General features: G+C 34.8%; 1 protein-coding gene across 1 annotated transcript; it reads left to right on the forward strand.

Annotated features, from left to right (window-relative positions):
- Positions 1-16,066: 16,066 nt before the first annotated feature.
- Positions 16,067-111,761, forward strand: PCDH17 (protocadherin 17). The gene is made up of 4 exons (XM_006215432.4): positions 16,067-19,698; positions 49,583-49,641; positions 49,775-49,947; positions 107,016-111,761. Exons 1-4 carry the CDS (start codon positions 17,119-17,121, stop codon positions 107,696-107,698), a joined length of 3,495 nt encoding a protein of 1,164 aa, XP_006215494.1. The 5' UTR covers positions 16,067-17,118; the 3' UTR covers positions 107,699-111,761.
- The last annotated feature ends 32,418 nt before the right edge of the window (positions 111,762-144,179 follow it).

A 144,179-nucleotide genomic window follows, 5' to 3' on the forward strand; every position in this document is an offset into this window, starting at 1 on the left:
AGTGTTTACCAGTACTTCTGATTCTGGTGCAAAACTACATCTCTCCATCTCAGAATCATCTGACTAGCAAATTTTATTCCATTTCCAAACTTCGTTCTCCTCTATCACATAACCAAATATACCAACAGATTCGGCGGATTAGGATATGGGCATCTTTGGGAAGGCCACTATTCTGATTACCACAGCTCTCCTTTTGGATTTTTTCTAATGTTTCCTCAAGTATTTTCAGCAGGAATATCACAGATGCTGTTTCACTTTATTGCAAATCAATGGATGACACACAATATCTATTTTTCCCTTTATCAGTGGTATTAATTGATGATCAAAGATTAGCCAGGTTTTACCACTATAAGATTACTTATTAATATTAGTAACTATTTTTATAGTGATGCTCTCTGTAATTAGTCACTATTTTTTGACGTAAGATTCCTGGGATTATGCAAATATCCCATCCTCACCCCCACTTTCAGTCACTACTTTTAGGATCTGTTTGTGTCTCTTGCCTGAATTAAAGTTCATTCAGATAATTGTGAACAATGATTTTCAATACCATTATTTCCTCCATATTTATTATTTGGCTTTCTAGTCAAAGTAGCACTTTTTCTTCTTATTGTCTGTGTATTTGTATCAGTGTGTACTTGCAATTTCTATTTTATTCAGTGGGTTATAATCTACTACCATCATTATTCTGATAGTCTAATGTGTCAGTTTGGCCAGTGGGAATCTTTTCAGTTTGGCTTCTAAGTCTTTTTTTTTAACTGTATCCCTATCATTTCTTAACCATCTCTTTACTTTCTTACAAAACAAGATTTCTTTCAAGCTCACCTTACTTTTTTTTTTTATTTTCTTACCCCAGTCCTAAAATCAAACCTTTCTTCAAATATTTCTGGTTTCTTAAATGGAGAGTGATAGAGATGAAAAACAAGTAAGGACTAGAAGAGCTCATTAGTCCTGAAATGTCACATGTGCCAGGCTCTTTTAGTGGAAAAAGCCAGAAAATATGTATGTATATATATACATGCATAGACACATTCCTATTTATTTCCATATATATGCATGTATGTTGATAACCATGAGTACATACCAGTTCTTCTGATTCCAGTGCAAAACTACAGAGTTCACTCTATCTCCACCCACTTCCAAATGTGTACCTCTCTTGGTGGAGTGGGAAATGCCATTCCCATCATTTCAATCCTTTCTTCTTCTTTTTTTTCAAATTGAAGTCTAGTCAGTTTACAATGCTGCATCAATTTCCGGTGTACAACATAACGTTCCAGTCATACATATACATCCATATATTCCTTTTCATATTCTTTTTCATGATCGGTAACTCCAACATACTGAATAGAGCCAATTCTTCACCTCTGACAAGCTGCTGCATCCAGGCAAGACCAGTCACTACATTGACGTAAGCCCAGCTAACCCAGGGCTGCTGACCTCACATGAGTTTTCCTAATGGATTTTCCTAATGGAAGGAAACAAGAAGGGTAGAAGACAGAATGAGGAAAGTGATAAATACTATTCAAAGAAGAGGCAAGGGGGAAAAAAAGGAGGAAAAGCAACAGTTAGCCCTGCTTTTGTGAGAGCAGTTTGCAAATGTCTAATGATTTTTATAATTTTTCACTTGGAAACAATTGCAAACTTACAGAAAAGCTGCAGCAATAAGAGTAGTTCAAAGAGCACCTGTAAGTCCTTTACTAGATTTACCTTCTGTAAACGTTTTGCCACATTTGCTTTCTCATTCTTTCTCTCCCTTACTCTCTTCTCTGTATGACACACGTGTATAAATGCATCATGTCTATAAGCATTGATGTATATTCTTTCGGAATTATTTGAAGATAGGCTTCCTATACCGTGGCAATTTACTTCTAAATACTTTAACATATATTTCCTCAAAATAAGAATATTACCTTACATGACCCCAGTACAGTTATTGGTATGAAAAATGCAACATTGATACTTCCTTTGTCTAGTCAACTATGTGTATTCCAATTTTGTCACATTATCCAATAATGTCCTTTATAGCATTTTTATAATTCAGCACAGAATTCTGTCTAGAATCAGGTATTACAATTAATTGTCATGTCTCTTTAGTCTCCTTCAATCTGAATTATTTCCAAAGCCCTTCTTTGTCTTTTATGACATTGACATTTATGAAGAATGTAGTTCCTCTAACTTTTTAGTACAATATATCTATTTGTTATTAAAATATGCATTTCTTTTGATATAGCTAATTAATTAAATTTAATGTGAAAATATTTCCACATGTATATGAAAATGTCAGTAATTGTGTCCATACATTTTAAAAATAAAAAAAATTAAAAGTGATCTATATAACTATTAAGAGAGAATTAGTTACATGCATGATTATGTATCTACACAATGATACGCTACATACTTTTTCAAAAGCTTAACGTTTTGGTGTGGAAAGATGTGCTTGATTTATCATTACTGGGAGAGAAATAAATTATATAAAAGTGCGATGAGTACTGTAATCACATGCATACCCTACCTATGTAATATGATGTTGCTGGTTTTATAAATACTATTACTGAACCACATTTTAAAAAATTTTATATTAATATTATTTTGTTCTAAATATTTCATATTAAATACACAAAGGTAAGATATTTTTCAAATTATATTTTAATACTAATCTAAATAATTAAAAGTTCTCTTATTGAACAATTTAAAACATTTTACTAATTCAGCAGCTTTCTGACATTAGATATCTGTAAGAATTTTCGTGATATCTAAAATACTATTATAACCTCAAGAATTGTGTTCAGTATAGGACTTCTAATAGCGTTTCTCCTTACAAATTCAGAAAAACAGTGTCCACTAGTGTTTTAGAATTAGTCAGGTTCTTATTAATTAATTTAATGGATAATTTTTGGTAACATGTCTAATATATAGCTGAAGCTAAATGTCTCTGTGTTAAATAACTATCCAAACAATGTGTAGGAGTTAGCTTTTGAATCAACTTGTAGACATTTAGCAGAGAAATCCCCATGTAGAAATGCTCTCTATATAATCAAGCATGTCAATTTTCCCTCCCAAATCATGCAATAGGCAGCAGAATATTGCTTCTAATTGGTATATGTTTTTCTTCTAGAAGTGAAAATTCTAACCTTTTACTTGACAGATGTTTGGGTAAAATGCCATGTAACATTTTGAGAGCTTATCTGTGCTCTTTAGAGTTGTGTTTGTGCTGCCACACATTCAGAAGCAAACAAATGAAAAAGTAAACAAAGGTAAAAATATGACCTGGTTAGCTATTTACAGAGAAACATACAAATCAAACACAAGTCAATTTCAAATATGTAAAATATTTAGTAGATTAATCAGAAAAAATATCAGCCTAAAAAACACATTTCTAAGCATTTGGAATATTTGAGAATGGCATGTAGGTGGTCAAGGAGTTAGTAATTATAAATAAATACAATTCTGTAATTTTTTCTGTAATTTCTAAAATACGTATAATTCTGAAATGCTCACAGTACTTATTTTTTATCATGATTTAGCTACAAAAAGGAACAATAATATAATAATATTGACAACTGTTGTTAGAGTTAGCAAAATCTTTTCCAAATATCATCTGGTCCCCAAAAATTTGGGAAGGAGGAACATCAGACATTTTATTAGTATTTTGGGGATGTTGAAATTTAGTCTCTGGTAAGTTAACTGATTTGCCCGCTAGACCAGATGAAACCCAAGTCTTCCAGTAACATTTTCAACATCATTAATGATGCATCCAACCCTGAACAGCCACCCAGACCCCATACCATGCCTGTCAGAAACATTTAGGTACAATTAAGACTGCCAATGACTCTGTCTACTTTATATTCACTATGGTTATATTTATGAATGTTTTGTTGAATAAATTTATTTATTAATGCTTTTGCCAAAAATACTCACTAAGTCTACATAAAGCAATTAGCTTCATTTAGTTCTTGTGTAGTAGATATCATAAACCCATCAAGATGAGTAAGTGTACTTGATTTGGCAGAAATGAAGACAATGTTGGATTTCAATGATTCAACCCATGCTTTTATCAGAAAAATAGTATTTTATTAATATGACACTCATCAAATTGATTTTTTGAATAAATCTATCCTATATTGGACCTTACATATGCAACAATATTGAAACAGCAATTAACATGCCTTATCTAAAGACTTAAGGCCCATAAATAAAAGTGAAAAGTACTAATAAATCTTTTCCCTTTGAAATGTCATGTTCCAGTACACCAAATCAATGGGTTCTTATTTCATGTTCCTATAAATTAATTCCTTTCTTTAGCATTGACTGATTTCCCAATAACGCGCTGAAATAAATAAAGAATGTTAGTCATGGACCAAGACCAAGGATGCTGCTCTTCTACTTGGGACTAAATTATTTATGATGAATGTAACAATAGAAAACAAGAGAGAGTAGATATCAGCAATCAATTGCTTCTTGTGCAACTCTAGCATTTTAGAAAATGGAGTGATCACAGTGAAAAAAAGACTTGCCTGGTGTGAAGAGGGTCAAGTGCAAACATGGAAATGACTGTTGCTTATATGAGAGATAGTGAAGTGATTGAAATTAAGGTATTGGTGAAGGGAAATTTTACCATTAAGTTATTTATATATTTTCTTTAACATAAATTAGTATGTGTTCATAACAGAAAATTTACAAAACTGAAGGTATTAAGGAGTCACCCTACCACCCAGGGAATAAATGTTCATGGTATATACTTACAAATGTGCTTATCTCCCCACTAACTTTTTATGTACCAATGTGCATACACAAGTTTTAGGGAAATTGTAATATTGTATATACTGCTTTCACTAAATGCTGTTTATTGTAAATTTTTGTGTTGTTCCATTTTAGTAATTATTCTTACGTTAATATTTGAGTAGGATGCCAGCATTCAGCTGCTCTTTAACTTATTTATCCAATCCCTTTGTATAAATCGCTATGGGAAAATGCTCCTTCCAATAATGTCCATATTCTAATCCTTGGAATCTGAAAAATACATTACAGTATGTGGAAAAAGGGACTTCACAGGTCCAAGTAAAGTGACAGAGCTTAATTTAGGGAAATTGTCTGAGTTATGTGAGTGGACCCAATCGAATAACATGAGCCCTTAAAAGCAGAGGATTTTCTCCAGCTGGAGACAGAAGAGATGCAGCAAAAGGGGAAGTCAGAGAGATTCAAAGTTTGAGAAGAAACCGATAGGACTACTTTGCAGGTGGAGAGGGCAACATGACATGGACTGCAGACAGCCTTAGGAGCTGAGAGAAATCTCCTGGCTGACAACCAGCAAGGAAATGGGGACCTCATTCTTCCATTCACACAGAACTGCATTTGGCCAACAACTCTGGATCATAGACCAATGACTCTCCTTTTCTGCCTTGTTCACTGTTATTCCAGAACATAAAGTGTAGATCTCATTTACTAAATTCATGAATGAATGAATTATATTTCTGCTTTTGTAGATTGTTCTTTAATATCACTTGTACAATTTTTTGGTCTCTTTTGAGATGATTCCATTTTTCTTGATGTGAAGGAGTTAGACATTCTGTACTAAGTTTTTAGTACTGTTAGGATAAGAGATTTAGAAGAGAAATCTATTTTGTTGGAGGGAAAAAATGCTCCAACATGAGTTAAAAGAAATAAAAAGAACTAATTCGGTAAAGTCAGGAAATACTGCATTGTTCAGCTCATCTTATTGAAAGAGAAACAAAAGAGGGAGAAGAAACGTGTAGAACTATGGAAATTGCCCATTTACTCTGGTCCAGGAAGAAGTAAGAATTTTAAGGTTTTATTCAAGATGGAAGCATCACTCCTGGTTATAGGGAGGAGTATAGAATGAGTTTGTGTGATAAAGAAAGTCATGAGGAGAGAAATGTGTATTATTTATTCAAAAAAAAACTTAAATTAAGTCCAAATGCTCAAGAGGTTCTGTTGGGGTGCTGTAGAGCTGTGCTTTCTACTATAGTTTAGCTATAGTGTTTGCCTACAAGTCAAGTAATTCAGCTTCCATGATGTCTTCCCATCACCTTGCTCCCTGAAAACACCACTCATCCTGGAAATGGTAGGAGCCCACCTTTATGCTGGCTGTTGGATTTGGGAATTGAACCAAGACAGCAGGTTGCTACTTACCTACTCTCTCTGCCTACAGAGTGGAGCCACCCAGAGCAGCCCTGGGGGAACATAACTCACAGTTAATACTTAATGATATTTTTTCCATCATCCATGAAATTCAAAAATTAAGAGACTATTTATGTGTTGATTTTTACATTTTGCCTATAGTCAACATATTAGTTTTTTAAAAATTAATACAATTTTTAAAGTTACTTTCCATTTTGTTATTACAAAATATTCCCTATGCTGTACAATACATCCCTGAGCCTATATTATACCCAATAGCTTGTACCTAATAAGCTATTTTAATTAACAAAACTGGGCCTTTTTCCATCCCCAAAACTTTTTTTCCCTTCATATTTTTAGTGTTAGAGATCTTCCTCATTTTCCCATTCTACCTGTTATCATTTTTGCCATTTCTGTTAATTATTATTGTGCTCTGCTAACAGATACTCTGTACCTGCCATTGTGTTGTTGTTTTTTTTTCTTTCTCTTCATTGGCCCGTTCCCTCTGAATTACAGAAACATAGCTAAATTTTTTCATGTATTTCTTTAAGTTTTCTGCAATATTCTTTCTGCCTTCACCTACTGCAGCTTTATATTTCGCAAAAGTCATGACTTTTCAAATTGTGTATCATTTCCCTTTCATGGCCTCTTCTTCAAGTTTCTTGGAGTCATGGTCTCCAAAAATGTCTGAAAATGTGAACAGAAAATACATGTTTCTTCAATATGGTCCTAAACTCTCCTCTGCAGTACCTGCCTTTCAGGACAATAGATTTACCCTGCTGGTCTTCACACAGGAAGGGAGATCGCTGATGGTAAAGACAGTTTCCCCGAGAGACTGTGCAAATTTTGATAAGATCCAGGCAGAATTAAGGCTCAGTCATCTGGTGCACTTCTCAGAATTACTGATAAAATATGCAACCACCTCTCCTCACAGCCTACTCTTTCAGCTTCTTCTCCCTAATGCACATGAAATTTACATTTTCCCAAGTCTCTTCTTATTCTCAGGAAAGTGACTCTGGGAAGTCAAGACTTGAGAAGTTTCCATCAATCTATTTCCATCTCAACTGTATCTATAAAACATTCTCTAACTATTATTCAAATATCATCATTGCCCTCTACACATGATGCTCTATTGTCTTTATTTTTTCTTCAGTTGTCTAATGATGTTTTCCATGACAATTTAGCAAGGTTTTAGGCAAGGGAGGAATAAGTGACATCTACGTATGTCACCAATTCACTTTGAAAGTAGGGCAAGTTTTGAGACATTGATTACTCAGAAATATTTCTTTCTTTTAATGTATGTACACATTTAAAACCAAGTACTTTGGTTTCCTTTTCTTAAGTGTTTTCATGCTGAACCTAAACTACTTGGAGAGATACACTATGCGACGGAAAGTGCTCAAGGGTCTTCTAATCTGGAGTCCTTGGAGCACAAAGGATTCCATGAGTTGCTTCTTCATAAATGCTCCCTTAAAAACTGTGTACTATTTTAAATGTATGTTTTTATATGCAAAGGTATTTGAAATAAGTGCTAAAGCATTCAGCAAATTCTTGGCAGTGTCCATGACTCAAGAGTCTAGTTACCACTTTTGGAATATCATTAATTTATACTTGTTGAAATGGCTGAGTCATAAAGTAAACTGGAATCCTCACCATTTTTATGCCCTTCTCTGACTCCTTCTGCCTTTTCACATCAGCAGTGCCCTTTACCTTTAACTAGACAGAATTATATGTCCATCTTTCACTAGGCAGAGTGAGAAAGATCTCTATATCTCAGTGGACATTTTCCTGCTAAATCTGAAAAGTAAAATGAAGAGCTGCTCCCTGGGCAATCTTTTCCTTCCCTGCTGCTTGTGAGATTCGTTTGTATCACAATAGTTAGAACTGACTAAGCTTCCCACTGCCGAGGAGGCTTCTGATCAAAGTACAGGAAAATCTGTCTTTTAAAAAACAGATTTTTCCGTTATTAAAATATATCACATAGGGTGCAGTACACCACATAAATTCATCTCCCCTCCCTTAAAATTTTAATATTAGCAGAGCAAAGCTTTTTCCAAATCATTTTCCAAAATAGAGTTACTTCTGTATTTGTACACAATGAGTATGCTAACCAAGTATATACAATTCCTACAAGTGTTCCTGAAAGTGTTTGTACAACCGAATTTCTAGATCATCGTCAGATTTACTGGAAAGGGGCTCTGCGGCATTCAGCAGATTCTTGAAAGGAATCTGCCTTGTCACAAGAGTTTAATTACCACTGTACTTTATTGATACACCTTCAGAGTGCTGTTCATTTTATTTGTATAAATGACCGAACAGTGCAATGAATTTCAAATTCTTTTCTATGCCTTTCTCTGATTCCTGTGCCCCAATCAAGTCATTTAGAAGGGAAAATAGATTATTCCAACTTGTCTAATTTATTACAACCAATGCATTTCCAAATTTAATCTGTGATTTTTCTAAGAGTAGTTGACTGCTATTTAAATAAGTACTCAGGCATTTAAATGTCTTTTGTTTAATACTACAGTTATGATTGTCACATATAACACTTATACTGCAATAACCACTTTCGGTGAGAAATAAAATATCTCATCCAATTACTGCCAAAGTTGGATTTAAGTTTTTCAGTTTTTAATTAAAATATTAGAAATCATTATATTTCTATTTTAGTATTAGCAGTTTGTAAGTGATCATGACCTTTTTTCTCTCACCTTTTCTAGAAACAGGTGACACTGACTCAGACAGATGTGAACACTCTGAGAATCTGACGCTAGAAATTAAGTTTCTGCAGCTCTAAAAATCAATACAGCCATGGTAATTTTCAAGACGATTCATGTCAGTGATTCCTCTTTTTTAACATTTAACATGATTTCAAAAACATCACTTGAGTAAGAACAGCAATAATTTTATTGGATGTGTACTTGTTTATGTACATTTGGGAGGGAAAAACTAAACAAAGGTGCTCTACCTAAAACAAAAGTCTGCCATTGCCAAGGTGACAGACAATAGCTGTTTAACAGTGCTTGGTTCTCAACAGAACTGCTCTGAATTTTTAGAAGATAAGAGGAAATAATATGCCTAGCTCACTGAAAAGAGGAATTTACATAAGTAGAACATAATTATCCAAGTTAGACTTTGTCGCTGAGACTTGGGAGGGTTAATGATTATGATGATAATTAAAATGCAGAGGATTTGTACAGCATTTATTTGATTTCTGAAGAGCTCAGTGTACTTCTTGTATATTCTTCTCATTGATTTCCATGCAATAGCTACACAACAGGATGTTTAAAATATCCCAGGATAATGGAGAGAAATGTGTGACCTGTTATAACCATCAGTGATTCTAAGCTTTGGGGTTTTGCCTCACCTGAAAGGCAGGACCTCCGGTGACATAACTTTTTGAAACATCATTTCAGGTCATCACAGCAAAACTGACTCTGAGGAAAGAGTGCCACCTACTGAATCAGACTGCCCAGGTTCCCTCCAAGGGCTGGTCGCTCAGATTTAGAATTGTCCTAACATGCTTAACTAATAAGAAACAATGGGATTGCTGTACCATGCATGGCATACTTATTATTTTTATTTCCAGCTTCAGTCACTTCATTTTAACAATCCAGCAGTCACATCTATAAATTAACTATTTCATTCATAAGCTTTTCATTTGTTTTGAAAACTAGTATACAAAGATGGAACAAGCCCAATTTTGCTCTTATGAAGGGAATTTCCGAAACAAATGCCTTTTTTTTTAAATTGTCGACGTGGCCACAAGGGGGAGCCAGCAGGTAAATTCTTATGGGGCAGGAGTGTTGGGGTTTCATAATTAATTGCACCCTTTTATTTCTGGCTAAGACAGGAGAAGATATAAATATGCCATCTGAAACTTATGAAGCTCAAGATAATTTTTCTCAGAATTATATTTTGCACAATGTAATTCAATGCCTCTTTTTAATATATGCTAACTAATATATCAGATATAATGTAACATATTTTTTGGTCTGACAATCCCTGTCCCTGTACGGCCTCTCTTTCAGGTACTCTACACACACAAGTGCACTCACATAATTTATTTAAAACACACCAAATAATTTTCGGTTGTAAAACTTAAATACAAAAATATTAAATTAACTCTTATTTAAGTGCCAAGACTTTAAAATAAATATCCTGAAGTTGCGTCCTTGTTCAAAACCTGATCATTCTCCACTAATTTATAAATATTCCTTTCTGATTTACATACTTAGATATATATGGAAAATACATTATGGCTGTGTGCCTGCTGGAAATTTAGTTCATTTATTATGTGAATTTCAGATTTATAGAACTTCCTTGTTTTTGTAAGGTTAATCCTGTCACTTTGACTTTGACTGTTCACTGGGAATTCACTTCCTATGTGTGGGAAAAGGGTACTTGTATACATATATGTTATAGTGTAGTAAAACATACATATAATATGCAGGAAAATTAAAATATATCATTTCCTAATAAATATTTTTCTACCAGCAAGATGTAATAATTTTAATAAACATGAGAAAAATTAACATTCAACTTAATATACTGTTTATTTATGGAACTATTTTACAATTTTTCGTATATAGGAGAGATTTTGTTCTCAAAAACCTTTAAATTATAAAATATTTCTTTGAAAACTTAAAGGTTATACTTAATCTGCATGACTTTATTATGATTTATATATATCATAAAGGAGAAAAATATGTTTTAGTGATTGTCCTGTTAATAGTGTGAATTTGTCTTTGGTTCAAAGGAAGACTTTGATTAAATGTCAGCATTTGGCCAATAGCCGTGTGTTAGAGGTGGGCCTCAAATACATCTAACACATAATGGAAACTCAGAGAACTAATTGTGAATGAAATACTATCATTCACTTGTGGCTTTAAATATGATATGGCAACCTCTGATACTTATTACATCTAAAACAGTTTAACCGTGAAATTTATTTTTGAAGCTTCTCTGTTAAATAAAAATATATGAAACCAGAGAGTGAAACAATGGTGAAAATGACGGAGAAGGAAATAGTGGAGAGAGAATTTTGCAGACATAGAAACAGTGGCTATGTTGAAAATATCAGCATCAAAAGTGTCTCTAAAGAACTGTATTTTATTGAACTCAGAAATATAGCAAGCAGGGCAAGTTTTGGAAGATCATCATAACTACTGCCATTATGGCTGTGTGCATAAACTCTCGGGATTACAGCTACACCTGGTCAATATGAAATTTAAAGAATCTCTCTGAGGCAAAGTTAAATAAGTTAAAAATTTTGTTTAATTAAACAAATAAGTAAATAAATAACTTAAATTAAAAAATCATAACATAGCATTTTAAGAGCATTTCTTGATAATAATAATATTCAATTAAAATTTAATTAACAGTATTAACCAGCCTTTATCAGGCTATAAAAATAGACCTCAATACTTCTCTGAAGCTATTCCAACATAATCAATTTATTTGAAAACTCACCTATACTAGCATCATATCTTATTAAGTAATATTATGTTTATATAAATATTTCCAAGGACTTTGTCTCAAAGAATGTGCATACATATTTTGATTAAATCACACAAGAGCTTTGGCTGTTCAATACATGTGTGACAACAAAGGAAGAATATAATTTTGCTTTAAGGTTGAGGCTATCATTTGTAATCACTAATGATTATCAATCAGGCTTTTCTTGAGAAATATGAGATTGTAGTTATCATGAGTTATGCTCAACTCTATGGTCTTCTGAATTTCTCAACTAGATCTCTATGTCCATTGCCTACTATAGTATAAAAACTAATAGGATCTTTGATCTATTTAACAGTATTTATATCATCTCTTTTAAAAAAAATTGAGCTCAATATTTTAAGATTAGTTAAAGTGAAATTCCTCAATAATTATATTGTAAACAAAAAAAAAATCTGGTGGAAAATAGAATCTATGAGATGGTTAAAAATTAGGAGAGATTATAGTTTTAAAAATTGTGTCTGGTTAAAGAGAAGCCAAACAATTGGAAGTATCAATTGATTCCATTTCTATTAAAATAAAATGGAGATGGGATAGAAAGATGAAAATTAATTATTGTGAGTACATATCAGTCTTTAACAATAGAGACTCAATACTATGAATTAATATATAAATAAGATACCTGATAAGTAGCAGTTCTGTTTTGCTCCCTTTGGCGGGCACCCCATGGTATTTACCATATGCATGGTAGTTCTCTTTCTGTGCACTAGGGGGAGGTGTGACACAATTACTCTGGAGGAGTGGTGGGCAAATTGGTGTCTATGAGGATGTTTCATTTTACTGGTCTCTTAGACACTGTGTTTTCCCCTCATTTGCGTAACAGCACATCTAATTAAAGATAATCAATGGAGCATAATACCCTTTTCTTGGAACTTTTTCATTCTCTTGTTTTTGCATTATTGTAAACCTCAAGTAAGGATATTTTATGAGTTTCCTTGAATTAGTATGGAATGCAAGAAAAATATAGATTTGTCATATTTAAAAGGTAATGATTAATAAATGAGTTTGTAACCTCTACTCTTGATTTGCTAGCTGCTGCCTTTAAAGCCTCAAAACCTCAGCTTCCAAGAAACATGCACTGGGACCACCCCTGAGAAATGTACAGGTGAGGTTTCATGGGGCAGTACAGTTAGGAACGTGCTCCATAAAACAACCCAGACTTCTACAAAGCTCTAACTCCCCTCTTTAGCAAAGGCAAATGCAAGACAAGCTACCTATTTAGAAAATACAACGACATTTTGGGATTTGATGGTCTGGCTCCTCTTTGAATTTTTAAACTGTTAAAGTTAGTCTGTTAAGGGAGGGGTGAATTTTGGATCCAGATCAGACTGCAAATTCACATTATAGGTTATCTCATTGAATCCTCTGAGAAATAAATAGCTCCTTGGCCTGAATCTTTAAGCAATTATCCCAACAACAGTCATCAGAACTTTCTTGTAATTGGTCTGGATTTGATTTTCTTTTAACCTTGAATGCTTCATGTTACAGATTCGTACGTTAGTCATTCACAATTTATAAATGGCAACTTAACTTTAGTATTTATGAATTGTGATCAATAAATACTCTAGCAATTAAAACATTCACCTTTTCTATTTCAATACTTCAATTTTCTTCTCACATTCTTAACTCTTTCCCAGAATGGCTGGAGAAGGAGCAAAGCAGTCCTCGCTTGTAGATGTTTGTGATAACTGGGGAGAAAGAATCTCTGAGATTAGGAACTGCAGTTGTAGAAGAAGTAGATGAATCATGAGTCTCTCTCTCTCTTTCTCTCTCTCTCTCTCTCTCTCTCTCTCTCTCTCTCTCTCTCTCTGTGTGTGTGTGTGTGTTGGTAGTGGTGGTGGTATTATTACTTAGAAAGCATGAATTTTAACAAATCTCCCACTGACCTGCGATCTCCCACTGATCTGCCTTTACATTTAGTTCGGCTTCTAGGCATAGGGGCTTTGGCAAATGTGGTCATCAAGACTTATTTAGTCTTAAGGAGATAACATTCAAACTGCCATGTGGAGCTTTAATAACAAGATCAAGGTAAACAATACACCAGAACTACTGTGAGTGAGTATATGGATGTTCACTTTACTTTGTATTTGGGCAGAGTTGCTAGAGTCTCACAAGGGTAAAGCCCTAAGTATTATTTAGCCGGATTTGAGTTTTAACAAGCTACAAAGATTGAATTGACCCTAAGCCTTTCTCCTTAAGGGAGAGGCATTTTTCCTCTGGGGAGACACGGCCTCTCTTTCACTGGGCTTCTGCTTTTCTTCTGAAACACTTTCATAATCAAGTGACTTTCCTTGCCAGGGTGCCTGGGGACAGCTGATTTTTCTCTGAGGATAGAGAAAGTTACATATTGATTGCTGTTGCTCGCAGCTGTTTGCACCAGCGTAGGCAGAAGCCGGCACGCTAGCACCCTCGGGTCTACACACGCTCACTGAAATGCACAACACACTCCCCAGAAACACCCCCCCGCCTCGCGCGCGCACACACAAACACACACGCACACCGCTCTGCACCTCATTGGAGACGAGTCCACGCGCAGCCGGAAGATCTGCGCCTCTCTTGGTATGGGTGGCTGGATGGTGCCGGGGAGTGTGTGTGTGTGCGTCTGTGTGTGTGTGTGTGTGTGTGTGTGTACCGAAGGAAGACTGCAGCTACCTTATTCTGCAAGCACGCTGTGATTGCAGTTCCCGTGTACATTGGATAAAAAAAATAAATAAATTGCTGTCAAACTTTTTTTTTTTAATTCACTCCTTTCCAGAGGAAGACGGTGGAGGCGCTTCTCTTGGTAGTTAAGGACTCGGGAGAACCTGCGGCGAGGCCCTGGGCGCTGCCGCCACGGCGGAGCGCAGGGCTCCACTAGCCCGACGGGTCTCCCATCTAACTGATCTAATCAATGGCTCGGAAGCTCTGGGGCTTCGGGCTCCGCCCCCGCCAGTCTCTCCTCCTCCTTCCATTGGGCGCGGGCCGAGGGGGCAGGGCCTTGCTCCTCACGCGGATTGGCTGGCAGGGAATCAGTATCAATGTTTAAGCGGCGGCGTGAGGTGAATAGAGTCAGTCAGCAAGAAGCGCTGGGGAGAGAGCAGGGACTGCGAGCCCGGCGGATGCGGCAGCGCGGAGGGCGGCTGGGGAGACGCTACTCCAACTGTTGAATTTTCACCTTTTCATTTCCACCGAAGCTTTGCTTGCGGAGATGGATTTATTTGCTTTGAAATCCGCACGTCTTTCGCAGGCTGTGAGCTGATCCTGACAGGCACCAGACTGAAAGAGACCACCCGTGACAGAAAAGGAGGAAAAAAAAAAAACCCTCCACAACGGACTGCACAATTAACTACGCACGCCGGTGCTGGACTTTGTGAATAGAGAACACAGGGGAAAACCGTGAACTGTGATGCGGGGCTAAGCTTTGAACAGTCATTGTAATCCTGATTTTTTTTCTTTTTTTCCTAAGACTCTGAAAGATTTGTGGGTTCCTCACGCCTAACCAAAAGGAAAGGTTTTAAAAAATAAATACACACACCTAGCAAAACAGACGCCTTGTTTTCCAGAGCCTCGGACTCCGGCAGAAAGAGGTAGAGTAAAAGTGCTGCTGGGTTCAGCTTCACCTTCCCCCTTCCCTCCCTCCCCTTCTCTCGCTTTTTTTTTTTTTCCTTTTTCACCAAAACATGAATCTGGCTTTTCTTTCTGTAGAGTGAGTCAGAGAAAGCGTTAGAAAGAAGCCACAACTAATGTCTGTGAAGGGAGGACCATGAGGCGAGAGTGAATACGATTCGTTCCGCTGCTTCTGACTCATCGGGCAGATCGGAACACCTGCATTTCTGGATGTGTCATTCCCGTATGTCGAGGCGCCTCGAGAACTCGAAATAATGTATAGACAGACCTGTGCCTAACATCCCCCGGGCGGCAGCTCCCCGGGGTGGGCGCCCCAGGCTGGACCGCTGCGGCCGCAGCCCCTCGCCCGCTGCCCTCGCGAGTCGCCCAGACTGTATGAGCGAGACTGCAGAAAGCATCACGCCAAACCTTGATGTGTTCCTTTCATCCAGCCCACTCCTCCTACTATAGAAAAAATTGAAGCAAAAAAAAAAAACCCGCACTTTATTCGCTTCAAATATTCACTTTTATTTCTCGCCAAGGTTTTCCTTTCTAGATGAAGAGGACTGGGAGGCAGGGCCATTGGAAGGAGATGCTGAATAGAAAGAAAAGAGAGGCACTTGACAGCCCAGCCCTGTGAATGCAGAGACTGTTTCCCTTCTAACGAGAGACAGGGAGAGTGTGTGTGCGAGCACTGGGAGGGTGGCTCCCCTTCCTTTTTATTCCGCCTCCCCCTCCCCTTTCAAATCTGCACATCCAACCATGAGTTGCCTGTTGATTTCCTTTCGTCTGGGAAGAAAAGAAAACTGGAATTAAACTGCATCTAGAGAAGTCCTGGCTCGCGGGGAGAGAATGGGATGGTAGCGGCGGCTACTGGCTTGGCGTAGAGAAATCACGGAGTGTGTTCTACGAACAGAGGCGGAGATATATCTATATATTTTTCTCCTCCCAGTAGACTCACACCACAAACGCTGATCAGACTGTGGCTTTCTTGGCTTGGGGGAAAGCCTTTTCCGAGGAAGAGAGGGAGGAGCCTGGGAAAGGGAGGAAACTACAAATCGGAACACTAGTTCTTTGCGCTGCATTTCCTCCCCTCCCTTTGGCTGCTCGGAAAGAAGAGGGAGAGAGAGAGAGAGAGAAATCTTGGCTGGGAGATGCAGTCCGCCGCCGCCGCCGCCGCCTCAGCCGGCAATGCAAGATTAGATCTCTAAATGCAGCAAAACACTGCCTGAAAACAGTCCAGCCCGCGAAGCAAGCAGACATTTCACAGGGCTCCGGGGAAGCTTGAAAATATATCTGACTCTTTTCGTTGTTCCTCATCCCCATCAATTTCATCACAGGAGGCGAGAAACAAGTAAGGATTTCACTTTCCGATCTGCCTGGAGACACACCTCCCCGCTCCCTCCCCCACCCGATGTGAAGAGTATTCCGGAGGCAAAAGGCAGAAGTGGATTTGCAGCGCCCTAGCGGGAGCGAGGAAAACCTACGGATTCTTTAGCTCATTATCATCCTTCCCAGACGCTATTTCCTTCTTATCGCTGGTCTCATCGCTCAAGTTTGAGTCGCCCGAAGTCCCGGCGGGAGAGACAAAGCCCCGGGCTCGCCCCCAGCCGCAGGGAGCCTCCGCCTTGCTCAGTGCCCCTGCGGCTCCGCTGCGCTGCTGCTTCTCGCCCAGTGCGGATGCTGTAGATCAACAGGTTCGGGGAACTTGAGAGGAATAAGGAGAGACCGCCAGGTGCAGCAGCCCGGGAGCGGAAGGAAGGAAGGACCCACAGACTTGAGGTTCGCGTCGCGCGCGCACACTGCCCCAAGCTGGCGCGCACCCATCCATTCGCCCCTCCAGTCCGGCTGCTTCTGCCAACACCCCACCGGTCTGGGATGTACCTTTCCATCTGTTGCTGTTTCCTCCTATGGGCCCCTGCCCTGACGCTCAAAAACCTGAACTACTCCGTACCGGAGGAGCAAGGGGCCGGCACGGTGATCGGCAACATCGGCAAGGATGCTCGACTGCAGCCTGGGCTTCTGCCCGCAGAGCGCGGCGGTGGCGGCGGCGGCGGCGGGCGCAGCAAGTCTGGTAGCTACCGGGTGCTGGAGAACTCGGCGCCGCACCTCCTGGACGTGGACGCCGACAGCGGGCTCCTGTACACCAAGCAGCGCATCGACCGCGAGTCCCTGTGCCGCCACAATGCCAAGTGCCAGCTGTCCCTCGAGGTGTTTGCCAACGACAAGGAGATCTGCATGATCAAGGTGGAGATCCAGGACATCAACGACAATGCTCCGTCCTTCCCCTCCGACCAGATTGAGATGGACATCTCCGAGAACGCGGCCCCCGGCACCCGCTTCCCTCTCACCAGCGCGCACGACCCGGACGCGGGTGAGAACGGGCTCCGCACCTACCTGCTTACGCGCGACGACCACGGCCTCTTCGCGCTGGACGTCAAGTCCCGCGGCGACGGCACCAAGTTCCCAGAGCTAGTTATCCAGAAGGCACTGGACCGCGAGCAGCAGAACCACCACACGCTCGTTCTGACCGCCCTGGATGGCGGCGAGCCGCCGCGCTCCGCCACCGTGCAGATCAACGTGAAGGTGATTGACTCTAACGACAACAGCCCGGTCTTCGAGGCGCCCTCCTACCTGGTAGAGCTGCCCGAGAACGCCCCGCTGGGCACCGTGGTCATTGACCTGAACGCCACCGACGCCGACGAGGGTCCCAACGGCGAAGTGATCTACTCCTTCAGCAGCTATGTACCCGACCGCGTGCGGGAGCTCTTCTCCATTGACCCCAAGACCGGCCTGATCCGTGTCAAGGGCAACCTGGACTATGAGGAGAATGGGATGCTGGAGATCGATGTACAGGCCCGAGACATGGGTCCCAACCCCATCCCGGCCCATTGCAAGGTCACTGTCAAGCTCATCGACCGCAACGACAACGCGCCGTCCATCGGTTTCGTCTCCGTGCGCCAGGGGGCGCTGAGCGAGGCCGCCCCGCCCGGCACCGTCATCGCCCTGGTGCGGGTCACTGACCGAGACTCGGGCAAGAATGGGCAGCTGCAGTGCAGGGTCCTGGGCGGAGGTGGGGCGGGCGGCGGCGGCGGCGGCCTGGGCGGGCCGGGAGGTTCTGTGCCCTTCAAGCTGGAGGAGAACTACGACAACTTCTACACCGTGGTGACTGACCGCCCGCTGGACCGCGAGACACAAGACGAGTACAACGTGACGATTGTGGCGCGGGACGGGGGCTCTCCTCCACTCAACTCCACCAAGTCGTTCGCCGTCAAGATTTTGGACGAGAATGACAACCCTCCTCGTTTCACCAAGGGACTCTATGTGCTGCAGGTGCACGAGAACAACATCCCAGGAGAGTACCTGGGCTCTGTGCTCGCCCAGGACCCCGACCTGGGCCAAAACGGCACAGTGTCCTACTCTATCCTGCCCTCGCACATCGGCGACGTGTCCATCTACACCTATGTGTCTGTGAACCCCACCAACGGAGCCATCTACGCCCTGCGCTCCTTTAACTATGAGCAGACCAAAGCTTTTGAGTTCAAGGTGCTCGCTAAGGACTCCGGCGCGCCCGCGCACTTGGAGAGCAACGCCACTGTTCGGGTGACTGTGCTAGACGTGAATGATAACGCTCCGGTGATCGTGCTGCCCACGCTGCAGAACGACACGGCTGAGCTGCAGGTGCCGCGGAACGCTGGGCTGGGCTACCTGGTGAGCACCGTGCGCGCCCTTGACAGCGACTTCGGCGAGAGCGGGCGCCTCACCTACGAGATCGTAGATGGTAACGACGACCACCTGTTTGAAATCGATCCGTCCAGCGGCGAGATTCGCACGCTTCACCCCTTCTGGGAGGACGTGACGCCGGTGGTGGAGCTGGTGGTGAAGGTGACTGACCACGGCAAGCCCACCCTGTCCGCAGTGGCCAAGCTCATCATCCGCTCGGTGAGCGGCTCCCTGCCCGAGGGGGTGCCCCGGGTGAACGGCGAGCAGCACCACTGGGACATGTCGCTGCCGCTCATCGTGACTCTGAGCACTATCTCCATCATCCTCCTGGCGGCCATGATCACCATCGCCGTCAAGTGCAAGCGCGAGAACAAGGAGATCCGCACTTACAACTGCCGCATCGCCGAGTACAGCCACCCGCAGCTGGGCGGGGGCAAGGGCAAGAAGAAGAAGATCAACAAAAATGATATCATGCTGGTGCAGAGCGAGGTGGAGGAGAGGAACGCCATGAACGTCATGAACGTGGTGAGCAGCCCCTCCCTGGCTACCTCCCCCATGTACTTCGACTACCAGACCCGCCTGCCCCTCAGCTCGCCCAGGTCGGAGGTGATGTATCTCAAACCGGCCTCCAACAACCTGACTGTCCCTCAGGGGCACGCGGGCTGCCACACCAGCTTCACCGGACAAGGGACTAATGCGAGCGAGACCCCGGCCACTCGGATGTCCATAATTCAGGTAGGAGACTTTTAGCCTAACTGGAACTTCACTTTCTTGCTGGTTGGGAGCTGTCCTGAAATGTTTGGAACAGGGCACTCCACACTGCCAGTAGCAGTGAGAGGGGAATTTTTTTTAAGTGAAAATGATTTACACTTATGCCACTACGTGTAGAAGATATTCTATACATAACCCTCCCCATGTAGTCTAAAATCTACAAGATGTAAATGTCTTACTTTTCTTACATTTTAAAGTTTATTTTTAGAGGTTTTAAAATGTTACCAATGTTAAGTATTCATATTTTATTTTACTCTATTTGTTGGTTTGCATTTCTTTCCCCCCCAAAAAGGATTTGTAGTGTAGAGAAAATACTGTTTTAGTTAATTTACTTCAAGTCCATTAAAACAATCTGACGCCAAAAGAAATGTTCACTCAACTATCAAGAAGTTAACCACTTGAAGTACAACATAGAAACCAGTCAGAATTTCAGAGCCTGAATCAATTGGAGCTAAGTTTTCACAACCCCTAAAAATCAGCTTCATATTTCAAAAGTGTTTTAAAGGATGTGAATCTCATTTATTCTTCACCTGAAACTGCAGCGTAATGCATTAGTGTAGCTTAAGCTTTGGAAATGTGAATTATGCTCTGAAGGTCTTAGAAAAGTTTGAGAAAATATTAGGCTCTGGAGAATGACTAGTAAGTCTCTGTGAAAAGTTTAAATTTGTTTTGTGATTTTCCTCATGTGTTGTTTCCTGGAATCAATGAGGTATGAAGAGTATACTAGAACAGCAGACTCACTCTGTGCTGTTGAAAACAGGAGGCAAAGTTGCACAAAAGGCACTTGTGCCAAAAATAATTCCAGGATGCATTTAGTTTTCATACTGTGTGTAACTTCATCATATCTACATGATATATATTAGATAGTATAATTTAAAGTTATTGATATATTAAAAAAAAAAACCTCACTGACCCAGCATGGACCCTAGACTCTTAACAACAGCAGGTGCCTGTATAGTGTTTGTCTAGTCACTGCCTAGTTTCTTTTATCCACTATTGAGTTGTGTCATGGAAAAACTTAATTCTTGCTTATTATGAATGTGTGTTGCTACAGATTACTCTGAATGAGCAATACTTGAAATGCACAATTGAGTTTAACTAAAAGTGACATTTTGAGAGAAAGATTAGTTTGGGGCAAATGAAAATAATTTGTTCAGAGTTTTATGCTTTGAAAGAGCAAACACCTTTTAATGACACTTGATTCAGTAATGTTTTTATTATTCAAACAGAATAGTAAAAGTTCATAATCTCTAAATTTCTAACATAAGTATAACAAATACTAAAACTTAGCAAAATATTTTCCTATAATAGTATTATGTCCTTGTAGATCAGACTGTTGTACTTGATGGGCAACTGAATACTAAAGTATCAGTTGTAGTATTAATATCCGACTTTTTACAGTGTTTGCTATACACCAGTAATCATGGTTTTTTTGGAGGTCTATATAAAACTGAACAAGAAATTCCTCCCATAAAAAAACTGTAGTTTGTCTGAAAATCTGTGTAAAACTGGTATTTATGATAATTTCTTTAGAGGAAGATATGTTAATACACATTTCTAGATCTATGGTAGTCATTTGATAAATACACATATGTTACATATCTTTCTTACATTTTTACCATTGACAGTTACAAAGATATCACAGAGGGCTAATGTTTATTCTTCTACTTCAAGTACTATGAATTGAATTTGTATTTAGAGTGCAGTAAAAATGAAGTCTGTACAGTAGAATTCTCAGCAAACCTGATTCCTGGTCAGATTAGTGAGAAACAATCTTGGATGGAAGTATTCAGGAGGTTTTAGGGGGGTGGCGGGCAGGCATCCCTATACTGTGTTTACACCATATTCTTCTTGAAGCTGATTCCTCTCATTAGCAGTAAAACTTGAGCCAAAGAAAATCACACACACACACACACACACACACACACACACACACACACACGAAGGGAGAGAGAGAGAATTTGAAGAGAAAACAAAAGAGACGAACTTCCTTGCTATTCCCTTTCTTCCCAAATCTTAACTCAAGCCATAAAGACACAGAAGAAGTTTTTCTTGATTTTTTTTTTTTTTCTCACAGTGGTTCAGTTTCCCATACTGTTCCTGCCCTGGAAATATCCTCAGTACACAATGTTAAAACAGACTCTTTATTTATTTAATTTTTCCTATTGAGTTTTTGCAGTCCTATAAAGGATACTTTTAAAATTCCTAATAGGTTAATTTCCTTTTAAATGTGTCAGGTTTTTCTCAATGCTTATTATGGAGAACAAAGGAAATTGATTACAGTGACCTTTCCTTTTTCCTTTCTTTTTTAAACTAGTATGCTGCAAACACTTTGTGCTGAAGTGTCATGCTCAGATTAAAGTGTTCAGGTATCCCACAATCTTGTTTCAAGTGCATTTATTAACGTGTATTTAACACAGCCTGCTGAAGAAACACACTATTAATTTCATGTGTATTTCTGAAAGAATTTTAATCCACAAGTGCAGTTGGACTTAAATCTACTAGATCTAGGTTATTTTGATTTTCCAGCATCTGTGCTGGTTAGAATGTTCCCAGTGATTTCTAATGATGGAATGAAAATAATATCATAGTTGTTTTGAAATACACTGGTTAAGAGTGGTGATATGAAATTTAGGAACTTTAGGATTTATAAGACTCATGTTACAACTCAAATTAAAATTTCTCAAAAGATTTTTTATGAGTCACAGGGTCTAAAATGCTATGGTTAAGATCCCTAGGTTCTTGGGCATAAGAATATTTTTATTGGAAATGGATGCAGAATAATCACGTAAGCTTGTGTAGAAAGAATGGTTTGTGAGAAGAGACGTTTTCACCAAGTTTCTCAGCCCAAGTCAAGTCAGTCTATGAAGTGTTTAAACAATTGGCTAGTGATGAAAGTACCCTCAATAGTGTGACTCATAATGCAACATTGTTATAATGGAATATTTTATTTATTTTAAAGTTACGAAAGTGATTTTGAAAAATAGGAACCAAGACCTTGTCATAGGTAAGGCAAATAGATCATTACAACAAATCTATAAAAAAAAAAACAAAACACTGTTCATAGGAGCAATTTCCATGTGAATTATTTCATGTGTTAGTATGAAAATCTAAAATCAAGTAGAGATCATTAATAATTGTCACGAGTAACTGCTGATCGTGGCTTGGCAAGAATTATTTGTTAAATCTCAGGGTAACTTTTCAACAGGTGTTTTCAACGAAGGCCTGGCTGAGAAGAGGGAGGAGGCTGGAGACTTCTCATTGGTGGGAGAATAACCAGTTTTGTTTGAACATCTGTGTTTTCAGACTTTTTTTTTTTTTTGAGCATGACTACAAGTCATTTTAATATGCTATCATAGAAGAAAATATACTGAGCCAGCAGAATAAGATGTACTAAAATAAATTTTTCAAAGGAATACATTCTTACACAGTGTTTTACAGTTCAATTTTAAAAGATTCACATTGGGGTTGACTTTAGGTTCTTTATGCTGGCAGAGGGAATCCTTTTGCTATAACTGCGTGGTCTCTTCAATAAAAGTGAATTAAACAGATGGTAAATGCTTACAGTCAATCCAAATATGTTAAAATGAGATAGAGGTATAGAGGACTAAAGTATCATAGTGTCGACAAGAATTTCAGTATTTTAGAATGAAAGGGTGAAAGGAAAAAAGTATACCTTTACTAGAGACATTAACTGTTACCTGTCTTTATTCCTGCTTCTCTAACACAAGAGATTCTTGACTTGGGACTCAGATGAGTTCTCAAGACCACAATCTTCAAAACTTCATACTCTAGTATATTAATGATTTCAGTAACAAGCACAAGTATGCCAACAATTTTTTTCACTTACAATTAAAAAATTTTTTGCAATGTTATTATAAGACGGTACGTTTTGATTAGTTATATGCATTTGTTTCCATAAACTTGATGTATATCTGTCTCTATTCATAGGGGTTTTTGTGGACTGAGTAGGAAGGGAATATCCCTTTCTCACTGCAGGCCTTTAGGACTGTCTTGTCCATTTGCCTTTTGAAGTTTCTTATAAGATAGGATGTATTCTTACCCCAGATTAACAGGAGTACACAATCATAAAATGTATTTTTCTGTTTTACATTATTTAAAAGTAGCACAAATAAAGTAGGAATAAACTTAAAAAGATAATCAGCGATTAAGGTGTTTTGAATTTCTTTGGAGAGGAGTTTAAAATACAAATTATTAACATATTTTTAATATATTCTTACTTTTATTCTTAGTTTTGCGTGTACTCATCAAAATCACAGCTCCAACGGAAATGTGTGCATTTCTCTTTTATAGTAAATGAAAATACAAAAGGTATAATTTTTACTGTATGAACTAGAAAGCTGAGAATCTCATTTTTAATACTATTTGATTTAACTACTCATAATATAATAACTTCTTTATCCATTAGTTTTTTAGTTTTCAGTAACATTTCTAAAACATTAGCTGGATAATATTTTATCATCTTTACACTGAGAAGATAATCATCAGTCTTTTAAAAATGTAGGAATACAGTAATTTTTAATTTTACTTAAGTTATTTGAGTGAGTTATATAATTTTAATTGAGTTCTATGAGAATTTTATAATTTCAATAAATATTGTCATATATAAATCTGCACAGAGGACTTTGGAATTTTATTCTTGTCATCTTCATGTTATTTAAGGCTGTATGCGATCATGAAAAATATCAGATTGTAGAAAAGTATGCCTTAATTCCTATCTCAAGTGCTTGAACATACTTTTTAGTCAAGAAAAATAATTTACATGTTCTAAAATACTATCTATTGCCTGTAACTATATTGATCAAGACAGACCCCAAAATTAAAATAAAATAAAACATATTTTCCAGAAACTTTTCTCAATAAAATTGATGTTATAATAATATTATTTACTTTTATAGTGCATGTTTATATATAAGGTTAAAATAAATAAATTATTCTTAAAATGATCCCAAATATCACCTCTATTAATGGACTAAGAAATATACATATTTTTAAAGAAAAAAACCTTAAAAATCTCCAGATAAATATTTGATACTGTTTAAAAATATAATATTTATACCGTGTCATGTTTCACTACCGTTATCAGGTTTCAAATTTTTCACTGTTAGCGCTGCTTATGTGATATAATGCAGTAGACATATAGTTATAAATATAAAAGATATAAATTAAGAATATACCATTTTTTGAGATTAATAAGGGTTTACGTGCATTTACTACAGTGAAGGCTGGCTCTGCCCATATTTATGAAAATGTGAACAATAAAACTTCCTGGCAAAAGTAAAGTTTGTGTATACATGTATAAATGTCTATATTTTCAGTATAATGTATAACTCAAGCACAAATATTAGCCCATTTTTCTACTTTTTTAGTTTAAAGGTGGTTCTCCTCTTTTTAAGAGTGAACTCAAACCTTTATTTTTCTTTGAAAGGAGGTTAAAACTTGATGACCTTACTGTTTAAAAGCTTCAAACATTTTGAAGTTCCTTTAAGTAGAGCCAGTCATTCCAGAGCAGAGTAGTTAGGAAACAGCTGGCCTTCAGTAGACAGTACGTTGGCGTTTATGTAGATTTAGAGGAAAAAAATCTCATCCAAATTTCCGATTCTTTCGGGAGGATGGTGGGATGGCTGGAGGCATTGTGAGAATGTACACTGGGAGCTTGATGATGAAACCACAGGAGGAAGGTGAAGCCACTAGGACTGGATTCATGCCGGTTAGGAAGTGAAAATTAACTCCCCTCTGCTGAGAAGTCTTGTAATACACTCAATAGTGGGTAAATTCTTACAAATGCACCTGCTAATTATGATATTAGTCATTGCTCCAGAATGTATTCCCCTCAGTGATGCTTCCGTTTAATAAATCCCGCAGGGCATTATCTTAAAGCCATATTTTAGTAAAGCCATTAGGGAAACTTTTTTTTTTGTACTGAATTCCTTCAACCAATGACTGTATATTTGTTAGAGAATAGCAGGAAGATCATTTTGCCTATCAATTTGAAGACAGTGTGACTTCTGCCACCCACCTACAAAACACTTTTAAATCTTCATTAGACCTACACTGATCTACTGTCAACCTATTTTAGCTAAGGAGAAGTTGACAAGAATTCCCTTCATTGGCACACAGTATCTTACAGTTAGTCATAGCTTTCACCACTAGCTTTGACAGTGATAGATTGCTAGCCTTTGGTCTTCTGAAATAAATTATCTATAATAAAGAAGTCCTTAATGACATCAACATTCCCTGCTGTGACTAAGAATCTTGCTCTCTTCTGTCCTTGCTACTGCAGAAGTATCAATTCAATACTTTTAAGTTAAAGCAAAAAAAAAAAAAGCTATAGCAAAATATAGATGCAAAATTGTTGCAGTATGGATGGCATTTTTCACTTGTGTGCACCATGTTCTTCCAGTGATTGACTGTAAAATTGTTTCAGACAATGTTTGAGAGAATCTATTGATATACATGTGGCATACTTTTATTTGTCTGTTCTGGTCCTAGTGATATTCTGATTACTGGTATTTGTAGGCTCTGCCCTGAATCTATTCCAGGGAGTTTTATTGTAGTGAAATGACTCTTACAGTTCATTGAGCATCTAGTATAACTGTGCTAAATATGATTGGCAAGTTTGCATGTATTTATTCAAAAAATAAGTCAGTTAAACAGCATAATTATGAGAAAACGAATCATAACAATAAAAGACCATTTAAGTTAACAAGCTTTGTGATCAAAGGATAAATACAGGTTGGATAAATGAGACATTAGATGTTAACTCATCTACATAAATAGACTTTGGTCTGATTAGGGGAATGGAATATATTAAAATAATTTGATGGTATTAGAAATTTATTTTATTTCAGTCATTTTGAAATACTTAAAGACCTGAGTTATTTACTTTATGTTTCTATTCGATAAAATAGTCATGAACCATGTCCATGTTGGGTAAAAAATAGGCAAAGTAAAGATAAATAGAATCTTGTAAGCTTCTGTTTGGTAGAATACACCCTGTCTGAACAGTATTTATTATTTTTTAGACTTGCAATGTTTTTGACTGATTTTTAATTAGCGGAACACATTAAAGGGACCATTTTAAGAACAATTTCTTGTTTACTTCCTTTATCAGCTAAAAGCAGCCTTTGTGGAATATGAAAGTGTGAGCATTAAAACTCTATTTCAACTTTTCAAAGCTACACATTCATAATTGTTTTGTGGATATGTACTATTTTTAAGAAACACTGGATACATGTTTGTAAATTATATTAATACATAATGTAGATCATGACTTTACATTCTCAAAGTTTCTAATGTTATTTTGATAGCATATATATTTTAAAATAACATTTAGCTTATAATGTGACTTAAGTAACTAATTTCCTTCCAATAACCATGGTATGTTTTCTTCAGCATCTTTTGGTGATAACTTTTAAAAAACGTAATTTAAGCATAAGTCATTAATTAGTATACTTTTTATAGTATTTTTACCTGAATCCTTAATAACTATTGCTAAGCAATGATTGAGTTATATGTAGAATTTTCATGTCCTCCAATTTGATAAAAATTCAAGTTGAAATACAGGCATTTACCCTAAATTTCAGTAGCTTTTTTTAATTATTATTAAAGCAGAAAAGCAACAGGTACTTTATTGTAGGCAGAAATGTTCATGAGGTCAAAATTTCATTTTTATTTTTATATTCCAATTTTAGACTATCAGTGTCTTAGAACATTTCTTAAATTTGTATTTATTTGCAGTATGAACATTTGTATCACTTTTGAAGCTTAAAATATAAGTTTTCACCCTTAAGATATATTATTCCTTTTCTCTTCACAGACCCCAATATAAATATCTTTACTCTTCATTTTATTTTACACACAGCATATTTTACCAGGATATACTGAGATTATTTTAGGACTGCATACTTGATCGATGTGTACTGTTTTGTTTTTTCACAACACCAAAGCAATTGCATTTCCAGAGCTGATATTTATAAAAGCAATTCACCTATGATTACCGTGAGAAGAATTATCTAACTGCAGTGTAAAGTGGCCAAAATGTACTTTTACTGATGTCCTCACTTCAGTAGGTGAGGCAACAGTAAGAATTTAGAATGTTCAAGAAATAATATGCTTAAAATCTTAACGAAGTTTGCTAAGAAAGAATGCTATCAACAATATTTTGGAAAAACAGGAATTAGCCTCAAAATAGGATTTGTTCTGGTTCAAACTTGATAATTGCTTACTGATACATCTTTAAATGAAAATTAGTCATAAAACTTTCTGAGCAACTTGAAAAATAATTTGCTTTGATTTCAGTAGTTTTGTCAGCAAAAAAAAAAGAAAACCAGAGTATTGTCTAAATATTAGTGAATTGTGTTCAGTGTCTTCTTGGGGCAAAAAAATTCTATTTTGCTTTGGCAGTTTTGATTCTATTTAAAAATTGTTTAGCCCAATCAACTTATTGCATTAATAAGGTGAATAAGAGGAGTTATAAGTCATGCAAAATGGAAGAGAAATCAACTGTGTATCATTATTAACACCCCCATTAAGATAGAATTAAAGATTACATTCAAACTTGCTTCCACAAAGTTTCAAAGCAAGACACTTGACTGCTTTATTTTTATTATTATTTTTAGCTTTTCATGACCTTGTGAAATATGAATGACTTTCTTCTTTTTGTTTTAAAACCAATGCTTCATCTCGTTTTAATCTTGGTTGATTCAATTGGAAATTTCTGATTTATAAGAAAAGCTACACAAGACTGTTACTTGGCATGGTACACATGGAATGCATTTGTAATTTTAGAAACAATGAAAATATGTTGGTGGTAATGCATTAATGCAAATACAGATTAAGACACAGAATTATTGAGAGCAAATATGATGTGAAAACTAGGAAATAATTTAATATAACACATAGACTGACAATTGTATAACCTTGCCTTTTTAGTGTTTGCAGATGCATGGATAGTAATTATTAGCTAAAATTCCAGATCCTGGAACTTCTAGGAAAGCTACTGTTTATCCCTAGATGATGCTAAGATAGGAAATAAGAGAACTGTCCCATTAAAAAAATCCAACCTACAGGCTTTTGTGGGCATTCTTGACAAAAGCCTATTCTGCAGTGTGGCCCTGATATCAGATATGCCAGTACTAACAAATGAAGCAATATGCCTAAGTGAGGAGAAACTAAAAGACAGGGAATACATTTAAGGAGACCTTTTTTACCCCTTGATTTTGAGCAATAGACTTTCCACAATTTTTTATAATCAAGACAATTACATAGTAATTTGGGTTAGAATGCATGCCCCATTCCCCATCTCAAAACCCAATTTGTTACCACCTGTGGCTATTTCTATTAAAAAAAAAAAGAAAGAGAGAAACATAATTACTATGAGTCTCAGCAGTCTTAGAGTAAATTTTTGCAATTACAATACTTCCCTTGGGCAGATGTGTGAAAATGGCAGATTAATTTCTGCTAGGATCTTTCTGTTCCTTGTGCATTTTTAGGTTTGGTGTCGCCTGCTTATTAGAGAGGCTCTGTTTGCACTGGTTAAAGGTTATGCCAGTGTTTCCATAGTAAATCTCTAGAAATGAAGACCCACAAGTCAGCCATTAAATTTTGCCTTAGGTGAAACATTGACATGTAACGTCTCAGCAAAAGAGTAGGCAATATTTCCCACCACACTTCTCTGTTGCTTGGTTAAGTTTGAAGTAAATAGTAGTAGGACCATTTGTCAGTGTTGAGAAATCAGGACTTTCACTAGCAGGTAGAAAGAAAAGTGCAGTCCTTTGAATTGTAAAATAATAGCTAATCGACAGAAGTCAATGGAAGTATTTTTATTCTATGTTTGATCCTAAAGCTATGCAATGCATTAGAATTTTAAAGAGTCACCATAGAAATATGGAGACTGGATGGCTAACAGGAGATTTACCACTTGATCAATTTCCTTTCATTCCTTCTTTTGGTTGTGGTATGTAAACTCCATTCATAATAAAGGTCTAATTGATCTACATACAAAATAATTAATGTTATTAATTCTGAACAGTTTTAAAACTCTGGGTCAGTGTTGTAATTCTTTATTAGTCATTTGGCACAAAGCCATGTATATAGGAAAATGCTTGGGGATAGTGAGACAGTGACCACATCCATCTTTGTTACTATAGTTGAGAGAACCTAGCATAGTTTCTAATACATAGTGGGCACTTAAAAATATGAATTATTTGTAATGTTCTATGATCCTGATCAGATATGAGCTGGAACTTGGATTCAAGCCTACAAGTTACTGAAGTCACAATCTAAGATATTATTCATAAGAACATACTGAAATAACAATCTGTTGGTAAATAATTTATTTGAAGGTGGCACATATAACAATTTTTATTTATAGTTTCTATCTTTTTAATAACTACGATGAAAATTCCTTTACAGTTCTAATGATAATATTAGCAATTCATGAACAAAAAAAATCCAGGTGATCAAGTTTCACAATTATGAGCACAATGCTTTCACAGAATTTTTAATGTATTTATAAATCTGTATGTGTATACATATTTATACATAAATCCAAAGTTTATACATAGTATATCAAGAAAAAAATAGTACTACTAATAGCATATCTTCCATCTTTTGTTCTGTTACTTGGTATGGTTTATGAAGTATTAAAACTATGCAGTTCAGTTATGTCTTATGTTAAGGCTTTAAAAATCATACAGCTCCAGTAAATTAAACTGATATGATCCTTTTTTCTATGTTTTAATTAATATTAAGATAATTATATTTATGGAGACTTGTCATGAAATTAAAAAATATATTTATTTTTCTATGATTTTTAATGAAATTAAATTATAAATAAACCATAAATGGTAATTTGGGGAATACATTTATTTGTATTTGTTGACATATAATTCTTATGAATTAATCACTTTGACCCCAACCATTTGCCATCTGATAATGGAAAAAGAAAATTACCATGGGCAGTTATCAAATGTATGTAATAATAATAACCTGACTTACAGAACTTCTCAAAATTTCAGAAGCTATCTCATGAAGGTGATAAGAATTTTCATGCACATCTCGAATAAACACAAGCTATGCATTCATATAAACAGTATGTTGCCCATTTCAGTATCATTTAAAATATAACCACGACCTGCAGAGTTGTTCAATCTATAATCATTAATTCAAGAAAAAATAATGAAATAATTTAAAGAGCTCCTAATTGAAATACTTTACTACTTTTCAGCTATTCTAGGACTTAATTACTATTTATCTGAATTTTAAATGTTGATTGCAAAATCCATATCAAAAATAAGGAGGCTTGGTAGAATAAAGGCTTCAAACAGAATGAGCTTTCAAACCATATTAAAAATTTAATTATCCTCAGTTGCCAGTGTAGCTGAGATTCAAAATGACGGACAGAAATAATAGAAAAGAGCATAGAAATACGAACTTAAGAAGTTTAGGATTCATTGTCAATTTCCATTCATAAAGAAAAGAAAGACTTTCTGAAAGATTAATAGTGCAAATATTATATAAGATTAGACTACAAATAACAAGTGCTCAATGGGGCCATTTATCTCCACAATTATCTGAACACTGTAGTTCAAGTCCATCTGTAAATTCACCCTGGAATATGTAACATTTGAGGAAGAAGTCCCATCAGCCGTCAGTGCTGCTCTCTCCATGTGGGAAGCCAGACTGAGTCTTGAATTCATGTCACTACAAAAGGCCCCTGTGTGAGGGGCATATAGTTATTCCCTCAGACACAGTCAGTCGATCAGAAGCTGTGCCTGCAATATTTCATAATCTGTCTGAATTGTACTCATATCTCAGAATGTGCTTTTTCTTGAACTATCATACATGCTTTAAAAAAAAAAGAATAAGGCTGAGAAATGTGGAAATGTGACTTCCTAATAATGTTGGTAAAAATGTGAATGTTTTGCAAAATATACCAGTTTTTATGAATTTAGTTAGCCTTCACGTAAAACCATATAATCCAAATACATGAATCATTTGTTTAAACATTTCAAAAAGTTATTTCAATATTTGAAAAGTATTATCAAAACACAATTTGAGTGAAGCAAATGGAAGGGAATTAGTATTTATGCCTTATATACTGACCTGTTCTAACTATTTTCTTATCTTTGCCTTCTGCTCTCTTTTTTTGTGATATTTAGAAAATATATTTTTACAGGGACACCTTAAGAACGTTGCACATTTACATATAACAAATGTATATTTTAAAATTTGGGTATATATACTAGTGTTTATCACCAGGTTAATATTTAACTATACAGTTGTCCCTTGGTATCCGTGGGGCATATGTTCCAGGACCCCAGAGGATTACAAAATCAGAGAATGCTCAAGACTCTTATGTACTGTATTTGCATATAACCTACACACATTCTCTCATATGCTTTAAATCACCTCTAGATACTTAAAATACCAAATGCAATGTAAACATTCTGTAAATAGTTGTGAATACAATGTAAATGCTAAGTAAATAGTTGCCAGAGTGCAGGAAATTCAAATTTTGCTTTTTGGAAATTTATGGAATATTTTTCCCTTAATATTTTCCTTCTGAGGATGAATTGGAGGATTTGGAACCTGAAGACATGGAGAGCAGACTCTGTGTGATTTTGGACATGAGATTCACGTAGTTGATTTTACAGAGTGGAGCTAGATAGGGGTGGGTTAGATTTCAGATAGGTTGAATTGAATAATACTATGTTCAGCATTATTGAAATGCATGTAGTAGACAAGAACCTTAATGTGTATTTAGTTAAAACTAAAAAGCTTCTTAGATTTTCTCTCATCGAGACTTGACAATATATTTTAAGAAGTAGAGTGTTGATTTTCTTTTTATATAAAAACAATAAAATAAACCTCTCTACATGATTCCCTCTTTTTGTTCTTCAGGCAAGACTGTGCTCTATTGAGATATAGTAGAGACAGAATTCTCCATCTGCCACTCCCGAAAATAGAATGCTTAGTTTTTTACCTCTTGATAAATCTTCTTTATATGTTTATGCCTATGCAGGTCAGAGAAATAGACTAACATACCAGATCGTAACATAAGGAAAGGAAATGTATGGTTAAACTTAGTCAACACATTTATTAAAATAATTTTCATTTGAAATTTAAGCCTCAGTGAATTTGAGCTTTATTTTAAATACTCATCATTTAACTAGAGAAATTAAATCTCCATGGACACATCTGTTATTTAATGACATTATAGTTTGGGTTTTGTTTGGTGGAAGTGTGGGATGGTGATGGAAAGGCACTTGAGGTAGGAGTAGGAAGGAGCTCTGATTCAATATCCCCAGGTAATATGATATGAATAATTGGAAAATGGAGATATCATTTCAGTTGGTTAATTGTAATAAAACTATTATCTTGTTAGAGCATTAAGGTAGAGTCAACATGTTGGGAAACAGATAAAAGGTGCATGAAAGCATTTAAAATTCAATCATTAGGTTTTATTACACCCATCTGCTCCCAGAAAATATGATTGGAAATTTGATTCATTGACCTTTAGCTGCCATTTTGGATCGCAGTTCCAAAGTCTATGTTTTCAAGTTGGACATTTGAAGTTAATTGAATAAGAGCCACATTCTGTACATTTTTAACCCAATTGCCTTCTTGAACAAAATTTCAAAAAAGAAAATCAGACTTAATGGGCTGGCGTATATTTGACAAAGAGGCAGCATAGTTACTTAATCCTGTATCTGGTTAAAGCAACAAATGTTCCACTTCATTAAGGTTTCTATTAACTAGAAGGACCAGTAAACTTTTTACTGTTGTTTCATTCACAAACTCCTGCTTCTCATTAATGATTCCTGGGTCCGTATTACACTACATTTATGTTTACAACATCCAGTTACACTAAAATTACCAACCATGACATAAGAAAAAAAGCAGTATTTAGCATTTAAGGTGATTACCCTTAATTTCAAAATTTTTGGCACTCCCCAACCCTCTTCACCAACATGAGTATGATATCAAAGAATCTTCCTAAAATATGCCTTCACTCAGAAGGGTGATGTATGATAAAATTACATGCCTAACACGAAGTGTACATTATGGAAATTGATCATGATTTCTTGTCGGCTTTTGTGTGCTGCTCTGCTCACTGAAGTTCATGTAACTTGGAAAAGAATTGTGATTAGACAGGTGTTTCTTCAGCCCATGAGATCAAATTTCAGAAATATTTATATAGTGACAAGCCAGATGTACATAGCTTAACCTTATAATCCCATTTCTCAGCTTTTCCAAATACTTGGAAACTTGTTAAGTATGAAGCTGATTATTTTGGCACCATTTATCTCCATTAATAGAATTCAAATCTTTCTGATGCACAAGCTAGTGCTGTAAATATGATCTAGGATATTAAATCAGCATGGAAACTGAAAAAATCGAATCTGTTTAAGGGCTAATTGATAGGGAAGCTCTTTTCTAAAGATTTCTAACGAGTATTTTGTTGACTTCTAAATATAAGAAGACACTTGGCAAGGGTGTACATTTTGTGGATACTCTGCCTCTGCCATTTTGGTGTGAAGTTGTGACTACTCAGAGTCCTCATACTTCTTACCCTAACCTTGCTCTCAGCCACTTGGACCAAACATCTACCTTTTACAAATATTCCTTCCAGCATCCTCTCGCTTGCAAGGCCTTACATGTCATTTGACATGTGAAATTATTTCAAATGCACTCATCCTTTCTCTTTTAATGAAGAGAGGCAATGCAGAGTAACATAATAATGTGTCATGATTTTCATTATGCTTATTTATTGGTTCTGTGATAATGGACGGAGAGCTCACTGTTACGCTTTCAGTTTGAGCTATTTATGCACTAAAGCTACAAGGTGCATCATTTCATATTTGTGATGTCCTGGCCTCTCAAGAAAAAGGAGATCAGGATCCTTAAATCACACTAGACCAGGAAGAAGCTTATACTTTGTCTTTTTTATCTGAAATGAATAGCTTTTATAAACTACTTGACTCTGCTTGAATAAACTCATGCTCCTTCAGAGAGAGGAAAAACCTGTTTTTCAAACTATATGTGACAACTTGACTCCCTGTTTTGAAAAGAAGGAAGAAGAAAACAGGCTAACAGTGAAGAAAACAAGTCTTCTGCTTTTTAAATCTCCTGTGGGGAAATTATCTACTTTGTGTTTTGTATTTATACAAAAACGTATCTACTGTACCAAAAAGAAGGAGATGTAATATTTTTAAAAACACAGAATTAGATGTAACCAATAAAGAAGCATTCTTCAAGGAAAATTGAGATGTAAATATATAGATTTGGGGAAATTGAATATTTTTTTCATGATATATTTTGAAGATGGATCTGCTTCACTAAAACTGTGCCTCTAGACCAATGTGGTTAAGATCCAGACTCTGCTGGTCCAGTGCCTTTTGGATTTCAACAACTCTAACATCCAACTGGGATTTTGTCATCAGCCTCCAGGGATGAATTGGCTACATATGACCAAAGGGCCAGTCACTCCTTTCCTCTTTGATTTTTAGCAAGTCTATAGTTTCCTTAGAAGAGCTTTTCCTCTTAGGAAAACCAACAACTATTACAAAACTCTGATATGCAAAAATTCAGTCTTTGTATTAAAATAACTTCAAGTTCTTTTCAAGCTATATGACTTTGAGTTTTCATTTTTTATTAAAAAAATTAGGTGACTATATATTTTTTCCATAATTTTAAAAGAGATTCTTATTTATTGCAAAAATTCTACTAAAAAAATACCTAAAACAGTGCCTGGTGTATAGTAAGAACTCGTTACATGCTTGTGGATTGAACATAGAGAAAGTTGCATTTGAAAAGTCATAATTGCTTATAATTTGGTACTTAGAGTTACCTACTGTGAACTTTTTTGGTTCAGATTCACAGTCTCTTTTCTAATTATCAAATCCAAAGGATTGAGACCCTAACTGATTTAAGGCTATTTTAATATCTTTGTTTATTCCACTTAGTGTTAATATTAACATTTTTTAACTGAAGAAATATTAGTGTTTAACTTAGAGGTTTGTACCAGTCCTCACTGGGATGAGTACTACATGACATACAAACATATACACATGCAACTAGATTTTTACAATAAGTGGTAGATATTGCACAATATTATAGTTGACTACAATTCAGTTTTAAAAAATGGTATATGCAAAACCTATTAAGCAGCTTTTTGCTTAAAATTATATAAATATAGCATAGACATCTTTCTGTGTCAATAACATAGTTTGATATTAGCTTAACAGTGGTGGAATTCTGGGCCACTTAATGGATATATTGTAGTTCATATAATCAGTTACTCTCTGATTGACAGATTCTTTACAATGAGATTCTGTTGCCAAGGACTTGATTTAAAAACACTTGCTTTTCAGTCCGGAGCACGTTTCTTAATTTTTGTTGTTTGTTCGTTTTCTTACTGGGCTTAGTGATATTTGCTACTCATAGGACTGTTACTAGTATTAAAGATGAAATATGATTCTACTTCTAAAGGATATTGACAGTTCTAAATTCTGAATAAACATTAACACATAATCATTATTGTTAACAACAAAAGACAAAAAATTCTGAAGCAGCTGTATTTTAGTATACTGATATGCAGGCATATTCTCTATAAAAACAATATTTTAGTTGGTCTTATTGTTCGCAAGAGTACAATTTTATTCTCAGTTACTTGTGATTATAAAAAATTGACTTTACTGGAATGCCAGTTTGTTTTACTGTAAATTTATATTTTGACCTCTTTAAACCAAAAATAGTCACCTTTGTTTGAATGTTAACTGGACATTTTAAAGTGTGACCACTTTTCGGTAGACTATCTTGCAAAAATTGGTTTCTAGATATCTAAAACTTCTTAAACTACTGAAAAAAACTCTAAAGTGGAAAGATGTTATTAAGTCCTTGTCAAGAACTGTGCTTTTTAGGCAGGGAGAACTTGTAGAAAGAAAAGCCCATACCAGGTAGAAATGGAAAAAAAAAAAAAGTTTCCACAAAAGAACTGGTGTAGGGCAGTGAATACTAGGAAGTCAGAGACATATGACAGCATCTGATTTCATTTACACTTCTTTTCATGTGAGAAAATTGAAGCACAGAAATGTTACCACAGCTTGCTAGGAATAGAGAACTAATGTCATCTGACTCAGAGTTTAGGGTTTTTCCTCCTACACCAGTTGGGATATCATGTTTGACGTGCATTTCTGTTGAGGTATCCATCGAGTGTGAGAACATCTTATAGCATGAAAATTGCCCCTATGAAGTAATACAGCTTAGTTCCTAGATTGCAGGTCAATTTGGAAGAGAATTCGTTAAGGCTTCCGCATAGTAAGCATCAAAAACTCTCCAGGGACCTATGTATATCACAGTGCAACAGGGTCTTTCAAACAGGAAACCAGCAGTAGTGTCAAGAGGTTCTGTAGTTAGTTCTACACAGTGAAAATACTTCCAAATTTTTAAGAGTCCAGAAGCAGACCAAGATTCTCAGATTTGCTTTGATTGTGTGATAGTGTGATTGAACTGGCTTTGATTCTTTTATTCCAATCAACATTGTCCAGTAGACATTAGGCCTTTCATTTGTGTTTAATTCAGAGTTGAACAGTTACAGGAACAAATCCATTCAAGGAGGTGTGACCTGGTATTAGAACTTTGTAGGGAGTGTTGATTAACAAGCATTATTAGAATGAAAATAATCTGTATAATAGACAATGATAAATAGAATAGAATAGAAAGCAGAGTACAATACACACAAAAGCAAGAGGAATAATATAATACTTGCAGGGTTTTTTTTTTTTTTGAAAGAGAGCACAATTTTGAGTCAAAATAAACTTGTTCATATTGCTTACTCATAATGGGACTTCCAGCTAATTTTCATGAATTCCACAGGCCTCAGTTTCTCCATGCATAAAATGGAAATAATTATAACGGCCCCAGCTGGTGAGGTTGAAAGGAAATAATAGATTTGGAAGAGTTGAGATAAAGTGATGACATCACTTTATAAAATATATAAAGAAGCACAGGAGACAAAGGACTAAGCACTGGACAGTTCTTTTCTCTGGGAAAGAATGGGTTACTTTTATTCTAAGTACAATCTAGAGGAACTTGAAATGTAATTTAGGAAACTTCATGCATTTAAGTGCATTTTATTTTCAGGTGCTCCCATGATGGTACTGTTTTTGCAGTTTTACATTGTTTGGAATCAAATATAAACATACTACCAATCACCTGAAACCTAAATTCACTAAACAAATATGAACAGTTTTTCAATCAGCTACCTTCCAAATGCAAACTCTGTGAGGAAGTCTGTGTCTTATAGAGGATGAAAATGACTTGTGTTTTTTCCTAAATCTGATTAAGCATAGCACATATATAAAAATGCCTCATTACTATTTTATCTACAGGAGTGAGTAGAGTAAAAATGTTAATTATATGACTTGCAACTTGTTTTATTAAGGGCCAATTAGTAAATATTTTAGGGTTTTACTACTTGGCCCTTAATAAAACAAGTGGGCCGTAAGGTCTCTGTCATAACTACTCAACTTTACCATTGGATCATGAAAACAGCCATAGACAACATATAACCCAAACTGCATGGCTGAGTACTAGAAAAGTTTTATTTTCAAAAACAGATAGTGGGCCCTGTAGCCAGAGTTCACCAACCAACTTTGTAAATCATTACTATTAATGATATTTCTTAATTTTCTTTTCTATTTGAATGCTTGTTTAAAAAAACACATCATGTAGACTATAAATAGTTTCTAATAAAATCAAAATGATTATCTGTTATTTCAAAATAAGATGGAGAAGATTGCTGGCCTATTGTCTCATGAAGTACTTCTCGAGGTGAAATTTCTTCCTTCACTGGAGAAGACAAATTTTTAGAATTAAAGTCTTCAAGCAAAGCAGGAAGTGAGGATGTTTGAATTAGGTATTAAGTGACAGCCTGATAAAGAGTAGAGATATTTCATTTCATTTTGTGCTAATGTTTAATTAAAAATATGTTAACGTTAGTAAAGACATTTAGCTTTATTTTAATTTCAGGTATGAACGTCAACCTGAAATAGACTCTTTCCATTGAATCATACATTTTAAATGTGATATTTATTCTTATATTTCAGGGGGGAAATGAAAAATATTCTAGGAATCTAACAGTCATAAATTTGATTAATAATTAATTTTTTCCTCAAATTTAAGAATGCTTTTTCCTTTGTAATACTCATTTCCGAGGACAAGTCTTTCAAATTCTATGCATGTTATCTCTTAAATTTCCATAATTATGCTTTAAAATTACTCTTTTGTTTTTAAACCAGAAACTCAATTCCAGTGAGTAAATTTTTCTTTTGGAAATTTAAATTTTTATAGAATTTCTGATTTTTTGGAAGGAGTTAATAAATTATCTTTGAAACTCATACAAAAGGTTGGGGACTCAAAATTCCCCTGAAATACTATTTATTGTAAAATATATGGGCTTTTATCTGATTGGCCAAATTGTTTCTTATAATTATAAAGGGTTAAAAATTCTCTGCCTATCAAGAGTTAGAAAAAGGAAAAAAATGAGAAAACTGCTGAATCATTCAACTTCACCTTGAATTCCTTTTATTTTTTTTCTCCTGTTAGGAATTGGAAAGCATCTAAGCATCTCAATTAATGACTTGAAAGGCTGATGCAAAATCAGACAGGAAACTGCTCTGGTTGCTCCTTTTTCTCCTGCACTTGCAAAATGTAATCTATTACCTAAATAATCTTTTGAGGAGCAAGACTGGTGAATTATGTTTACCAAAATCGTTGTATTCATACAGTTTTTAATTTTAGTGCATTGTGACAAAATAAACTGATAAAATGGATAACGTTTTACATTAGCTACTTGTTTTGGGGAATTTTATGTAATGATTAAGTAAACATAATACCTTCAATTTGAACTTTAAAAGGTAAGTGTTCAGAAGTGCCTATTTTGAAAATTTATACATATGACTACATATGACTATACTGAGGGTAAGTAATCGTGCAGTTAAGCCTACTGCGTGCTTTAGAGTATTTGATAATAAATGGCCATTATTACCTTTTTATGTTACTGGCCAAAGGAAAAATTTAGTTATTGGAGTTAAACATAATATTCAGCATATTAAAATAATTTAACATGAAAGTATAGAAAGAAAGGTAAAAGTGCAGACTCTTTCAAGAGCCATCTTATTATCAGGAGGTGATTGTTGTACTCTTTTTGCTTAGTGTATATCAATAATTTTAGAAGCATTTCAAGGCAATTCACATTAATTTCTCATTAACCTACTCCTGAATATATTGGGATGGATCATTATTTTTCTCTATTTCTCAGAGAGGCAGTACATCGAGTGACTGGTCCTGGCAGTCTCTGGCAAGTGCTTTTGTTCTGCAATGAATTGGGTGTATGACAAGAAACTCTATGAAAGTCAGTTAGTTGTGGTTTCTCTGTTTAAAAAAGAAATATGGACAGTAACACTATTGTGTCTCCTAGGGCCCTTGAGAAGAATGAATAATAAATATCAATAATACTGTTTTGTAGATCCTAACGTAGGACAGCACACTCCAAGTCTCCAGGCACAGAATGGACACAGTGACACTATTTACACGCATTTAGATTCAGTGAGGTGTAGTTTCAAAGCAAGTCCATATTCGCTAGGTGAGTTAGACTAAAAACTGGTTTGAATCTAAACAATTCAATTTGTAAACATCTTTTGTTTATTAGCAAGTTCCTTAATATTAATAAAACAAGATTTTTAGGGAAATGTGTTTTACAGAAGACAGCATTCAGAGTGATGATAAGTCAGATCATGTGTCATCAATGTGTCTCCTTCCCTTTTCTCTCTCTTCACATGTAGAGAATTTTAGAAGTTCAGAGTTGTAATGAATTTTTGTTGGCCACATAGAATCTTTGAGTTGTTAGTCTTGGAGGGCTGGATTGCAGGGAACTGAGTTTTAGATATCCCCAGTATTCCCTCCCTCTTGAGAAAAGTCCTTCCACATTCTTTTTTTTTTTTTTTAATTGAAGTATAGTTAGTTTACAATGCTGGGTCAGTTTCTGGTATAAAACATAATGTTTCAGTCATATATATATACAGATGTTCATTTTCATATTCTTTTTCATTATAGGTTACTACAAGATATTGAATATAGTTCCCTGTGCTATTCAGTGGAAAATTCCTGTTTATTTTATATCTAGTAGTATCTGCAAAGATGGAAAAAGAACATGATAGGAGGAAAGCATTGGAGAGTTTTCTAAGACTGTCTGGCCAAGAGTCAGCAAAAAAAAAATAAAATAAAAACAAAAACAGAGAAAAAAGAACCTCAAACTCTTCCCACCATTACCAACACTGGCAAATAAAAGGAAGACCAGGTATTGGAAAGGGTTGAGATGGAGAAGCTTGCCACATCCAAGAGAATGGATTAATTATCTAGGGATGTGGAAGTTCGTAACTGACAAGTAAGTTTGGATCTTTTCCCTAAGACATCATCTCAAGGAATAACATGCTTCCATCGCCAATGGGAAAGCACAGCTAACATTCAGTGGTGCCTCAGTAGCCTCTGGGCTCCAGTTTCCCACAAATACATAGAGAGAATATGTAGCATTCTCTATTTTGTGTGTTTTTACAGATAACAAATAGCTCTTGTCTTAGCTTTTGAGTTTCTCAATTTTCTTCTTGTCAAAGATAATTTTCTTTAAGATTCACAAATTATCAATGTCATTTATTAAAGGGTTAACATTTGAAAGAGGTTTTCAGATACAGACACATCACTTTAAAAATTCATCTAAGTCACCCTAATTGAGCAGTAGACTTAAAATAATCACTTTTAGGATATGGCTTCCTCTCCTCCCATTTTTAATTTAAAGTAATGCTAGTTTTTGCTAAATGTGGCAAGAATTTCTCATTTTTAGTATGCCTTTAGTAACATAACACAAATGTCGACCACACTACATTTGTATAAAGTGTATTATTTTGAAAATTACTAATAAATACAGTTATTGCCATATCTCATGCACTTAAAAAATTCCAAAACCATAGGTGCTGTCAGATAACTTTGTAAGTGGTGGCTTAAAACGCTCTTGCCTACTTCAGCAATGTAGAAAGAACCACACCATATATTCTGCTGAAGGCAAAGCTATCAGAAGCAATGTCGGTATGAAAAGTCTTGAAGTGAATTATTCCCCTCTTAACACTCCCTTGTGTTCAGTCTGCTGCAAAGAGAATGTTTGTTATCAAAGTGAAAAGCAGTGCCTTTGAATTAAAGGAAAATCTCAACTTGTTTTGTTTTGTTTTCAACCCAGTGGCATCAATATATGCAATCAATCTTCTGTCCTTAATTCAAAGGAATTTTCAAAATTTCATTCCCCTATTCCCCTGGATTAGGAAAACATCAATCATCTAAGTATAATTGAAGCTATAATGATACGATTTAACATATCATATCACAATGGTACCCTAACAGCACATCCAACCCAAAATTAGTTTGTGAGAAGTTCTCTCTTAATGATGACTTCAACGAGTCAAATATACAACCTTCATTTTTCTTTAATAATTCCTATTTTAGATCAATAATTCTAGAATGAAAACTTTCTTCATATTAGTATTGCAGACTTTGGGAGATCCTTTTTGTATTTGGCACATCTGTCTTTGCTCTCTAATATATCACTAAATTATAAGCAAAATGTTGACACAAGCACATAAAGCTTATACAGATAAACACAAAGTAACCATATAATATCATATATAATTATTGAGGCAAATGTTTCTAGAACTTGGTACAAAAAGCTGCACCTTTCTCCCTCATCGTCTGATCTGTTGTCAGTCCTATTGATGGTATTCTTAATGTCAAATGTTGTAGCTTTCATTTCATTCTTTTGGGTTGTTTATTTCTCTCCTTCAGGCCCAAGATTAGATGATGCAAAGAAGGTACTTAGGGCTCAAAATCTGAGACATTTACTCTCAGGGTCATGCTTTTACATTCTTGACCCTATAGAGTTCCAATAGACTTTTAAGGTCTTTATTGGATTATTCTGTCATCTTTTTCATGCCCAGGTCTATTTTTATTGATTAATTTTCTTCTAGGTGTAGTTTATACTTTCCTGGTTTATTGTATGCCTTGTAATTCTTGATTGAATCTCAGACATTGTGAATTTTACATTGTTGACTGCTAGATTTTTTATATTGACTATAATTTGAGCTAAAAATGTGTCTGTGGAATGAATTTACCTACTGAGCCTCTGTCCCAAAGGTCTCCTCTTTGGTAAAGACACAGACTTAGAAAAGCAAAATAACATTAAGAAGGCCTGCCATTTATAAACCATCGTCTCCTGTGTTTCCACAACAATGATTCTGGAAATGCTAGAGCTGTGTGGTTTGTCAAAATTGTTCTCTCCTTGGGATGTTTCCTGTCTCATGACTCTTTAATGGAAAATGTGAGATAATTACTGGCAGATTAGCACCAAGCTATTGTGCATGTGTTTATCACACAGTTATTGCACTAATCTCATTGAATCCTGGCACCATTTACTTGAATAGGATCTATGATGGTGAAAAAGAACCATAGAATCCAGTTTCCTAAGGGTCACAATATGATTCTCTCTTCCTTTTGCAGGGATGCATTTGGAGAATAGTATTCTGATTATTTTTCTTAGAAATTAATTAGAAATGAGACTCAAAATGATGAGGTCTTTATTTTTCTTATGCCACAGTTGTCTCATTTTCTAGAAATTCAAGTACTACTTTACAATTACCAGACTTTCATCCAGTTATTATATCATGATCATTGCAGTTTTGCTTATAGGATTTAAAAAATTTTAAAGTTATAACAGGAACTGAGAAATTTTTGTATATTATCTCATATAATATATAAACCCACACATTGAAGACAGCATTATCCCAATTTTACCATGAAAGTTGTAAAGTTATTTTGAGAATATTTTGCTTTCACTTTGGTACATCTTTGATATTAATAATTTCATATTAAATGTCTTTAGAGTCTTTACAATGATATTTTATTCACTTTCAATTGTAGAATCAATTTTATGAAGTATTTTCTAAATTTAAAAACTCACTATTTCTGAAGATGGATCTCAGTTCTTCATGATCTGGCCATTTTCTTTCATTGAAGCTACTTTTTTTTTGCAATAAATGCGGTCTGAAATCTTTATTTAAAGTATCTGTTTTATACTTAAAGTGTCTGGGTAAACAGGAACTGCACACAAGAAAAAACATCTTTGAAACAAAATGAAAATTGAGCTAAATAATTCATAGTTAAGATGACTGTCTTATAAAGTATTGCTTGAGTTTGTTAGTGTGGCTAAATAGAGCTTTATATCTTGAATCCATTTGTAGTCTGTACAAATGAATATGGGATTTCTACATAGGGTTTTGAAAGTTAGCTATGTAATTTTAAAAGACACAGTTCAGAAACATTCTTTAGTGAGACTATTTAATGAAAGAACTTGCAGTTTTACAATTCTCTGTGAGATAGAAGTATTGTCAGCATATATGAGATGAAGATGATCACCTTATATATATATTTGGAATTACCTTTTATTAGCATACAGTAAAATGAATTTTTTTTGGTGTTGAGTTCTCAGCATTTTTTTAATGTATACCTTCATAAAACCAACACCACGATCAGGTTACTAAACAGTTCTATTACCCTAAAAATCTTCCTCATACTGTATTTCTGTAGTCAACCTTAGTCTCTGACATCTACCAATCTGTTCTTTGTCATAATAGTTTTTGCTTTTTTCAGAAGTCTTATGAATAGAATCATATAATATGTAATTATTTTGAAACCGACCTATTTCACTCAACATGATGCTTTTGAGATTCATCCAAGTTGTTGCATCAATAGTTGAATATTTTTTATTTTGAATAGTTTTTTACTGCACGCATGTACCACAGTCTGTCTGTTTACCTGTTGAAAGATATTTGGGCTGACTCCAGTTTTGGCAAAGACAGCTCTTGAAATATTCATGCACAAATCTCTGTGTGAGCATAGTTTTCATTTGTTTAAGGTAAATACAAATTGCTGTATTAATTTCGGTTTTTTTTCTTATGGATCATACTTTTGGTATCAATGTCTAAAAATTCTGCCTAACATCAGGTCACACAGATTTTCTGCAGGGTTTTCTTCTAAAATTCTGTAGTTTTACATTTTTCATTTAGATAGATGATCCATTTTTAGTAGTGTGATTCCTTCAAATTTAATCTTCCTTTCCAAAATTATTTTGGTTATTATAGTTCCTTTGCTTTTTGTTATAAGTTTTATTTTATTCTTTTCTGTCCTTTCATGCATGATCCACCTACTGTTACGAGTTTTAGAATCCTCTTGTCTACAGCTACACAAAATCATGCAATGTATATGAATGGAATTATGTTACATGGATAGATTATTTGGATGAACATTGACATCTTTTCCACGCTGAAATTTTAATCCATAAACACGATATACCTCTCCATTTATTTAAGCTTTCTTTGATTTAGTTCATCAGTTTTTGTAATGTTCAGCATACAGATTCTATACTTATTTTTTAAAAATATTTAATTGCTTAAATATTTGATTTTTAGGGGGTTATTATACATGTTTTGCATTTGATATTTCAGTTTTCAAATAGTTCATTGCTTGAATATAGGAATATGATTATTTTGTGTGTGATGACCTTGAATATGGCAACATCGCTTAATTTATTTATTCATTGTGAGAAATTCTGTTTGTATTTGTTTGTCTTGATTGCTTTTTGTTTTCTGTTTAAACAATACTATTATCTGTGAATACAATAACACTGTGAAATTTTTTTTCCTTCTTTTCCAATTTGTATGCCCTTTATTTATTTTTCTTGCCTTATTGAGCATATTAGGACGTTCAGTGCAATGGTGAATAGAAGTGGTGAAAGCTAAAGATGAAAGCTTCAATCTTTCAAGTCTGATGTTAGTTACGCTCTTTTTTTGGTAGATGCTCTTTATACAGTTGAGGAAATTTCCTTCCATTCCTATTTTGCTGAAAACTTTTATCATTAATATTTATTTAGATGTTGAATTTTGTCATGTGCTTGACATATTTTAAACATTTCTATTTTTACTGTTTTAATAGTTTAAAAAAATCTATTTTGACTCCTTTTACTCTCCATTTTCAGCTCAACTACTTTAGGCACACACAAATGGTCATATCAGGTTAATCTACTTCCACAAATAAGAACTTCCCAATTTCAGGCAACATGATCCAGCTTAAGTATGTGCCTTCTTTTGGTCTTTTCTCAGAGACATTTGTTTTGAAAATCATGATTTGTTTTTTAGAGTTCTAATAGATGAGCAAGTAGTAGAAGATGGCATATTTTAGGAATAGTTTATTATTGGATTACTGCTGATACAATTTCTGATTTTTAATATCATTTATAGATTTACAACAATTTGCTGAGTCCTAGTAGAGAAATGTATAAAGGCAAACAATCAAAAAAAAGTATCATGCAGACTTTATCTACTTTGTGTGTTTGTTTACTTAATTACCTGTTTACTTTTTTATGTTTTCTGTACATATGGAATATGTAAATTTTTATCTTTATCAAACAAAATAAAAAGAAACAACAACAAAAAGTCACACTAGGAGGGCACATTCAGTTTTATAAATTAGCACAGATATGTTTGTTATGAGCAAATGGTCACTTAAGAAAACACCAAAACTTTTGTCTTTTTATTTCTGAGTGAAGTAGATTAAAATGATCATCACACCCTAAAGTTTTTAATGTGTGTACTTCAGACCTTTTCTGTAACTACCCACCAATTCCAGGTATCATTTTTTTTTTACGATAAATTGTATGTTTTTTGGGGGAGGGGAAGGTAATTAGATTTGTCTATTTTTTAATGGAGGTACTGGGGATTGAACTCAGGACCTTCTGCATTCTAAGCATGTGCTCTACCACTGAGCAATACCCTCCCCCCAAATTGTATGTTTTAAAAGTAAAAGTCAAAGGTTGCTGTGTTCAAGTTGAATGTGAAAGAAAAACAATCTAGTGATTAATTTGTATGGAAAAGGATAAAGTTTTCAAGAGTTAAACATATTCATATTTAATTACTCTACTGAGACCTAAAAAGCTTGAAGTGCCTGACCGCAAACTTTACTTTCTTCCTAGATTTAAAAGTTAAGATTTTAAATGTACAAGGTAGAACTCAATTTTTAGAATACACTGTTGGAAAATATCTGAAAGCCCTTCTGTTTCTAAATTCAATGATGCTGTGATACATATGTTTTCTTTTTTTTTTTTTTTTGGTCTATTTTAATTTTTCCATGTAAATACTGTTATTTTATATTCAGATTATTTTAAATGAGTTTTCAGACACCCTTGAAGCCTGGATAATGAAATGTTATTTTCTATATTAAAACCAGTGTGGTTTTTAGAGTGAGTTATTCATATGTTTGTTAAAGGCCAAATGGCTATTTCACTATGGTCATTATAAACACGCCCAATCTCTCACATCCCTACCTATTTTAATGGATGAAAGTAGACAGACATTATTAGTAAACTTGATACTCTGCTGCTATTTAAGTTGCAGACCTCTAAAATTGTATGTTGTCAAATTCTATAATAATAAACCAATTTTTTTTTAGCCTTTTTTTTAACCATCCTTCACCCTCATTCCTTATCCTTTATATATCTTTTTGGTTTTCTCTTCTTCCTCTCTTTCTCTTGTTTTCCCTTGCTTTTCTCCATCTTTATTTTTTCTCTTTCTTTCCTTTCCAAAATTCCTTCTTTTCTAACTACTTGGTTTTCCATTTTCATCAAAACAATATTTAGTAGCATTACCACTGCCCAATGTTCATCACTCTGATTCATACCTACAAATATACATACACACATGCATGCACACACACTCACATATGATTTAAAACAGCTCTTCACTCAAAAGGAAAATGTCTTTTATTTCTGAGGTTAAATTTCTTATTTTACTAGAACTGGTTAGAACTTTAACAATATGCAAAACTTTTTAGATACTGTCCCAGTATCCCAGTCTGTCTATATGTTTCTAACTGAGTAAGGATCCACATCCTATGAGGTTTCACCTAATTAAAGCCATTAAACTCACAGGATTACTGTAATAGCCCTTATATTTTCTAGAGTTCACATTTTCACTTTACATTTTACTCTCTCCTTAGTACCCAGGATTCTGTTTTCCTGAAGTGTTTTAAGACACTCATGCTTAACTTTTAATTAATAGCAATAAGGGGTTAGTACATGCTTTTGACCAATTCAAAAAGTGAACTAAATGTCCTTAAGTAAAAATGTGCACTTTCTAAGTAATTATTGTTTTTAAAATTGGCAGAATTCTTTTACAGACATTTTTGCCCTTGGTGTTGATTTCCACTATTAATTTTACTGGAAGATTAAGTTATCCTAAATTGTCATTTTGATCTTTTTTTCCAAAATTGTCATTATGGAAACAAAAATTAAGGTGCTTCACAAAAACTGGAAACTAGTAAAAACCTAATAATATAAAATGTCTGCCACCAACTACTAGTCAAAGTGGATTAGGAGTGAGAAATCAATCTACCTTGTTTCCTTTCACCTTAGCATTTATTTTGACAAAGGTCACTTGAAAAAACAACAAGAAAGATTACAGATGAAGAAATTTGTGAAGGTTTTTTCTGTCCCCCAACTCCTAACAGACAGTGAAACTTACATACTACTTTAAGCTACTACACTTAACATGTCTTTTTTTTTTTATTCCAAGTAATTGTTTAAAAGTGCAAGTAAGTTAAATTATTACATGGAACCAAAAAAAAAAAAAGGAGCCCCGTTAGTTTAAATTAGCCTTATTTATAAGGAAAACACATATTGCTCTACATTAAGCCTTACCTTGGACCCTCTGCTTCATGAATTGCATGCTCCTGTGTCACTGAGACTTGCATGCGGGAGGGTCTGGTAGGAACCCATAGCGGCTTCAGAGCACAATGGTGTGGTATGAAGTGAGACAGAAAACAGGAGAACCTTTGTCGCTGAGTCAGCTGCAAGAAGAAGTAACGTGTATGAATGTACAGTTAAGGGAGATCTATGAAAGATCTCCTCTCTTTCTCCCAAAAGACTCTGTTCCACGGTACAAGGAGAATTCAGTTCTTTTTGGCAGACTTCCATGTCAGTTTGGAAGCAGTAAAAACAACCACAAAAACAAGCCTGGTTTCTCAGTGTCTTTACTCTCAGTGTTCTAAGGACCATTTTATTTCTTATTTTCATTTTACCTCGTTTTTAATAACTGGAAAGTTAACACGCCTTTCCCTTGTGTTGTTTGAGTACAATTTCCATAGCAAGGATGCAGATGAGAATGTATTATAGACATGAGTCCAACCATATGTGTCATGTTGTTACTGGCAAAATTGAGGAGTGGATGACTTTATATGATATTACATCAAAGAGGGTATAGCATCCCAGCTGATGATGTAATTATGTTTAAAAATGACTTTTATTAAATAATTCACGCTTTTAATATGGAGAAATTAGGCCATTCTTTTCCACTCCTCCCACAAATATTCAATCTTAATATCTAAGTAGTAAAACAACATGGACAGTGTTATCCATCCTGGTACTAACAGAAAATGCCAGTTATGACAGGCTCATTGTTTACTTTAACAGGTAATTTGTGGACCGGAATCATTTAATTGTTCTGAGTACATAATTACATGTCAGCAATTTCCAATTTAATTAAAATGTACAAATCTGAAGATTAAGGGAATTTTTGAATTATTAATCATTTTTCCACTAGGAAATCTTGTTGCTCTGCAGGAGATTTGTCCAGTGTACAACTATACGTATTTTTTTCCTTCTCTTTCACAGACAGACAATTTTCCCGCAGAGCCCAATTACATGGGCAGCAGGCAGCAGTTTGTTCAAAGGTAAGGCCTATTAAATAACTTTCTCGGCTTCCCCATTTGCATTCGTGTCAAAATTGCTTTGCGAGAGACTACACTTGAGATTCAGACTCGTAGAGACAACACTTTCTCTTCTCTTTCTTTATATGTATTTCAGTAGCTCCACGTTTAAGGACCCAGAAAGAGCCAGCCTGAGAGACAGTGGGCACGGGGACAGTGATCAGGCTGACAGTGACCAAGACACTAACAAAGGCTCCTGCTGTGACATGTCTGTTAGGGAGGCACTCAAGATGAAAACTACTTCAACTAAAAGCCAACCACTTGAACAAGGTGAGTGAAGCCTTCCAATGCTTATGAAGTGTAAAGCTTAAGCGATCGGTATAAAACTAGAATAGTACTAGTTGTACCAGAGTTGCAGTTTATCACCTTGGAGTGGACCATTGATAATATAACAAAAGAAGCAGCAAAATCCGAGGTTGTCCTCAGACAAAAAGGAATTATTCAGTAGCTGAGTAACCACAGAATAAGGAAGGCCATGGATTTTCGTCTGTAATCTTCTTAAGATGAGAACTTGGCCAAAGTCACTAGATTGCACTTATCTTTGTGAGCATTTTCTAACCTTTCCAGTTTTGCATTTTATTAACAAGGAAAACAAGGAAATATGTTAGCTAGATATGCACATCTTAATGTGTTCATATTTGGATTAAAATGAGTAAATTCAAAACTGTTAGGTGAAATGAAAACCTAATTGAAAGTTCACAGCTCTTAGCTGTGTTGCTTTCTTTTTAGTGTAGATTTTAGCTTCAAAGTAGTTTTTCAAGAATCAAATAACAGCTATGCCAGGGTTTTGGCTCCTTCTTTTGATTTACATCTAATTCTTCCTGGTTATCAAGTAACTATGAATTTGTTTACCCTGAGAGAAAAAAAAAAGAAATACTTCTTAATAAATACATAGATTTTTTTTCTAAAAATTAATCTTCAGTTTATTAGTTTGATATGTCTTTTTATTAATTTTGATATTTTTATTGTTTCAAACACAATAGAATATTTACCAGTGATTCAGCTAAAGAGAATTGAGCTACTCTTATGTGTAAGACTTAGATATTGTGAATAAGCTTTTTTTTATTTCCAGTTATAAAAAATGAAAAGAACTATTGTATAAATCGAATTTCAGAATTACAAATGCATGCTATATTGGTTAATATTAGTTTTCAAAATATTAATAGTATTTAAATATGTTTAATCTTTATTACAGCGTATTTAATGAAAAACTACATTTAATGTATGTGATATTTATTTATTCTTCTAAGTTTTAATGATTGGTGATTTGTAGAGAGTAAATTATTGCCTCTAGTGCATTCTGTCTTATCACATATATGTCAGCAGATAGAATGCTTTCTAATTTTAAATTTGTCCAATCATGTTGAAATTTGAACTCACACACATACACATTTATATGCATTCAATACAGGAAAAAATTTATATATGTATATATATAAAACATTTCTGCACTGAATATAATTATGCTGGATTTAAGGATGACCTCCCCAGAAAGTCCTTTTTACTAAGTAATAAATGTCACATATATTGTAACAACTTCCTAAATAACAATACAATATTGTTTTAAAAATTATTTTTAACAAAAACTATCTGAATACTTATCTAATATTCACAGTTCCTGAAAACTTGAATGTTTACTTCAAGTGACTTAAATGGTCTTGATGGGTTTTGACCGTGTGATAACTTGAATATTTTAGGCACATTTTAAGTAGTAGGTTGCTGTTGGATCTTGGTATGTGAATGCCTAGCCTAACAGACTCATTTATGCATGTGATAAAGTGACTGACAGATAATTCATTGGCTACTATCTGTAAAGCTGCATAGAGTAAGTAAAGAGTTTGTATTTATTGTCATATCTTCATGAGAAACTTTGTTAATTAAAAAGAAAAAACTCCTACTCATATTAACTCTTTAATTCCTTCCCATCCACTGACTGAGCAATGTATTTATTTGATGAGGATGAAGACAGGCCCCTAGAGAAAAAGGAAATGATCTTATTTATGCCTGGAAATGTAATTTATACCAAAAAGCTTTTTTTTTTCAATTTTGATATCAAAAGTGATATCTTAGAAAGGTGGCTATTGTTCTTCAAAGAACATATAGTTGGCATATATTTAATTAATCTTACATGTAAAATGATTGCTAGTCTGTGAGTGAGACTGCCAATAGAAATGTCTTCTGTAAAAACAGGAAGTTTCCACACATCTTAATTAACAAATATGGGAAAGTTGTTACGAATCCAAAAGCCATACTTAGGAGGAGGTAAGCTATGAATTATACAAGAGAGAGACTGACTTCTACTTTACAACATGATTTTGATGGATTAACTAAGGGTTTCATTGACTGATTGATAAATTGATTTGATTCATTAATTCATTAATTTAACAAATATCTATTAAATGCTTTCAATATATAGGGAAAGTTAGATTCTTTGGGAACATCAAAAATAAATTTGACTTGCAGCCTGCCTTCAAGAAATAGTATGTAACTATTAGAACTTTCTTGCTCTCTCTAACCTCTCTCCCATTTACTTTTAGCTGTCATCTGTCTCCCTATCTGTCTACCTCCAACCTGTCTTTCTTTCTTCATCTTCTAGATCATCTTTTTGTCTCCCTCCCTTTTTTTTTCTTTGTCTATCTTCTATCCATGTATCTATGTTTACACCCATCTATTTATCCAGATTCAAAGAAGACTAGAATTTATTGAGTCCTTCCTACTTATCATAAACTGTGCTAGCTTCATTTCAACATTAGCTTATTAAACCTGCAAACTCTAAAGTAGTTATCATGTTTTATCTTACATATAAGAAAACTGAGCTCATGGGAAATTTATGGACGTGCATGGCAGTTTGGAATTTTATCTGATGTCTAGATAGCACCAAAACTTGTGTCTTTTCTGTACAACTTTGTCTCCAAATGATGGAATTTGCTCCAATACACATTCTGATTCATTGTTATGACTAGATATCAAATGAACATTGATGAGTAAGTTAAAACCTGAGTTCATGTATGCAAAGCTTGGAGGAGAAAAACACCAACATGGCTTACATGCATGGAGTGAATTATTCAGTAGTTAAAACTTAATATCCTATTTAGTTTTCATTGTATTTATAGATAGGTGCGTACTGTTACTCTCACATTTAATAGATGTTAAGAACCTTTTTCAATGTTCTGCAGCTGCAAGTAGTGAAGTCAGCATTAGAAATAAAATAGCACGCCTTCAGGGCCTGCCCTCTCCCAAGGCTTTATGCTATGCATACAAGGAATGGTTTACTCAGGAAAAAAACTTTAAATGTTTGAGGAAACAATCAGCCATTGTCTTGGCCAATGTATTCTGTTAATTTATTTGGAAAGCATCATGACAGCCAATGCCAAATTAATTCTATGCACACTTACAAAGAATGATTTTCTTTACAGATGAAAGATGATGACAACCATATTCAAACAATTATCTCATGTCAGATTTCACATATTAAACCCTAATTTTTAATACCTTTTAAAATTGTTAGTAGATGGAGGGACCCCTAAATTAGAAGGCCCACCAAAGTGTGGATTCTTGTCGCTGACTGTGAAAGAATTTGCGCAGCAGAGGGATGAAATGAACAGCCACTTTTTTGCTCAGAAAGAGAAATGGAAGGAAAGTGCTCGAGCAGGGAGAAGGGAAGAAAAACTGTCGCATGAGGAAGAGGTGCTCGAGTGGGGAGCCGTCAGCCAAAATGGGCGGTAGGGACAGTTCTGGCCCGGATCCAGCCAAGTGGACTTATGGGAGGAGGCTTCTGCCATTATGTCCTTCCAGGTATGATGGAGCTAATCAGTTCTGGTCCAAGCTTTTCAGTCCTTGTCTGGGCTTCTGGTGGTTGTCATGGCAACCGTCAACAGTCATGGCACTGGTGGGCATGTCATTTAGCATGTTTTTTTTTTAGCATGTTAATATATTACAATGAGCATATAATGAGGCTCAAGGTCCACTGGAAGTCAAATCCTCCACCATCTTGGGCTGGTTTCTAACCAGTTCTTGTTTCTTCTCTGCAGCTGTCTCCTGAGACTTAGATAAAAGTAACTGGTTTCTATTTGAGGGAGGGGCAGGAATATGATCCTGGGGTCAATAGCCTTGGTAACAAAAAGGAAAGTTTATTTTAACCAGAATGCCTGCAGTCTGGTGGACTCAGTATCCCCCTCGAAAAACCATCTCCAAAGATTCTGTTTGGCCATGAAAGTTTTAAAGGGAATGAAGGAATAATCTCAGTTAATCGTTGAGATAGGTGGTCAGAGTCTTCCCCATCCCCCACTGCTTGCAGGCTTGTCCTAATCAACTGCTTGAGTCTGCTCTTCTATGACTCAGGGAGGCCTGGGAGACTTCAGCTTTCCTATAAACTAGATGCAGGGGTTGGAGGTGGGGACCCACAGGGTCCTGCTCCCTTTTAAAATCTCCTAAAAATCAAAGGTAAATTTCCTCTTAAACCAAAAGCTAAACAAAAAGAAACCAGTTTATCAGTCTTTTTCTTATTCTGAAAGTTTATAGTAGTGCTTTAATAGATTTCAATTAAAGAATCAGTAGCATATTATAGTTTGTGTTTTTTTATATTAGCTTATTTGGATTCTTTCCCTCTTTAGATTTCAAGAAAAATAATGCTCTGTTTCTAAATTAAAATATTTCTTTTAACTTAGAAATTAAAATCAATTCCAAAAATAATCTTCATATTTTCAATGGAATTTTCTATGCTAATAAGGGTGTTCCTTTGCAAATATCTTAGGCCTTTTTAGATTTTATTTTATTAGCTCAAATATTACTCATTTTTTCTTTTGTGCTGTTATATTTTTTTCCACTTGTCCTGTTTCTGATTTTTTTTTTCTTACTACCATCAGTTTAGTCATTCTACAATGCAACACTGGTATGTGTTGCCCTTTATATTAGAAAAAATATTTGAAAGCATTCAGTAGTTAATTGAAGGTGTGATATGCTGCACAACAGCTGAAGATAGCTTTAAGGATTTTATGTTAATAAACCCTCTTATAGAGGTTATTTTAGTTTCTCACAGTGTGATTAAAAAAAATTCTCAGAGAACATACTTAGTTTCTGTTGGACCATCTGACATCCTTCAGTGTCCATGGACCCCCATTCCTGGGCTTTTGAATGTCTGCCTGTGATCCCTTAACAGATAAAGCACATTCTTTACTGGGCATGTTTGCCCTAAAAAACTAACAACTCTAGGTAACGCCTAATCTCACAATAGCTCAGCCTGGCTTGTTTCAGCCCACCTTATCAGAGCCATAAACCCACCACCTTTCAGGGACCCTAAAGTTCTTACCTCACTTAGAACCCATCAGATCAGGCGCCTTGTGACCTAACCTTATAAAAGACCCCAATCACTGGCCCTCAGTGCTCACAGGGCACCCTTCGCCTTTGTGGCCCTCTGTTGTCCATGACAGCAGACCCTAATAAACTTTTTTGTCCCCATACTTTATCTCTGGTAAATTCTTTTACCAACCTGCGTGTTTCCATCTCACCAATGGGCTGCCCTGTTGTGTCCCACAACAGTTTCTTTCTATTTGATTGCAGTTTTGTGCCCTGCCTCTCTATTTGTCAATTAGATTTCTCCTTACACTTTCTTCTTCAAATATTATAGGTAGGTAGGTAGGTTGGTAGGTAGGTAAGTGAGTGGATAGAATATGTAAAACTATCCAAAAGTTTTGGAATTTTATGGTATCATAGTAGCACATCACTTAGAAAGGCAAATTTATGTATGTCTATCTAATAAGCCATTGTTTATCAGAAAATGACACAGAAAATTGACCAAAATAACATTTGATCTTATTTTACTGATTTTGTATTTTGGAATAAGAAAAATTGATTTATATCAAGAACTAATAGAATATGTAAAATATTATTTCTGTAAAGAAAAAGTTACATGCCATTTTATAAAGAATGAAACACTGTACCTTTGAATTTCTATCCATCAGCAGCCCTGTAAAGTATTTTGATTGTTCAAAATTGTTTTTTTTTAAGACTTAATAAGCTTTCCCTAAACTTCAGGAGTCTCTATTGAATGCCAAATAATAAATGTGCAGGTTTTATGAGTGCTGACTGGCAATTTCTCTGAGCCTCTTATTGATAGCTCAGTGACTGTTCTCAATTTTCCAAGGATAATCGGGCTTCTGATTTCTTTATAATTGACTGAAACCAAGTCTTTGAATTGAAGTCTGAAGCTAGTGAGGAAGCATTGACATTGTGAATATTGACAACCTGTGCTAGAGATTGCAATAGAAACATCACCGCCACGGACTCTAACTCCCCGTTAGGCCCAGATGACGGTTCCTTCCCCTCTGACTGGATTCCAGGACATTTCTGATCCTCAGGAGTTGCTCCATTCAAATTCTTTCTCATTTCTTATTTTATTTAATGCCTTCGTGACACAGGAAAAATGGAACACGAGAGGATGGTGGTGTCCCAGGTTTTGGGTGAGTCCCTGGGATGAGCCCCACCAAGTGTGGGTCCGTGGCTTCACGCAGAAAAGAATTCAAGAGTGAGCCATAGTAGAGTGAAGATAGATTTATTCAGAGAGATACCTACTCCATAGACAAAGTACAGGCCATCTCAGAAGGCCAGAGAGCCCATGAGGCATTGGCGGGGTGGTTAAAGTAAAAGTAGATACACCCTCCACAGACAGAGAGCAGGCCTTCTCAAAAGGCAAGAGAAGGACCACTAGGTGGGGGTTGTTAGTTTTTATGAGCTCAATTATTTCATATGTTAACAAGTGAGAGGATGATTCCAACTACTTTGGGGAAGGGGCCTGGAATCCCACTTTTGGACCTTTTATGGTCAGCCTCAGAACTGTCATGGTGCCTGTGGGTATGTCATTTACCATACTAATATATTACAGTGAGTGTATAATGAAGTTTAAGGTCTTCTGGAAGTCAAATTTCCCACCGTCTTGGGCATCAAGGTCTAATAGGAATCCAGTCTTCAATTGCTATGTCCTTCCTTTAACGGCTGTGCCCTGCCCTCTTCCCTCCTGTCTCATTATCATTTCTTTTACTCTATTCAGTTCTGTGCTTCCCCTGTACCCTTTCCTGCTAGAAAATCTGACTTCTTAAATTACATTCTGGGTTCAAAACATTTCACAATGGAATTCCTGATTAAAATCTAATAAAAATATAATCAATAGAAAGTTGAGAATAATGGAAAGACCAAATAAGCTAGGTTTGCTCCAATGAACCCAGTTTTAAACCTAAATTACATTCTTAAGGGTTGCCTTCCCTCTTCCCAGAGGACTTTCTGGAAAGCTAAAGGATTTTTTGTTGTTCTTTGTTTCTCTCTCTTTTTTTTTTTCTCTAAGTCAGTGTTTTAAGTTTGCTTGTGGGCTCCATATTCAAAACAGGATTAGGCTAGTTTAAAGTATGGCAGTATTGATGTATGATTTCAGAGTTTGACAAGGCCCTGAGCCTCACTTCTTCTAATCTCCCTCCCTAATTTACTGCCTTATGACTGCAGTCTCACCATATTTCTAATTATGTCTGGAAAAGATACAGTTTACGGTTTCCACAACCTATACTTTATTGTGAAGGAGCTATTTAAGAAAGTAGTAGTAAAGAAATGGGAGAATAGAATTGCAGGCTCTTGTCCTGTGAGGGCGGAGACATACATTCAAGATTTGAGAGGAGGTTATTGAGACAGAGGTTTGGGCCACTGAACACAAACTTGACCTACTTTGCAATTTCCCCTAGAACTGACCCTGAATAGACAAGTACTCACATTTTTATATTCTCAAGCTTCTCTTCTGTTTTCTATTCTGCATTATGGCTGCTGCAGTCTGAACCTTCCAATCAAACAGTGTCTTTTCCCAGACCTGCCCTTAACAGGCAACAGCAAATCCACTTCTACAAAGGCAAGAGTGAGTAGCTGATGATGGTGTCCATCCTCTCAGGTGCCATCTGGCAATCTCTGAAAAATCATTTTTAAAAGAAATGTTGTTATAAACTTATTATTAGTAAATTCACCTTAGGAAAGAAATGAAAAGTGACTGCCATATATTTGGGGCAGGAAGGAACTATTGAATATTTAATACCAGAGAGAAATCATTTACGGGTTTTTAAAGGCACTGCAGATTTACGATTCACATATGTGGCATTTAAGAAATTGTATTATTTGCCAAGAATTCATATTTTTTCAAGCCCCTAAGATTTCACTAGACTGCATCTATCTAAGAGCACCTTAAAATCAACTTTCCCACCTTCTTGTGTTGTCTTTTAGGACTTGCCAAATTCATCCGGCTTTACATTTTATTAGAGAAAACTTTTCCCAAACTGTGATAAGCTTCACTTTATTTTTGCTTACCAGGCTTTGCAACTGTCCCATAGTTCACCTAACTTTAAAAGTTTCAATGACATCTCTTTTTCTCCTGCGCGCACATCTGCTTCCAAAACCCAGCATCTGGTATCATGAAAATAGAGAGATTTTATCACCCTCACATTTGTTGCTCATCATAAAGCCTTTCTAACAAGTGTTGCATGATTTACTGTAGACTCAATGTGATTTTGAGATTCTTTGGCTTTTAGTAGGCACAGCAGTGACTTTTGCTGAAACATTCCAATTAGGAAATGTTGGGACGGTATTTTCCAAACTTTTGAAACTCATATTTGCCTTCTACTTGGGGCAGAAGAACTCCTCCCACGATTAGAATCATTCTCTCTTCCAAATACTCCCAAACAACCAGAGGATTTTACTTTTTGTAAATTTTTTTTACGATGGCAATATTTTTTTCATTTTTATAAATAAGATTCTATACTAATATTATATGCATTTTAATGAAAGTAGGATGTGCCCATAAATTATAAATATCTAAAATGATTATCAACTCATCTGTTAATTAAGACCTGTAAGAAAATAATGTTATTAGGTTTAAAACTTCTCCCAGCGATTTCCTGTTATTTCACTTTAATAGCGTGCTTTCGTATTGCAGGTTCTCTGTTCTTTTGAAAGCCATATTACAAGACATTAGGGTAAGAATCTCCTATTGTGTAGGTAAGAAAACAGACAGATTAAGTGCCAGGTTAGTGGCAGATGTGGTACCAGTTCCAGTTTATAATTATCTGTCTAGAGCACTTTCCATCCTTCTATTCCATTCCTGTAACACATTAATAGAGATCTCAACGTCTCTGAACAGCTACTTCAGATTTGTCATCACACTTCATTTCCTTATTAATCTGAAGATGTCAACTGCCATCCTTCAGAGCTTGATTCTGACACTTGTCATATGTATTGAATACATATATTGCATAAAAGCTACAAAAGATCAATGGAATGTATCATTCCAGAAGTTAAACATTGACGCTACTGGCTTATTTGTCACCAAGCACTAGGATGTAAATATTTCTTCGACCTGGACATAATACCTGAAACTCTCCTGTAATACCTGAAACTCTCCTGACTCAGGGTCCTTGATACTTTCTTAGCGTTCTGAGGAAGGATGGTGCCAGGAGAGATTTTCATTCATTTATTCAATCACTTCATTTTTCTTTTACTAAATGGCTGTGCCAAGGGTACAAGGGTTAGCTAAAGCACAGGCTGGGTCCTCAGGAAGCTCACCTTGTAGGAAGAGAATTTGACATACAAACTGTGAGGTTGGTGCCGTGAGGGATGTGTCCTCAGTATTAACGGAGTCAGGAGGATGGAAACCCAGTGCAGATTTGGGAGATCAAAAAACATAACTGAAGAAGGAGGCATGTGAGCTGACTCTTCAGAAAATGCTGAGCTCACTTGGCAGAATGAACTTGGGGGAAGGAGGATGATGGGGCAGTGTCAGAAACACAGGTGACACGAAGCATGTGTGACGAGCTGCTGTTAGACACACGTGAGTAGTGATGTATGAGATTAGGGCTGGCGGGTAGAGGCTGGGGAGGTAAGGAGAAACCCAAGGATGGGACGACTGAGAAGCACCCCATGGAGGTCCAGGAGTAGCGGTTCAAACATTCACTTTAAAGGGATGATGCTTATGGCAATGCCTCAGGAGATAGGATCCAGTTAGGGAGCTGGGCAAGTAATTCAGGGCAAGACAAAAGGGGCTTAGAGTAGTGGAGAGGTAGCAAGAATGGAACAAAGTGGAAGATAAAAAAAATTTTTAGTGTATGCCACTACTTTTATGGTGATAATGAATTGCTTACTTTTCATTTGAAATTGATTTTGATATAAGGATTTCTAAAGGAAAAAAATCATTTGCTGTCCAAGTAAATGGAATATCACTTGAATTATTTAATGCATTTTAATGCATTTAAGTAAGTTTTTATGTAATATATACTACATATATTAAATTAACACATAAATATTTCAAGCTTTTAGCATTTTCTTCAAATGACCAGTGCTTATTTGTATATTGGAATCAATTTAATAGAGAAACTTTACCATTCAAGGATGCTAGGAAAAAAAAAAACAAGCAAAAAAATTGATACGATAATGAGTGTTAGGAATGTGATTTGGGTAACTGAGTCCAATTTACTAAAGTAGTAAAAACAGGATGAGGTCCTCATGGGGAAAACATCTGGGAAGTTTTACTTTCCAAAAGAGTTTCAGATGAGTATCAAAAGAGGCAACAGGAAATGGCAGTTTGGTCCTAGGAGAAGAGGTCAGGAGATATAAATATGAAAGTCATTGACATAGGATCATACTTAAATCAAAATAAACTGATGACTAGGAGAGAAGAGAATAGAGTCCAGGACAGAATTCTGCAGAATTCACAGCAGCAGGGAATTGAAAAGGGGAAAAGCTCAATAGTTGTCCATTCTGCAAAGAAACATAATCAGTATGTTCTGTGACAATCCAAAATCTGGAGACCCTCTACATGAATGATTCGACTGCAGCCTAGAGCTTTTAGATCTCATTTCCAGCCAAAACATAATTGAGAGACAAATGAAATCAATTCATTAAGTTAATCTGGATAGCTGCTTTTATTTAAAACCAAATGATCTTGCTGAGCTGGTTCTGTCTTACAGTTCACAAACTAGTTCTGAGGACAGTCCCAAATATGTGACCTGGCATCACTGGCGTAAATGTACAACTTCCAGAGCTCACTGTTTTTGGAAAAGGAGCATTTATTTGGAATCATATGTTTTGAATTTTTAACGTAACTCAGTAACTTTTTGCATAGTAACTATTAAGTCTATGGCATTATCTGAAGTGCTACGCTGAATATTTATTCAGCAAATACTTGTTGGGTTTCTGATAGGTTCCAGGCACTTCTCCAAGTTGAAGTAATAAGCCAAATAAATATTCCTGTTCACATGGAGCTTACATTCGAATGAGGATGTAATTCTCTAGTGAAACCTCTTGAGGCTCATGAACCTCATTTTCACAGAACTTATAGTCTGAAAATATTATAAAATGTAGACAGGAATGTGTTATTGACCAGGTATAAATAAAAGGGCCCGAGAGTTTCAAAGGAGGGATAGAACACTAATACTTATTCAAGGAAGACGTCATACATGGGATGAGATTTGAGCTAGGACTTAAGGAAGGCACAGTGTTTTTACTCTGTGAGATAGAAGCTACACAACAAATCTGTAAACACAGCCAAGCGATGTGGAAGTAATATTTGGCGCTATCTGAAGGCTGATGCATAGTACAATGTGTCCAGGGGAGAATGGACAGAAGGAAGAAGAGATGCCAGTGGAAATAAGAAAGAGATGGTCAGTAAGGAAGGGAGGAAGTAGGCAGCTGCAGTGCCACAGTAGTAGAAGATCGGCAAGAAGAAACATGTGAACTCTTTTGATAAATCCAAGAAAGTAAGGCTCAAGGGATGCCTTTGCAATCTGATAACTGACAGGTCACTCCTGACTACCCTGAGGGGAGTTATGACGGAGTAACGAAGAAAGGGAAGAGACATTAAAAGGATATACCATGGAAGGATGGTCAGGAATTGGAGGCAGCATTTTTTTTTATTTTAAGAAGACTACCAAATAATGGAATAAGAGAAAGAAAGGGGAAGAGTAGCTAAGGAACATGGTATTATAGATGGAAAATGTTTTCGTTATTCAAGGTAACTGAGTATCAGTATATTGAGGTTAATGATCCATTAGGAAGGAATTATTGAAGGATTCGACTAGATAGAAGTTATTCAAGCATAATGGGGATGCTTTAAAGTGAAGATAAACTCTTTTTCTGTAAAGGAAAGAAAGGAGAAATAAATTTGAAGAGATGAACAGCAATGTGGAGGCAAAGAGAAGATAATTATAGGGAACTCGTAATAGGTGGTTCCAGGCTTCTCTATAAAGTGGAAAGCAAAGTTCATCAATTGCATTATATCACATAAACACTTGTATTATGTAAATGACACTCAGATTGGTGAAAAGCCAGAGCAGCTCAGAAAACTACCAAGATACTCTACTGCAAAATGAACATCTGTCAAAAATAGATATGGCCATCATTTCATGTTTATAATTGTTAGAGAACGAGAAATAAGGACATGTAATATATCAAACCAAATACATTAACATATTTAAATCAACTCCTTTTGTAATCTTCAATTTTATAGCACACATGGATTTTTGAAAGCTGGTGTTTTGATGTGTGGGCCTACAATCTAGATGTTTTCTAGAGTTAAGAATTTTTCAGATTTTAGAAAGACGATATAATTCACATGATGTATATTACTTAACATCCCCACTGGGATCTGTGCCAGCCCTCGAAATTAAGCACAATAACAATTTTGTAGTGAAAATTCTAAATAGTCACACTAAGTGGAATAAGTGAATAATCTAGATAACCCGTGTGAGTTTAAGTCAGTGTTCACTACCAAATGAGTAACAAAATAACTTCCATACCTAAAATTTTTTGGATTTCAAAATGGACCAGAAATTGTAGATGTGTATTTAATTTTCATATTGGGACTTTTCCTTCCTTAAATTCTTGACAACTAATTATATTAATGATGATTCCGGTAGTAACATAATGAAAAAAATATTATCTGCCACAAGGGAAATTATTTAATCTAATTTCCTATTGAGTCATAATAGAAATCTGAAGTTGGGGGAGTCTTACTTCAGACCAAATATAGATAAAAATATTCTATCACCCTGTAATCATTTTAATGTCATAAATATTTGCTTTGGGAAGAACACTTAAATGTTTAATCACGTCATAAGAACATTTTCAGTAGTACTTTAAGGATTTGCAGACAGATAACAAATGCACTCCCACCTCTGATACAGGGTATATTTTTGAAGCAAAATACATATTTCATGGAGATTGATTTGTCTGCCCTGGATTTTACTTTCTTTGAGGTTTTGAAAATTCAAATTGAAGGATGAAATTTTGAGGGGTTTTTTTTTCTGTCCCAAGTCATTTCCTTCCTAATTCTAATTAGTGTTTATTACATAATATCCTTGATATAGACATCTGAACTTTTACCCTGAAAAGCTAATGTTTTTAAAGATATTTAAAAGAAGGATGGCAAGAAAACTATAGAAAATTTTAAAACATGCAGAATGACTTCATGCTGTGCCTAAAGCATTACTGTACACTCTTGGAAAACAACAGACAGTGGATTGAATCTTAAGTAAATAGATCTGATATATATATTTTTTCTTTTTTTTTTTACTCATGGAGTTGTATTAAGTACCTTGCTTAGGAGTAGATCTCATTAACATTAATATATGAATAAATTAATTAATAAAATTATATCACTAACCATGTATATGACTGCCTTCAATATGTTTAATTTTTGAGGCTGTCATTCCTCTGTCCATCTAGTTGTAATTCCATTTGTTAAATACTGTGATTATGTATATATAAAATTAATTCTCTTTGAGGAATGAATAGGGAATTACACCACAAATTAGATGTGCTTTTAATATAGTCTTGAAAGTAGACTAGGACACAAGATACAGGTGAGCTGAGCATTTGATGCTGGGATAATGGCATAGTCCAAGATCATGCTGGAGACGTGGCAAGTCATAGCATAATCCAAGAATGACAAATAAGTAGAGGTATTTTTATTGGATTTTGGCGTGTAGAGTTATAACAGAGAGAAACTGGACCAAATGAATGGATTAGGGTCAAATTATGAAAGTCCTTAAATGCCATACTAAGAAGTTTGAATCTGATTTTAGAGGCCATTAAAAACTTTATTTAGAATAGAATTACCTGAGCAGAAATTTATGTTAGAAGCTTCAATTCATAATATACCAGAGGAGGGTTGGAAACCAAAGGAGCCCAATGACCAAAACCAATCATTCATCAGGTTTCAAAAGGACATGTTTAATATTTTCCAATTTTTGTATATTATAATGTCATATAATTTAATTGCTGAGCCCAAGAGTTTCTATTGAAATCATTCTGAGTAATAAATGTAACTCAAGAGAAAGATTTTTCAATTCAAAGTACTGTCTATTTGTATTTGTAAATTATGACTGAAGTTGATTTTTCTCTTTCACTTTTTTCCAGCAGAGCTGACACCCTTACCTTAAATGTAAATCCTCATGAAACACTTAAAAGATTATAAACATATGACAAGCTGTGTGGACCTATTTAACCAGATAACAAAAGAGTAGTTAATACTTACAAGGAATTAAAAACAAAAAAATTTATTGTACATCTACTATATATTAAGCACTGCACCAAGCACTTTTAAGAAAATCTGTCCTCTTGGCAAGCTGCTGAGATGGCTGTTCTCTTTAATAGATGAAAAATATGAGCATAAAAAACCGAAGTATCTTGCCCACGGTTGATGCCCTTGACAGTGTAGCAGTTGTCCATCTGGTGCCACGTCTGTACTCTCTCCACTCTAGTTTCTTTTGCTTGTTTTGGTCTTAATAAAAATGTGTAAAAGAGAGAGTTCACAAGGCAGCTATACTAGTATTTCTAAATTGAAAATAGGGTATCCTACTTTTGAAAGTAGAGCTGAATCTGATTGTTCGTGCCTAAGTACACAGAATTATGAAGGGTTCTTCAGTACCACATACAGTCATCTGATTGTTTGCCATTATTTTATTTTTGCTATTATTTTGACTTACTTTGCAGCAACATCTAATACTGAGACTATTGCTTTTTGCTCCTTATATGGACTATTTGCCTTTAGTCAGGATAATCTTTGTTTCATTGCTAAAAATTTGGCAGTTAACACTAGTCATTGGACAGAAGGCACAAACTTTCCATGTTGCCATGTTGATACCATTTGGAAAATACTTTGATTTCCATATACTTCCAAAAGTCACTTTCATATGTGAGGGTTATTTTATTAATATAGAATCATTGGGAAAAACAGAATATAACAAGGTGGTACTAGATATATATCTTAGCTCTCCATTCAGTGTCTCTTAAGTTTGATAAAATGGTACTTCTACTTTTGAGTAATAAATAAAATAAATTTGTTTTTTAAATACTGTATGCATTAAGCTTTAGCATTGGTTTGCTTTTAAAGCTATTACACACTACTCAGAGATAATATTATATACATAAATTTAATTCTACTTTATTCATAATCTACAATTTGTAAAACACTGTAGTCTGTATGTATTCTTAAGACATTTCACAGTTCTCCAAGTATGTGATCAAAGTTTTTATATAATTAAAATGGAGCCAAAGACTTGAATAAATTATTTTTATCTCATTTTTTTCCATCCCCAAACTGCCAACACTTTTTTCTTACTTTCCCAAGCCCTCCCAACCAGCTACTTTCTAACCCCAGTAATACCACCATCCATGTAGTCATTCCAGTCAGAAACAAAGAAACTCCTCTTATTTCCCGTTTCTTCCTCATTCCTTAAGAATGTGTCCTTAAGTTCTATTGTTACCACCAGCCAATTCTATTTCTTTAATTCACTTATCTGTGAAGTACTTACTCATCATAAAACAATGCCTTCCCAGGTAGTGGTCACCTGCTGCCTTTGCTGTCTTGTTTGAGGTGCAGATTCAAATAAAACTCTTTGATGACTTCCACAGAGTACTTAAAATAAAATTTTAAAAAATGAACTTTTCACCTTGGCCTGTCAACTTTCCCCTTTTGTCATGCCCCTGCTAGCTTGCTGTACACTGGCCATGGAGGTCTTTCAGTTTATTCTTTTGTTACTTGAGGAAAAGTCTTTCAAGTACTGGAATCTTTTTCTTTTCTTTTCTTTTCTTTTTTTTTTTTTCCATTAACCTGTCTCCATCAGGAGTCTACATGCTCCATGTGTAAATGAGATACTTTTATTCTACAATGTATTCCCAATGTTTAGTTTTTTTAAAAAGGGTTATTGAGGCTTAAAGCTACAGATTTAAGAAGACTTTAGGTAATTCAAAGTCATTGGATAAATGTTAAAGGTTCTTGATCCAGTAAATGACATGAAATTGAATTAATCATTAGAGAAGCCAGTTCTATTATAGTTAGAAACAGATCCAACAAACATTTAATGACATCAAATAACTGGATTATGCACACTTAATTGAAGTATCTCATTTAACATACACAATTTTCAATAATTTTATAAGATAGGCATTGATGTTTCCATTTTGAATAGAGGAAATGACCAGTCTAAGGTCATTGAACTTTTATGCGGCTAAGCCAGAATTTTAGCCTAGGGATTGGATTCTAATTTCATGAATCTTTTCATTATTTCACAGTGGCAATGGCCCACATGAGAAGTAATGAAGAAATTATAACCAGTCTAAGTGATGTTGAAAAAAGAGGGGGTCATTGGAATGATAATATTTGGAGAATAAAGACCTTAACATCCCGATAGGGAGTGAGAAAGTGCCATCACATTTTTCTACATTAAAAACTTCCATTGGGTCTTAACAATATGGTTGAGCTATTGAATATTATTAGCTAAACAGTCAATCAGGAGGATTGTACAATCAGGAAAATAGTAAAGCAAATCACTACTACGAAATACAGGCTAAAGCAATGTGCAGGGAAAGTACATGGTGCAATAGGAATGGACAAAAAGAGAAATGGACGATGCAAAAAGTGAGTACAGTCTCTCTGAAATATGACTGCTGTACTTGAAATACGTGACTGCAGCCACTCAAAATATACTGTAATATTGAGGAAAAGATGGATAAGTCTGGGTTAGCTTTTAAGTGTCTGTTAATATTGGACTCTACAGTATATATATATATATATATATATATATATATATATATATATATATAAATTAGAGCAGTTGGATAAACTGACATGTTCAGGAAAATAGTAAAGCAAATTGCTGCTTCAAAACATAGGAGACAAATCCATAAAATGAAAGCTTATCTCGTGAGTAATGCGATGTAGGACCTTAGGTGAGGCAGATAAAAATTCCACAAGGCTCAGAAGTAGTCCTTTATATTACTGGGCCCAGAAGCTACATATGCAATAAAATAATTATATTTCAATCCCAGAAAGTAGTGTCCATTTATTTGTGAAATACTGATACAAGTAACCATATACATGTACTGATTTTTTAAATTGTCTGTTTATACAAGTCCATCTAAAGTGGTAGAGGTGTGGTGACAATACTAGTGAAAAAGAAAGCTTTGCCAAAGGGATGATAGGCAATACTAAGAAAAGGAATATCTGAAAGTACTCATACACTGAACAATTACTAAAAGAAGAGTGTACCTCTTCATTGCAAGGTGTGAGATAACCTTCAGTTTACACTTTAAGAAGAACATATATTTAAAATGATGAAGATTAAAAAAAATGACACTTCAGAAGTCAGCATTTTCCAGGACAGCAGTGCTATGTTTTTGCTCCCTTTTTTCTTCTATAAAATATTGAGATTTTAAAAATTAGGCTACATAAAACTTCAGAGGTTAGGAAACACATCTCCTTCTAGATTTGTTTTTATGAGATATGACTTTGACTTTCTATATTTTGATCACTAAATTTATTCTCTTTTATACCTATACATGTATGTATGAACACATACACGAGTTTATGTAAACATCTGTATTTATCTTCAAAATATGAATGACAAATCTTTGAAAACAATGTTTAATTACACTTAGCCTACATCCACCAGAATATCATTAACTTCTCAAATGTATTGTAATTGTGCCTGGAAATTATACCAGGTTGCTAGAGACTTGTCCTTGAAATTACAAAATGCATGAACAATATATAATAATGCGTTTTCATGTAGATTTATTAGCACAAGAGTATTCAAAACCCATTAACAACCTAATTATTTCTGTGTTCACATGACAGTATTTTATTAACCATTATTTTAAAATATTTGAATGTTGAAAAGAATGAAAAGAAACAATTTTTTTTAAAAAGCCATAATGCAAGTTATATGTTTTTAGGTTATTAATAATATGTTTTTTGAATGGAGGTTACATATTTTGCTTGATTTGCTTTTGGAATTGTGTTATGAATATAAATATGTACATTCATTTTAGTATATTTATTGCTCTCATATCATTAGTTCATTTGAACACTCTGGATACATTTGTTAATACCATCCATGTTTGAGTGTTATGCTATCATTTTCTTCAGATGTAACCAATTTTTCTCTGATATTAATTCAATAATGATAAACTATTCAATTCACTTTAATCATACAGCACAGTCATTAATTCTATCTAGGGGGAAGTTATCTGCATCATAGATTACTTTAGAAAGAAGTCAGATTTCTTTTTTGCTTTGTTTCAAAGACATACTGAAATTTAGATGAGTCAATAGTATAAACCCTTATTAACATTTTCAAAGAGAAATCGATATGATATATAGTAATTAGTATGTTATCTATAATTTCTTCTAATTTATTTAAAGGAGACTAAAAGTAGTTTGTTCCCTTAGAACTATCAGTATTCCTTTATAATTATATTACGCTCTTTTTTTTAGGTGGGGGGAGGTAACTAGGTTTATTTATTTAATTTGTTTTAATGGAGGTACTGAAGATTGAACCTAGGACCTAGTGTATGCTAAGCACACGCTCTACCACTTGAGCTATACCCTCCCCCACCATCATGTTTATGCTTCTTAAAGTGCAACATCTGTTAAAATATTAGACAAGGTAAAATCTACGAAATAATAATTATGCTGATTTATAAAGCATTACTGATGCTTCAAAGTGACAGATATATTTCCATCTTCTCAATATGGTTTACACTAATGATTTAATATTTATTTGTGCCAGATACTGTACATGGGTCTAAGTAATGAAATTATGCACAAAACAAGCCTTAGTTCTGATCTTTTTTCATTTACCTCAGTAGATGTTTCTGTTATTCACATCTCTTGAAACAACATCTAACTTGACTTTTTGTTAGCTCACCATACCAGTCTGAAAAACACACCTTAGATCTACCAGGTGAAAATTAATGAATATGTGAAAGTTAATTTTAAAAATTAGGTGAGGTAAAAATGTATCTTATCTGCAGCTGTGGAACTTGTAGGGTGGACTTTTTATCCTCTTCATAGAGATAAAAATATTGAAGAATGATATTCTGCATGGAATCCTTGAACAGAAAAAAGACATAAAGTAAAAACTAAAGAAATCTTAAAATCTAAGAAAATAAATAATGGAATTTAGTAATAATGTATCAATATAGGTTCATTCATTGTGACAAGTGTGCTGTATGAATGTAAGATTAGTTAAAAATAGACCAATTATGTGTGAGATACATGGAACTCTCTGTAGTGTCTTCTCAGTGTTTCTGTAAATCTAAAACTATTCTAAAATTTTAAAGTTTATTTCAAAAGGTATTAACTGTGGCAGAAAAAATTTGAGGATGCCAAATTTTGCAGAACTTTAGATGTTAAGTAGTTGAGCATTTTAATGATCAGTAGGAAGCCATTGAAAATATGTGGGCGGAGTATAACATAATCATTGAAGCCATTTGGGGACACTTTTGCTATAATTACACAGACAAATTGTAGAAAGGGAGTGGTGCGTTCCAGGAGACCAGTCTTCTTTGTAACTTCAGTAAAAAGTGATAAAGATAGAATTCACATGGTGTTCAGCATGAATGGAAAGATAACTATTTGACACAATACAAATAAATAATTAACAATATTTGGCAATTTGTTGGATATGAAACCTATCAGAGAAACAAAGTCTGGATGATTTAGAAAAGAAATCTATAGCACAGTAGACTGGATATAGAATAGGAAAGTCATACAATTTTAGACTTAGAAGCTACAGTTGCTGATGGTGTTATATTAGGTGGGGTAAAAGAAGATATATTTGAGTTCCCAAGGTTCAGTGAAAGTTTAATTATTTCCTCCAGCAATGTCCTGTGGTTAAATAATTTGAAATCTCCTGAGCAATGAACAAGCAATGTTGGAATTTTTGAGCCCAGAATGTCACGGTGGTCTGTTTCACCACCTTTTTGTTATGATGATTGTGTTACTATTTGAAATATTACTGTTGTTTCATAAGTACATGGTGAACCATAACCTCTTAATGCATAAACTAAGAATTAGGAGTAAAGCTGGAAAAGTTTCAGCTGCCAAATAACACTTAATCAGTAATCTCTAATATGTATTCAGAATATTAATTAATAGTTATAATAGACATCTAAGAATGGCATATTGCTACAATAGCAAATTTGATAAAATGAAATTTTAGGTAGTTAACTTTTATTTTATTCTCACTTATGTTTCTACTTTTGATTATTAAAGATAATTTTATGTTCTGTATCTTACAAGTGGAAAATAAATTACTTCGAAAACTTTTAAAGAAGGATAAATGGTTGGAATTTAAGAAATTGAAAGTGACCCACAAAATGCCAGTAATGACTTGAGAGAGAGCTCTGAAACTTACATCCCCACTCTGTGAAACCGTCCCCTTGATGTCAGTGGAAGTTTCTAGAATGTTTTTGTAGACCATTTGAAGTGTTCACATTAGAAATAGCTATTCAATGAAACACAATCTCAATTGGATTTAAAATTTTGTTTTATAGACTTCATTAGCTTTTTAGGGTTATTCTTATTTAAGAAACCAGCTCTTCATTAAAAAAAATTCTAAAATTGCATCATCAAAAAATAGCTATGAAGTAGTTCTCTGGGTGGAGAAGAGGGGCTCACATTCATTGTTGATCTGTATAGTGTTTTTCATTTGGATTCAGTAAACTGTGATATTTTATGATTAAAATGGATAAAAGATGTATACATTTGACCACTAATCTCACCATGAATACCTGAAAAGAATAATGAGAGTTTTGGCCATACAAGAGAATGGCCAGCACAGACTCCTGTAATGCTCTGTTTTCTCATTCCCACTAACATTGCATCTAAGGCTGAGGCTCTGGAGGGAGCTCCCCCGGGGGTGGGATATTGTGGGGCATGATAGATCATTTTCCCCCCATCAGGGACACATGTCATCCGGATGGCTGAAATCCTGTGAGAGTATTTGGTCAGAATAAACTGTGTAAAGAGAGACCGATCATTTAGATCACTTATAATAAAATGTGGTACAGACATCTTTGGAAATTTTTCCTCTACTGGAAAAAAAACTTAATCCAATCATTCCCTTAACCCCACCTCACCCCCACCCCATTTTCTCTGAAATCTTTAGAAGTCATGGGCCTCTTCTTTTGGATAGTGCATTTATAAATTCTTTGGAAAAAGTTGTGTTTATATACAGCAAATTTAATAAAATTCCCATTTTTATACTAATCAACACATACTAACACAATTTTTATTTATTAATGTTTTGGTCAGGAAAAAACAAAACAACATTATGTGAGGCTGTTTTTTCTCTTTAAATCTTTTTTTTTTTTTAACAAATACTGGCACTTAAGTATCAGCTGCAGATGCATTGGTATTTGCAGAAATCCTATATATTATATAAAGTTGCTTTAATATATTGTCAAATACACAGAAGACTTGAAGTTTTCTATGACATTGTAATAAATGTTAGATCCAGAATTAGTAGACTCAGTTCTATATTGGCTCAGGAGTAATTTATCAGTTGCATATCTGTGTCTGACTATGACCTTAACTTGCTAGGTCTTAAATGCCTTATCTATAAATGCAAGAACCAAACCAGATTATCTCTAATGTGCCTTACCACCTTCTAATGCTGTGTTATATAAAGATATACAGAAACTGAGAAGTTTTTGCCATTGTGAGTGATTTTGCAGCCACTACTTGAATTCTGCCAATTATTTTCTCAATATGGAGATATGATTAATTTTTCATAGGTAATATCAGTAAGCATTCATCAGAGAAGGAATTCACTTCCACTGTTCCAAATTTTCAGCAATCCTGTTGCTGCTAATGATAAGGTAGATGATATTTAATAAATACTTCTGAGCAATAAGATTCATGCACATAACATGTTTTTACTGAGTATTTACAATAAGCCGGATACATTGCACAAAGAATCCTCATGGAGAATACGGCTTTCTAGTCAGCATATGAAGGAAATGGGGCAGTAGAGCCATGAGGGAGATGAGGGATTTCAGCCAGGTAGCTCTCTGGGGAAGTGTTCCAAGCACAGAGAACGACCAGTGAGCTCCTGCTTGTCTGGCTTATTGAATAAAAAACACAAAGTCCAGCATGACTTGGGCAGAGGAAGTGAATCTGAGGTAGGAGTTGTCAGATAAGGAAGAGAGAAGGTGGTAGATGGACAGTATTAGGACCACATAGTCATAGAAGATGTGAAGGACATGATTGCTGTTTAATAATCTTATTGATGATGCTTATAATCTGTTTATTGAAATAATCATCTAAATAGGGTTTTCTTACAGTAAAATAACAAATTTTTGTGGGATGTATAGATTAGAATCAAACTTGCCTGGAGATAACCTCTGTAAACATATTTGCATTGCTTCTCGATTGGCTATTTGAATGTATCTGTGTACTTTATATCTATCTGCCTGTTTATATATGTATATATCACAATTGCATTCATCCCAAATATATAATTCATGCATTTTCCTTAACACTGAGCATCTTTTGAACAAACCCCTGACCCCTTCATCTCTTCAAAAGCAGTAGTCTGATTCAACCCAGTATTCAAACTCAAAATTCAAAACTGTGGTTGAACGATTTTTTATTGAAGCATATATCTATTTTGGGAAAACTGTGTCATACACACATACACATATTTTATAATTATTTTGATAAATAATGGGCTATTCTAATTAGTCTTACAGACAATATACTGTTGAAGATATCTTTTATAATAATATATTTGATATTTTCCTAAGAAGAGATCCTAGGAGCAAAATTACTGTTTCAAAGAATATAAATTTTTTTTAGGTTCTTGATTAAAATGAAAACTTTGTAAGATTTAAAATAAAATGAATAGGCTATAGATTCCTCAAAATTTTCACACACAAACCCAGCCCATTGTCCCTAATATTCATATGCAAATATAATTAGTTTTTCATATTTCATATTTAATTAGGTTTCAGAAATCATGTATGAAAAAATAATTATTTTAATTTTTAGTCCGGCACCTTAACCATATTCATGCTGGGTTTTTATTATATTGTTGGCATTATTTGGGCAAAAATGTTTTCACAAATTAGTTTTAAGAATTACTATAGTGTCAGCTTAGTGTGATAGAGTTTAGGGGATAGTGTTTAACGGTTCTTTATCCAATTAGAATGTAAAGGGATCATTTAACGAAATAAAGGAGTTTAGATTTTTAGATACAGCAGTTTAGAAAACCTAAAATGATTACCATAATATTCATGAAGGAAGGAATATACTTTGTTTTATCAAGTTATGCAACTGAAACTGAATGGAAAAGATGAAGATGAGTAAAATCATGAATTTTTAGTAGGTGAGATAATATATTTAGTATGTAGGCACGATCAAAGAATGTGACTTCTGAATAAAACAAAATTCTCATGGGTAGACAAAAAATGATTCAATGTATGAGCCATAACACAAATCCTTATAGCCCATATCCAGGCAGTATCACTTATGCGTGATGTGTAAATCTTGTAGTATTTGCCTTGTGCCAAGCACAATTTTCAAAATAACCTAACCACAGCATGTGCACTAATTGCATTACTCTAACTAGCTGTATTGCATGTCCTTCATTTGACAGTATAACTATATAACCTTTGAAAACAGTATCCCTTGTGATTTTTTTAAATGCAGCATCAACATTTTGGCAGAATCATTCTGTAAGCATTTAAGTTCAATGCATTTGAGTCAAAACTTACATCTTCTGAAAAAATGTCTGCATTTTACTGTTTATTTCCATCTCCTCTTTCTTATTGGAATTATAATAAATTAATAATTCTTTGGTGACTGTTTGCCAAATCATCAAACACATTTCCCGAAATTAAATGCAAAGAAATTATGGGCAAACATTTCATTATTTCAGCAAAATTCTATTAATTGAAAAAAACTGAAAATGAAACAAATACTTTTGTTCATTTGAAATGAACTTCTTTCACTCATTAGTTTATAACCATTTTAGTAGCACTTGGTGACAGAATTTAGTGGGATGACCATATGATTTATTATCCAAAATGGTTCATTTTTTTAGGATGAAAGGGGCAGTCTTAATGTTTTCAGTGGGACAAATTTTTTAGGGCAAATCTGAATTGATGATCAGCCTAATAAATAAGGATTTTTTAAAATAATGGAATAAAAGGTGATCATGCAGGAAAACCAAAATATAAAGTTCAATGGAGAGATAAAAAGTGAGAGGTAAAACTTAATATTATTCTGTCTGGCTCCTCTGATTTTTTTTTAATGTTAAAATTTTCAACATTTGCATTTTAATTTTTAAAAAGAATGTAATCTGTTTTCATTACTCATAGATGTAGTATGTGTACACATCAATGAAAAGCTTAATAGCTTTAAAAAAAGATTTATGAATTTCCCTTGTGTATTTAGAAGTGAAGATGGGTAGGTTAAAAGGGAATCCATGAGAAATAATTATTTAAAATTTAATTCATAAATTAAACGGTAAGCCTTGAATAATTTTAGTTGCTACCAAAGTGAAAGTAGATTTCCTTATGTATTTTGCCTTTGCCTAAATCAATAAACATATTAATAGTATGCCAACTAATAAAGGGAATTTATTTTGAATTAAAGGCCAACTTTATTTGAATGCATATCAGACTATGTCTTTCTATTTTGAACATATACTAGAGCTTATTAAGTTTTTATACAAATAAACCAATTTAAGGTGACTTATGGTTTAATAAATGCCAATGAGAACAGGAACTTAAAAGGGTTATAAAATTCAGGAAGATAATTTCAACTTGATAATGTGTCATGATGAAAACTGATAGAATTTTCTCTTCTCATCTTGCTTCATCCTCTATTTTCGGGTATTCAGCCATTGATGTTTAGCATTTTCATGCTTTGAATAACAGTTCTATGCTTATTGCTAAATGGTCTGCAATTTTATGGATAAATAAATGAGAGCACCGGCATTTCTCAGCCATGCCCAGGAAGCATGCTGGCGTTTCTCATTTCCATACATCAACTGAATGTTGCTTTAAGTAGTTTCTCTCTTCGTTTATCAGCAGTTAAGTTTATCTGTATTAGTTTACTTTTACTTTTTAATATTGTAATATCTTTTGAGGTTCACTAAGCTGATATTTGGCAATCTTATTTACATTGAAATAAGACTTTCAAAGCCTTTTATTAAAATGAGTTGAAATAAACCATAAACCAGTTCAACTACTTCTGTAGTAATTTAAATATTTTATTTAATATAAAAGAGTTACATTTCGGGATTCTAAAGTGCTGTATGTATTTCATATCTGTTTGGAACATCTCTAAAAATAGCAGTATGAGATGAACTCATATAATCTAGAATGGAAGGGAAGAACACAGGTTAACTTACATTTTAACATCCCCTTATTCTAGATTATTAGTTTTCTTTCTTTTTTTTAAAACCCTTTTTCAAAGAGGGGAAAAACTTTAATCTTCCAGCTCAAATTATAAAAGTAAATCTCATTTTCAAATTAAAATATATGTATATATAAACATGTATATTCAGCAGTAAGATGATCTATATGATGCAGTCTTTGAATTTATATGAATTTGTTTGATGATCAAATTACTTGTTGCCTATTTCTCTCGTGAATAAACAGCTATACTTTTAAGAGGTTCAAGATTTCTTCAATTGAAGAAATGGTGACATCGGAATTGATCAGCTTTCCCATAGCCAAAAAAAAGATATCCACGATGCAGCTTGGATTGGAGGCTGCAGTTCCTGACGCCTCATCTCCAGGGATGTGCCTGTCGTTAGCACTTCCACTTTAAGATTTTTCCACAATTTTCAAATTCCTAGGAAGCCGGTGCTCTTGAAATAGTAAAGGTGAACACTGGAATGCAGACCCACATTTATTTTTCTCTTTCAGCATGACAACTCATTGTGAATTGCAATATTATGTGAAGTACAATTTTAAAAAAGGAAACTGATATGTTCACTTACTTTCATAGAAATGTCAAGGAATTGGGACATAAAATATATTTTCTCAAATAACATATGTCAAGATTCAGATCTACTAAAATTTTTTACATTGTTCTTTCATTATTTATTTTTTAAAGTTGCAGCATATTGTCAGAGGAATTACAGGTAGATCAGAGTGGAGGTGGAATCCTATGCATTTTATTCAGCAATAGTGAATGAAATCAAATTGCTTAAAATCACTTGGATTTATTATTTTAAATATTATGGTGGGGGATACAATAATTTAACATTAGTAATTTCTTTATCTTTTAATTTTCATTTATACAGAAATAATATTTTAAGAATAGTTAAATTACTACACAGCTCTTTACTACAGTCAAATAGTAGTGTTCTTAATATAAGGTTTTTATGTTGCTTTTCTCACATTTTACGATCCCGTATTGTCTTTGGAGGGTGTACATATTGTCAGAAACAAACAAACAAACAAATACAGTTTTATAAATCCCTGATTTAAAAAGAAAATCTAAAAACCTATGAAGTTTTTGCAGTTTTGTATCCTGTATTATTTTATAACAATTCAAACCATGTCTTCAGGGATCAATTAAAGTCAAAGTAGTTTGTAAAAATATTTCCAATTTATGAACTGTAGATACATAAATCTTAGAGATCATTTTGCAGCATTCAGTGAAGTTTTTTTTTTTTAGACAATCCACGTAAAGAATGGCTTATCAGGGAAGTCCAGATAATTGATAACAACAAGTCTTGGGTATTTCAGAGCCAAGTTTTATATATGTATATAAAATATATATATATTTCAAATCAAGTTAGATGCAAAATGAAAACAATCCTACCTTGATGTGACTAAAATTGACTCAGTTATTAAGACGGGAATGCTGGAAGTAGGTAAATCAGTCCCAGTGTGTGAGTCTTATGCTGCAATTTCTCAGCAAAAGGTGTTTGTTGTTAAAACTGCCTGATGGAGTGGGGTTATCTCTGTAGTAGTTATTAGGGCACATTCTAATTGCTAATTATAATAGCCTCCTTTTTATCTGTAGAATTGTGTCAGAAATGCCTTGCATACTGACCATAGAGAACAATTCTTAGAATCCAATAAGTAATGAATATGAAAAGGTTTTGATGAGCATGAAGGACTTTACTCGTGGTTCAGTCTCCCTCTCTCATGCAGGGATTTATCCTATGAAAAGTGCACTTCCATCATTAGGAAGAATGTTATGAAGCGTTAGCTAATTCAGAAGTTAGAAGCAAATTTTTAACCTTCCAAAATGAAATCCGTGTGAATTCATTTATTGTTGTATAAAACACACTTAATACTAGTTTCAGTCTCTAAAATAAGCTATATAATGGTAAATTTTATCTTTTTTTAATACTATCCTGAAGTGAAATCTCACCTCTTGAGGTCAGCTTTTGATTATTTTAAAATATTTAAACTTTTTTTTTGTTTGTTTATTTTGCTGCAAACTGAAAAACAGTCACAGTATATGGTAGTATAATTGTTCCATTTTAATAGTCTATTTTTCTCTGGTCCTCAGAGAGATTGTATGTAGGCCATTGCCAGATGTATCATTCCAGAGTATATTAATCAAGGATCTGAATCAGGATGGCAACTCCTGTGTGTCCAAAGAGCTGGGTCAGGATGTTTCTATAATTCCCTGATGATATTGGCCTTTTGTGCTATACTTTAGTACTTTGTATTTTATTAACCACTTGATTGCAGCTCAGTGCACTTGCTAAGTAGGACAACACACTTTTGTTCCAGTGAGTGGAAGTCTCATTGTCCAGTTGAATATAATTTTTAGGAACGTTTCCCACTGGCTGCAAGAAGTGAAATCAACTATGTTTTCCTTTCCAATAAATTACAATCAAGTCCATGGAGAAGAAAGGAAAGTTGAGTTACCTTCTGTTTATTGTAAAACAGTTGATATAAAATAATAGCTTCAAGTATGCTGATAATTTACATCTTAAAAAATTAAATAATTATTTTAAAAGAGAGACATGACCAAGTTTAGTTTGTTTGTAAATCATTACCTCCTATTTCGCTTTTCTATCTTAACTCCTTGGTTATGACATGCTGGCTTTTATGTAAAAACAGACAATATAAAATTGAGGTTATGAAAGAAAAATGAAAGGAAGGGAAGTAGGTAGGAAGGAAGGAAGAAATGAAAGAAGGAAGGAAGGAGGAAGAGAAAGGAAGGGAAAAGATTGATTTCTGAAAGTGAATTGCATCTTCAGAGGAAATAGTATTTACTGCAATTATTTTGATGAAAATCAACCCATTTTTAAATTATAATCTACTGATTATCGTTTTTCCCCTTAAACTAATCTTCTTCTGAAGTAGGGTTATTTTTAGATAGGAAAATGAGGCCAAGTTTAAGAATTATGGACCAGTGCAGTGGAATAGGTCCCTGCCGTTTACCACCTTCGCTACTTTGTATCCAGCCCTTTAAATGTATCATCCTCCTCCTCTCAGAGCAACCTAGGTTCTGGTTTATTATTACCCTTTGTCCCTTTAACCCTGGATTTCAGGATCCTTTTGTCAAATTCAAAACTAATAACAACTGCCCCACCTTCTTTAAAGATGAAGTTTAAGTATGTTGATATATGTAAACACAGTGTAAACTGTATGATTAATTCCATACATATATGATATTATTGTAACGGTTGGTCTTAGCAAGAAATAGGTATAGATGATTGATCTTTGTATTTTGTTTGTAATTATTACCATGGTTTTCCAAACCAGTTAGGATTTTATGAAAATAGTATCTTGATTCTAGAATGCAAAAAGAAAATAACAGATTGTATAAAATTATTTTAATCTTCAGTTTTAGACAGCCAAATTCTTTTTATTTTGTACATTTTCAAGTAAGCAGATTCCCAATTTTATGTAAACTAATTGTGTTTAGCTTTAAATTGAATAGAGAAACATATTAAAATAGAATATCAGTAGAAAATGTCAGTGTTACTTCAAACACATTATTTCAACAAAGGAAAATACAGATATATACTTTTTGTGCACAAACTAACAAAGAGAAGAACTGGACTGTTTTTAAGTGCCTTAGAAGTAATTATTTGCACTCTAACTTAAACTGTAACCAGCAAAATCTACTACATACTTCAAAGTATTAATGGTGACATTTACATTTATTTTTATCGTTTACACCGGATAAAGGAAGTTAGTGGTTCTTTTCTACAAGCGAAGTGTAAGATTTTACACATTTTGAGTATTAACAATAAGATTAGATAGGAATTAGAAATTGAAATTCACAATGAGAAAGAAAAACATTTTTCCTTCTAAATGGCAATAAAACTGCTGAAGTTTTTATCTGTGTTAGGAGAAGAAAGGAGTCAAATATGAAGGTTGGCAGTGTTTTCATCGACTGCAATTCCTCCCACATTCACAGCTGATTGACACTCTCAACCATCTGATAATTGCCCACTTGATTTGTTCAAATAATTCTTGAGTTTTTTGGATTTTAAGTAGACTTGACGAACTCATTAGGAAACACTTGTATCAAGTGGAATCATTTACATGTGATTTATTTTTGGTCTTTTATCATTTATTTATCTATATATTTATTATTGAAACTTTACTTTTTCAGAGCAGTGATTTGCTGCCTTTTTTATGGTGGAGTGAGAGGTTCCATCTTTTGAAAGGAGACAGTCTTCTATTTATTTAGGCACTTCCTTACATTTTCAGCTGGCTTTCTCTCCTCTGAGCTGCACATGCTTATTTTTATTAAGTAAAAGCCCTATGAATTTGGGCTCGTTTTCCACTCTTTCTAGAATGTAGTGGGTATATAGGGTAGTTCTTTTTCATTCATGAAATAAAGTAGTCTTTAAGTATAGTAGCCATGTTGCAGAATAGTAATTTAGCAAATTTTTGCATAGGTGTTTTATGCTAGAAATCTGAGATACTTTATCCTTGAAGAGATATTAGTTTTTTAATCTGTCTTTTTAGATTTATTAGTTATATGTTTAACATCTACTATATACAACTCACCTAGAAAAAAAATGCAAATATCTAGCCAAATAGCAAAATAGGGAAAAGTATGTTAAAAAGTCAAAATTATGTTAATATGTCTTTTTTTTTTTGGTGTGGGGGGTGAGGTAGTTAATCTTTTTATTTAAATTAATCAATTTATTTCTCAGTGGAGGTACTGGGGATTGAACCCAGGACCTCAAGCTTGCTAAGCACGCACTCTACCACTGAGTTATATACCTTCCTCTTACCAGTTGTCTCTTATATTCAATATGAATAGCTCTATTATCTTTTTATTTGCTATTTATTTAGGTTTATTATAATACATCCCCACCAAAAGTGAACTATGAACCACCTGTTACCAAATCATGCTGCTTAAATAATAGTGGTTGTCTTTATATCCTCTGTATGTTGAGTCAAAGGTCAAATATTCTAGAATGCTGTTTTTTTAAGGTTCATAGAATACTAATAATGAAATGAAACACATAGTCTATATGTTTGACATCCTCATCCTATAACTCAAAACAAAAGTGATTTCTTTTTTAAGTCTACAAAGTTGGAAAAAGAGTCAGAAATAAAATGGAATCAAGACTCCAAGTCTGGGATACTTTACAGTAAATGAATTTAAATTATCCTTTGTTAGATAAAATCAAATAGATCATAATTCTACCTTGGGTTTACATCATTCTTTTAAATATGTTAGAATATACATTAGTATCCCAAATATTCTCCAGTTCCTTCTGTGGACAACCTAGTCATAGCAATGGAGTAGCTGAATTCAATGACAGTAAACATTCATAACTTTGATAGTGCACTAAAATGGTTATTTCGGGGAAACAGTGCACACAGAGATTTCATTAAATGGATTATTACCTTGACCTGGTGTATTTTATAGCCTCACAAGCCTATAAAATGTTCTGAGCTAATTGCACTTCTGTATATAAATATGGAAAGAATATATAGAGGGATACATATAGAAAGAGGAGAGGATCTTTTTGTTTGTTCATGTTTTTAATGACAGAAGTTTCTTTGTTCATATGCCTATTTTAAGTACCATTGATGGGAGAGATACTTCATGGGAACACACTTTTCTTGTCGGCCTGATCCAGAAACTGAGACAACAGAGAGTATACACGTATACAGTCACAGTTTTGAAGTAAAATCAAGGTTCAGACCTTGGTCTTCAGTGGCTTATAAGATCATGCTGCTTTCTCTTAATCTTCCTGAGAAACCAAGGCTGATTATAGGGTTCTGATAATTATTCCTGCTCATGTTATTGGAAATACCAACAGCATATTCTATTTTCCATCATTCCAAGCACTGTGTAGTGAAATAAATTTACCTATTTTATGAAAATCATTCAATAACATGACCCTCTCAAAAAATATTAGTGTATTGTCTCTTATTCTGAAGCTGATTCTTTCAGGTCAGAGAAAATAATCAGAGATGTTGCCTTGTAGAATGGCCTTGAACATTGCCAAAGCTGGCTTTCAGAGCTAAAGAACTCAAATGAGCAGTCACCTTCACATTATGTAGCATGTATTTCTGAGGAAAAAAAAAAGTGATCTTTGACTCCGTGTAGAAAATCAAATTAAAATATACCGGCTAACCATTTCATGCCAACAATTGTAAGGAAAAAAAAAAAAATAGAACTGCCTTGACATCTTTTATCCCCCACTCTGATTCATTTCTGTGTAAACAGAGCTCCATTTTGACAACTGTTTAGCTCAAGGCACAGATTTGAAGTATTAGAGATAATGGCAGATTTATTAGATTAACTTTTGCCAGGATCTTTTGGTGTCCTAGATAATTACTGGCCGTGGTACATTTGAATGGTTTTGGCTTGTATTATTGTGATGTTTGCATTCCCTCGTAGGCATTGATGTTATGTCAAAAGAGATATTAGACTTCTATATTTAGTTATGTTTCATTGATTTGTGTTTTTAAGGTTTGAGTGTGTGTGTGAAATAATTCATATCTCTGTTTGTTTCTTCTCCAAATTAAAAAAAAAGTGAAAGTATTATTTTCTAAATTTTTAAGAGACTATTCTCTTAGCTATGTTCTAATTTTAATGACTGGTCTGTCATTCTTTTATTACTCATTTGAGCTCCACCAGAATTCCTTCACCAAATTTGCACATTCTGTTTCTCCTTTTGTTTTGTATAATTAATTGACACTGTCTCTTTGCATACTTGAATTTTCACTCTGGATCTAATGCCTTTTTAACTTCCTTTTAGTTTTATACGTTGTTCTTTACTAGCTGCTTTATCTGTTAGATTTTTTTACAAGATGTGTTTTATTACTACTTTTTATAACTTTTCTTTAAAAGTTTTTGATTAGCTTAATATTTTAAATGGATTTCCATAACATTTCCCTATTTTTGTTCACGGTGATGTCAACTGTTTCTCACAAAAACAGTAAAAATTTTTCTACTGTGTTTTTCTATGTATGTGGACAAAACATCTTTTAACCCAGTCAATAACATACATTTATTTTCTAGTTGGAAAGAATAGTCATATTATTTTCTAGAAAAAAAATGATCCCAAAGGCAAGTTTTATTATATTTTTTAAAGGACTTTTTCTTAACCAATCAAAGGGTGCTAAACTGGTTCTTTCTTTGCAGTCTGGGTAAGTTATCATTTATCCTGGTTTACTCAGAAACATCTCTGTCTACACCTGTTGTCCAGGCATAATTAGTAATAGTGGCCCCTATCACTTTCAGAAATAGCCTTGTTTTTGGACACTACATTATGTGGTGACCCTGTTATAGGTGACTACAACAAAACTACAAAAAGAAAAGTACATAATTACATGTCATATGGGTAAAGAACTGTACTTTGGATCAGGAGAATAATTTTTGTTTTGCCACTAGAAGTTCTGGACCCCAGTATTCTTGTGTGGAAAAAAAGACGTTTCATTGCATGATCCCTAGACTTTCTCTCATCCCTAAAATAAAAATTATCGTAGGTAATTACATCTCCTTTGAGATTCAAGCTGCACAAAGATTGTGTATATATCTCAACAATGGTTGCAAGGAAAGAAGCTTAGGTAGAAATGTATAATTTAAGAGATGGTCTGATGGTGGGAGTAGACATTTGCTTTCTTTTGTTTAGAGTTATGTTGATATTATCCAAATACCTTTGGAAATTTTTCAACAGATTTATTAATATAACTATCATTCTGTACATGACCAGTCAATTATACACATGGAAACCTGAACTAAACTCAAGGTAAAGTTCAGCTCTGAAAACAGAGTTCTTCCCACAGCATTCAATTAAGAGTTAAATAAGATGTACTGTTCTTGTGTCACCGTTTCTTTGAATTATTTTAAGTAAATAATGAATAGAAGGCCAAACTAAAAATAAACTGCCCTCATTATTTTCTTCCAGCATTAAAGATCTGATGGAAAAGAATTGTTAAAATGGAATTTAGTTTATTTTAAAAAATCAAAGACAAAAGCTAGCATCACTTTTCATAATTAATCAAATTACCCTGTCCCAAGGGGGAGGCCATAGCTCAAGTGGTAGAGTGCATGCTTAGCATGCATGAGGTCCTGGGTTCAATCCCTAGTATCTCCTCTAAAAAAAAATCTAATTATCTCCTCCCCAAAGATAAAATAACTAAATAATACAATAACAAATAAAATATTTTTTAAAATTACCTTGACACAGTATTGCTTTATCTCTTCCAATTGCTTCGTTTTTTAATGTGTTTTTCTGGGGGGGAGGGGTGGTTACGTTTACTTATTTGTTTTTTTAACGGAGGTAATGAGGATCAAACCCAGGACTGCATGCATGCTATTAAGTCCTACCACTGATCTCTACCACTGACCTCTATCCTCCCATCTTGATTGCCTGATTTTTGTTACATAAGTTATAAAAGTGGAGGTTGGAAAAAAAGGCCTGTATTGTAGACATGGGGCATTCATTCTAACCTCTAGTTTGCTGCTAACTGGCATGTGGCCCATGTCAAATCCTTTACCTTTCTGATATTTCTCAGATGTTTCTACTAAAGGATCCCTAAAGGCAGAGGACAGGAAATGCATATAATTACGAGTCATTGAATGACTGCTAGAGGTGCTCAATTCTCATGTTCTAACTTTAAAATACCCATAATTCTGCATTCTGTTCTATGATGTTTGTTTTACGGAGAACTAATACTTTAAAACATTTTCCATCTATTAATATCTTTCTTCACGAACACATATCCTGCCTACTTTTGGTGTTATATATCTTGAACACACTTTTCTGTTAGAGAAATACAGAGAAACGTGATCAACAGCTCTGGAATTCTGATTCTATTAGAAAAATCACCCAGAGGGACAGGAGAGTGTGCATTTATGACCTTTTCACTGCAACTGTAAATTAATATCACTCTCAGAAGATTATGGGTGTTACTCATGATATGCTTATGAATGAGGTGATAAGTATTATATTGAGCAGATTAAAAACAAAAGCAGTGACTGTATGTTTTGCTTTGTGATGCTAAAAGAGTCCCAAAATGAGAGGTTCTGCATTTAAACTGAGGTTGTGTCCAGACTGTATTGTACTCTCTCTGACTTGCCAATCCTGCTGTAGCGTTGTAACTCACTAGTAGACCTAGTTTTCAAAGTGAACTAAGTGCTTGCATGCATCTGCTGTGCATCTGTTGATTTAATCCCCACAACACCTCTATGAGGACATTCCCATTTTACAGATGAGGCAGTGGAAGAATATGGAATTAAGACACAAGACCCAGAACACATGTAGTGAGTGTTCAGATCCAGCTTTGAAGTTTGCCAGATTCAAGTTCTGCCCTTCCTTAATAGTCCAGCTGCCAAATATTACTTACACTTGTAAGACTCCAGCTCTAGAGAATGAAATTTTCAAGTCCCCAAAAGATGATGGGATTGTTCTCTCATTGGCTCCGTTGGGCTCTCTGCTTGGTGCCAGGCTCAGCCATATGTCTACAGCTGCCTGTGGCAGGACAGGCCATCTCTAACTTTATAAATGACCCACGTAAGGGGAAGAACCCTCTCCCTTCCTCATTGTCTTTGCCACACTAGAAGCCCTGCTGTTGACTGCATTAAAAAAGCGGGAAAAGGAAACAGCCATTAGAACCAGGCACAGCTAGAGATACTGGCAGGCTCTCATGGGACCCTGACTTTTCTTTGTCTCTGCAAAAGTAGGTGTGCACATATGTGTGCAGGTGCACATGTGCACTGGGGTGGTGTTCTGCCTTGATTTTGTTTTTATATCACCAATTTACTTTTATTAAAATTTCACAATTGAGACATTAAACTAGCTTTTAAGTATTCTCATTTTTTGGAAAGACAAGATCTTTTTGACTAGGGAGCTCATTAAACAGTTCACTAAAGGTGCTTTTTTTTTTTATCCAGATTTTGAGAGAATTATGGATTTGTTAAGTCATATGAAATTGGATTTTTACAGTGAACTTTTATTTCCAAAATAAAAGCGAATTTGAATTATGGCAGTGCCATATAATACAAGGAATGTGTTGGCATATGTTATCTTTAAACAGTATTCTACAGTCCATAGTTCTTTTGTAACACACAATAGAGTAACAAACTCTATTTTTCTTTTTTAAAACAAGGGGCAAGTTTCCATAGATCAGTGTAAAGCGTTACAGAAATAAAAGAAGGAAATAATAATCGCAGAAGTTATAATGCTTGTTTGAGGCTCCAGAATAATAATTTTTTTAAAAAAATCACTGGTATCATGCTTATGAGGTACACATGTGGATGTGTCCTGTGAACCCAAATTTTTATTTGTAATACCAAACAAATCTTCAGTGCTTCACCTGGGGCTGCGTATTTAATCAGATTGCTTTTAGGTATAACATATACCAAGCGTGGACTGGTTGGCATGAAAGAAAGTTGTCTTGAGGCAGAAAAAGTCTACAGGTAATTTGGGGATATAGGGGACTTATGGCGGGACTAAATTGGTCAAAGTGATAGTTCCTAATTGGGAAAATAAAGGATGTCTAATAAATTTAAGGATGAGAGAAAGAGTTGTAAGTGGAGGGATGATAAGGGAGAGCAAAGGAGATTGGAGTAAAACCAAGCCCTACTTCATATATCTTCGGTGAATCACTTCTGTGTCTGCAAAGGAGGGAGATAGCTGTCCTTCATCCTCTTCCTATTTGTTTTATTGTTCCCTATTGCTAAACTAAAAATCTGTTTTACTATGACTTTTTAACAGAATACAATGCATTTTGAACTCCCAAAATGAGATTAATGAATCAACTTTTCAGAACACAGCTCATTTGTAATTGTGGAATATATATATATATATAAACTCAGTATTTTCGATTGCATGGATTTGCCCTTGTGAGGTTTGCTTTCTATCTTAAGAGTGCTGACTTATCTTTTTCTTTTTACTGTCATTGTTATGGTTTTTGAGTTAGGGAACTTCACAGAGGAATCTTCAGACAAGATTTACTCTGTTTTCGTTGGATAGGTTAATCTTAGATACCTGTCCTCTGATTTCAAGACTGGAGGGGAATTCAGCTGTGTAGCTTTGTAATCCCTGAGATTTAATCCCAACCTGGCTAGTACCTGCCAGTGTGCCATTTTGTTTTGTCATCAAAGTAATATGAATTAAATGATTTCCCTTTTCACTGTAGCCATCATCAAGGATAATGATGATTACATGGCTACTATGCCTTCCAGACTTTTTGGTAGGCATTACAGATTACAAAATCTACTCACTAAAGCAGTTCAAGAATCAGCAGAAATTTTGTAGAAAACCCGAAGTGTATTGAGCATTTTTTCCCTTTGATTATAGTTCTGATAATATAAATCTGCTTTTAAAAACTAATTTTGCATTATATTTCCATGTCAGCGTAATGACTGAGAGCCAAATATCAGGAAAAAAATATAATAGCTGTTTCCTATTGTAGAGACTGGCTCAGTGACTCAGATTCCTACCAAGAACCCACTGAAACCTAAGATGTAGGCATGGTACTTAGAAGACATTATTTGAAACAAAGTGACAGGGGGTAATTTGCTATGCTACAGAAAAGCATGCATTGATTTTTCATTTAAAGAAACTGAAATAACAAGGCAGAAAGATTCTACTGTGAACAATATCGCAAAACAATAAGAGATATTTTCTTGCATTGTGTGTGAAATACTGATGTCACTAACACATCCTTAGAGTCAGTGACTGTGAGAGATATTATATAACTTGGATGGATCGATTCTTAGGCTTTGCACTTGAAAAGGGCACATAAATACTAACATATACATGTTTATGTACATCTATATGTATTTATGTAATATATGTATATTTATATATATACACATATACATAAAATGTAATGTATCAGGGTTTTTTTTTCATTCTTTGTTAGTTCCACAGCAGACCAATGAAAAATATTTACTCAATTTCTTTTTAGAACTATGATGTTTAGTCTTCTCCCCTTTCACATTTATTGTATTTCATGAAGTAGAATGCTGCTGTGGATTGAATGTTAGTAGCAACACCCCCCCCCATTCATATGTTGAAACCTAACCCCCCCCAGTGTGATGGTATTTGGAGGTGGGGCCTTTGGGAGGTGCTAGGTCATGAGGGTGGGGCCCTCGTGAATGGGATTAGCACTATTATAAGAGTCCAGGTTTTTGATAAGATTTGAGACAACATTACACACACACACACACACACACACACATACATGTTTTTCCTGGGTGATGTCAGTTCAGTCTCATACACAGGGACATCAATTTTACTGACTTAGGCACTTCTCTCTTATGACAAGTTTAGTTTATTTACAAACCATAATATAGAAGACAACATTTTAATTCACTCATATCAATCCTGTTTTACTTTTCTAGGGTTCATGTTTTAATTTGTCCCATGGTCATTCTCAGCAGCTCTCTGGGTATTTTATATTTTCAAGTTTGGTTTTTTTGATAGTATACATTAATTTCCTAGGGTTACTGTAACAAAATACTACTAACTGGGTGGCTTAAAACAGCAGAAATTAATTCCCTCAGTTCTGGGGACCAGAGTCCAAAATCAAGTTGTCAGCAGGGCCATATCTTTCACAGCTCTAGGAAAGGACCCTTTCTTGCCTCTTCCTAGCTCTGATGGTTGCCAGCAATGACTCCGTCTCTGCCGCCAGGGTCACGTGGTGTTCTCCTTGTAAGACTGTCCCCATGCCTCTTTTCTGCTCTTCCTATAGGGATGCCAGTCTCTGGATTAGGAACCCCCTCTAATAGTAACTTAACTGATCTCACCTTAAGTAATTATGTCTGCAAAGATTCTGTTTCCAAATAAAATCACATTCTGATTTTCTAGGTGGACCTGAATTTTGGGGAGATGCCAATTCAACTCAGCCTACCCTCTGGCCCCCCAAATTCACATCTATCCCATTTACAAAATCCATGTGTCCCCTTTCAACATCATCCAAATGTCTTCATCCTTTCTAGCATGAACTCTAAGTCCCAAGTCTCTTCTAAGTATCAACTCAAAAAGTCCCAACTTTCAGCATGTAAATAGGGTACCGTATGGTATAACCTGGGGCAACATTCCTCTCTTTCCACAGACCTATCAAACTAAAAAACACATTACCTGCTTCTAGTACAGTGGTGGAACAGGCATAGGATAGATGTTCTCGTTCTAAAAAAAAAAAAAAAAAAAAAAAAAAAGAGGAACGAATAAGGGTTACTAATCTGGGCAAATTCCATTAAGTTTCAAGGCCTGCAGGTAATCCTCTGTGTTTTAATGTACCTTAATGTGCTATCCTTTAAGCCTTCTTGACCTTCTGGGCAGTATCCCACTCTTCCTGGTCCCTGCATCTATGACTGTATTCTTGGAGTCATTGTCCCTTTATTTCATTCCATCTCTGATCCATCCTATTCAAGATGGCAGTGTTTCTATTAGTATGAAATTCTCAAAAACTTTGTCTTCTGTGGATGTTGAGGGAATCCATGCCATTAGAAAAGAATGGTGCCCACAGATCTTCCTTGATAACCCCATCTCTAATCTGAACTTCTCTTAAGATGGTTAATTAGGTTTGTAAATCATCCACCAAATCTCTATAGCCGATGACTGTCCAGCTACACTCATGTCCTTATTTCCAGAGCATGCTATCTGGATAGGCAGAGAATTTTCTAAATCTAGTGTTGGTTTCTTCTTGCTTAAAGGTTTATTCCTCAGTGAATCTCTTTCCTCTCCCATTTTACTATAACCAGCAAGGAGAAACCAGGCCAAACCAAGGACATTTTCCTTTGAAATCTCTTCAGTTAAATATCCAAGTTCATTACTTACAAAGTCTACTTTGCACTCAAAAATTTGGCCAGGTTCCCTGCCCCTAACAAAGATTGTGTTCTAGTGTCCAATAGCATTTTTTGTCTGAACCCCTCACAAGAAGCACCTTTACTGTTTGTATTTCTGTCTACATTCTGTATGTGATAACCATGTATGTCTCCTCTAAGAGATAGAAGCTCTCTCTACAACTCTTCTCACTACTTTCTGAGCTCTCCTCAGAATCACCTTGAATGTCCATATTTCTTTCAATAATTCTCTTAAGGCAATCTAGGCTTTTTAAAACAGGTACTTCACAACTCTTCCATCTTCTACCCATCACCCAATTCTAAAGTCAATTTCCCATTTTTAGGTATTTGTTACAGCAACATCTCACTTCCTGGAACCAGAATCAGCATTGGTTTCCTAAATTGCCATAACCAAGTACCATAAACAAAGTGGCTTAAAATAATAGAAATCTATTCTCCCCCATTTCTGGAGGCTAAATGACCAAAACCAAGGTATCAGCAGGGCCACATTCTCTGATGGCTCCAGGGGAGGACTCATCCTTGTTTCTAGCTAGCTTTTGTGGTTGCCAGCACTCTTAGACACAACACTCCACTCTTTTCTTCTGTTTTCACATGGTGTTCTCCCAGTGTCACTGTCTTGGTGTCTCTTTTTTCTCTTGTAAGGACAACAGATTTTGGATTGGGGCCCACTCCAATCCAGTATGACCTCATCTTCAGTAATTAAATCTGCAAGGACCCTATTTCCATATAAGGTCATATTCTGATGTTCTGAGTGGATATGAATATTTGGGGAATAATATTCAACCCAATGTGCAGCCTATAGCTGGTTTTTCTCCAGTTTAGGTGAAATGCATTTTTCTGAATAAAGGTGTCCTATACCTTATGCAACTTTGGCTCTGTTATTTTAAATATATGACATATTTTGAATATATCTAAAAATGTTAGATCTTGATTGCTGAGTCTGGATTATTATCAAGTAAATGTAAAGTGCCTTTTACATAGTAAAATTGGTCAGTGAATAGAAAAAAGTCCAGCTTCTGGGAGGACTGAAAATTTAAGAGAATCATGTCAAATACAAAAAAGACAAATAAGTCTGGTAACAAAATAAGAATAAATGAAGGTTGCAGACTGTAACTTTTCCTCATATGCCTTTGGTAAGAACTGTATTGTCTCTTCAGAATTCTAAATTGAATACAGTAGCAAGGTGACTTACAGATTAATTATTTCCCTCCCCTTAAACAAATATTCTGTGTATACTATATTCTCTTTACTGTGTTAAATATCACAATAGGCATTATTTAAACATGCACAAGAGGCAGGCTTATTTTCAGATGTTTCCATCTGTTGTGGGAATATACTTTAAGAATAGGAGAGAAACATACACAAATTAAACACGAAGCCGGGGAAAAAAAGGAAAAAAAAATGAAAGAAACATCTGCAGGGCAACAGTGCAGAAAAAATGTTTGAGCTGCCTGTTATTAACTACTCAACCTGTTTTACATTGGAATCCTGCATAATTACATTCCAGGGGCGGGAAAATGACAGATGTTGAGTAAAGGTTGAAAATAAGAAAATGAGACTGTTTAGAAAATAAAGCTACTTTTGCTCACCAACAGGTATTTTTTTGGCAGGACTTTTAGACAGCAATTTATTTCATATATTCACTGCACATTTCAATAACATTAATGCAAGCAAAATGTTTGTTTAAGAAATTGATCAATTTTACACTTTCATAATATACCTAAGTTAAATGTTCATAAAAAGCAAAACAAAATGAAAAATGCTGCATTTCCTTAATTTCATATTACATAAACTTTTATATTGTGTGTAAAAAGGGTAGATATTGTTACAGTATATATATATATTTCTCATTACTAGAGTCAAAACATTTTGAGCAATTGAAATAGTCTGTTGTTTCAAGTTCCAGACAATATGTATTGTGTAAATAGCACTAAGATGCAGTAAAAAAATTTATTAAAGCCTTGCTCTCTAGAGATATTAGACCTTTTGCAAGTTTAATTTTGGTCCTGCTTGTTTATATTTTCTACTCACAATTGCAGAAAAGTTTTTATTTTATTTAGGCTAAATGAATCCATCGTGATGAGAGTAGTTTCACCTTTGACCTAGGCATTCATATAGTTAATGTGCATTGTTTCTTTTTCATCTAAACTGAAATATTCCAAAAAAGTAATTTTCTTCCAATAAAACAAAGTCTTATGTAGCTGGGGAAATTGCTGATAAACACATCTTTAGGGATTGAGCAATCTAAAGAATTTTAGTACAGAATTTGAAATCAATAGAGAAGGACTCATGATTCAATTGGCCCTCTTTTCCCACTTGGTTTTTCTATTTGTTAACCAAAAATATTTTATTTTTCAAGCATTCCCGACTTTGCTTTCCTTTGCTATCCTCACCCTACACACCATCACAAGTAGACTTCAGTCTGTTGATCTGCTTCCTCCAGGTGAGCAATTTCTTCATCTGCTAGCTTTCTTCTCTGTGATCCGAATTTTACTTGTTAGATGATGGCACTCATAGGACTATACACACTTACATTTGACAGACAGATGGATACAGATGTAGATACCTATATGTGATACAGTAAATAGATCTATATATGATAGATAGACATTGATATCTATATATGTAATAGATATAGATATCTATATATGATAGGTCTATATATATGATAAATATAGATATCTATGTGTATGGTAGATATAGATATCTATATATATGCAGAACTTGTAGACTTTATTTTTAAAAGGGAAATGGTATAATTAATAAGTAATTTATTCTGTTATATCTGCATTGGTACTGTTAGTATATCAGGAAAAGCTGTATAATGTTAAGGGTTGAAAAGAGAATTTAAATATTTATTTATATTGGGTTTTTCCATATTTGTTATTAAGTGACTTTTTGTGGCTCAATGTTTAATTATTTCATATAAAAAATCTACCACTTGTATACTAATTTCACTTTGGAGATCCTGTAAGAAATGCTAAGGAAGAAATTGCTGGAATGAAAAGTGGGCTGGGACAGGAAAGGGGGAATGGATTGTTTCCTGGGATGTTACTTGTGGGTGGAGAGCAAACTCCTTCACTGCTACAGCCTGAAGAACTGTTTCACCTAAGAAACTGGGTCTCCACAGTCCTCTTTCCTTTTGGACAGGCAATTATACTTCACATTAGATAAGTGCTATTTTGTAGAAATATATTAAAGGCTACTTTACACATTACTTTGTAAAATCTTTACACATTACCCTAATATAGGTGTGTGTGTGTGTGTGTGTATATATATATATATATATACATATATATATACATATATATATGTATATATATATATATATTTGTGCTTGAAAAATATAACATGTTATAGCAATCTAGCAATCACCATTATATTTATTTATGCAGCTTTACTCATGCCAGAAAAAAGAGGTTGCATTATTTTCTGTATGGAAATGAATGGAGATTGGAGAGAAAATACAAGCAAAGGGCTTAAATACGTAACATTAGAGTCAAAAAATAATTGTATGTGTTCCTGATTTTGGAGGGTGAGCTGGGAAGTTTGACCACATGTATGCGTACACATACACACATACTCAGATATAAACTCTTTCTTGTTACCCTGAAGTAGTTGTGATTCACATTCATTAAATTACAATCAGTTGGGGAAAAAAAAAAGAGTTTTACTTTTCAGTTCTATAAAAACTAAATTCAAGGATAACATTTATATCCATAAGGCATTTTAGCTTTCAGAATGTGAATTTCTGTTTGCATAAATGTTCTTAAAAATCTTTCTCTTTGACTCTGGTATCCGTTTTCTGTTCCTGTGCACGTGCATGTGCCCTGTGCATCCTGTGTGTGTGCACGGGTGTGTACACACCTGTGCTTTACCGTGACTGTCTTCCCACTGGAAACACAGGGCCATCTGGGAGCTGTGATGGAACACCAGGAAAACCAGAAGGTCTTGTTAGGAGGATGAGGCCTTTTTTTTAAAATATCCACTAAATGGTTCTTGAAGATTTTTGCCCTTTAGGAGAAGCTCCCTCCATTCATTTCCATCTGGTATAGGAATGTGTTTTCTCATCCTGTGTACAAAGGGTGCATGCATAGGATATGCGTGCTTGCTTTTGAGTTGCATTTCTTTGTTGATAGTTAGCTGACATATTGGAGTTATCTTACTATTTTAAACATATATATATTTTTAAGTATCAAGATACTGAAGCTTATGAATATTTTCCATTAACATATATGCTGTAAAAAATTCTTCAATTTAGAACTCAATTATTGGAGTTTACAGAATATGATCTTTTTCTATTTATAGATGTATATTTCCTTGATTATTATTATACTAGAATTATTATATATGATATACTCATTTTATATGGATATGATAAAATAATCAAAATAACTATATTTCTGTTTAAATCACTATCTCCCAAAAACACGGTTTCTATAGATACAGCTCTTATGTTTATGGATAATAAGTGATTTAATGAGTTACATGTTAGACTGTGTAATTTTTAAATAAATGCTTAATCTTAGAACACATCATTTATATTTAGAATTTTATGCAAAATTATGTACAGATATATATATTTTTAATAATAAAACAACCATACCCAATAGATAGGAAAGCTCTATTCACCAAGTACTTCTAACTTAGTCATTTTTCCATTTTAAAATAATACTTACCACTATGTCCATATTTATAGTAATAATCAGAAAATATTTTGTGCATGTATATGTTTATCAATTTAATGAATAAACATTAAAATAAATTAGAGATTTGCCAAGTCAAATAGTTACATTTAATTTTAATTCAGCATGGACCTTGGATTTTAATACTAAATAATTTGAGATCAAGGAACACACTCATCTGAACCTAAAATATTAAAATGTCATCTAAAAATTTAAGGTTAGAATGATGCTTTCTCAAATTCAAGTTTTCTCTCTTTTGGGGAGACACTTTGTAATCCCAATGAGGTGTCTGGTAAGAGGGTCTACATTCTACAACTGATTTAAGTCCTAAAAATTTAAGGTTAGAATGATGCTTTCTCAAATTCAAGTTTTCTCTCTTTTGGGGAGACACTCTATAATCCCAATGAGGTGTCTGGTTAGAGGGTCTACATTCTGCAACTGATTTAAGTCCTACAATGCTTTCAAGGAATTTTCAAATTCAATTATAAGATTGCTATCATTTTCATAAAGATTACAAGAGAGATTTGCTTGAAAGAATATGTACAAATTTGAGTTGTTAGAATTTTTTTTCTTTAGTGATAGAATTGTCTAACAGATTTATCTGGGCCAGATTATGGAGGGCTTTGAACAACAAACAGAGTAGTTCAGATAATGACCTTTTTCATTATGAGCAGGGAAATTGTTAAGCAGCCGCTCAAAAACGGCTTTGACAGCACAAAGGATCACTTCTATCTAAGACTGAACATTTATATTTTTAAAGGGAAAAACTCAAATATAGCACCCCTGAATTAGAAGGCTCAATGAATTCTCAATGAATTCTCCCTGTGATATCAATAAGAATTTCCGTTTAGATTAGTTTTAGATTACTAGTCTGAAAATAAAATAAGCTCTCATATATTTTTATTTATTTCCCAGCTATTCTTACTCATGGGGAATGCCCTTTACTGTTTTTCATCTGTTCTTTGCTCTGGGTATGCTGATCATCAATTAAATCTGAGAAAGTGCTCTCCAAGATAAGAAAGTATTTAAAACACCGCTGTAGACACTGTTTGATGTTTATACTGTATTATGTATGGGTCGGATTTCATATCCTGTTAAAACACGTTTTTCTCTTTGCTCTGATTCAAGGATACCCTTCTCCAATAGCTTTTTGACCCTCTGTTTAATTACATAGCAGGGTGATCAGAAGGCCTCGTCTCCTCTCTATATGTGAATTTCCCGACCTTTTCCCCCAATTTCTTCTTTGCTTCAGTCTGTTTTAATGACTACAAAATATTAAAGCTGTTACTAGAAAAATGGCTTGTCATTGCCAGTAAAACCCATTACAAGATACACTTCTGTAGATTTACTCTAGGACATGGATATTGAGTATATTGATTTCGCTTAAATTTTCATTCTTAGGATGACCCACTCACACAAGATAGAAAACACCAGCTTCCAATAAACCTGCAGCACAGTAAAGGTAATAAGTACTGAATGGTTTTAGGGAAGTAATTCCAAGAACAGACTTTATTTAAAATGTTAGTGATCTCTCATTTCCTACTCTTTATATATTTTTAAACTATAACAACAGTTGCAGTAATAGTGGTAGTGTTAGCAACTTGTGGTAGGAGTTGTTTTAGTAAGATCAAGGCCCAGTTGTTTAGATTCAAATAGCCTGTATTTTATCCTAAAGTGACCTTGGGGACATTATCAATTTTAATAATTCTCTCAGAAGGACTTCATTTCACAAGAGGCATTTTTGGTGAAATACATACTTATTATCATTTATGTATGTTCATGCATGCACTCTGAGGATATTTTGCTTCGGTTTATTCTAAAATTATTGTAATGTAAGTAATTTTTGTAGGAATTACTTTTGGAGAAATATAGTTTCATATGTATTTCCCACTGCTTTAAATCTTGAAAAAAAGTCTTTTGTACTACTTATTTCTTTAAAAACTCATTTTTTAAACATACTGATCTGTACAAGGTACCCATCTGTTCTTTTGGAACCGTGTCCATCTAATTTAAGGTAACTTAATTGAAACTTTAGATCTATCTCTAGAGTAGAGTTCTGTGAATTTAATAATTACCTTTTGGAGACTAGAATGTCATTAAAAATATAATAAAATAAAAATCTTAAAAACAAATCCATCTTCTGGGACTCCCAGATCCTATTGACAAGCATTGATTATCAAATAATAAGTAAGAAAAGATTAGTTGCACCTGAATTAGCTCCGTTTTCTGACAAAAAATTGCACAGATTCCATTTATTTGTCTCTAGCAATTGAAAACAAACATGTATTAGAAACAAGGTGAGCAATGAGATTTAAACTGGTACATAAATACACATCCCCAAAGAAATCAGATAGCAGGCATGAGATAAAAACACTATTAGACAATCTCTCTTGCTTCCTACAAAGAGTTTGGCTTAATAGGCATATTTTCATTGACCTTCCTTATAGGATTACCACTTTGCGAGGAGAATGACTTGAATTTTGGATGTATTCATCCATGTCATCCAAAATGGTGTCATTATCAGAGATGAGGTTAACTTACACAGGCAATAAAAGCAGGAGGAAGACATCTCCATAGTAGCGTGTTTAAATAATCTTGGGTCTGAAATTCACAGTATTATTTAAGTTGCTAGAATCTTAAATTCGCCCTTGTAAACCAAACAGCTTTTACTAACTACTGCATGCCAGGGCGTAAGTTTCTCACTGCATATAAATCAGGCTTTTTTGGAAGCTGCATTAACCCTTTGAAGACTCTAAAATTAGAAGGATTTATTAATTTATTCATATGTTGATGGTAACTGTCAGATAAAGTATGAAATACTGAGGCAGATACTTTAAAACAGAAGAAAGAAACGCACATTTGACACAACCGTGCAGTAGACAAAAAAAAAAAAAAAGACAAAAAGGGAAACCTAAGAGAGAAGAAGGAAATGTACAGATGTTGTAGTGTATTTGATACTCACTGTTTTTCAGAATTTAAAATTATAAATATAGATTTTATAGAAACAGGTTATTTAAATATAGATATTAATTTCAATGATGGTGTCACTAGTTTAAAAATTTCCCTAAGAGGAAAATTTTCTGACCTCCACGTTTCAGTGGATATATGTCAGGTAGCATTCATTTATCTTATTTAAAATGGTGCCCTCAGTATTAAACAGAGAACTTTGGATTTTTATATAAGTATGGTATTTAACAGACAGACCTCATGTTACTTTACATACTGAATAACCTATACAAAAAGAGAGCTATTGTGTGCAACTTTGTTTAGGTCCTGGGATCATTCTGAAAACTGACGTCACACCCTCATTAATGAATGGTTTTGAAATGAGTCATTTGTAAGGAGGAGTCATGCCTGTTATAGATTGCCAATAGTATTCGATACCTTTTAAATGTAACCTTTCTTTGCATCAGTGATAGTATTCTGTTCAAATCCAGAAGTGTGACTATGAGTGTGTTTTAAAGGAATGAAGCCTGAAAGAATACACCGTGGTATCAGAATCTTAATCCTCCAGGCATAAAAGGAACTCAGTGATGCAAGCTGAGTACGATTAAGACATAGTAAGAGGGAGCAATGCTGGAACATATAACTCAATAGGAAAGTGATGGCATTATCTTTGTCCAGAATAAAAATGATCACTTTGGAGAACATTTTCAGTAATTTTCTTTAATTATTTTTACTTCCTGGTATCCAGAAAAGCTTTAACTTTGAAAGATTTCTGAGAGTCAGCAATTGCCTTCTTTGTGGCCATTTTCTTTACCTTCTAGGAGTATTTATTCCTTCTCTCCTAGATATCTCAAAGGATGATCTTTCTTCCAGACTTTGTCTTTTGGCCTTCTAAAAGAATCGTTTAATCTTTCTGATATGTGATCATATGCAGTCTTATGGTTGGTTAATAATAATAGCAAATTAGAGAAAGTAGGGAGAGAGAGAGAAAATGAATGTGGGGAGAAAAAAATCTTTCTAATGCAGAATTAAAAATGCAGGACTTTAATTATTACCATACAATACCAATTGAATCAATATAGATGGAGACTTTCCTTTGTTTAGGAGAAGTGGGAAGAGATGTGAGCAAAGTGTGGTCACCCTGGAGTTGGAATAACTATGCCAGTGAGTCACAAGAGGTCCTATTATGCTCTGCTGGAGATATCCCAGTTGGGGCCAAAACTCTAGATATCTGCTTCCAGAGATAATGCTGATTTGCATACTATTTGCCCTGTGGCCATTCTAGTTTTTAATGTTCATAAATGTCATTCATTACCATTCCAACCGAGCACCTAAGTATTTCAAGAATCTTCTGAAATGTAAAATAAACTGCTTAAATACGTGTATTAGTGTTCCATTGCCTGTCTCACTAAATTTGGTCTTATATTCAGAGCTTTTCCAATCTCCTTTATTTAAAAACTTTTTGTGTGTGTTTTGTTTTTTCCTCACCTTTTTTTTATTGGAGGATATTTGATTTACAATGTTGTATTAGTTTCTGGTATACAGAATAATGATTCAGTTTTATTTTTATATATATATATATATATAAATGTACATACATATACATTTATATTTATATATATATATACACACACACACACACATTCTTTTTCATTACAGGTTACTGTAAGTCATTGAATATAGTTCCCTGTGCAATATAGTAGTACCTTGTTGTTTATCTGTTCTGTACATAATAGTTTGTATCTGCCAATCCCAAACTCTCAATTTATCCCTCCCTCCTCCTCTTCCCTCCCCTAGTGACCATACGTTTATTTTCTATGTCTGTGAATCTCTTTCTGTTTTGCAAATAAGTTCATTCGTGTCACTTTTTTAGATTCCACATATAAGTGGTATCATATGATATTCTCTGATGGACTTACTTCACTTAGTATAATAATCTCTAGGTCCATCCATGTTACTGCCAATAACATTATTGAATTCCTTTTTATGGCTGAGTAGTATTCCATTGTATGTATATGTATATACAACGTTTTCTTTATCTATCCATGATGGACATTTAGATTGCTTCCATTAGCCAACAATCTCTTTTAAATCCTAGCCAATGTGTATAGTTATTTTAGTTTTGGGCTTTGCAATATATGTCCTTTGACCTCTTATTGGTCTCTTATTTCCCTGTGAAATGCACACTTCTGTGTGGTAATCATTTCACTTTCTCATCTCTTTACCTGTATCACCCTCTCCCTGCTCTCTACTGCCTGTTGAAACCTTGATCATCTTTTGGATTGCAGATCAAGCACCATCTCTTCTACTTGCCTTTCACAATATTACAGTCTATACTTTTCTATTTATGTTGTTTGACTTTCATATAACATTGTTCAAAATGTAATTGATCATTAATGCTTTCCCCATACTAGTTTCAAATCAAGTTTCTAGTTTCCCTGGTAAAGAGATACAGTCTTCCAGACTACAGAATTTTAGAAGTGGGTGGACATAGGTTCATTTACCACAAATCTTTACCTGACATGGCACCTGTTCCACAACATTCTATTGAAGATGCCTTTGCTTGAAAAATTCCAATGCACAAAGCTGGTGTTTTGTTCATTCTTACCTTGTGAAGGATTGAGTATGTCTTCTGTTAACTCAGTGCTGAATTACACATATCTAAATACGCCCACTGAATATGAGTTGTCTTTACTCTGGTGGGACATTTGAGTTGTATTGTTTTCACTTGAGAAGCTATGTCAGAGTCCTTTTCACAAACAAACAAATGCTCCTTCCATTTAGTATAGAATTGTGTTTCTGGACCAGGTCTCCTCAGGGTACCTGTTAAGAAAGAGATATTCCCATTTATCAGTGTGCCTTCACTTCCAAACATCTTTTGCTGCCCCAGGTAATGTCTACAGTACAGAATGGGGGGAGGGGAGCAGCTCCATTTTGAACATTAATTTCAGAACATGGTGCCACGGGGCACAATTCTATCTGTTCCGTTGGTTCCCAATGTGTGGTTTAGAGTCTCATTTTTCTAATCTATTTTTGGTGCTTCCATATCAGATTTCCTGATACCCTTTTGCTTTCATTCCTTAACATATGTTTCCACTTAATTTCACCTTTCTTCATCTCAGAGCATTATCTCTGTGTTGTCAATATGTATGCCAGAAAAATTCATCCTAGTAGACCTATTATTATGTCCAAAGGGGTACAGACACTTGAAACCATCCCTGAAGGTGTGCAGGTGCACTGAATAGCAAGTGCAAATGCTCCAAGTGCTCCAAATACCCAGCTACAATTAGATTCCGTTGAATATGATCTAGGCTAGTGGTTTCTGGTGTCTGAATGCAGCCGTGGCGAGAAATCCAGAAACATTGTGCGATGCAGGTGCACGCCAGAGGATTGGTACTGCGAAGCTGCCATGCTTTGACTATTTGATAGCAATGTAATAACTTTCTCTTTGAAATGTGCTCTCTGCCTATCAAAAGCAGATAGAACAGCATTTCACCACTGAGGTGAAATCGGGAAGCCACATTGGCAGTGCCACCTCAAAATACGTTTCTCTCATAGTGTTTTAATTATATGAGACATGTTTCTAAATTCTGATTTCTCAAGGCCAATTGTTAGGAAATAATTTAAGTCCCTGGTATCCTGTACCCAATGTTTTATCATCATATCACTGCCAACACAGGAACCAGCATCCTTGTGAAACAAGCAAATGAGCATATTGTAACAAGATACTTGATGTTCCTTAAACTAAAAATATATATATATATATATATATACAAATAAAAGGTGGTGGGGAAGGGTGTAGCTCAGTGGTAGAGTGAATGCCTGGCATGCACGAGGTCCTGGGTTCAATCCTCAGTACCTCCATTAATAAATAAATAAAAGTAATTACCTGCCCTCCAAAAAAAATTTAAAAAGGAGCAAAAACAAATCCCACATCTGAGTGTTTGTACATCAGTTACTTGATTAGTAAAACAGCCTAGATCACTGTGCAGAAGAAAGAAACATGGGAAATACAAGGCAACAATGAAAGATCACTTTAGCTAAAATAAATTGATTGATTCTTTGATGCCACATTTTCCCTTACCCTTCCCTTTTCTTCCCTGCATAAGGAGTACACCAAGCTTGTTAAAAATTGTGCTACAGTTAAGCCTGGCAGTCCTATGAAGACTAGCAGAACAAAAAGCTTGTTGGTAAAATTATAATATTAAGATACTCTTTTCTTTTCTTTTCTGACACAGGGAAAAAAATTTTGAGACAATTTTCTAACACTGTCTCTAGAAATAATATTGAAAGTGAAATTTTTACCCTTCTCATCATCAGGTTGAAATCCGAAGGTTTATTTTTAACTATGCTCGTAAATGAGATAGAGAAATCATAAATGGAAATAATTTAAATGAATATAGACTGTTAAGGTGTCATTTATAGGGAATGACTCACCCCATCATCATAACAAGTGTAAGGGGTTTATAGGATGGTAAAGGGAGGTAAAAGAATAATAATCAACATTGCCGAAGAAAGAGAGAACTCTTTATGGCAGAAAATGTCAATTCACAAGATGTCGCGAATTATGTCTATTTACTGAAAGAAACATTTTATTAGAGGTTTGTGGGGCTGAATTCTAACGAGATTTCTATTTTAGCCTTGGTGTTTATAATATACCTGAATTAACTATGATTTGTTGTACTCCTAGAGAAGTGTGTAATGCATGTGTGAATTTGTGTGTGTGTGTATGTGTGTATTTATGTGTGTGCTGAAGAAAGAAAAAGGCAGTAAGAGCAAGTTGTTGTTACATCATTAAAATCTTTCAATAGGAAACTGGTACTGGTACAAATAAACTGTCAGTCTAAGGTCCTGGTCTGTCTGTGGCTGTTTAGTGGTAGATCATCTATGATGAGAGTCTCCTATAGATTCTGTAGAGTTAATCTCTACAACACATGTGGACAGTCATAAACAGAGACTGGGTGCTGGCTCTTGCTTTCCCAGACAGCTAACTAGGCGTTATGAAAGCTTACATTGGTGAAAGAAGGTAAATTTGAAATTTAAAAAAAATAAAAATGAGAACAAATAAAAAATGAGCTTCCATTTAGAGGACTGTCTACTTGGAAACAGCTCTAATTTTAAGATTCTTTTAGAAATAATAGCAACCACTTCACTGAGAGATGAGTACCCCTCCTAGTTAAAGCTACTTACAAAGCAGAAATAAAGCCAGTTTGTTGACATTCATCAGGCACAGAAGACTCTCAAATATCCTCAAATATCCTTCCCTCATGGCTACAGCACTTTAGAACTTCCTTAGTGATGTTCTGATTTCTGGATTTTGGTTTTCAGATTTCTAAGACAGGGACATTTATTTCTTGATTATAGAAATTAAATCAGATGCACATCTGAAACTCTTATTCTGGAAACTATATGCATGTTTTCTGATGTACAAATATGTGGGCTCTGGAGGCAGCAGGCGAGTTTGAAACTAAGGGGAGGAAATCCTTTTATGTTTTCTAATATTTCCCTAAGTGTTAACAAATTAGTTGCTAGTCTCTCTCTTTGGGTGGTGTGGTAAAGTGCTTTGAAGACAGGGAAAATAAGCTTATCTTCTGATTTGTGATAAATTCCTCCCTGAGAGTGAGACAGATTAGAATAAAGAAGTAGATTTACTCTGAAGGAAGAAATTTTATGGACTGGTTTCTCGACATGTTTCCTTTGTGGTGAACACCATCAGGTCATAACAGGCAAGGATTTTTCCCCTGACTTCTCCCAAAATAACTGTGTTTGACAGAAGCCCCTTAATCTTTGTTAATCCTTGCTGGTTTAAAGAGTGTTTTAATCTGATACTTAGTAATTGTTGGACCCTGTTAACTATCTTGAAATGGCTATGCACGCTTCATGATATAGTGACATTACAAGGTTAAAATCACACTGTGAACCTTAAATTTTGGTAACGTTTGTGAAAGAGTGCTAAAATCCAATGATTTTAAGGCAGATAATTTGATGTTTTACCTAAATATTTTTTCCTCACGTAGATATAACTTTCATAGTCGCAGTTCCTTTGAAGGTATATTTTGGCAGAAAACTATTGCTTGCCTAACATTTTAAAGATTAAGCTAATTGAATGCCTTAGTCTAGGTTAAAAAGAGAGAGAGAGCTTTCAGATTTGTCAGCCAATATGAATATGCAGATTTCAAACATCTTTATGTCAAAATCAATTTGAATTATATAAAATTCTAAAAACAGAAGTGATCAAGTTGTTGATTCAATCAGATTTCACATTCACAGTTGTAGGGCAACGGGAAAGATGAAAATGTCGTTTATTGGGGATTTTAAATAAAAAGATGTATACATATATGTAAATTATATACATAAGGTTTTATATTTATAATATGTTTATATATGTTATATACATATATTTATGTTATTCTTTATGTTATAAATGTGGGACTTTTCCTGTGTGTTTTTTCTATTCACTTGTATTTCTCTTATGGTAGTTACTGATTTTTAATTTTCAGGAATGCATTGGATATGCATTTGAGGTTTTAAATTTTGTCTGGACTATTTCCTGGAGAAAGCTCAATTTTAAATACATATGCAAATGAAGATCTATACACATGGGTGTGTGTGTGTATGTGTGTGTGTGTATGTGTGTGTGTGTATGTGTGTGTGGTTTATGGTGCAGCTGAATTGCAAGTACTTGTAGTCACTTGAGTAACTATAGCTTCTGAAAAAAAATTGTATAAATTAAGATGCAAAATTGAGCTAATTAAGATGATGGTGTTTAGATCCCTCCCCTTGGGACCTTGTATAATAGTCAGATGCGACTATTGTAGTATAGAAAATGATTCTTAATACTAAACAAGTATTTAAATTGATCTGATTGTCACATGATTCTTCAGGGAATTATGCATTTAAAAGATTAGATGCTGTGAACTTCCTGTATAGACAGAACTGCCCAGAGTTCCAGCTGCTGGACTTCAGAATTGTTTTCACTTTGCCATGTAAACATCCTTATCTCTCAGTTTCTCTCATCCGTGTACCATTTGGATTATTCCATCTTTCTTGGCAAAGGGTGCATTCTATGAAAGGGATAATCATGTTATATCGAGGAAGGGATAAAAATGAGGGTAACTGATTTCTTTGTAACCCCAGATTAGTCCAGAAGAAAAAGTGAATCTTGGATCAGTTATTTTTGCTTTGATTTCTTCTTTCCAGGCACTCTAAATTTGTTTTTTTTTTTTGATAACAGCTATCTAATCTGTGCAAATAGTGGCTGTAAATATAACTTGGTTCTTTTTCGTTTTCAGAGTTTGTAATTCAGCATATCTATTCTGAGATTCATTTTCCTTAAGGTACAGGAAGAAGTTTTATTATCTACCTTTAAAGTCCTAGTGCTTGAGAAAATCTTCTACGCTATTATTCTTTATTATACACAGTTTATTGAGGGGATTTTTAAAAATATAGTAGAGGGTGTGTGTGGCAGAAGTCCTCCCAGTCAAACCCCCTTCCCTTAAGCCCCTGGCCCTACCCCTGCCTCGCTCCTTCTGCCTCTTCCTTTACTTAGTGTTCCTTCTTTTTCTCCAAGTGTATCATTTTGTCTTTTTTTTTCTTTTGCTCTAGCTAGTCATTCATTGTTTACTACCTATGTCTCTTTTCTGTACCTATCTAGTCATCTATTTATTTACATTACTTCAGACATAATTCCCCTCTCTCGTAAACTCTTATTTGACCCTTGGCAGTTTAGTTCCCTTTATGCTCAGTTTCTGCTGCTTGTACAAAAGTTTCCCTTTGATTTTTCTCCACTGTCTGTGCCCTGCTGCTGTCAAAATTACAGTCTAATCACAAGGTGAACAGCTTATGATATGTCATAATCAATACTCCAGATTTGCTCCCTAGGATGTGACACAAAGGAGTCGCGTAAAAAGCCGCAGAGTTTCAGTGGTGAAATGCAAACAACCGTTTTCTGTTGATGGTGTCAAAGTCAAGGTCGATTTACACTTTCATACATCTGCATTATTCTATCTCATTCACTCTCTTCTTAAACTCATATTGGATTCATTCAGTGCTAGGCTCTCCAGATGGCTGAAATCGAGGCCAGTCAATATTGGAATATAAACCTATGTTACCGTATTTCAAAGAGGGTGTATGGGTTGTAAATGAATTTATTTTAAAAATCACAGCTTTAAAAGATACAAAAGTATGACCAAGTGAAATAGATAGTAAAGTTTTCTGGTGTATTTTTGAAGGATAAAATTGGTCGAATGAAATGAAACGTATTTTTTTTCTAACACTGACTGACACAGATATAGAGGCATAATATTTATGATTCCCTTGCAGAATAGGTAATATAAAAGACACCTGATATTACATTTTCCCTTTTTTTACAGCCTTATCTTTTTTGATATTAAACTCTTCTGATATCCTGTTGTTTGTTTAATTTCTGGTCTACTTTAAATCCACACAGGAAGACTTTCTAGGCAATTTTATATGCCTAGATTCTTCTGTCCGTCTGTCTAACAACCTTTCAAATCATAGACAGGGTTTGAGATCTGTGGGTAGACAGTTCGGTTTGAGACTACATTTCAGGATTCTTGCCTGCATTACATAACAAACAACATATTTTACTCACTCATAGGTAAATAAATTTTTTAAAGCATGACAAAATTAAAATAGAAACAAGCCACCAAGTTACTTTTTTTAAAAACATTTCACATGTGAATGATACATGCTATGAAATACCACAGTATTTTTGTTCTGTCAAAACACCATTTTGACTCCTTTTTAAAAGAATTTAGTCTCGTAGAAAATTATTTTATCCTAAAACCTTTTGAGATACATTGCGTTTTTTTTTCTTTTTGGATAAGGAATTATTTTTGTGTTTTTAATATGAACTCAGATTTTGTTTATGACTTTGAAAAGAAACTATACATTTATCAATGCTGTTAAATTTGCTTTCCATTTTAAATATCTTTATGTAGACTTTTTTCCTTGCAGAGGACATTATACATTTGTAGGGATCCTCTTGCATCAATTAAATGGCAATCCCAAGGGTTCCCAAACGTGTAGGGAATTCTGTTCCCATCACATAGAGGTAAATTGTAAATATTCTCTCTTGAAAAAAAAAGAAAGTCCCTGATGTAGAAAAGATGGTTAAACATAAGGAGAACAACCATTTGCAGATGAAAGCAACAACCAGGAAGATGTAGTTCAAAGTTATAGTTTAAAATATTGAGGTCATGGACATATGTGTCTGTCGTCATAATGAAGGAATTTTCTTTGAGATTTTCTTATTCAGCATCTTTGAAATAGTGATTATTAAATAATGCTGTATTTAGATTATCTGCCTGCTTATTGACAAAAGAGAAGCAAAAATTCTCACAGACAGCATTAACCTTTAGAACAGGAAATCATGATTTGTCATTCATTCTGAACTATGTTGACTAAATCCATTTTCACCTACTTACACCCAAAACAAAAAACTGCAGTGAAGAAAACTGATTACATGTTCCATACGCAAATCTAATACAATAGGAGTGTGCACTTTTGACAAGCTTATTCATAACACATTCTGATAGAAAATTCCATTTGCTTCTCTCAGTAGGAAAAGCAGGCTTTTAAAGGAAACCTTTTATTTCATAACTGTCACCAAAATAACAATTACAAGCAAAATAGGGATAAAACATGAAAAAAGAAAAGCAGCTTAGGACTTGCTATGGAAGTTTGCTATCCAGTTTTTGCCCTGTTATTTGATTTGAAAAATTAATCCTGGTAATCCTTTTTGAAGTTCCTGTTTCCAGGATGGGTTACAGAACAAAGCCCTAACTGATATCCCCAGGAGATTAGTTTACAGAGATGTTCTATTCTGCTGAGAATGATTCTCCAATGGCCACTTTTTACTTCTTCCCAGGCTATGGGAATTCGTTAATACCTAGAGAATAGACTTGAAATAAAACCATTGTCTCAACCAGCAGGTTTATGCAACCATCCTGAAATGTTTTAATTATTGTTTTCTTTTCCTTTTTAATTAAGAGACCAGAGGTCAAGCAAGCCCAGTGAGAGCTGATCGCAGCCTCAGTAGAACTGCAAAGGCAACCCTAATGATTGGATTTGCTGTTTTCTCTTTTGTGTTACAGAACCGGAAGAGTGCGTTAATTGCACAGATGAATGCCGAGTGCTTGGTCATTCTGACAGGTGTTGGATGCCACAGTTCCCTGCAACCAATCAGGCTGAAAACGCAGATTACCGCACAAATCTCTTTGTACCCACAGTGGAAGCTAATGTGGAGACTGAGACTTACGAAACTGTGAATCCCACTGGGAAAAAGACTTTTTGTACATTTGGAAAAGACAAGAGAGAGCACACGATTCTCATTGCCAATGTGAAACCTTATTTAAAAGCCAAACGTGCCCTGAGCCCTCTCCTCCAAGAGGTCCCCTCCGCATCCAGCAGCCCAACCAAGGCAGGCATCGAGCCTTGCCCCTCCACCAAAGGCTCTCTGGATGGCTGCGAAGCGAAACCGGGAGCTCTGGCCGAAGCGAGCGGCCAGTACTTGCCCACTGACAGTCAGTATCTGTCCCCCAGCAAGCAACCGAGAGACCCTCCCTTCCTGGCTTCTGAGCAGATGGCGAGGGTCTTCGCAGATGTGCATTCGAGAGCCAGCCGGGATTCCAGCGAGATGGGCGCTGTCCTGGAGCATCTCGACCACCCCAACAGGGATCTGGGCAGAGAGTCCGTGGATGCTGAGGAAGTCGTTCGAGAAATCGACAAGCTTCTGCAAGACTGCCGGGGAAATGACCCTGTGGCTGTGAGAAAGTGAAAGGGGAAAAAAAAAAAAAAGCATTGGCATTTCCGTCTCTTCTGTCGATTTAAAAATGATCCCTCCTGGTGACAACTCATTTTTACAGGGATGAAGGAAGACCGACGCTGCTTTAAGGCTTTTAGTGAACATCTGAAGTGCCCACAAGTACGTTCTTTTCACTGCTGTTTCTTTTTCAGAGATAACAATGGTTTTGTTTTGATCAAACTTATATTAGGACAGAATTAATGATGCTCAAAGAGAAGAGGAAAAAAAAAAAGAAGAAAAGAGAAAAGGAAAAGGAGGATGAAAAGGCGTGTTACCTTTTGACAATCTGTGAGGAAGGTATGCGATGGGAGAATGGACGTTTTTTCTGATCACTCTAAGACTGTCCTCCGTGATTTATGCTGACTTAACTGTTTACCTATAAACCCCGTACAAAGCAGGGTCAGAATTTGTGATCTGTGGTAGATTTCTAGCAGTCACCACAGGCTTCTACTGAAAGTCCCGAAAAGACCTTGCAGTAGTCCGAGCTACACCAAACATGAACACATCTTTGTGGTGAACATTTCTGTATAAAGTTACCTGCCACACATATAAACACAAAGAACATTCCATATCATTAGTCGAAAAAAAATTTTTTTAAAACTTGGTCATTTGTAAAAAACACCTCACGTCGTATAAAAGTTAAATGTAAAATGGTATGGTCCATTTTGTCCTGCACACACATAGACTAATTCACTTCATTAAAGGAGAAGAAAATTTAAAGGTTTAAAATGCCTCATCAGCATTTTAGTGTCCAGCAAACAGACTAAATAGTGATGGATGTGTTTTCAATTTGACCTAGAAAAGTTCTGAAAAAGAGTGACCATCGAGGGATGATATTCAGAGACAATTAACGCAATTGGTATGTTTCATTCATTTGTGGACACTAAAATAGCTCAGGAAAGTGAACATGTCTTAGACATAACACAAATCACCTGACCATTTAAATGTGCAAAATGTAAGAAGATTCAATGTGTTTACATCAAATGACATATTTTTATTGATTTATTGCAGATTCAGTGCATATGAGCCAAATTGTTGAGTGTATAAGAGCTATATTGTGTATTTTATTAAATTAATATATAGTTGTGTTGCAAAAATATTTGGGCTTATATTGTAAATGGCAAGTGTTGCCTCGGTAGCTGTCGAACTCTATGAGTTTTGTTTTTTTCCTGCTTCCTTTTCCCCATGGAGTGTTGGAAGCAGTGCCTCAGAGCGAAGTCTCTCGTTTAATGTATAGTCTACCAAGTACTGCAGTACATAATCTGTTCAAAATGTGTTTGAGTGAGCTGATGGAGCTAACTGAAAGGTCAAAAAATCCATCCGTCAGTCATGGTTATGTGCAAGTTCTTGTAGAAGCTTTTATTAAAGTCATGCTGAATCACAAGAATTACATTTGTAACAAGACTTGAACCTTCTTCATGTTTTTTCAATAACATTCAGCTTCTGCCTGTGTAGATATCATCCTGTTGATTGGTTCTCAAAAAGTATCTTAAGTGGTTCAAGGTGTGTGTTTCCCATTATATTTCAAAACCATAAAAAATGCTTTAATGCATGTGTGGTACCAGCACTGGTTACTTGCATTGTGTAGTGTTTTTCAAGAGGTCTGGGTCTTAACAAAAGGTTTGCCTTTTTTTTTTCTCCAATGCTCTTCTGCCTCTTTTTATTGGTGTCCTTTGAGAACAATACACCTTCTACTCCTGCATTTGGTTGCACCTTTTCTTGTGACATTTAGCAAGTTTCAAACTTCCTTCCATACTAGGCTAGGAAACCTCAAATTTCAGGAATTGGGAAAAAATCAAATTAGCACTTGCAGAAGCAGCAGCAGATGGGAAAATGCCTTGATTGACATTTTCCTTCAGCGTTGAAAATTTTTGGCATTTTATAGCTTCATGACAAACAGTTTCCAGCCCATACCTTCGAAAATGTGGTGCTGAGTTTAAATAAAGGCTGTTTGTGCATTGGGGCAGAAAAATGCATTATTTGCAAACTGGTGGAGAATTCTGTGCCTTCTTTCCTGGCCACTGAGCCAGTGTAGAAACAGCATAAATGTCATAAAACCCTTCTATTAAAAACAAAAACAAAAGCAAAAACAAATATTGAGGTGAATTCAGTTTTGTAATTTTAAACCTCAAAACATCCCACTGAAAATAATTTCCCTCAAATGTCGTCAAGATTTTAGACTGTACCTTGTTTGCAAAACTGCTTTGAAAGGGAAGAGTGGACAACTCCCATCAGCCTTATTCTCTTGAGAACTGTATTTGGTTCCTAGTAACAGCCTTTCCAAAGCTTGAATCGGTTTTTATTATTCGTAGATGTTTAAATCAGAAAAGAAGGGATCTTGTACATGAGAAACCTAATTGACTCTCTATATTTTGGACAATTTATGTATCTGAAATGTGTTGTCTTTGTTATATGATGTTATGATTATTATTTTTGCCAGGAGACTACAGGTTGATTTAGTGTGATAGCTGAAATTTGATGAAAAACTGATTGACATTTAGTCTTACCAAGTGTTGCCTCTCTCTTACTAGACAGATAGACCAGTAGTAAAATCTAAGGCAGTATGTAAATGAAATCAACAAAGAGAGTAGGGTTTATTTTTCAAACGTTCTTAACGCTGAGTAACCAGTTGTTCAATTTATTATATGTGTCTGAAGACATTAAAACACTATCAGATTTTAAGGATTGGTTGTGCCAATGTTTGAGGAATTTAGGCTCTGTCACCAGTGATTTACTAGTGATAGCTGTTTAACACATTATCTGTATTTAGTAGTGATTATTTATTTACAAGTTGGTGGTAATTTAGCAGTCAGGACTCTAAGCTTTTATAGTTGAGTTGAAGGAAACTCGCTTTGATTCATCTGGCTGGCAACTGCCTTGATCACAGACCTCTGGTGCTTGGCTTCCAAGGAAGTCCATGAGATGCCAAAATTACCCTTTTGGGGAGCAATATGCTCTCAGGGGTGATGCATGATCAAACAGTGATACTTCAAGGGGTTTTAGCATCATTCAGAATGTGAAAAAATTATTTAATTCACATCCTCCAGTGACTAATCCCTCAAAAAAAAATTCCACACATTCAAAATGAAAAATAATACTTTGTCTTTTAGGTCCTTAAAAGACTGAAGTCAAGCACAGAAAAATAATTTATAGAAATCTTCATAAGAAAGTCAGAATTCTAAACATTGTTTATTGATGAATGAAAAAAAATCAGTAATGAAACTATTTTTCCATTAAATGTTAATGATGAAAGATCTTTACATCAAAGTTAAAAGTAGTGAGAATCAGTGTTAGTTATACCTATACCAAAGTAAACATTAAAGAGACATATCATGCAATTTCAAACAATGCTTTCATATTGTGTCTTAACCTGACAGACTTATCTTTACTGCAGGCAATATGCAAAGATTGGCTCACTACTCCCTAAATGAATTGAATCCCTGGTTGGGAAATTGACTGGTTTTGTTTGCCTAAATTAGCTGAGATCTTGTAAAACACATGACTTCCCTTTAAAGGATCTAGGTACTGCTCAATTTAAAAAAATGACACCATAAAAAAAAAAGTCATGTAGTAATCGAGCAGTGTGCTTTATTAGAACAGAGTTAAAAGCTGTTTATTGCCTAATGGAGTAGAAGTTGCTGAGGTCAACAAGTAGACTGAGGTTTGGCATACTATATGCCTACTCATTATTGTCTAATTACATTCTTTTGACAACAGACAGCATTTATCAGAGCGTTCATTCAAATGAGAGTTTTGGCTATCAAGATGTGTTGATTGGAAATGTAACTGAATGAGATGAATAAAGTCTGACTCTCCCTGGCCCCAGTGTTTTGCAGGTTGGCTATTCTCATTTATCAGCCCCATCACTCCATAAGGTTCTTAGCTGCACCAAGTAATTGGTGAACAAAGACAACAACAACAAAAAGCAGCATACATTGTAAGGATTTATCTCAACGCTATTGTTTAATGGCTGTGTTTAATGTGACCTATATGGAAAATGAGGACTCCGAATAAAAAGCTATTACTAATAGTGGCATTGCCGTCCCTTGAATTCATTAATACACAAGCGATGTGTTCTACACGGCGTACCACAGGGACCCTGATCATAATTATTTTGGAAAGCAACCGCAGCATCACAACTATTTTTTGCTAGTTATTTATTTGACAGTAAAATCAGCTTTGGGAAAAATGTATTGAACAATAATGTCACTAGGTTCTCCATGGGAATGGGTTACCCATCTTTCAGATAGCTTAGATAATTTGGATAGTCAAAAAATTACTATGGAGTCATAGCCTAACAATACTTGTGGTTTTTAATATTTATAATTGATGATAATTTGGTACAAGAGCTTAAAGGGCTTTAGAAAAGTCATTTTTATAAGACCTCTTGTAATCTTATATGACTGATGAAACCACATATTTATAAATGGCATTTGCAAGTATATATATGTTTAGTGTGGCATCTTAAAAATATAAGCCACTCTTTCTATTCATTCAACAAACATTTGTTGAATTCCTACTGTGTGTGTTCCCTAGGCTATTATGCCCCAGGATTAAACAGTAAATAAGGGCTGGTGCCTGGATCACAGTCTGGTGGGAAAAACAAATAGGTAAGTTCTAATACACATTACTCTTAATAAATTGGATTTCCTGCTTGCATTTTTCCCTCAGTTACTCCACTCATCCCGTATTTCTGCCATCTCACCCTCAATGGGTGGCATCTTCTAAATTGCAAACCAAAATAGTATTATGCCCCTGTAGATGTTTTCTTTTAATTTTCCTTTTCTTCTCAGAGGTTAAATTATATCAAGAAGAGTAACTGCTTTTCCATATTTAAGAAGATCTTTCTGATTTAGACTTATCGGGATAGATTAACTGGCCCATCTATTCATTATTTCGCTTGTTTACTTGTTAACTTGTTTCTCTTTCACTGAGCATCACTTAGATGTCAGGTGCCATACAAGGACTGTAAGGTCCAAAGAACTAAACCGATTACATTTTACCCTCAGAGTACTTGTAGTTTGTGCCTAGGTGATAGGCACTAACACAGTGATTAACCTGGTATTACTATTACCTTTTTATAATAAAAATAATTTCACTTTAAGAAGAGCAAAACCATATGCCTGGCATGCCATTCATTGCTTTCAAGTGCGAGAGTTGAACAAGCTGTTAACTGACTCACCTGAACCAGCTGACCAGATTCAGGGAGCTTGGAATCATTCAGATGAAAAACCCTACCTGACCAGGCTCTAATGAGGAATTTGTGAGTAGAACTTACAGCACAGACTTACTCCATGTCAATGAAATAGTAAAGCCCCTCAAATTATGTTTTTTTTTAAGTAGATATGCACAAAAGATACAATTATTTGAGAAACACAGAGAACAATTCTTTTTAGGATCGGAAGAGAACCCATTCTTAAACATCACCATAGCATCAATACAGCACACAGAAATAGATCATCAGGTTAATGGACCATCCTTAAACTCTTTATTACATGCTTTCAGAGACGGCTACACATGGTTCACCAAGGAAATATATTGTTTTCTGTTCATGTTAGACATTAATAATACTAAACAACCTATTGTACATTAGGGATGTTCAGTATTTATAAAAGAGGGTTCACATTCTTTTATTGTTCCCTCTTTTAATATTTTTTAATATTTCAGAAAGAGTTATCAAAAATAACAGTTTTTTCAAACTGTTTTAAGTGATAATGAGTATTTTACGTTAATTAAGGGAGGGAAGATTTCAATGTGCTTTTATAAATTCTGTATCACACAGGCTAATATTACTCATTAGGTCAAATAGGTCTTTTTTTTGGCTTACAAATGAAACATTTCACTTTGAAAGGAGCAACTTATAAATGATCTATAGCATCCTAATAGACTAAATTTTGATTATGATATATATTTAAAAATTTAGTTTCCTGAAATTACAATACTGAGTCAAATTATTTCATAATATTTGAAAAAGATTGTCAGAAAACAAACATAAACAAGTTTGGAACCCTCTTTTTGCTCACCATATACAGATTATCACTATATTTTGTTTAAAATATTGGTGTTCATCACAACTTATGTGAACATTATGCTTATTTCTCTAAGGGCTTATAGCATCAGGCAGGCCAACTAAAAGAATGCTTACACGAACCTAAACTAATATTGATAAATTCTATTTGGAGAGAATTTTCCAGTTCACAGAGGACTTTAACAAATTTACAGGACATTACGGAATTAAGGATTCTGAAGCTCAAGGGAAATGGACTTATGAAAGGGCAATTAGCTTGGAAACCTTAAGCCCACACTTGAACTCAATATCCAGTTTCTCTGTTCCACATTTTGTGAATTCTGAAATCTTGCCCTATTTAATATCTGCCTCTCTGGTATCTTAAATCATCCTAAAACATTAAATTATCCTGGTAACATGCCTTCCTCTTTAAAATGACAGTCACATCATATAACTTAGATTGTCTCTACATTAATAGTTCATAACAACATTAAATAATTTGAAATGCAGAGAATAGGGATTGTAATCTCCAAGAAAAAGAAACATCACAAGAATTAAGCCTCTTTTAAGATTGTCCTCAATTTTTCACTGTCGTCTCTAAAAATGTTTCACAATATTGATGGCGTGTTTTCCAAAATATTATAAAAGAATATGATAGATTCATTTTTCTCTGAATTTGGTATATTCTCACCTGGAAGAAATCACATAGCTTTACTTAATTCCTTTATATCATGAAATTTTATACATACTAAATTAATAGGGTTACTAATCGGCTTCTTAGAAATAATTACATAAGCTCTGGTAAAAGTGAAAGGATGTTTAAATATTACATCCATTCATATGGCTTTATATACACAGATAAAGGAGATGAGAGTAAAATCATCTCAAAAGCCTGTATCATAAAATAAAGGAGAGAGAGGTTTTGAGGAGCAGGAATATGGCTAAGGGATGGAGAACACATATTTTTCATTTATGACTTGCCTCATCCACATTGGATAAAATGTGATATCATTTCCTTCTTCAATGATCCGATAAAAAAGGGAGATTGCAATTGCTATCAAAGCCATCTTCAGGACAGTTAATCAAAAGTGAAGTGTTCTGATTTTATACAAATTTAGCTTACTAATACATTTTTAAATACCTCTCTTTCCAATTTACAGAAAAACAACTGTATTCTCAAGAGGTCCAGAAATAAATGTTAACGTCCCTTTAACACTAATTAGCCATTTGATATTTTGGAAATTTAAATTCAAATAAATGGGATATGATATTCATTTGTTTTATTGACTGGCTGCATGTCTCAGCACTACCTCTTTAGCAATATTAAACCATATTTTGATACTATTCTTCCCTACTTTTGCAGTTGAAAGCCTGCCTTCAATATAATAATTTACTTTGACATAAGAGATTTGAACTTTTCTTTTATTCTTTCCATTTACAAATCAGATTTTTCTATATATCTTTATAGTGCTAAACATTTTATGATATTTATCTATTGTTGTGCATGTGACTAGTCTTTTATTCTCATCTTAATTTTATAATTTGTAGCCTTTCTCATCTATTTATTTTTCCATTAAATATATTCCTGTATATATATTTCCATATGACTTCATCTTTATGGATCAATTATGAAAGTAGTGATGTCTCATCCAATGATTTTATCAGGTAGAAAATTCTCAAACTGCTTCTGTTAAACTATAGGAAAACTATTTTTTAGATGCAACCTACACTGAGTGGTAAAATTGACAAAATGCATAAAAAACATAACAGAGGCCTACAAAGTGGTAAATAGGTTAGGATGCAGGGTCTTAGTTACAATCTTTATGCAAGAGCTACTTCTCTGAAAGTTTGAAAACGGTAGAAACTGGATCATCTTACTCTATTATTACTAATTCCTATATACTAAGAAATTCCCATTTTAGTAGCTCATCATGTGAAATGTTTGGCTTGGATTGAAGATAAGAAAAGATCCCTACTTCTGAGATGATGTGCTTACGATTTCTCAATCTGCATTTCTTCCCCAAACACCTCTAAAATTCAACTCTTACACATATTTCATCATTTCTTTCATTTTGGATAATTATGAAAATTTACTCTTTGTTCATAATCCAAAGGAGAAAAGGAAATAAATGAATGGGTCAAAAGTGGCTTCTCTGGTGATTTTCCTTCCTGAGAATGTGACATTTCAATTCAATTCAACGTTAATTTATGGAGTCCGTATTCTGTTTTTGACTACAATGGAGCATACAGGTATTAACAAAATGCAGTCTCTGTATACAATTTAAAATATACTGGGAAATGAAGTTATTTACGCAAATACAGGTTGGGACAATGAAAGAAGTGCAAATTGCAGTGAGCCAAAAAAAAAAAAAAGAGAGTGAGAGAGAGCAAGTGCTTTCAGCTGAGGAATGAGATGTGGGGAGGAAATTGGTAACAGCCTCGTGGAGAAGGCAGCGGTTGAATCGAGCATTTAAGGTGGGACAGGATTTTGGCAGCAGAGATGTACAGGAAATGCATTCTGGAAGGAAAGAGAGGCAATGTGTGCAAAAACATTTAAATAAAGTCGGAAGATTTTCTGATTAGAAAGTTAGAAAGGGTTGGAAAGGTGGGTTAGGTCGAGGTGGGTATTGTACTGAACCTGAGCTTATGAGAACATCACACGAATATCTATTCCAAGGGAGAAGAAACTCGAGGACACCTGGATTAGACTCACTAGCTGGGAGAGCTCTGGGAAAGGCTTGCCAAGCTGAATGTGAATTCAGGCAAATAACACGAGGACAGCTTGCTGCTGCCTGGTGATCCATTCTTTATAAGACGCTGCCTAATAGCACCTTGTTCTTGGGTTGGGTCCAACCATTTAGCAGCAATGCCAACTTTGCTGAATCTTGCGATTCTCAGCTTCGAGCCCTCAGCAGAGTATTTATGTGTATGTTTCCAACTTCCCAGAAATAATTCTTCCTTTGAAATCTGTAATCGCGTTTGAAGCTTTAGGAGGCAAAGAGAGACTGAAGGAAAAGGTGAAGACCAAGTGCATGGAAGATTTTCATCTTTGGAAAAGTGGCTTATTAACATTCCCAGATTTTCCAAGCATCTCCTGGTAGCTGTGTGAATTCCCTTAAGCAGAATAATTCTATTTCTAAAATGTTTTGTCTGTGCCCACTGTCCCAGGGCCCTCCAGACTGATATCAGTGTACTATCTTAGTGCCTCCATAATGTTCCATGCTCATTGGAGAGCCACTTATAATTATTGACTATCTGGGCACTGAAATAGGGCATAATGGCCCTAGATTAGTGGTTCCCAACTGGGGCCAATTTTGCTCCCCCCCCCAGGGATATTTGGCAGGAGATAAGGGCAATTTTGGTTGACAAGAGGTGGGGCAGGTGGCCTGCTGCTGGTATCTAGTAGCTACTAAACACCCTGCAATGCACAATACAGCACTCCCCCTACCCAGCAAAGATTGTGTCAAAAATACTGATAATGTTCAGGTTGAAAAACCCTGCCATAGCAAGGATGTAGTTAGGAAAAGAGGAGTGAGCAACACTGGGCTTTGGGTAATGGGCATTTAATACTAAATGTATTGACATGTTTTTCGCCTGAGTTTTGAGAGAAGTCCTGGAAATTCTCCTAAATCACTTAACATAACGACTTACTTCCAAATTCCTGTTGGTATATTCTGCCCTGGAGTTTGGCAGGTCCAGTGTCTTCTTGCAAGAAGTATTTTCTCAGACTCTAATCAGTACTGGTAACACATATATTGGAAGAATCTCCACGGAATGAAAAAGAAAGGTATTGCTTGGGATTGCTGTTTCTTCTCCTGAAGCAGTCGGAAGCTGATTCCCTAAAAGGGCAGGTAAAACAAAATTCACCAGCTGTTAGGGGAAGAGCCTGCCTCTGGTGCCATCTCAAGGGTCTGGTCTACTGTTGCCCTAGAAGTCAGTTAATACGATCAACTTATCTTCCCACCTCAAGTCACTTTGTCCTTAATCTGTCACTTCCATGACATTGGCAACATTCAAACAGAAACTCGGTGGCCATAAATAACATCTGGATGCTGTGGAATGAATGGCTCTACTGATCTCCTAGGCATCTTTTTACCTGATTTTAATTCTTTCAGACTAATACAAGGAATGGTAAAAAATGTCAGACTGACTTTTGAAATGAGGTGAGGGGAAGGTGAGTGCAAATGGTTTCTTAAAAGTTTTATTTCTCTTGACACATACTCTGTTTTACCCATCTGTGATGCCAGGTGGGCGGTTCCAATGCACATTTTATGAATTTGAACTTGAAATGACTCTGATTTAAAAATAATAATGGTAATGTGTTAAAAGGGTGACAGGAACTCCAGTGGCAAAGTTGAAAAGTCTGCACATTGACAGGCTAATTGATATAAATAGTAGTTACCATCGCCAATCCCAGTTGAGATTTTATTTGGTAGAACTTGGCTAAATATGCACTGAGTGCATTAAACTTAAAGTTATTAGACACTGTAGTGAATACGGTGTTACCACCAGGCCAGGAACATGCTGAAAAGCACTCCAGAGGGGGAAGAGACAATCACAACCCAGGCCTGGGAGGGGCTCTTTCCAGTGAGACTCAGTCACCTGCCAGCACCTGTGCAAACTTGCTGGGTTTTATTTATGCTGGAATCTTTCTATATTAAAGAGCAATATAATTACTGAAATACCACGACTGTTCAAGCTAATTTACTTCCTAATGGTCTATTTGCATGGTAGAATTTGCATTTTGTTTCACAGCAAATGTTATGACTCCACCTGCCCTGTTTTAGAAGAAACACCCAAACTAAGAGAGAAATAGAAACAGTTAAAGAAAAGAGTGATTTTAAGAAACTTGTCAGCCACACATCCCCACTTGGCAACGCTGAACCTAGCAGCCTGGGCAGAGCGTGAAAGACCCAAACGCTTTCCCTCCTCATGACAAAGTGCACTGGCGTTCTGCTTCAATCTTCTCTCCTTTTCTTTGCCTTTACAGTGCTTGCAGTTCAATAAAGGTAATTTCCACAGGTGACGTTGAGCCATACAAAGTTCACCGTGAGGGTATATTCATTTTGGGAAATTTAAAAGACAAGTTAGACATAGCACGTCTTAACCAAACTTCAACATCACTCCTGCCTGCCTGACTGTTATTGGCCTCAGACAGATGAGGGTGCTAACTGTAGATCACAGCCTAATGGAACAAAGCCTTGCTTTCTGACCTCCTGAGATCAAGAGCATGAAACTTGGGCATGTATTTTCCCTTTTCACTGAAGCACGTGCCTCATTATATATATGCATGCATTTTCTTTGGGGGCTTCAAGGTTCAAATCCTAGGGTGACAGCTGTCATCTTAAAGGTGACTCATTACAGTCATTTAGAGTCCCTTAACAGATGGATGGGACTTTGTTTCCCAGCGAACACTGACAGGTTACTGTTCTCACCAGCTTTTCATCATTGCAACAAACTTATACACATCTGTCAATTACCCTATTTGGTAAAGTTAATAATGCAGCAATCAGAGGGTGACAAAGTGATGGATTTTTAGAAAATTTTATCCCATACCATTTTTCCCCTAGAGAAAAGAAAATGTAGGTCACAATAATCATTGCACAACAAAGATTCTCAAATGAATGAAATTGGAAGTACTTCCATTTACTAAGCTGCAGAGGAGGAGTAGATAATAGTGAGAAGTCATAAACTGTGCAGCTGAAGCACCTCAGTTAACGTCGTAACTCTCACCTACCACTCTCTTACTTACACCACGAATGGGTAAACTATGGCCTTTGGGTCAAATCCAACCCCCAGATTATTTTGTAAACAAATACTTACCGGAAACCAGCCACACCAATTTATATAATGTCTATGGCTGTTTAATAGTACAAGAGCAGAGTTGAATAGTTAGGACAAAATTCTATGGCCCACAAAGTAAAAAAAAAAAAATTTACTAGCTTTCCCTTTACAGAGGACATTTGCCAGACCCTACATTGTGGAACTGCCATGCACTTCCGTTTCTCCACCTATAAAATGTATGTAAGCTTAACTAACTCCTGGGGTAATTGTAAGTAACAAATGAGATAATACATAAAAAGCTTAGAAGCATTTTGGACACCTAGTAAACTCTCAGTGAAGGGTATCCATTATCACAAGTGGGCTCTTCTGAGTCAGGTAAATCTATCCACACACAACCACAGTACAGGACTTCAAAGTCAAAGACCTCTTGTTGAAGGTCTTTGTCAGACCGAGTATTCAAAAACCAAATACAACAAAATGACAATAATAACAAAACAGTTCAGGGCATAGAATACAGACTTGTGGTTGCCAGTGGGGAGAGGAGGGTGGGAAAGGATAAACTGGGAGTTGGAGACTTGCAGATACTGACTGGTATATATAAAATAGATTAACAAGTTTACACTGTATAGCACAGAGAATATTATATATTCAATATACTCAATATCTTGTAGTAGCTCACGGTGAAAAAGAATATGAAAACGAACATATGTATATTTATGCATGACTGAAGAATTGTGCTGTACACCAGAAATTGACACAACATTGTAAACTGACTATACCTCAATAAAAAAAAATAAATAATAAAAAATTAAAACAGTTCAAGGGTTTACTCAGTTAATTGTAGTTTCCCAGTCATCACCAGCATCTATTCCTTGCACATCAATAGCTAATAAGTCATTTAAGCACTTACCTAGATTTTATGGGAACACCAGATGCCTTCACCTTGCTTGCCACTAGCTTTTAGAAGTATGTAGTCCATGGTCAAATGCTTCTCAGTAAAGTTAAACAAGTGGCAGCTGGCACCATACAGCTCTGTTATAATGAAAACATGAGGTGGCGGCCATTACACAGTCCTGCACTAATGAGAACAGTAGGAGGCTGGCATCACAATGGTCTAATGAAAACAGGAAATGGCTGGCATTAAATTGGTATAATAAAAACAGGAGGTGGCTAGCATTACGCTGGTAGAATACCTAAATTAAGAAATGTCGGGCCTCCTCAATCTCATCTCCATTATATATAACCAGGCTACCCACCATGTAGACCGGATCCATTCAGAATCAAACCAGTGCTGGAAGAAAACAAGATTTTTTTTCCTACTGTGCTTCAAAAGTTTCTTCGAATTCAATTTGTGTTTCCCTTACGCCAGTGCAAGCATGCTGTAACATAACCATATCATTTACACTAAACTCTTTTTTTTCCCCCTGCTTAATTCCAAAAAAAGGCAACATTATTTCCAACTCCAGAAGAGGATTGGTTGGATTAAGAGCCAACAATTCAAAAAGAGTTTCTAATTCTGTCCTTGCCTTTTTCTCTCCTTTCTCTGTTAAGTAGCCAATGGTGACTAAATACTCAGAGTGTCATAAAACAAACTGAAAAGGAACACAGAAAGGAAATAAAATGCTGCAGAGAAAAAAAAAATTAAGCACAAAATCAATTCATTGAACTAATGGACTTTTTCTCTGAACGGGAGGTCAGGATTTCTCACACATTGGTTGATTTTTAAACAGTTATTAGTAGAGATAGAAGACTCCTGTGTATAGCTCTCAGATGACAGTTTTACAAGAATATTATGTTTTATTGGAACTCACAGAGCCAGCTGTATCTGACTCATCCTGGTCTTTTCAGTCTGGCTGAAAACAGAGCAAGTTGCATAGATCAAGGTCAGTACAGGAAGGCAGTGCATCAATCCTCTCCACTGAGTAACGGGATCTTCATTTTAAAAAAAATCTATTTAAGTAACTAAATTTTTTTATTTTTAAAAAGTATTTATTTTTCTATGTATTTATTTACTCATTCATTCATTCACTTACAAATGACTTCAAACAAGAACAATGCCAAAAGGACCCCCATGGAAAAGTTCATGTTTCTAAAGGCTCACAAACACTGACAGCGTTAGCTTTCCCATGTAGGAAATAGGCCGTTCTGGTGAGGCGCCCAGGTGATGAAACAGCAGTGTGGCTCCAATCAGGTGAAAATCCTGACAATCAAATAAAGCTTTCCAGTCCGGCTTACACACTGACATCTCATTTTCTTTGCTCCTTATTTTTCGTTTTTTTATTAGTCTTCCTGAAGACTTCTGAATTAGCTTAATGACCAAATCCAAACTCATGAATACGTTTCAGTCTAATGTATCCTGAAGAAGTAAGTAAGTGGAGGGAGAAAATGATCTCACGCTGTTCCTAGCATATTTTCACATTTTATGTAAGGTGAGTTCTTTCTTCTTGAATACGACTTCTTGAGAAATGACCAGATTGATATTATTAAATTTTAAATAAGAAATGATGGACAAAACAGATCAATTAAAATTCCTTATTCATTTGTTTTCCAAAGAAGTGGAATTTATTAATGTAAAATAAGTGATTTCTGCTACGTGTTTACAGCCGAGATTAAATCTATGATGCACTGAACACTAATACATGTGCTGCATAAAATCTGTTGCTGGGCTTGCATGGGCTTCACAGACATGGCTTAATCGAGACACAAAGTGAAGTGTGCCATGCATTCAAAATTAGTATCTGGCCCTGGGCCACTCAATTTGGCATCCCAAGAACTGATTCTATCCTCTGCCAAGTTTCTGCAGGGGCTAGACTCACTGAATTCTGAATCACAGCCTCTAATTTCTCCTTCAACAGACTTTTTGAATTGCAGGACGGGAGAAACTTGCAAGTGAACATAAAAATTAAATGTGAAATATAGAACTCTCCAAAAAAGAATATTCTAGAGAAAAGACGGATACAGAACATGAGATATTTCCAATGAGTCATTTGGAACATGGAACACTCACTAGCCAGCTCATCCTGCATTTGATTTGTTTGTTTCTTACACAGAGAGCCCACGATAGGCTGCCCCCAAACTCCAAAAAAATACTTCAAAGCTTATGAATTTTGTATACCATAAATTTACTTGACAGATCTCATCATATTGCAGGCAGTATTTTTCATTAGCCAAGTTTGTGGAAGAAGTGGCATTTTGCCCTAATATCAAACTAACCAATTCTGTCATGGTTGGCATCTTTATCATATTATTAAATTCATCAGTCAATAGCAGATGGTATAATTGAGTCTTGTTTTGTAACTCAGATAGTTGTTCAAACTATGGATTTTTTCTTCCAAAGTCAAATCAACAGGCAAAAAAGAATATTGTTGTAATGGAATTTTAGAAATATATGTGCCACCATTGGAACTATTTCTGATTTAAAAAATGAATTGACCTTTCCTCAGATTAGGCTCAAAATCATCTGTAATTGTATTCCACTGAAAGTACTGTATTAAGCATATGATTATAGTGATTTTAGCTTTGTGTACCATATGCAGCCCATGAAACTGAGCACCTGGAAATTACAAGGGGATCACAAATGACTGAGGTGACAACTGTGAGCAGAACTTGAAAAGACGTGCTTAGAATTGAAAAGGGGGAAAGGTGAAAGCAATTAGGGGAAAGACGATTTAAAAGAAGAAAAATAAATCATTTTTTAAAATTTTTGAATTCTTAAAAAAAAAGAATAGCTCCAACGACAAATCTTAGTGGATTTTCTTGGAAGTCGATAAAATTATTTTTAAATATGGTGAAAAGATGCTAGAGGAGAGAATTCAAGGGAAAAAATTGCAAGCATTTAGTTTTCTTTTCTCACAAAGCTAATTAAAACAGCTTTTAATGCCTATATGAAATAATGGCATAGGATTAAGTTAAATTTCCAAAGACAAAGTCAGCATTATTTTTTTAAATCAATATCTAATCTAGATAAAGCAACTTAATTTCTGATTTTCCCCAAATCCTCAAACCTAACAGGTGTTCCATTGTGTTTTTCATAGGAAAATAAAACATTTGTATAATTATTCTTATAATCTTATCCAGGAAGAACAAAATTCCCATAATAAATTTCTTGTATTTTTAGCACGTCTGAACTTCTACGGTTCCACAGGAAGAAATCTTGGAAATAGTCCATATTGGAGCAATTTATATGTGACTCACTTTAAATAAAAATGAAATGTTAAATAAAAGATTCTTTAACCCAAATATAAAATGTAATATAACAATACACTTTCAATAGTATTTTACAAAAGTATATCAGGTATAAAAATATCTTTCTGAAAATGTAAAATATAAGTTAGGTTTAAGAGAGGCACATATTTTAGTAATATTTCTACTGAGTGAAAGTAGTCCATTTAATTTCTTTTAAGGTCAAATTGTCCTTTAAAAAAATTAATGACTCAATGTACATGTGCCTACAAGGCCAGACTCAAGATTTGGAAAAAAAAAAAGACTGCTTAGGAAAACCAATATTCCAAGAAATATTTAATTCTTACAATGCTTTCAGTTCCATCAATCAGAAAACATTTAGGCATTACTGAACATTGGGAGAGGGACGGAGAGGATGTGTCAAAAGTAAAATCAGAACTCCACACCTTACCTGACAAAAACAGACCTGCATGTTATTACACTTATAAATATCCACAATAGACTCACCTGAATAATTTGACAACCTAAGGGTCATATATAAAGATCGTATACTATTTCTTATTAAGCATTAGATTTTTGGCTTTTTTTTTAAATTTATTTAATTTCAATATCTTGGCTTAGTTTTTTCTCAGTAAACTATGCCTGATCAATTCTCATTACTGTTTTATTTCAAAGATCTCAGGAAATAATAGATAAATTTAACATGTAGTTCATAAGTTAGGTACTTGAAAACTCATGAATCCACATGTGGACAGTCAGTCTGAGGTATAGATCCAATCTGGATCTCCCAGTGAGTAGACTATGCCCATGTTAGGAACATCAGCAAAGCAGTGGTATAAAAATTAAAAATCTGTCTCTCTACCTGTATCTATCTGTCTATCATCTATCTATCTAAATCCTATTGGTTCTGTTTCTCTAAAAAACCCTAAATAATAATGCAAGTGGTGTACCATAATATTGTCAGTGCTTAGCGCCAATTTACTTAATGATAGGTTTGGTTTTGGACAGTCAAGGATCATGTTGGAAAGTGTAATTAATTTCATGTCCATGACAAGTATAAGTTGATTATCTCAAATATCTTCAACAAAAGGGTTGCCACATGAAGTAACTACCTAGCCATTCTCAAGGTTAAGTACAGTGAATGAAGGGACAGATAAATAGGTGGAAATGTTGCAGGAAAATGGTGCATGAGAGGATGATTTCCGGCTAGTCCCTGGGATGTGCCCCACCAAGTGAAAGTCCTTGGCTTCCTGCAGGAAAAATTCAAGAGTGAGTCACATTAGAGAGAAAGCTGATTTATTCAGGGAGATACACACTCCAAAGACAGAGGGCAAGAGAGGCAGCCCCAGGGTAAGGAGTTGTTAGTTTTTATGGTTGAGTAATTTCATAGACTAACAAGTGGGAGGATTATTCCAACTATTTTGGGGAAGTGGGGGGATTGTCTGGAATTGAGCTCCACCTATTTTTTTGCCTTTTATGGTCAGTCTCAGAACTGTATGTATGTCATTTAGCATGTTGATATATTACAATGAACATATAATGAGGCTCAAGGTCTACTGGAAGTTGAATCTTCTGCCATTTTGGGTTAGTTTTTTCTAACCAGTTTTTGTCCTGTCCTCAAGGGCTATGCCATTCTTTTAATGACTGTGCTCTGCCCTCTTCCCTCCTGTTTCAGAAAAGGAATGGAATTCTAGAAAATGAAAGCAGTGTATACAAATAAATCCTGGATGTCCAAAAGATTGTGACTTGTTTAGGAAATTATACCAATAGGAAACTTTATATTGAAATAATTGATTGCTGTCATAAACTATCAGCCCATTGAATGATTTCTTGGCAATGATGGTATAGAGGAAGATTTCTCAATATTTTCTTGGAGTACCTCTACTTCCTTAAAGGAAAACATATCCAACAATCCTTAGCTATTAAAAATTATTTGTATTATTATCTTAATTGTGTATGAAAATAAATACAAAATTAAATATGAATTTCATTCATTGACAGTTTTTAACTGAAAAAAAGGATTTTACAAATTACATACAAACAGGAATATAAATCCAATAAAACTCAAATTAACCACAAATAATTTAAGATGGCAAATGATTGTGTTTTTTTGAAACTAAATTGGTTCTAGAAACATAAGTATTAATATGGCAAAAGGCTCTGTTTAGGGACTGATTACAGGTAGTTTCAAGTTTGGCATTGTTAAACTCCTGTGCATCTTATAATGACAAATCTCCTACCGCTTATCTCTTTTTGACCTATTGTAAAACATTCATTGGTACACATACACTGAGGTCTTTTGAATGAATGCTTCATTTACACATTAATTCTGCCTCTATTCTTCTCTTTCTAGCCTACTGTAATAAATTGTGTTGATAAGTCTTAATTTAATAACTAAAATATTTTATGATTTTAAAAATGAAAATATATTTTGAAAGCTCTGGTAAAAAATACTCTGACATTCAAGGATATGTCTTCATAACACAGAGAACATATGGGCCCCCAACTGAGAGAAGCTATTAAGGAAGGATATTTTATTTATCACGGGATTTTTTTTTTAGCCCCAAATATTTTTGTTTTCCTTATCCTACTTCCTATACTACTTTTTTCTCCAGAATGGAAGCATTTAATTGTGTATTGCAACAAATTGCACCATAGAAACATAATAAGACACATTTTCCAGTTTTAGTAACTGGATTTGATTTCATGACTTGAAGTAAGATTGTATGCCCTTAGCCACAATAGAATTAAAAAAAAAATCAGTGCCATCTAGGGAACCCCTACAACATGAGATCATGTTTAGGTGATAATCTTCCAAATGAAGAGAGGTCAATGAGATAAGGCCCTGCTGAACAAATCTTTACATTTCTCCATTTGGGTAAAGTTCCTAACAAGAAAGCAAGTGGCATTGAAGTATCTCATTCTCACCTTGATGAGCCCTTGAAATGTAACCTACTGGTGCTCTCAGTTACTATACGTTCCACAAGTGTTGACTATTTTTGACTTACAGCCACCTCACAGTCAAATGATGATGCATGATATAACAAGGTGCTCTGTTTTAACAGAAACCTAGTGTTAAAGCAAAATAAGATATTTATATTAATCTGTATGACTCCCACTTGAAGTTTTAATAAACTGCCAAAACAATGTGCTAAAACTAGAGTGAAAGAATTATTCCAAGGAGATATTTTTCTAAGAAAATAAGTGATTTCCTTCAAAAGGAAGTGATAATTTGGTATGTTTTCCAAATGTGTTATTTATATTAATTATCTAGCCTCTAGAAGGTCTTACTTCATATTGCTACGAACCTTGGTAACTAGCAAGAAATTCAAATGTCCTGAATGTGGCAAGCATTGCTCAATTACACTTTAATTGAAAGTACTTTTTCATAAGTTATGTTACATGTGCCTCATATATCTTGCTATATATGTGTGTGCATATCCATTGGTTGTTTAAGGTCTACATGGTGGCTAAAACCAAAACAACAAAACAAAGCAAAAACTAACTAAAAAACATTGGCAGCAAAGAGGATACATATGGATGTGGGTGGCAGTGTTTGAACAACAGATTTGGTCGTCCCTAAGGGAACATTTCAGGAAAAAAATATTTATATCAAACTAGTGCATTTTGTTACATTGAGTGAGGGTTTCTACCAAATATTTGTATGCTATCAAAATTACAACCTTTTGCCATTGTTGGCTGGGTGCCACAGATCACATTTGTGAGATAGAATTTTGGATGGTGCCTTGTTCTCTCTTTGCCCTACACATTCTAAATGGTGTTTTTCTTGTATAGAATGAGTTTTAAAATATTGAGTTCGCATTATTTATGTCTATTGCACAACATGAATATCTATATACATTTGTTTCACCAGGACCAACTCTTAGGCTAGAAGCAAAGAAGAATGAATATGTTTGAAATTCATTATGTAATAAGTCTTAAAATGCTCACTTTTTTCCTTTATTCTCATTCAAAAATGTCTCTACCTCAAATTTAAGAGGTATAATTAGAGATCACTTATTAAGAGCACAGGCTTTGAAATCAGAGGTATCTGTGTGCAAATCTACTTCAAATTCTTGTAATCTGGGTGAACTTGGGCAATTTATAAGTTATCTGAGTTGCATTTTCTCATTTGTATGATTATACTTACTTCATTAGGTTATTGTGAGGATAAAAGTGATAATATTTATGATATAATGTACATACAACATAGCACCTGGCTCCTATTAACTTCTTTTTAAATGTTAGTGCTGATTTTTAAGAAATATGTTTATTATTCATGTTAATTCAAAATGTAAAACATTTATCTGGCTTTAAGGAAAAAATGCTAGTTCCTGTGTAAAAGAAAAAGATAACTAATAAAAGAGGATCTTAGATACAAAACTGAATATGGAAGTACTAAAGAAGGTGAAAAGATACATATACTTTATTCCAATTAACTTAACAAGTTTTAATCCATTTAATTTTAAAAATAAATATTTTATATGTATTATTACTATTTCCTTTTTAACAGATAAGAAAACTGAAGGCTGGACACATTAATCCACACAGGGTCTTAACCAAGGTCTAGTTTTGAAATACGTGCTTTCTCACCAATATGTTGTTTTGTCTGCATGAATTCCACCCAAAGGACTGGGGAACACCTTCATGCTTTGAAGAAAATACAGGCATATCTCATTTTATTGTGCTTTGCTTTATTGCACTGTGCAATTTTTTTTTCCAAATTGAAGGTTCGTTTTCATATTGCATCAGACAAGTCTATTGGCACCATTTTTCCAATAGTGTTTGCTCACTTCGTGTCTCAGTGTCACATCTGGTAATTCTTGCAATATTCCAAAGAGGGCCTTCAAGCAGTAAAAATATTAAGACTTGCTAAAGGCTCAGATGATGGTTAGTATTTTTTAGCAATATTTTTAATTAAGGTATAAATATTTTTTTTAGGCATGAGTTATTGCACACTTAATAAACTATGGTATAGTATAAACATAACTTTTTTATGCACTGGGAAACCAAAAAGTTTGTGTAACTTGCTTATTGTGATATTCACTTTACTGAGGTGGTCTGAAATCCAACAGCAGTCTCTCCAACATATGCCTGTACCATTCAAACTAGACCTTCATGAAATTAAATGGGTAGGAAGATGGGAGAAAATGTTAGAGTAAGGGAACATTAAGCGCAAAGGCATATATGGCTGATATTTTATACATTATTTGGATATTGAGAAGGACATCCGTATGATTGGAATAATGATCTAGAATGTGATATTCAAAATGTACTAGGTTTGGAAGACCTTGAATGCTATGAGTTTGTACTTCATACCAAAGATAATAATGAAAGGTTTTTGAAACTGCCCATCAGAAACATAACATATGACAGAATAACAAATAGAATGAATTGGTGTGGCAATTGTCCTGGTAGGAAATCAAATGACCTTAACAATCCTTCACTGATTATCAGCATACATTCCCAAATCTCATAAGGCTGCTTCCAACTTCATGAGAAAATGAAGCAATTAAAAAAGAAAGTAGCCTATGCACCCACATCTTCTGCCTCTTCCAATGTCACCGTGGATGACACCATGTTTCTCCCAAGCCATCCAGTTCCTCCATTTCTGCACCAATTTCCATCTTCTCAGGGAATGAACTCTAGGTAATTCTTGTTCTTCTGAATTATCAATAGTTGGCTTTCTGTTGGGCATTGCAATTAGCAAACAAATGTATTGTTATTTATAAACACACACATGCATTTCTCCTGATCCCACCTGCCCCACCTGTTAGTGCATATTTTGTTATTTTCCCATTTATAATGAAAACCCTTGAACAAATTTTCTATACTCTGTCTCCAATTCTCCTACTGTTCTCTCTAATGTCCAATCTATTTAGGCTTGTGTTTCCTTCTCTCATTCTCATGACGCTGCTCTTGTTGAGGTTGCTGAATCCAAGGCTGACTTCTAGGTTGTTGAATGCAGTGGTCAATTAAATGAGTGGCATTTCAAGAAATTGATCACTCCTTTCTCATTGATATGTTTCTTTACTTGGATACCAGGATTCTCTTGGTTTTTCTTTCTGACGCAGTTGATTCTTCATTATTGTTTGCTGACTCTCCCTTTTCTTTGTAAACTCTTAATTTTGGAGCACCCCAGAAGTCAATCTTTGTATCACTTATCTTCTCTACCCATCTGCATTTCTTTTGTGATCCCTCTGGTCTCATGGCTTTAATCAATGTGCAAATGATTTCTAAATTTATAGCTCTAGTTTAGACCTCTCTTTCTAAATTCCAATTCCATATATCCATTTTCTTCCTTGGTAGCTCCACTTGCTATGTCTAATTGATATCTCAAACTCAACATAGCAAAAAACTGAACTCTGATATTCACAATTAAGATGAAATGAAACAAAGCAAAAGAATCAATTTGCAACCTTCAGCATGTCAATTGATGTCAACTCTATCCTTTCAGTTGCTCATGCCTGAACTATGGAAGTTTCCTTTAATTTTATTTTTCTTTCAAATCCATATTCAATCCATCAGGCAGCCTACTGTACTTCTTTCAAAGTATGCATAAACTTTCCATTTTCTATGGCTTGCACTAAACTTCCCCAGTCCGAGACACCATTGTTTCTAGCCCAAGTTACTTTATAATCTACTCACATGTCTTCCTGCTTCTAGCTTTGCCCTTTAAGGCGATTATTCTCAACCCAAATGCAGAGTGATCCTTTGAAATCACAATCTTCAAATAACTCCCCAAGTCATTCAGAGAGGAAGAAAAAATGCAAAACAAAGACCTTGTAAGGGCTTATGAGATGAGTTTGTTCTTTAAGGCTATTTTGTACACTACTCTACCATTTCCTTACCCTGTTTTCAGGTACATTGGACCTCAGCTTGGCTAGGCCCTTCATTTATTTAAAGCTTGGTCTAATTTTCACCTTGTCATGGGACTTATTCTAATCACTCTATTTAATATTGCATCCCACCCACACCCCCCAACAACATCCTCTGACATTCCATATCCCCTGTACACTGTTCTTCTTTTCCTCTTAACTTCTTAAAGTAATAAATGATTTACTTATGTTTATTGACTAATCTCATTAATGGAATACATACTTTTTTAAGGTCAGGGGATCTATGCTTTGTTTTCTTTTATATCATTTTTTTCATTGTTTTTTCCCAGGTACCTAGAATAATGTGCCTTGAACATAATGGGTCCTCAGTAAACATCAGCTGAATAAACTTGAACCTCAAAACAACTGAATTTAATAAACATGCAACAACTAGGAAGCAAATGAATAATGTAGGAGAGGCTGATTAGACAATATTCCACTCTGCTGGCTCCATATAAACCCACAAAAGACAAGAGGAAAACAAAGCAACAGGGGAATTTTGATGAAAAGTATGTCATGGGTGGCTCTGTGGTCACCAAAACTAGACACAGGATGTGTAGTAGATAGGTGATGGTAACACATCTTACTTACCTGAGGATTGTAAGACCATGAGGATTTATATCATCCTGGACTCCGATACAAAGAAAGCTAAAAATCAAATCAAATAAATATTATTTTCTTAATTTTTTAAAATTAAAAAAAATTACTTCCTAGGGAAAAATATGATATAATTCATAAATACTTTCAGTGTTTACTTGCCTAGGATTAAAATATTATTTAGGCAGAGATTTTTAGTAATTACTGTGCTCTAGTTTTCTTTTTTGCAAATTTCCATTTTGTCCCTTTCTCCCTTCAGCTTTTAAACTCCTTGTCTAATTGTGTGTACTTCTCCATTCAGGAGATCATACATTTATTCAGTCTGTTCACTTAGGCCAACTAATTGTCAGACACTGATCTAGGTCTTTGGGATAAAACTGTGAACAATAGAGACAAGACCTTCTCTTCATGGAGCTGACATTTTAATATGCACAGATAATAATTAAGTGAACAGATAAGACTTTCAATGATGATTTATGCTATGAAGATAATAAAATGGGTGCTTTAATGGAGAGTAATGCTGGGAGTGAAGTTGTCGCATTGATCAAGTAAAGCATTTAGAGATGGTAGCATTTGTACTATAGTTAAAAGGAAAAGAAAGAAAAATAATCCAAGATAACCCAAGACAAAAATGTTTCTTTCTAAGTGAGACCAAGATTGGCAAAAACAAAACAAAACAAAAAAAACAAACAACAAACAGAAAATAAATCAATGGATTGGAGGTTAGTGAGCAATGAGGCAGTTGATAAAAGATACAGTTAAAGAAGCAAAAAGTAACCAGGGGCCAAATCCTTAACAATTATTAAATTATAATTTAGTAAAATTTATAAAAATATTCTGGATGCTATTAGGTGAATGATCTGTATGGCTTTGAGAATATACACAGGGACATTACTTAATAGGTTACTATAGTTAATCCAAGAGAAAAATAAATAATCAAGGCTCAGATTAGAGGAATGTTGGTGTTGATGGAGCAGTGTGGACAGGTTTGAAATCTATTTTGAAAATACAATAGATTGATTGAAAGAAAGAAAGAGAAAAGTATAAAGTAAGGAGGACAAAGATTCAAGGCTAATTTTCAGGTTTTTAGTTGAATAACTGGGTAGACCAAGTATTTTCTGTAGCGGGAAAAGTAAGGAGAGAGACAGGATTAGGCAATGAGTAGGGAGAGTTTAAATATGTTGTTTCTGAATTTCACATTGACTTACTAAATTTAGCTCAATAGATACAGTTTGAACAAATCAATTTCCACTAAAGAAGTAGAGAATACTATCAAAGTACTACACACTTACCCCCACCAAAAAAGCAGCAGATTTAGCAAGTACAAAAGCTTCAGACTTCTCATTGCTATTTAAATTGTACAAAACTTCAGACTTCTCAGTGTTATTTAAATTTTTGTGAGGCATTGAAAAGTACCAAATTTAAACCAGCAACTAAACTTGTCCCCTTGAAAAGGCTATAGATAATCTTACTCATAAATATCCACATAAAGAAATTCTAAAGAAAATCCTGAAAAACAATACAATAAAAATAATGTCACACTAAACTGTTTTTTATTTCAGAAATTCAAAGATGTTTCAATATTTGTAGATCTTTTAAAATAATTTACTGTAATAATAGATACAGGAGAAACAACCATTATCATCTTTTGGACACTGAAAATACGTTCAACAAAATGTAGTATCCATTCCTGATTATTAAAATGTCAATCTAATTTGAGTGATGGTGACCCTTAATATTATAAAATGTTGAACCATGAGAGCTTTCCTATCAAAGCCAAAAACAAAACAGGATCCCAGTATGTCCATTCATATTTAAAATTATACTGGATGTGCAGTAAAATGAAATCAGGAAAACAATCCTTTTGGCAAATAAGAATTGAAAAGGAAAAGGTAAATTATTTATGTTTGCAGAGGACAAAACACCTAACCTAGAGATAATAAAAAGGAAAAAAAACAAAAAATAAAAGCACATTTAATATTCAAAATAAAATCATTTTAAAAGTGTGTAAATATGAAGATGCTAAAATGAGTTTTTATGTAATAAAAAATTAGGAGATATAATGGGAGAACTTATTTATAAAGGCAAGAAAAAGGATAAAGTACTTAGCATTAAACTTAAAGAAAAACTCTATGGGGAAAACTCTAAGATGAAAAATTTGGAACAGATATAAAAGTAGACTTGAACAGAAATCTTCATACTATTTTCCACAGCAGCTGCACCAATTTATATTTGCACCAACTTATATTTGCACCAACAGTGTACAAGTTTTCCCTTTTCCCCACATCCTCACCAACATTTGTTATTTGTGTTCTTTTTGATGATAGCCATCGTGACAGTTGTGAGGTGTTATTTCATTGTGGTTTTGATTTGCATTTCTCTGATGATTAGAGATGCTGAGCATCTTTTCATGTCCCTGTTGGCCATCTGCATTTCCTCTTTGGAAAATGTGTATTCAGCTCTTCTGTCTAGTTTTTAATTGGGTTGTATGTTTGTTTGTTTGTTTTTTAATGTTGAGTTGTATGAGCTATTTATATATGTTGGATATTAATCCTTATTGGTTATGTAATTTGCAAATATTTTCTCCCATTCAGTGGTTAACTTTCATTTTATTGATAGTTTCCTTTATTGTGCAAAGTTTTTAAGTTTAGTTAGGTCCTATTTGTTTATTTTTGATTTTACTTCTTTTGTTTTAGGAGACAGATTAAAAAAATATGATGGTTTCTAAAAAAATAAATAAATGAAACAGTATGGAGTTTTCTTAAAAAAATTAAAAATAAAACTACTATATGACCCAGCAATTCCACTCCTTGGTATATATCTCGAAAACCCAAAGACAGTAATTTGAAAAGATACATGCGCCTCAATATTCAAAGTAGCATTATTTTTAATTGCCAAGATATGAAAGCAACATAAGTGTCCATCAACAGATAAATGGATAAAGAAGATGTGTTATATATACAATAAAAAAAGAAAAAAAATTGCCATTTGCAACAACATAGATGGACTTGGAAAGCATTACACTAAGTGAAATAAGTCAGAAAGAGAAAGACAAATACTGTACAATATCATTTGTACATGGAATCGAAAAAATACAACAGACTAGTGAATATAACAAAGAAGCAGACTCACAGATATAGAGAACAAACTAGTGGTTACCAGTGGGGAGAGGGAAGGAGGAGGGACAATTTGGGGTAGGGGAGTAAGAGATACAAACTATAAGGCATAAAATAATCTACAAGGATATATTGTACAAAACAGGGAATATAGCCAATATTTTGTAATAACTATAAATGGAGTATGACTTTTAAAAATTGTGAATCACTGTATTGTCCACCTGTAACTTATACAGCAACTGTATTTAATAAAAAATTAAAAAAATAATAAAACAATAAAAAGTAGACTTGAACAAATGAGAGACATAGCATATTCTTCAATGGGACAATTCAGCTTCATAAAAATGTCAACACTGCCCAAGTAAATATTTAAATTTAATTTAATACCAGTAATTTTATTTTTAACATTTAATCCATTGTCTATAATTCATATGGAAAAATATATGTACTTCTTTGCTTTGTTCATTAAAAGAGTCTAGACGCAATGATATACTGCATGCACTGAGACCTCTAGATCCTAGATCTTGGTTTCAAAATACCACTACTAAATAAAGGAATTAGGGATTCTGGAAGAAATGACTGTTTTTAGATTGGGAAGAAGTAAGTAACAGATGAGACTGTATTATCTTACTGTGTTGGAAGTCAAACTCAAACAAATGAGGTTGTGTCAAAAGCACTTAGACTCACTTATGTGGCTCCTACTGGCCAAATTCAGGACAGTATGGCCTTCTGAAGAATAATGGCTTCCAGTAACTAGCATAACATTTTGAATAAACAAAATCCATGAGACTACAGTGATAATTAAAATAGTAAAGATGAAAAGAGAAAGGAAAAATAGTTACCTTTGAGGTGTAACTATTATAACAAATTACGAAAATTAGTAATTATATTAAAATAATTAAGCATTCACCCCATCCTTTTTTTCTTTAGTAAGTAATTTTCATTTATCCCCAGGATAATAGAAAAGCATTTATCTACAGAAGAATACCTACAAATAGAGAAGAAATGATATAATTGGTGAAAAATGGTTTGCAATCTGCAGTAGAACGATTATTCAGGCAAGAATCATTAAAGGATATTTCTATAATGAAAAATGTCCCCCCATAGATTACTTATAGCAAAGGGGAATAAAAAAATCTTCTCAACAGAGATCTTGTGGTCACAACCTTAACTAAGTGATCAAACTTAATCTCAGTAATAGTGAGACCATCTGAGGTCATGTACCTCCTGATACCTAAGATATAAAGGATCCAGATTATATATGATACATTTTTACTCAGAATGTTTTATTTGAATGTAAATCAAAATCTCAGAACTAACATTTACTTTACAGGAAATGTCAGGGATAGAGGAACAGATTCAGTAAGGCCCTAAAGAAACAATCAGAAAAATTCAGCATACAGAACATTTAAAGGTAACTGGCCTGGCCTCTTTAAAATTCAATATCCTGCTTAAAACTTTTTAGTGGGACTGTTCTGTAAAAACCAAGCCAAAGAGACAATAACCAAATGCAATGTGATTATGTTTTAGATTTGGTATGTATTTAAGAATGCTTTTTTTTTTTAAAGGGAAGAGACAACTAGGTTTATTTATTTACTTATTTTTTAAGTGGAAGTACTGGGGATTGAACCCAGGACCTTGTGCATGCTAGGCAGGTACTCTTCCACTGAGCTATTCCCCCCTCCTGAACTTAGTGTGTATTTAGAGTTAAGTGTTAAAATGTCTGCAATTTACTTTTAAAAGATTCAAGATAGATAGTTAATAGATACTAAAGAAATAAGAGAAAATGTTAATTACTGAATTGATGCACATAGATGTTCAGTACACTCTTTTTCAAAAAATGTTTGTGCCTCAAAATTTTTTAATTTGAAATGGGAAGAAAAAGAACAGGCAGTAAAAAAGCTGCATATGAGAAATAAGGGGGCCAAACAATGTAAGCAAGTCATGACTTGGAGTTACTAACTCGACACCTAAATTCCTGTACGCTACCAAAGCTCTTCTTGTATTTATTTCATGGATAAAAAATTGTTTCTCCTTTGTCTTTATAGAAACCAGTAACTTTGAGAAATTTCATACAAAGACAAAAAGAACTGTAATTTTTGTTTCATAAATGTACTGAAGAAACACAGTGAATTGAGAAAGATAATAACCTGGTAAATAAAAGCAGTTTAATATTTAACAAAATACCCATATTATTACTTTCCCTAAAAAATAAATCTTTTAAAGGAATTTGGAAGAATAGGAAGGAAGTATGTTTATACCACTAAAGTGGTGCTTTGAAAATAAATATTGGGTGTTGATGCTTTCCAGGCTATTGAAAATAACTGGTATTTTGGAATTAACTTTTGTAGTATTTACAGTTTATGAAATGGTTTTGCACACATATATTTGTTGGAATAGAAAGAATAGACATGGTGATGTATATACTTAAAGCCTAGTCATCTTATAATATGAAATTTTTGTCCTTATAACCCTTTAGCTATATATGTATCTTTTCTCTAGTGTTTTTTCTATTTCTATTTCTTCTATTTCTCTAGTATTATAACATAAAAAAGAAAATGCTGAGTAAAGGCTTACTATGTATTTATTAGGTACAGTTATAGGTGCTTTATTGTTTTCAGTTATTCTATGCAATATTCCTGTGTATTATTATTACTTTAATTGTGTCAATGAATAAAACTAAAGTTCAGAGTTTCTGTAACTTGCACAAGGATGTAAGGGTGAAACCACAAGTTGAATCTACCCAGTGAAACCATGGACGTCATTCTCTTAACCACTCTGTATTACTACCACTATGGAAGGAGAGGCAATACATAATTGGCTTCATGATAACCAGTTTAGGCTAACAGGCAGATACAAGGAGAAATAATAAATGCACTGAGTTTTTTGGGAGTTTGGGACAGATTCTGATCAGAGTATCTGCTTGAAGGGACAAAACTGTAGAGGGACAAAGCTTGAGAATTAAGTAAAGGAACTCAAGGATAGCATATCTGAGCCCTCTGAACTCAAGCTGGAGAGCTGCAATGCCCTGGATCACCTTTATAATTTCTAATGTGAATGTTCATTGTGTCATGTACACAAAAAAGAGGGTCTTGTGGTCATTCCACATCAAAAGATTAAATTTGTCTGAACTTGGAGGACTGAGGACCTTGAAGGATGTCTTTAAATAACTGGAGGCAGCCATCATCTTGCTTAATGAACTTGCAGGAGTAACACTGGCTTACCCAGTTCAGGGGACCCTTCCGGACTTTTTAAGTTTCTCAAAATGTCTTCATTTTGCATTTGAAAATGAGATTGAGAGTTGTGTTACTTTAAGATTGGTTGTCAAGTAAGGTCAGAAAGACTTTTCATTTCATCCTTTCTTTTGCTGGGAAAATATCAAATATAATAAGGTTTTTCAAGGCTCAATTAACATTTTTCTGTCCTTTAATATTACATCCTGGATGGAGAAAGCTAATCTGACTAGTTCAGAATTATCGAGCTACCCGTCTTCAATAACAGAATGTGTGTTCACTATTTAAGATTTTGCAAGAAGCACTGCATCTCCCCTATGCCGGTGTTGACGCAGCCGGCATTAACTTTTATGGGGTGTGAAATCAAGCAAACTGGAACTAATTGAAGTGTTAGTCAACACCGTACTCAAATTGAATACAGCAAGATTAATATGGCTCAGGTAATAATTGAAATACACATCTCATTCCAGATAATCTCATCTGCAAAGTAATCAATGTCATAAGAATGAACAAGTATGTTTACGTATCTATCTGTCCATCTCTCATCTATCTCTCTATAGATATGCCTACATATGTGTGTAAATATATTATCTAAGAATCTGCACCATATGCTTGCAGCACTATAAAGGAACAGTATAGCCCAATGTTGAATATGGCTTTTGTGTCAGACAGATTTAGGTACAAATCTTAACTGCATGCCTTTTGGCAATTCATTGTCTGCAAAATAAAGATAGCAATACCTATTTCAGAGCTAAATAATTACTATAAAGCTCTTAATACAATGTCAGGACAGACTATGAACTCAACAAATGGTGCTACATTAAGGAAACAGAGCAGTGACTCAGTCCAATAAAACATGTAAACCTGTATCTATAACATATATTCAATTACTCCACCTATCAGACCTCATTTTCTCATTTTCTTGTCAGGCTGTAGTCAGGCCAATCTAGTAGTTCTTAATGGGGGACAATTTTGCCTCCCAAGTGACATTTGGCAATGTCAGTTTGGCTTGTCATGACTTGAAGGAGAGCAGTTGCTACTTGTATCTAGGGGAAAGAGGCCTGAGACGGTGCTAAATATGCTACAATGCCCAGGACAGCTGCACCCAGCAAGTCATCATCTGCTCCAAAATGCCAGCACTCCAGACACGGGGAAACATTGGGCTAATCTCATTCTATTTGGATTTTATAATGCTCATACTGAACCAATTCAATAATTCAATATTTATTGAGAGCCCACCATATGTCAGGCTGTGTATTAGTAGAAGACGAGGCCTTTTTCTCATGGTGGTGACAGTGTAGTCTGTCTGCCCTTCTTTTGCTGTCTTTCTTCCATCCTCAAATGTCCTTCTTCTCAGGGTAAAGCCACCTTTACAGAACTTCCAGGAAGCCATTTGTGGCCTCTCCAATCTTCACTTATCTCCTCTTTTCCAAATGGCCACCCAACCTGTAGACCAGCACACTCTTTTATACCTACGTATATACCATCATGGATTGTTCATTAATGGTCTTAAATACACTAATTCTATCTTCACAGGAAAATCTTAATTAGAAATCACAGTTATTTTCCCCAAATCCTTATTTATTGATGAATTTACATGGCAAGTATGAATTCTTCATTTATGCACTCAGATGTGCAAAAATTTAACTCTTTTTTTCTCTAACTGAAGTAAATTTTTATAATGAGACATTTTACCTGGTAATGGAAAATTTAATGTCATCAATTCAGGATAAATTCAATTGCTTGAGAACTTCACCAGCTGTCTCAGGATAAATTTGACCCACGACAACTCTGTACCTTCCAAATTTCTCCCTAGAAAGTCATCTAGGTGCTGGGATATTTATGTGATCAGGGGTCGTGGGGGCAGGGAGAGGGTGGGGAGTGCAGATGTCTGAACAACCCATACTTTCCTCATCTCGGCTGAAAGAACACAGTCAGCTAGTTCAGGCCACATTCAGGCATAAAAGAGAGGGCTCTTCTTGCTCCCCGTCAAGGAGCAGAGAGAGTCCATCAGGTTGCCCTACACCTGCCTTCTCTTATACCCTAGTCTCTGTGCCAAGTTTGCCCCTTCTTCATGCTGTGTGGACACGTGATCTCTTCTCGGGGACACTCCACAGGACCTACCTACATTGTTTTACTTTTCTCCTTAATTCTATCTCTATTTAAAATGATTTTTATATGGCCTAGGGATGTCTTATATGTGTGTATGTGGGAGGGGAGTAGCGAAAAGGGGATTGGTAGCTAATATTTGTTCTGCTTATTTCCTAGCCTTTTCCTACACCTGAAATGCCACTTTTAAAGGCTAAAGTCCAAAAATATTGACTTTGACAGTCTGCTTCTAGGCAATGGAGAGAGCCCAGGGTAATTAGAAGTCTAGGAAAAATCAGATCTACAAATCCTCTGCAAATTCCCTGGCAGCATATGGTGCCCAATGGACCAACTTTATTAGCGCTACTCCCACTGCCACGCTCCTCTCCACTTACTCATGCAGCTTGTTTCCAGGTTTTACCTTTGGAGGTTTCCTTATGCCTAGAATTTTCAGTGTGTCTTCCTCTCTGTAGACACTCTCTTACTTCAAATCTGGCTTTAAAGCACATCCCTGTAGGCAGGAAATTACCCATGAATTATTCCATATCTAATGAAAACACTGGACAATTTTTCAAAAGCCTTATTTGATTCCTTTGTTTTCTCAAATTGTAAATTTCTAAAATCAGAGCTCTTCACCTAACTGCACAGTGGCAGTTAGCATACTCTGAGAATACAATAATAAACTGCATTTATGGTTATATATGTAAAATATACAAGCATTTATACTTCTAATATCGTCTGTTATGTGAAATAAGGAAACACTTGAATTAATTTAATACACGAGTTTAATACAGCTTGGGCAATGCTGTAGTTTCTTTGTAAATATCCAGTATGAAAATAAAGCTGAATATGGAAGAAGATACCTAGAAACAACGGTTCTCTTATTGAAATATGTACTTTATGGGCATTCCATATTCTGCATCTTCACTACATCCATTTAATGGTATCATAAATATTTGAGTACTAATCTGAATCTGTTCATCCCTTTGTACAAGCAATTTCATTTTCCTTTGCTTTCTGGGATAGTATCAATTGCCCATCTTTGCACCTCTAAACAAAAGCAATCCAATCTCCCACTATTTTTCACCTGGTGCTAGTCATAAGCAGCCAGAAAAATGGAATCTTCTGGCTAATGTCCTCATTTGCATAGCTATTGGTATTCCAGTACATCGTTGCATCAGAGAATGAAAGAAAAGTAACACTGTATTTGATTCAATCAAGAAACAATTAGTGTCAAAAGCCTGATGTCCAAACCTAACCTTCTAATTATAGTTTCCTTCCATATGGGAGTGTACTGTGAGGTACAAAGCCTTATCCTTCAGGAAAAACAAAAGAGAGCTTACACTCTACAGGAGAAATCCGCAACAGAACTGCCTTTGAATAAAAGAATAGAAATTATATGTGTCTTTCTCCAGGGAAACTTTGGTCCAGCACACTCCTGAAATCAAATATTTCTATGAGTGTTCACTGAGGATGTGATTGCCTGTTTTACTGCTAGATTAGGTCAATGCTGCCATTGCAATCTGGTATCACTTTACGAGCAAGGCAATTTCACACAATTAATTTCCTTCTTTAAAGGAAGCAATAAAGGACAGGCAATCGGAAATCTCACAACATATAATATTCTTTACTGACTGGTGTACACATCTGCAAAGACAATTTGTGTATGCTTACCCAAGTGCATTCAATTTTTAAATGATGGAGTATTCACAGATCCATTATGAACTTCCTGTAAATAAACAAATAACAACTACAAACACAAAACAGTGCTGTGAGAGGCAGAGTTCAGATTGACTCACAGATCTGAAACTTTCCTTAAGGTACTTCTGTGTTCTTTGGGGGTTTAAGAGTGTGGTTGTAATATGCAAAGGTGGAAAAAAGGAGCGAAACACCGGAAAGTAACATAGTATGAAGACAGAATCTCATATCTAATTCATGCATTGGCAAACATTGTTTGCATTGATTGCATAATTATTTTCTTTCTTTTTTTAAGTTAAAAGGCCACTTATAGTGCTATAGAGTATAGCATAAGCTCTTTTTTCTCTTATGTGGACATACTTTGCTTTTTGGACATCCTTTTACTGTCAATACTTACATCTGTTGTTTAAAAAGCTATTCATGGTGCAATTGCTTTTTAAATGCAAACCCATATGTGTGATCTCTAGAGGAACTGGTAAATTTCACCAAATGGGCATCCCTAAATTACATGCCATCTGTAGCTAGTGAAGAGAGGACTAAACCTGCTCAGCTGTGATTTTGCACCAATGTTTCCATCATTTTGATTGGCTCTAGGGAAATCACCCGTTTTTGGCATGAACGTTTCTAACCCCAACAGGTTATTATGATCTGTTTGAGTTGCACTGGCTCAAAGAATATTGTATTTTGGCACACGTTAAACCTCATTCGGCTTTCTGCATTGGTTTCTTTACCATGTTTTACTGTTATGGCTTAAAATCTTTATTTTATTTTTTTTAGGTTTCAAACTAGTGAGAAGCTGGTAAAGGTAATTCCGTTGCTTACATGGAGTTGTTTAAACTGTCGAAAGAAAAGTAAGCTCCCAGATTGCACATTCTAACAGTTGAATTACCTTAGTAAAAATTACCGTTTTACACAATAAAAGGTCATGGCTAAAAGATCATGTTGGAAAAAAATGTAAGAGGGTAAATCTCTAGTACACATTTTCACCAGGGCTCCCCTGCAAATAAAAAAAGGAAGAATATTCACTCATTTTTAGTTTACAAGTGCAGTTTTTCCACACTTAATTTTTTTTCTGGCCAAAGGCTGTTTTAGACTCAGATATTTTTAAACTGTGGATAAAGTCCCAAAACATCAATGCACAGTAAAATGCTGAACTGAAATTCTAAGTATTCTTTCAATGACTACTGTTGAGTTTTTACATATGAAATTACTCACAGTTGAATTAGGAATGGTGGCATGTAAGATTCATCCTAATCATGTCACTTCCTCCTTTTGCTTTTAATGCATCCGAACATTTTTGGAAAGATGTTGAGACAGCGCAAAGTCAAAACATTAGCAAGGTAAATATCATGAGTGTTATCACAACCATAAGCAGGACAGTGATGTGCTTTTCCCCCTCCCTTCTATAAGTCATTCCCAAGTGTCCCTTTGACTTAAATCAGAACAGATGACTGGCTTATATACATATGAGAGAAAAGGGTCCTATCTCAGAAGATACACACAGTAGGAGACTCAGCATGGATCACAGTGAGGAATGTCAATACCAGGATGTAGAAAAGAAGTGGATTGAAACTTACACTTATAATCAATATGGCAGATAGCTGTGAAGAGGAAGTAGAGAAGACAGAAGAAAAGAGTGCATCAAAAGTCAAATATATACTGATGTAAAGAGGCAGGAGAAATGTAGGCATGTGATTCAACACTGATTAGATGCACACTGTTTCTCTGAAGTCTTTTTGAAATTCTAGTTTTTGACTCTCTCCTTAAACCTGCCAGTTTTCAAAGAATGTCTATTCAGGATCAGCGCAGAGAGCTAGCTGATTAGGACTGCAGTAGAGCAATAGAATAAGAGGGACAAAAATCTAGAATTAAATTTTTTAAACCTAAAAAAAAATTGGCACCATTAAGTGTGTCAGAAACACTTATAAAAATATACCCTGATCTTTACATCTTTACTCTCATCTCGTATTTCAATGTATGAAATAACATTTCTGTCACCTCTTGCATAATTTAATTTATTGGGTACATTGCATAGAAATATTTTAGTGAGGTTTTGGCTGAAAACTGGCAGGAAGAGCAGGCAAATATTTCCAAAATATGTGGAAGATAAAGTTTTCAACAGTGACCTCTTTCGTTTAGGGACAAGCAATGGTCAATGACGTATGGTCACTTTACAGTCAGGAAATCCTGGATTCATAATATAATAGCCCACTGGAATTTGTATTGGAAATTCCAGGTCTTTTAGCAACAATTAGCAACCCTTGCGATTTTCGTTTCACACATGTATTTAATTAAGCTAACAGAAAATTCACACTTAAAATTTTCCCGATATTAAACAGGAAATCTCATGTAGAAAAAAATAATGTAGGAACTTTCCAATCAATATCTTCAAAACTTCTTGAATTATCTCCCTCATAACCTTATTAAGGAGACCCTTGTCAGCCATTTCTCCTATACATGCTAACACCCACACGTAAGGGGAATATTATGGTATCCTGTCTGATTTGAATAGGGTTGTAGTTAGTTATGGATAAACTAGATATTCTTGGCTAAATAGAAAAGAAAATAGACAAATACATAAAGCAAGAGTATAACAGCAGAGTAGAGGAAATAATTCCAAGGGAGAACTGCTGGAAAGAGAGAGAAGCAGAACCTTGCCCTTTTGATCGCACATCATGTACCTGACTCTCAGAAGCAGAGCTAAAGGGAAAAAAATGGCGGGGGGGAAGAGGAGGATGGCCTTGTTCTGACCTTTTGAAATGTGATATTTGTATTCTGTGATGCTGATAATCAGAATTTTATGTAGGTCTGTTTTACAATCTCTGCTAAATTGTAGACAGACATTCAGAAATAGTTTCATAGGTCTAACTA

This window comes from Vicugna pacos, chromosome 14 (assembly GCF_048564905.1).
Source record: "Vicugna pacos chromosome 14, VicPac4, whole genome shotgun sequence".
In the NCBI taxonomy this organism is placed as follows: Eukaryota; Metazoa; Chordata; class Mammalia; order Artiodactyla; family Camelidae; genus Vicugna; species Vicugna pacos.

What these genes read in the sequence shown, in the direction of transcription:
- PCDH17 (XM_006215432.4), top strand. Translation starts at nt 17,119, where the DNA reads ATGTACCTTTCCATCTGTTGCTGTTTCCTCCTATGGGCCCCTGCCCTG. An exon ending in AGGCAGCAGTTTGTTCAAAG is followed by an intron (nt 49,642 to 49,774) that starts GTAAGGCCTATT and finishes TATGTATTTCAG; the next exon opens with TAGCTCCACGTTTAAGGACC. An exon ending in AAGCCAACCACTTGAACAAG is followed by an intron (nt 49,948 to 107,015) that starts GTGAGTGAAGCC and finishes TTTGTGTTACAG; the next exon opens with AACCGGAAGAGTGCGTTAAT.